Below are 144,179 nucleotides of genomic sequence, written 5' to 3'. Positions count from 1 at the left end.
CATGTGGATGGGCGTACCAACCTCAGAGAAGGTGAGGGACTGACTTAAGATCACACAGAGCCACACTCAAGGCTTCTGTCTGTCGCCGAGACTCCAGCACCCCCTCTTGCCAGGCAGGTCCCACCCACAAAGGTTGCCTGGCCTTGGTGGAGGGAGGTTCTTCACCAAGCAGACCTGAATTTAGTCTGTATGACACTGACATCTGTGGGTGGCCCTGCAGCAGAGCTGAAGCCTGCCGGGCCCCTGCTGGTTTCTCATCCCTTTCCCCACCCCCAATCTGCTCCCCACCACCCCAGCTCTAGCCAAGACCCAGGACTTTCACAGCCCTCTGCCCAAGCACCCAGACAGTGTGCACCCCCAATCCCAGACCTCACACCACCAGCAGCCCCACGGCCCCTGGGTGAGCCTTGTCTCTTGGCCTCAGTCTTCCCGTCTGTAAAATGAATCCTCACAGTCTGTGCCTGTCTGCATCTGTGTCTTCAGAATGGAGACCCCAGGGGATCCCTGAGGGGGCGTCATGCTGTGGGGGCAACCAGACCATCTCCTGTCAAGCGCCAGCCCGGAGCAGGGGGTGGGGGGGACACATTTCCACTCCTCTCCCAGGGAAGTCCCAGAACCCACCCACCCCCGAGAATCGGACTAGCCTGGAACCAAATCTGGGCTCCTCCACTTCCCTGCTGGGCAACCTTGGGCAAATCACTTGAGCTCTCTGAGCCGTGGCTCCCCCATCTGTAACCAAGGAAAACGAACATGGACCTCTCTGGGCTACCGGCAAGATTAAAAGAGATTTCCAAAGCTCCTAATCCAGCGGCTGGTGGGGCGATGTGAGTTTCATTGATGGGAAGAAGGTGTGTGATGGGGGCTGCTTCAGTTCTTCCTTGGGGGATGTCAGAGAATCCTGGGACTTGGGAGGTGAGGCTGTCATTCAACCTCCCCATCAGGGAGGAGTCGTGAGGTTAGGATCCCTGGCAGGCGATTATCTGGTTCTGCTTGATTAGCTTTGAGAATGAGGAACTCACTATTTCACAAAACATCTGTAGCTGCTCCCTACATTTTCTCTCCTCCGGCTCTGGGAATTTGCTAGATGGGACCATAACCTGGCTTTTCTTCCCCCAGACCCAGCCTGTCTCTGCCTGGGACTGCCTGAAACTGGCTTTAAAATGATTCTGAAAGGGGGCTCCTCAGATGGAGCAAACGAGGGAGGGGATTAACATCCAGGGATGACTGGGGGGCTGAAGCCGGAAATGCCCGCAAAGCTCCTTGGTCCCAGTCTGAGCTTGCCTCACTTTCCCACGGGTGAGGGGGTGGCAGGTAGTATATATCTGCTTGTTTGTCTGTCAGTCTGTCTGCCTCTAGGCAGGGCTGGGAGCCAGGAGTCCTGGGTTCAGGCACCAGCTCTGCTCCTCCACCCCCAAATCCTCACTGTGACCCTGGGGGAGTCCTTTGCCTCAGAGGGTCTCCATTTCCACTTTTGTAAAATGAAAGCATCAGACCAGGGCTTTGAGCTCCAAGTCTTCCGTCTGACTTGAGACACCCCACACTCCTTGCTGAATGACTGCATCTGCCTGCCCCCCACCTCCAGACCAGCATGCCGGGAGCCACGGGGCCCCCGAGAATGCCCGAGATCCCATCCCTTCTCCTGCCTGCGGACCCCTGCCTCGGCATTGCTTATGAGGGTTCCATCACCCCCATTTTACAGGGGAACTGCCTGGGGGCACAGGGAGGTGAAGCCACTTGCTCAAGAGCACAGGGCAATTTCAAGGGCAAGCTCCCTGCCCCGTGCCCGGGACATCAGGGAGAATCAAGGGTACCATTTTCCAGCACAGTCACCAAGGTCTTGAGTGGCCAACTGTTCTCTACACAGATGTGGATTCTGCCCAGAGAGGAGAGGAAACCTGCCCAAGGTCACACAGCAAGGCAATGACGGACCCGGGTGTGAACCCACGCACCCTGCCTCCCCGGCCCCACCTAGCCAGGCAACAGCAACCCAGCCTGACTGCCTGCCCCAGCCCCGGGATCTCCCCAAGACTGGAGCTTAGGATCCTGCCTGCAGGCCCTGCTTGGCTACCCCTAGAGACCCCCGACACCTGGGATTGAAGTGGGAAGAGCGAGCAGGAAGACAGGAAAGAAAGTTGAGGGTTGGCCGCTTGTCCCCCGGCCCTCTGTCCCTCCCTCTGCTTCTCCCCTCGTGCAGGGGGAGCGGCGGTGATGTAATGCGCTCGGCTTTGGTCCTGGTGCCAATCTCAGAAGAGAGACGACAGATTGCGTGAGCCAAATTTGGCATCCTAGGGGGAGAGGCACGAAAAGTGGAGATGTGGAGGAGAGGAGAGAGGAGCCTGGGGAGGTGCGGGAGAAGCCCCCCTGCCTGGCAGACCCTGGAGGCTCCTCCCCTCCCTCCACTCCAGACCCCCACCTCCTCTCCAGCCCAGTTGGCCTCCGAGCCTCCCCTTATTCGGAGGAGGTGCCCAGCCTGGCCGCTCCCGGGACCCTCCAGCCCCAGTGCTGCCAGTCCTCCTGCGTTCCCCCCAACCCACCCCCCAGCGCACTGCTCCAGCTCCGTTTCCCACCGCCGCTAGTCTCCTGGTTACCATGTTGCTGGTTGTCATGTCTCTTACATGTCCTCGTGACTCAGTGGTCCCCACAGAGGGGCCCCCTCCTCCTCACATCCCCCCCAGCCCTCGCCCCCGCCTCCCCCAGATCCACATTAAGAACCAGCCTGCCCTGTAAGCCTACACTGTTCCTCCTCCCTCTTCCCCTCACCACCAAGCTAAATCTTTTTGCAGCCTCTTCGAGAGCTGCTTTCATTCTCCGTTCCGCAAACGTCTATTAAGAACCTACTACGCTCCAAGCGAATGCAAGCTGCTCTCAGAGACCTGACACATCAGTGAATGGCTCCACAACCCTACAAAGTCAGTACCATCATCCCCACTCTCCAGTTGAAGAAACCGAGGCTCAGAGAGTTCAAGCCAGCTGCCCAAGGTCACCCAGCAGAATCCCAAGGCCAGCTCTGTCTGGTCCCAGTCACCCCAAGGCTTTTTTTGGGAGAGGGGCTTCTTCTCCAGGGCCACAAGGAATGGCTCTCAAGGCCCTAGATCTGCCACCCCCACCCTGGGTCCCAGACATCCTACTTGGTCAGTCCTCTATTTCAGGTCAGATGCCCCCCATTAACTGTTCCATACCCCAAAGTAAAAACAATTCCCAGCACTTTCCACAGCCAGTGAACAACCCTCAACTCATTTGAGCCCTAGGGTCCTCCACGGAGGTCAGTGGGGCAGGGACTGGCATCCCCAACATTCCACAAATGTGGAAATTGAGGATCAGGGAAGGAGAGTGAGCTGCCCAGGGTGCAGGGATGGAGGGTCTCACTGCCTAGCCATGGAAAGCCCCAGAAAGAGCCCCTCCTCCCAATGGAGAATTGAGTGGAATGTTCTGGGCTCCAATTTGGATAGGGGTCAGGCTCAACGTTAGACAGTCTTTTCTGCTGCCATGTTGCAGCTTTTATCTCACCACTCTCATCCACTTTTTGTTCCCTGAACCCTCATCCCAGGCCAATTCAGAGCCATACCGTGGCTTTCAGGTCCCTAAAGTTCTGCGAACAGTCCCCAAAAGGCTCAAAGCCCTGGAGGTCACAGGACTGGAAGTGGCAGAGAAGCAGAATAGACGCTACACACACACACACACACACACACACACACACACACACACACACACACACACACACACACACACACACACACACACACACACACACACACACACACACACACACGAGGGCTCCAGCCCTTCTCTAGCCTGCCCCTAGGGCCTCCCCCTTAGCTCCCTGCTCCCCTCCACCTGCTGCTTGGCATTTACTGGTCTCAAGGCCCTCATTTGGCATCTTAGCCAGGACGCCCATCCCTCCAGCTCCTCTGTCACCTTTCTGCCTGGGTACCCAGGCAGAAGTGTGGGTGGGGGGACAAATAGGTTGAGGCTGTTGGTGGGGGGGTCATTAGGCAGGTTGCAGGAGTTCTCCCTGCCTGGGGCTCATTGGGCCCTCTCTTTCCTCCCAGTACTTAGGAAAAAGCAGAGTCTCTGCCTCTCACCCGGGCCTGTTTGGCAACTGTGAAATACAAAATGCTTCATTTACTGGATCCCTGCTCTCCCGCCCTGGGGTCGCCTGGCCCAGAGTAGGTGCTCCAAACACCAGAAGCGGGATTTTACTGTCAGATCGCAGGCCATTTTTAATCGGGCTGCAGTCGGGGAGGTGGAGAGGAGAGACCCCCTTCTCTGCACGTGACCAGCCCTGAAGCGTGACAACTGGGAGTGGGCGGAGGCAGGCAAAGGTCGTGGCCGGGGCAGGAGGTCAAGGCGCCTTCCACCTACCTCTCCCCGCTTCCCGGCTGCAACCCCGACCGCGACGCTCCCAACGGACAGGCGGATGGAGCCTTTCAGCTCCCGGGAGTCGGGCGGCTGGGACCCGGGTCAGAAGGTGCGGAGAGGGCGGGGCGGGAGCGGCGGGGCCCTGGGACACATCGACAGACGCACAGACGGAGCCCGCGGTGGGCTCACGCCCGGCTTACCGCGGGGCGGAGGGTCCGACGAGTGTCCGGGAGGCGGCGAGCGGGCGCTACATCCCACGGCGCAGTCAGGCTGGCGGGCGTCCCAGGCGGGGAGAGGGGAGTCCCGGCGCCCCTTCCCCGCGACCTCGGCCGGCCGGCCCCCCGCCCCCTCCCCGCGGTGTGTCGATTTGCGCGTCGATCTCGGGGTCTCCGCGCCTCCGGGCCGTCCCGCGCCGCTCCCGCGGGCCGCCCAACTTTCAGCGCTGCCCCGCACCGCGCCCTCGGCTCTGCCTCGGCGTCAGCATCGTCGGGCCCCGGGCCGGGGCTCAGAGCGCCGGGGCCCCGGGGCCCATCCCGCACGGCCGCCCGCGCCCCCCGCCCCCGCCGCCAGCGCCTTTCCCTCCGCCGCCCCCCGCTGTTCTCGCGCTGACACTCCGCCTCTCTCGCGCGCGTGGCCCCCCGCCCTGCGCTCCGCTACCTGCCCCGCTGCGCTCGCCTCCGGCCCCGCGACACCCTCGGCCGCCGGGCCCGGGGTCGCCCTCCCGGCTCCTGCCTGCCCGCGCTCTGCCTCCACCTCTGCCTCCTGCTCCCCGCTTCTCTCCCCCGCTCCCTCTCCCTGCCTCCGCCTTTCTCCAATCTCTCCTGCCTCCCTCTGTCTCTCCGTCTCTCCCAGCGGGGTCTCTGTCTCCGTCCCCGTCGCCTCCCCAGTCTCCCCCTGCCTCTGCCCTGTCTCTCTCCCCGGCGCGTCTCTGTCTGTCTCCCCCGGTCTCTGTCTTTCTCTGTCTCTCTCCCTCCCACTCTCTGTGCGGCCCCCTCTGTCTCAGACCCCGGCCCCCGCCTCTGTCGCGTCCCCGGCTCGCCCGGGAGCCCGAGCTCCCGCCGCCCGCGGCGCGCCGAGAACTCCCAACTCGCGGCACGCCGCCCCGCTTTCCGCGACTTTCGCCCCTCCTCACACGTGACCTGCGCCCCACTGCGGAGGCCGCACCCCCCCACCCCCCCAAGCCCTGGAGCCCCAAACGGCCCGCAGGGCTCGGCCCTTCCCCTCCGCCTAGCCGGGCACCGGACCCCCTCTCTCAGGACCCGCCGCTCCCGGCAGGAGCAGGGGTCGGGGGCTGCGCGGCCCCGTTCCTGTCCTTGATCCTGCCCAGGTTTTCCTACTCGTCCCAAGAGCACTCCTCCCATAACCCGTTCCGGAAATCCGCTCCGGGTTTTCTGGAAACCCAGGGACAGGTGGGGAGGGTGCCTCCGAGCCGCGAAGGGGAGGTGGGAGAGGGTCGGTCGCGTGTCCCGCGGCGCCCGGCGCCTCCTCTCGGCGGGTCCCAGTTACCCCCACCCTGGAGTAAGCCCCCTGTTCCTCCCCGGAGTACGGGCAGTTGAGGACCCTCAGGGCCCCGCGCCAGGAAGTCATGGTAGGCCTGCTGGGGGGACCCTCAGAAGCACCTAGTCAGCACCACCCCATTTTACAGACGGGGAGACAGTACCCGACGCTCGCCTAAGGCCACCCCGTCTCTTGTTCTCTGTCGTCCCCACCGCCCCAAGCTGTCTTAATAAGAGAGGATCCTTGCCGTTCTCCTTCCAGGAGAAGACCCCAGCACCCCACAGCCCTTGGCCATCCTGCCACCCCACCCCTGTCCTTGAGGAGGCAGGAGGGAAAGTGCTCCTCCTCCAGGGTGGTAGGATGAGCACACACCTGCAGTTAGACAGCTAGGAGAACTTCCCTAAAAGCCTGGCCATCTCTGACTAAGGGGTCCCAGTCCCAGTTCAGAGAAGGTGAGACACCCCAAAGCTGCTTTGAGAAATTACTGAATCTGAAGTCTTCTCCGGCTCTTCCCCCGAGCTGACCCCTCAGCACACAAACCCTCACCAGGAAGGATCCAATCCCCAGCCCTCTGCGTAGCGTAGAGTCAAGCCCCACCTTGTCTCACAGCCCACACCCACCCATACACCCTGAATCCCCCCCAATTCCAGAACACTCCAGATGCTTCCACACTGCTCTGCCTTTGCATGTGCTGTTCCCCTGCCTGAAATGCTCTTCCTCCTTCACCCAGAGATCCCTGCTGTTCTCCAAGCCCAGCTTCCATGCCACCTCCCCTGGGATGGCCTCCTGACGTCCCCAGCCCAAGTCATTCATTCACCCTGCACTGAGTGCCCACCCCGTGCCAGTCCCTGGGCTGGGCACAAGGTTGGCTCTTGTTTTGTGGGCTTGGGAGGAGTTAGGTCAAGCTGGGTTCAAAAGCATTTATGTGCTGGGTGATCTTGAGCAAGTTATTTACTGAATCCCTCTGTAAAGTGGGGTACTGTTAGGGTCCCCTTCACAAGGGCAGATGAGATGAGGTGCTACCCAGGAAATGCACATCTCATGGTAGGTGCTCAGTAAACGTTGTGGTGGCCATCTCTTCTCAGTCTGACCTCCACACGCCTCCTTACCCTGCCATGCCCTCCCAGGACTGATGTTTCACTGCCTGACTCTTGTGTGTGACTGGACTGCAGAACTCAAGCAACCCGAATGCCCAGTCAGTGACCGAGGTGTGCCGGGCACCTGTCCCACCCTTGCAGGGATTGAAAGCAGAGGGATGCTGGTGAGGCAAATGACCTGGGGCCGGAGGCCTGGCCTGGTGGCTGACTTGGGAGTTTGGGCTGCAGAGGAAGGAGGGAGGGGCAGGATGGAGAGTGAGGCAGAGATAGGAGTTGGGCAGCTTACTTCTCTTCCCTGAGCCTCAGTTCCATCATATGTAAAGTGGTAGGAGAATAGCCAATGACTAAAGGAAGAATTCGCCATTGCCATCCCTTGGTTGAGTGTTTGAGTAGGTGTGCAGAGGCCTCTAGTGGAGAAGGCTGTGTGACCCTGGGCTGGTCGCTTGTCCTTTCTGGGCCTCAGAGGCCTCATCTATAATGAGACAGTCTGGACTGGGTCCCCAAAGGGCAAGAAGCCTTTTTCCTAAAGGACTATACAATTGAGCCAGAGAACCTGAGAGTGGGAAAGACCTGGGGAGTACAAGGGAGGGGTGGGGAAGGGGCAGGCATTGTCCATCACAGAAGCACCCCCTGGAGTGGGGTGATGAGAACAAGCATCCACTGAGCCTGTGCATCATCAGCCAGCACTGTTCTTAGCCCTTCACAGGCATTATCTCATTTAACCCTTACAAGAACTCCATGGTACAGGCACCCGTTACCAATGGGGAAACTGAGGCACAGTTGTATTGTGATGAGTGGCCTGGCCTGGGTGGCCAAGGACAACTCCCTGGAAGGGCAAGTCTCGCTCTGAAGTTTGCTGAGTTTGATCGTAAAAACTTTGTCTGTCTGTACAGGACTTGGCCAAAGCTTCCTGCCCATTCTCCCATTTGATCCTTACATACGACTCCATGAGGTAGTAACTATAATTATCCCTATTTCATAGGTGAGGAAACTGAGGCACAGAGAGAGGAAGTGACTTGACCAGGGTCACTCAGGGAGTAAGCAAGTGTCTGAGTCAGGATTTGAACTAGGTTCCCTTCCTAGTTTCTGGGGAAAGGCCATTCCAGGCCAGCAGAGCACTCACCCACCCCCTCTGAGGAGCCTACTTGGGCCTCCTGGGTCCCCCAGAGTCCCTGAGAGTCCGTGTAGAGGGCTGGGAGGGGTGGAGGGCCTGGCAGGCAGGACAGTTGGGGAGGGGAGGGAAAGAGCCACTTCACCATGCCAGGGTCACAGAGCCCAGAGATTTTTGGCCTAGAGAGTTCCACAAAGTCCAATCAGTCTATTCTGCAGATGGGGCAAACTGAGGCTGCCCAGCTGCTTAGGTTAGAGATCAGACCAGGACACAGCTGGCCTACAGAACTCTAAAGTCCCTGGCAATCCAGAGTTGGGGAAGGGGTGTTCAGGGTTCAGAGGGCCCGGACCCATCCCGGCAGGCTGTGCCCTGGGGACGGAAAGCTGTAGGGGTCTCACTCGCCCTCCGCCCCCGCCCTCGCCCACCCCCCAGCACTCAGTAGTCACCAGGGTGGAATATTTTAGCACCTATAGAAAAGCCGCCACAGACGGCAGTGGCAGCTGTTGCTAAGGAGACGCTCCCAAAATAGCCCCCCTCCGCCAACCTTTCCCGCTGCTGCTCCTGCTGTGGGGAGGGGAGGAGGCCAGGCGGGGAGGGGGTGGCACACAAGCCCTGGCCCCAGGCTCACCTACCCGCCCTTGGCCCTGGCGCCTACCCCAGCCAGAGAACTGGGCAGCTACGGGTCTGCGGAGGGGACAGGAGCTGGCCTGAGCACGCCTGTGACCTCGGCCAGGGTCCTCAAGGGGAAGAAGGACCCTCAGGTGACGGAAGGAAGGGGAGGAGAGAGCCCCCGCCCCTAAGACCCCCAGCACCCTTCCACACATACACAATCACCAAGACTCACAGTTAGACACATCCACTTGGGCACACCGCAAGTACCACCATACAAATGCCCACGTAGACCTCCATATACACAAGCAGACACAAATAAATATGTATGTAAACACACACACCACAAATACACAACATACACCTGTGCGCGCTCACACACACACACACACAAACACCATGTTGCCAGAGATTCACACATTTACATACTCATCCTTAAATATTCATCCCAAGTACACGCATACACTAATGTATGCATGCCTCTCATGTGCACACACACACGTGTATATACACACATGTATATATACCGTCAAAGCACATGTACACACACATTCACAGATATACTCAACTGTCCAAGCACACGTCCAGCGTGTGGCATTGAAAGGCCACTAAGTGGTATCTACCTTGGTGGGGAACCTCTGCAATCCTACCACAGGGTGCAAGATAAGGAAGAATGTTCAGGTTCTTCTTTTCCTGCCAGGTAACTGGGGGTGGGGGGTGGAGTGGGGTGGGGTGTCTGGAGGTTGATGTGTCTGTGAAGCCCTCTAAGTCTGGGGTTGGGTGTCTGGGGTCTGGGGGGTCCCTGATGCCTGATAGAGCAGCCCCGGGCCCTCTCCTTCTCCCTTCTTCAAGAAGGGGGCCCTCCCACCAGCAGACTGGAAGCCTCTGAACATGGTGAGGCCTGAGTCCTGCGTTCATTGTGCAGCTGGATGTCACCAAGCCTGCAGTTGGGGCTGGGGTGATAAAGAGGACTCGAAGGCTACAGGGTGGTCCTTGACATGTGCAAGACACTTTACAGTTTACAAGCTGCTTTTACACTTGTTATTTCACTTACTTGGTAAGAGCTTCTCTGAGATATTGGATAGTGTCACATCCATGGGGGAGAGGACTTTAAGACCACACAACAAGCTGCTCTCACGCCTGGAACCAGCACCCCAAAAGGTTCCGGCACCCAGTCCCGCGTGCCTTCCACTTGGCTGGATTGCCGGTGCAGGGCCTGTCTTTACCCCTAATGCATTCGCCCTGTGATATTGGAGAGCAAGCAGCCAAGCCCTCCATCTCCCCACCTGGAAAGCTGAGAGTGCACCCCGGGGGTGCATTCACGCAGCAGTTTGTGGCCACAGTCAGGTCTGCGGGGGAGTGGCTGCTGCATGGCCTCGGAATGCCAGCGCAAGGACAAAGGGCGAGGAGCGGCGGAGTCGCTCCCCTCCGCACTTGGCCCGCCGCGCGGTCTCCCAGTATCGCTCGGTGGCTCCGGTTCAGGAATCCGGGATCCGGGTCGTCGTCGGCGCCTCGTCACTCGGGAGACGCTGTGAGCGGCTTGCGGTTGCCGTGGAAACTCCGCGCCGGGGCCTCGGTGCTCAGCTCCAGACTCTCGGAGCCGGAGCCCGCGCCGGACGCGCGCTGAGCGGGTGGAGAGCGGCGTTTTGGGTCTCAGGAAGACACCTGACGCCGGCGGCGAGGGGAGGGGACGTCGAGGTCTGGGGGTTATTTTTGTTTTCTTTTTCTTTTAATTGAGGTGTAACTTACAAATAAGCAGTAGTGCACACACCTTAAGACTACAACTCGATGAATTTTTACATATGTAAAAATCCACCCCGGATCAAGCTACAGAACACTTCCAGCGCCCCAGTAGGCTCGGTCGGGCCGAGAAGATATTTTTAATCGTTTTTTTTTTTTTTTCTGCGCTTCTCCGGAAATAAACGGGCGAGGGTGCGATCGTTTTCTGAGGACACGGGATTTCCGTGTTTTCTCCCGACTCTACTTTGCTGGGCCCTCTTTGGGCCTCAGTTTCCTGCATAAAGGAGCAAAGGATTAATATTTGCTGCGTGGTTTCTCCTTGCAAAGTGCTTTATGTACTTGGCTAACTTTGAGCGTGATAACTACCCTGTGAGATCACTACTTGATTTATCCCAGATAACCGATGAGAAAACTATGGCTTTGAGATATTAAGTAAATTGCCTAAATTCGGACAACGCATACATATTGGCGCTTGAGACTGGATTTGAGGTTCAGCCCCCCCCCCCCCTTCAGCCCTTCCACCCCATTGTTGGCATTTTTTTAAAGGGGAATGTGCTGCGGAGAGGTGGCCATATCACACCTCTGCTTCTTTGGGTATATAGTTCTACCTGGGTCTCTCCTCTCTCCCTGCCATGTTTTGTCCTGAGGAAAGCTCCTATTCATCCTTCAAAACCTACTAGGGTATCACCTCCCTTGTTGAAGCCTTCCTTAACTACAGTTCTCCCCTGTGATCCCACACCCCAACCCCTGGGTAATTACTTTCTCAAAAGGCCTTCCCATGCCCCTCAATGCCCCAAGAGCTTTTGGAGACTGCGTCTGCATTCACCCTGCAAGGCATCTGGTGCACAGTGGGTTTTCAATAAATGTGCATGGACCCGAAACTGGGAAGAATGGTTTTGGAACCTTGGTTTTCCTACCTGTAAACTGGGTCCTGTGCTGGCCCTGCCATGTGTGGTTCAAAAGATACTGCACAGGGGAAGAGCAGAACCTCAGACAGAAAAGGGCCACCCTCAGTCCACCCCTGCTTGGTTAGGGAATGGACTCTTCTGCGCCTCCCTGGTGAGACCTCAGGGCTTCCTGGGAAGAGTTCATTCCTTCCACAGGGGAGAGTCCACTAGCCAGACGAAGCCAGAGCCGCCTCTAGGAAGCCAAATGGAGTCCCGGGACTGTAGTGTAGGAAGGCTCCCCCTTCCTGAGCCCTGCCCAGCGAGAGGGGCTGATGAAGTAGTGGGGTGTCCTCAGGATAGTGATTTTCACTTTACATCCCCACTTCCTTTCACACAGAATTTACGAGACAGTGTGCAGGAAATGCAATATGATGGTGAAATGCAACAAAGGACTAGGACCTAGATTTCATATTTATTTCTGTAACTGAGCAATTCCACATTCTCTGTCCATAAATCTGACTTTGAACATCCTGGTGAGCAAGGGAAAAAAGGGAAGCCCGTTTATGATATGCTTTGCTTTTGTTAATGAGGAGGAAAAGTAGCAGTCCCTCCAGGCTGGCCCCGTGCAGTCCCTGCCCTTTGAACTGAAGGAAATCTCCCTCTTGGCTTCCTCTCAATTGCATTCCTACAGCATACACGACTTGGGGTCAGGAAAGTGAAGCTCGGAGGGATGAGGGACTTTCTGGGAACACCCAGCATCGGGGACAGATCTGTGAAAGAAGACAATGGTATCAGTTTCATAGGGAGGTTGGGAGGACTAGATGCAAGGAGCAGGGAGCTAGTAGTCACCAATGCTTCTATCTTCATTATCTCATTTAACAGATGGGGAAGCTGAGATCCACAGAGGGGGCATGGTGGGCCCAAGGCCACAGTGGCAGACCCAGAATGAGGTCACTGCGGTCACTCTTCACATCTCTCCTGGCCTTGACCAGTTCCCCGTGTTCCTCCAGGGAGAAATAGAGGGAAGGTGAGGATTCCAGTCTTGCTCCCTCCAGCCTCCCCTGGCAGTTGTGGCTGCTTCCCAGGACAGATGTTTCACCAAATGGCAAATGCACGTGCTTTTCCCTGGCATGGGGAGGAGGCAGGCGCAGAAGGAGATCCCAGCTGTTTGGGCAGAGAGACTTGCAGCCACACCTGAGGGCTTTAAATAGCCACCACCTTCTCTGGGCACCTGCTGGAGGGGAGGCATCTGGGCAGAGTTGGGGTGGGGGGAGTATTAAGAAACTGTCACAGCCCTGAGATGAGTGCTTGACCGCACATCTTGCCTTCCTGGGCTTCGATATCCATCACCTGCAAAGGGGGATCTTAAGCCTGCTTCGCAGGGTGCCTGTTAAGGCTGAACTGAGAAAAACCTGAGTAACATACCTGACCCATGCCTGACACCTGTCAGGTGCTCAATACTTAATGGCTTTTGTTACTCCCACCTCCTTGCCAGGGCAGGAGTCCCTGCTGTAGCATCCCTGACCAAAGGGCACCCAGCCCCTGCTCAGCCACCTCTCATGGGGAGTGCATCACCTTCTGTGGCAACCCACAGTCTAAGGTGATGATTCAGTTGCATGAACCCTGGAGTCAGACCGGAAATCCAGGTGCCACTTCTCAGTGGCTGTGTGACTTCAAGCAAATTACCTAACCTCTCTGTGCTGTACCCCTACCCCCTCGTATAGAGTGGGAATAATAACTACCTCCCTCATAGTGTTGTTTCGATCAGTGCTTCTCAAACTTTCATGCACACAAATCACCTGGGGATCTTGTTTTACTGCAGATTCCAATTCAGTAGGTTTGGGGTAGGGCCTGACATCCTGCATTCCCAACAGGCTGCTGGGTGATGCAAACGCTGCTGGTCCTTGGATCACATTTTGAGTCTCAAGGGCCTGCCTTGCCCTGAAGTCACAATGAGGAGTTTGGGGAACCATGGAAGGGGGGTGGCAGATTTTCATCATGAAAAATCCTCTGTGGCAGGATGTGGGGGGGTGGCAAGAAGCCAGCTGTCTAATGAGAGATGAGGGTCCTGAGTGGGGAAAGGAGGCGGATGGTAAGGGCCCTCAGCTCATCCCGTCTACTCTTACATATGCAAAGACCAAGGCCCAGAGAGGGTGGCTGAGCTGCTCAGGGTCACACAGCACTCAAAAGACTCTACCCACCAGAGGTCCTTCAACCATGGAGTACCCCTACTGCCCCGGGCCAACACACCGGAGATGATGGAGTGGAGTGGGGGCTCAGTGGCTTGTCTCAAGTGGGAGAGTTTCTAAGGAGTTCCCCTCCTTGGACCCCCGGTTGGGGGACGGTGCGGGCACCTCGGCCACACAGAGCTGGGCCCAGGCCGGAAGCCCCCCTGCCCGACCAGGCCGCCCCGCCCCGGGAACTGGAGGCGCTGGGCTGGGCCAGGAGGCGGGATCCGCCGGCGGCGCGGCTTCCTGGCTCCCCCACCCCGCGCCGTGGCGGCCGGCCTGGCCACGTCACCGCCCGGCCGGGAGAGCGCAGGCGGACCGCGGGCGGCCGGCTGGGAGCGCGCGGGGCTGCGAGGGGCGGGCGGGGGCCTGTGGGGACCGGGAGGCCGCGGCCGGGGAACGTGGGCTGCCGCCCGGCCTGCCAGAAAATTTCCTAGAAGTTTGCTGGGCACCGGCTGGACCATGAACGTGTTCCGTATCCTCGGTGACTTGAGCCACCTCCTGGCCATGATCTTGCTCCTGGGGAAGATCTGGAGGTCCAAGTGTTGCACGGGTGAGGGGTGTGCCCCGGGCAGGAGGTGGGGACCCCGGGAGGCGGAGGAGGACCCCGGGGGCCTCGACCGGCCATTCCGAATGTCTCCTGCCTGCAGGAAGAAACTGGGGTATGGGGGAGAAGGAGAGGGTCGACTCCAGAATGCCTGTTCAGGGAGGGGATTTCTCAGCTTGGGAGCCCTTGAAACTATTTTTGTGCAGCTCAGCTTCCACAGGATATCTAAAGTCAAAGAATGAGGGAGGCTGTGTCTCCTTTCCCCTGATGGCCTGGGAAGAGGAGGAAGTGAGGAGGTGACACCCACCCCCCTTTCCCACCAGTCACCTCCTTTGTTCGCTGTACCTACTTGGGACCCATTTGTTCTCTCCACCCTCACTCGGGGTGGAGGGTGCACCTAGGAAGTGGCCCCCCAGTTCTCAGGCTTTTCCCTTCTGCCTGCACTTAACCCCCAGACTTCCCCTCCGGGCTGGGCCTCTTCCCTGCAGTCTCCCGTGGGTGGCACAGACCCCGTGATGTGGCAGGAGGGCACCGGGCCAGTCCAGATGGGCGTGGAGCTGCCCCGGAGCAGGGAGGACCGGAGGGGACCCCTGTTTGCCCACTGGTCTGGCTGCCCCACTGGGGCTTTGGAGAAGTTTGGAGGCTGGACTGATGGTCACCAGGCTGCCCCAAGACTCCCGCAGCCATCTTTGGGCTCCTCCTAAGTCCACGGTGTAGGGGCCAGGGGGTGTCCTGGAGGCACGGCCTGTGCTAGGCACCGGGGTGAGGGGTGGAGAGAGCGGCTCAGGCCTCGCGTGGGAGCCAAGGAGGCCGCAGGAGCTCAGGGAATCAGAGAAGGGGGCCCTGCGGGCTTCACGGAGGGAGCAGCAGCTCTGAGCTGGGTCCTGGAGGTTGGGGTGGGCAGGGGTTGGGGGACACACCCCAGGAAGGGTGTCAGGGGCACTGAATGCGGGTACAAAAGAGCAGAGGCCACAGAGCCCAGGGCATGTCCAGGGAATGGTGAGAAGTGGATTTGGGGGTGAGCTGGGAGAGAGGTGAATCCGAAAGGGAGGGTGCTCCGGGTGAGAACGGCCTGTCTGTCCGTCTGGCTGGGGAGTCTGGAGTGGGGAGTGGTGGAAGGTTCGAGAGCAGGGGAGGAGGCTCAGATGCACGCTTGAAGGAGGTCTGGGACACAGTATGGAGGGGCGAGAGAGGAAAGGGCTGCCAGCCTGGGCGGGCTGTGCGTGTGTGGGGGGCGGGGGCACTGATGGAGGGTCACTGCAGAGGGGGTGGGTCAGGAGAGACAGGCACCCACAAGTCCTCCAATTACCCCCTTAAGGTGCTGATGGGGTGGCAGGCTGGTGGGAGGGGAGGCATGAGCTTGGAGGGGACCCCTGCACTTCCACAGGGGCCCTGGGTTGGGGGAGAACCGAGACCAGGAGAGGGCACTGTCCCCCCGGCCTTCTCTGCCAGGCATCGGGCCAGGCCCTTGAGAGACAAAAGGACAGAACAAAGACCCTGCCTGGTGGGCTGACATTTTGGCGCTGAGAACACAGCACCTGAGTGAAGTCTCTGGCTTGTTGGAGGTGATGGGGGCTCTGGAAAGAAGGAAAAGGGAGCTGGGTGAGGGTGTGGGCCTGGCGGGCACAGGGAGGAGTCAGCCCCGGGCTTGTTGAGAAGATGCGATCTGAGGAGAGGTGCCTGGATGCCAGCCCCAGAAGCAGGGCCTGTGTGACCCCAACTGACCCAGCCTGAAGGCTGGAGACTTGCTCCCCCTCCCCTAGGGACTCATGGTGTGACCTGGGGCCTCAGTTTCCCCATCTGTCACATGGGAGGCAGGGCTGCACCAGAGCTGCAGGCCCCATCTGTGCTTGGGAGAGCCCTCAGGGACTGGCCAGGTGCCCACTCACGTTGGGTCGCCACAGGCTGCTGGCTCTGGTGGAATACAGGCATTTGCTTTCCAAAGAGTGTGAAACCTTTGTGTTCCATAAGGCCCCGGGGGCCTGGTGGGCTCAGGGTGGACAGAGGGGAGGGGTGAGGAAGGCCATGTGAAGAGGTGTGGCCAAACGGGGCCTCCTGGACCCTTCTTTCTGTAAGAGGACTCAGTGGGTCTTGGGTCAGAATTGCCTCCTGGTCTCCATCCCCCCAGTGGCTCCTTCCCCCACAGCCATCCCCTCTGCCCTCCTCAGCCAGCAGACAGGACAGCGAATGCCAGGCCCCCAAGCAGGCACTCATGCTCTCATTTAATTCTATTTCCTCCTTACAACTCCTTACATCCTGCTGTGTGTGTGTGTGTGTGTTGCCTATTTTACGGCTGAGGGAGGCGAGGCCCAGACTTGCCCAGCGCCAGGCAGGTAGGAAAGCAGCATAAGGGCCAGAACTCTCTAGAACTCTCCAGAACATTACGGGCTTTGGCAGGGTTTATCCTCAGTCATTAGAATTGTACTCCTCTCCCAAATGTCCAGAAGGAACTTGGGGAGTGATTAAGGCCCGGTTCAGTCATACAGTGGAAACAGACCCTAGGTCAGATAATACCACTCCCCAGTGGTTCTAAGACACAGAGTAAAACCTAGATGTGTTGCAATGGGGTGGCTGGAGGGAGGGATGGAGGGAGAGAGTGACCGGGTGTGGGGTGGGGGTGCCAAAGGGCAGACCAGACAGGACCTCAGGAGCCATGAGAAGAGTTTGGGTTTTTATTTTCAGGGCATTTGGAAGCCTCTTAAGGGCTTTAAGCAGAATTTTATTTTTAAAATATCCTTTTTGGTTGTTGGGTGAAGAATGGAATTGGGCGAGCAAGAGAGGGTTTGGGGAAGCCAGTGGGGGTTGTTGTGGTAACACAGCAGCTAGGCCCGGTGAGGGGGTTCGGGGCTGAAGTTGGTGGGCTTGGCTGGAGGCGGGGAACTGAGGGGAGAGAGAGAACCTGGGCTGGCTTGAGGGGCTGGCTGGGGATGGTGGTGCCGCGTGGGGAGCAGGGGAGGTCTGCGAGGAGAGGATGAACTTGGCTGGGCCGTGGTGAGTTTCAGGTGCTCGTGGGGTGGCCAGGTGGCAGGTGACTATATGGGTCAGGATATCAGAAGAGAGTCCAGAGCCGGAGATATAAATAGGAGCGTCTCTGGCAATGTGGGGGTACTTGCAGCCCCAGGAGAGGGAAAGGAGGAGAAGAGAAGCAGCCCTGGGATTAGGGAGAGAGGAGAACAGGAGCAGCCGGGAGGAGGTGAGGAAGCAGCAGTATGGGTGGTCATGGAGCCCTGGGGAGAGTGTGCTGCAAGACAGAGGGGAGCTGAGGACAGAATCGACTTTGGGAGAGGTTTAGTGAAGCCACAGAGGCTGTAACCAGCCTGGAGGGGCCTGGTGGGAAAGGAGAAAAGGGAGGCAGTGCGTCTGCTTGCCTTGCCCCCGAACTGTCTCACTGAGGTACCAAAAGTGGCCAAAAGGAAACTAAAGAAGGATGATGACTCAATGCAGCATGGGTTCCTGGACTGGATTCTGGAACAGGAAAAGGGAGTCAGTGAGAAAACTGATGAGCTCTGAATAAGGTATGTAGTTGAGTTGGTTGTGCGAGACCAATGTGAATTTCTCAGTTTTGGTAAATGTACTGTGGTTTTGTAAGATGTTAACATTAGAAGAAGCTGTATAAAGGGGATATGGGAACTCTGTACTGTCTTTGCAACTCTGCTGTAAGTATAAAATTGTTTCAAAATGAAGTTTAAAAAGAAAGAGGCCAAAGCAGGTCAGGAAACAGCACGGAGAGTGTGAGCACATTTTTGTCACTGCTATGCATGTACACGCGTGTGTCGTGATGTGAACATCCATGTCACATATGTACGTGTGTACTGACAGATCTGGAAGGTCTAACACTGAGGCTTTGGGTTGTCAGGCGATTGCAGCTGTTTTTCCTTTACATATGTACGTATTGTCTGATTTTTGTTTTCCGAAGAGTAGAAATATGCATTACTTTTAAGACCAGGAAAAAGACTTTTTTTAATCTTTAAATTTTGGAAAATAAAACAGAATGCTTCCCTGGCCCTGAGCCTTCCTCCGCCTGCTCCGGGCTCCCTGGTGAATCCACACCTTGCAGAGGCAATGAGTTGTTCTCCAAATGGGGAAGCTTGGGGGATTGTCAGTGGAACTTTGCGGGGGGAGCGAAGAGCAGCCTCCACAGCCCCCCACCAGCCCAACTCACACCACCCCCGACAGCCTCCCCAGAGCCAGAACTGAGGCCAGCACACGGGGGGAGCCTGGGAACTTGGTGTTCGTGTCTTTATTTGGAGACTGGGAGACAGATGACAGCTTAATGAGAGGAGCAAGTACTCAAGTGATCCAGTGGGAAGGGGTGAGTGTCCTACCCTGGGGAGTGACAGTCACCCTGGACAGGGTGTCTTCATTAAGTGGGAGTGGACACTGTGCAGGCCTTTCCAGCTCTGGGCTCTGGGTTTTCTCAAGTGTGGGTGTGCCTGGGGGTCTGTGTTCTCAGGGTCCCCTGTCATCCTCTGGCTGCAGGCATCTCCGGGAAGAGTCAGATCCTTTTTGCTCTCGTCTTCACCACCAGGTACCTGGACCTGCTCACCAACTTCATCTCCATCTACAACACAGTCATGAAGGTGAGGGGGCTGGGTGGTGAAGGGGTGGGGCCTCTGGAGCCCCCACAAACTGTTGGACAGTGTGCTTGGGAACTTGGGCTGCGGAGCCAGGCCGGCTTGGGTTTGCATCTGGGCTTTGCTGCTTAGTGGCTGTGTGACCTGAGCTTGGCAAGGCTTCTGGCCACCCTGTGCTTCCGTTTCCTCATCTGGGAAATGAAGCGAGTAGTAGCACTTACCTCAGAGGGTTTCGTGAAAAGCAAATGAGGTAATAAATGTCAACGCACAATAACTGTCATATATTAAACATTCAATAAATGTTAGCCAGTATAATGGTTAAAAAAATAAGCAGAAAATCAAAGTTGGTGCCCTGAGCTTTCAGAGAACTTACTCATTCATCCATCCAACAAATATTGAGCACCTACTGTGTTCCAGACACCACTCTGCAGGAGACATTCCAAGCCCCTGTTCTCATAGAAGCTACCTTCTAACATAATAAAAGAAACAGGAAGAATTTCCATTAGGGATAAGGCTATACAGATAATTAAAATAGGATGGTTTATGTCAACTAAAAAAAAGTTTAAAAATAGAAGGTTATGAGATAGAGAACGTCTAGGAAGCTACTTCAGGGAACATGATCAGGAAGGGCCCCTCTGAAGAGGTGACATTTAAGCTGAGATGTGAGTGGCAGAAGGAACCAGGCCTGTGAAGATCAGAGGAAGAGCATTCCAAGCAGAAGGAATAGCTGGGGCAAAGACCCCACAACAAGTACCAGCTCGGTGGATTCTGAGGACAGACAGAAGGCCAGGACGGCGGGAGCTGACCAGGCAGGGACTCCCAGTGGCAGCAGAGATGCCAGTGAGGGAAAATGGTGCACGGGTTTGTAGATCAGGTTAACTAGTGTGGATTTCATTTTCACTGGGATGGGATGCCACTGCTTTGAAGCACGGCCCTGTTTTCCAGGAGAAACGGAGCATCTCTGAGTTCCACTCTGATGTCCCAGGCCCTGGGCCTTGTATTGAGGCATTTTCTGGGTTTGTAGCCAGGCATCCTCGCTCTTTAAGGCAACATCAATCTGTGGAAAGGCCCAGGTTTCAGAGTCAGTAAAGTGGGATGTATCGGTGCTTGGACGCTGGTAACAGAGACATCAAATAAGAGTGATTTTAACAAGATGGGTTTTTTTTTCTCTCATAGCATGAAATCTGGAGTGGGTAATCCATGGCTCAAATGGCAGCTCCATCCATGTCCTAGGCTCCTCCTAACTTTCTGCTCTGCCACTGTTAGAGTGTGACCAGCACTGGCTGCATGAGGGTGCGATTGCACAGGACCCAGCACTCCAAAGGGCCCTGCACTTGGTTTAATGTCCTGCCGTCGCCATCTTGAAATTCTCAGTAATTTTTTAACAAGGGGCCCTGCGTTTTCGTTTTTCACTGGGCCCCATGCCTATCCAAGGTGCCTCTGGGTGGAGACCTTGCTGGAGCTTCTACCATAACTTCCTATCTGGGCAGGAAGGGGAGAAAGGAGTGTGTACCAGCAGGGCAAGCCCACAGACCCCACTGGTGACCTCCGTTTACACTCCGTTACCCATCTTTATCTGTGTAGGGATCTGGGAAGGGAGGTTTTTATTAGGGCACATTGTCATTCCTAATAAAACAGGAGTCCTGTTTCTAAGGAAGAAGGGCTGCATGAGGTGATTCTACCTATCGTGCAGGGCCGTTGTGATAACATGTGGTGTGCCTAGCACCTAGCAGGTATTTAACAAAAGCGAGTTCTTTTCTCTTCCATGTCAGAGATGTACCTTTGGGATTCCAGGCATCTTGTTCCTAGGATGGAGGGATGGAGGAATGGAGGATGCTCTTAACTGTGGGGTACTGAACTCACTGGGTATGAATTCGGATCTAGGGTCCCAAAATCACTATCTGCTTAAATTCAACACACAGCTATCAGACACCACCTACCTAGTTTATTTCTCCACCCAAGGGTCTGGTTTGGGCAGTCCTGGCAGAGACTGGCAGCCCCAGCCCTTGGCATGATTGAATGAAGTCTGGGAACATCAGAGAGGCCAGTTTCCACATTTGTTATGTTCATAGAAAATGCTCAAACTATGGTGTGTTCATAGAAATGTTCATACTATGGTGTGAAAAAAGCAGTATGTACTGTATACTTGAATTTGTTAAAAATCAAATTCAGGTGATTCATTCACTCACTCCAGGATTTATTTTGTGCCAGGCCTTGAGATAGGAGCTGGGGGTTTAGAAGTGGACAGGACATGGGCCTTACCCTCAAGAGGTCCTCTTGTAGGGGAGACAGACTTGTACACAGACATTTTCGGAACACGTGGTCATGGACTGCAGTGACTATTTTCACGGGACTCTGGTGATACAATGTAGGTAGGTATGCCTCATTCTGGCAAGAAAAGAGTTCTTGAGGACATAACTGAAGTTATTTATGAGTCTTGAAGTAGAAATAGTTCTCTATGCCAGTGTGGTCCTGGACCAAGTTAACAGCATCAACTGGGGACTTTGTAGAAATTCAGAATCTCAGGCCTGCCAAGACCTACTACATCAGAAACTCTGGAGGGGGTGGCCAAGGGGCCATGGTGGGGGAGCAGCCATCTATGTGATTTTGCTTACTGAAGTTTGAGAACCTGGGAGGACAGCCACTGTGATTAGAAAATAGTTTACTGAAGGAGCAATGGCCAAGTGATTTAAGGGGTTATAAGTCGTCGTGGAAGGGCACTCACAAGTCAGTGGTACATATCCAGGAAAGTTGAGGTTTAAAAATTGTTTCAGGAAACAATTTGTTTCAGCAAAGGTCAAGCCTGTTTTTTTGTCTAATGTTCTCCAGATGAATCTTCAAGGTAGCATTATCAGTCCCAAAGAGAAGCATGGAGTTACTTACCAAAAGATAACTTCGGATTCTAGGCCATGGACCTAAGAGAAATTGCAGACACATTTCACCTCTTCTGCCCCAGGCAAAGCACCAGCCCTTAGGTTTACTAGGTCCCAACTCAGGGCAACTTTCTGAGGGTCAGCAAGTAGGCTGAGAAATGACTTCATAGATTCCCAGGTGTGTTTCTCCTTTTTCAGATGGTTTTCCTCCTCTGTGCCTATGTCACAGTGTACATGATCTATGGGAAATTCCGGAAAACATTTGACAGTGAGAATGACACATTCCGTCTGGAGTTTCTCCTGGTCCCCGTGATTGGCCTTTCCTTCCTTGAGAACTACAGTTTCACTCCCCTGGAGGTAAGGGAAGGGATGAAGAGTACTAATCCCCAAAGGTGAGCCTGCTTCCTAATATCCTTCCCTGCGGACCCTCGGGGATGTCTGGGCTGGCCAGCCCCCTTGTTTTCTGCTACATCTATGACCATTACATATATTGTCCAATTATAAACTTAGAAGAAATTGGCAACGCTATTCACCGTGCTCCACTTGAAAATGGGCACATCTAAATATTCATGATGTTCATAGAGAAAACAGGCATCACAGTACAGATTAGGGCTGTTGAGCTCGAGTCCAACCACCAGTGGATAGAAGAGCACGGTCCAGTCCCAGGGATTTTAAGTCAAGTCTGGGCTGTGGCCCAGCAATCCATGTTAATAAGCACCTCAGATTCTGATGCTGGTGATCACGGACTGTATTTTGAGAAGGCATGGACTCAACTGTGGCAAGTTTATACGAAGAAATAACTCTACAACTGTTATGTTCATAGAAATGTTCATACTATGGTGTGAAAAAAGCAGTATGTACTGTATACTTGAATTTGTTAAAAATCAAATATATATTTGCATTTACATAAAACGGTGAAAAAATTTTAAAATATTGAGAATGTGACTTGTCTTTTTTGGCTGTTATTTTCTCCAGTGAACACATTACTTTAGTAATGAAAGGGGGACCCTTTTTCTCTTTGGCTCAGATCCTCTGGACCTTCTCGATCTACCTGGAATCTGTGGCCATTCTGCCTCAGCTCTTCATGATCAGCAAGACTGGAGAGGCTGAGACCATCACTACCCACTATCTGTTCTTTCTGGGTTTATACCGGGCACTCTACCTGGCTAACTGGATCAGGCGGTATCAGACTGAGAATTTCTATGACCAAATTGCAGTGGTGTCTGGAGTAGTACAAACCATCTTCTACTGTGACTTCTTCTACCTGTATGTGACCAAAGGTAAGTGCCAGAATAATGTTGCTGGCATGGGCCCAAGGAATTACTCATCCATTTGAGGGGATAATGAGATGAAAAAGGCAGTGTTTGTGGTACTTACATTCTAATCAGGAGGAGACAAACCATTTTTAGGAAACAAAAAGTGCCATGAAGAAAACAAGCCACTACGACAGTATACTGTCCACTGTGAGCAGAAATGTGAGATGACATGACAGAATTAGGAAAATATGGGAAGAACTGAGAACAGCTTACGTAAAAGCCTCGAGGCAGTAACCAGCTTGTTGTGATGGAAACAGAAAGGCTAGTATGGTCAAAATCCACAAACCGAAAGGTCAGAGGTCAACCAAGATAAATTTACCAAGGGTCTCATAGGCCAGGGTAAGATGTTTGCAAGCTTGCACTGTATTCTGAGACAAAGGGCAGCTCTTAGGGAGCCTTATGAAAGATACTACCTCATTTCTAAAACCAACCCACCACATAGGGTTAAAAAAACAGCTAAAGCAGGCAAACTAGTTATAGCCAGTCTATAGTTTACTGGATGAAATCTTGCTCTTGACTTTTAACATCTTAACACCTGGGCATTAAGGACACCTAGCCTATGCACACATAGTCTTTTTATTGGGATAGTAAACTCTAATCTCATCCCCTTTTCCTTCCAGTCCTTAAAGGAAAGAAGTTAAGTCTTCCAGTGCCAATCTGAGGGCCTTCAGAGATGTTCTACACCTGAAAAAGAATGTGGAGTGAATCATTTCAGATGTTCTCTTTGGGGACTTCCCCATGACTTGGTGCAACTGTTAAAGAACAGTGCTTAGTGTGGATTTCAGCAAAGTACTTAGCATCCGAATCTAGAAGACCTTGTCACCAATAGGATCTCCCCTTAAATGCCTAGAAAAACCTGGGCCAATTACAAAAATACTGGACCCCAAAACTTCAACAGCAACAGAGCTTAAGGTGCCTACCCATGAATGGGTCAAGTAAACCTTACTGTGAGACATGCTGTTTTGACCCATCTGGAAAGGTGGCCCTCTGTAAGAACACCTCAAATGAAGTTGATAATCACTTCAAATACCAGCAGCACTCTGTTCTGGTAATTTTTTGCACTTTCCAGGTAGACCAAATTTATGGAGTAAACAAACAAGGGTGATAGGCCACAGGTGTTAAATGTCGTTTCACATCTAAAGGATGTACCAGCTTTAAACTGTTTCCTAAGCCTTGCCTTTAAAACCCACTTAGGTCTCGTACTGCAATCCACACACCCAGTGCTTGCTAGTCCTGCACTCTACATTAATCCTCCGAATAACCCTGGTTAGGTACCATTAGCCTTATCATTTTACCAATGACAAAACAGACACCCAAGCCCTTAACTACTAGGTATGCTGCCTTATTGCATTTTGATTCAAATTCTTATATTATGACCCTATCAATCCCATCTTCCTTTCAGTTTTAGGTGATAACCAAGGGGATTAAGTCAATCCAAGATCCCCAACCTTGGTCTTGATGACATAAAAACAATCCTAAAAGGACTACCATTTTACTGGATTTAAGCTATACAGAAAATAATTTTTAAGCAATAAAAAGTTCACACCTTATTGTCAACAGTGTTTTTATTTATACCTACAAAAGAAAACAAGATGGTATCAAAAGGACAATTTATAAACTAATAGTAACATAGCTCTTAGCATCCTGTGCCTGAACATCACATCTACAAATCTTTCAAGTCTTATCGCAACAGGAATGTTTTCAGAGACCAGCAAGGACATTAATAGAGAGCACTGATCCAAAGCAAAAGCCACTAACCTTTTAGATCAGAGAAATCCACACAACGAATTGTTAGGGAGGGACTGGGAAGAAGCAGCCCGTGGCTTAAAATTGAAACCCTTTCCCCAAACGAGTTTCAACTATGAATGTAGTAACTAGCATCAAATGAAGGTTTTTCATATTCCAAACCAACAGAACTTGAATTGAGTGACAGACACAGTGGCAGAAGAGTTACTCTAGCACTAGATAGGAAAAACTCCGCTAGATTTCAGCTGTGTTCAGGCCTCAATAGCTTGTTGTATTTGAAATCTGTTATTTTAAATTTTAAGATTACGTCCCTGTTGAAAAAAGGGAAGCAAGCAGCAGACCAAATAAAATACTGCTTGCTTGCCCAGAGATGTTTATCCCAAACAGATGCTTTTAAGAGCTGCAAGAGAAGAGGATAACCCCCTGGTGGCACCTCTATACCACCCCCCCCACCCCACCCCCGAACTTGGTTGTCAAGAGAATGTCTGTAATGGACTGGTCAGGGCATAAATGTTGTGGGGGGGTGGGAGGCATGGTGGGAGAAGACAGGGTGGAAAACAATGACAATGCTTTGGTATGAAAGCAAAGCACTTCTGCCACGTGTTCCTTCCTGTGCTCACCATCCTCCCTTGGCCTCAACTTCTACAAAATGAGGGTGGGGGTGGGGGGTGATGGACAGAGGCAGCAGAGGTAAAGTTAAGGAAGAAGAAAGTGGGGAGGGGAAAGGATGCCAAAGTTCTTACATGCATATAATTTCAGCTTATGCTGACAACCTACCTGTATGTTGCACATTGAACCATACTTTCAGAACCCTCAGAAATCATCCCTTCTCTCTCCCTGAAGAATTTTAAAAGAAAAAACAAAACAAAACAAAACCCTAAAAGAAAAAAAAAATCCTCAACTTTTTAAGATATTTAGATCTTATAAACCAGCAAGCACTCTCAGGCCTCAGCCAGAGTACAGTGAAGCCTTCCTCACCTTTAACTACATTGTGAACAATACCAGTAACAGCATAAAAGAATTAACAGTCTCACACTGAAATCGATTTGGAAGAGGTTTCTGGAGCTCTCATCTTCCTGTCCTGGTGAGTAAAATTCTTTCCAGGTCCATGTGCTATAGGAAATGTCAGTAAAATGGTATTATGAAGTGGACAAACTCACCTACATTCAGTGGGAGAAACAGTAAAGGACTTAAAGCTTTAGCCTTGTGTAACCTTTCTTAAGCACTACCTACCTGTAAAAAGATGAGCACAAAAGGATGCCGAGGAAATTTTGCATCCAGAAGCTGTAAAAAGCACTGCAGAGAACAGGATATGAGGAGAATAGAGTTCATCATGAACCCTATGACTCTTAGTTCAAGATAATTTGGCCAAAAGGGTTGAGTAACTGGTGAAGAGTTGCTTTCATTCTAGCTCTACAAATACTGAGTTAAAAAGAAAAATTGCTCATTTTGAATATATTCTGTTTATAACTAAAGGTGCTTTTTACACTGCAGGTGAATACATAAACTCAACTGATCAATAAAGTAAATTTTCAGTGAGCTTTTATGTTCATTCTGTTCACAGCAGCCATCTGACTGGAAAATGAATTTCATAGCTGGTCCCTGGTTATATGGGGAAGAGAAATAGATACAGCTCCATCCAGATGCTGAGATGTTACAGTTTAACAACTGGAATAAACACTTGGCGTTTTTAATTTAAAACACAACATACTTAAAAAACTCAGACTCAGCAATTCAATTTCTAACTGAACACTAAAATGGTTTTTTTTCAGTAATTGGGGAGGTGTGAGGGAGGCAGAGAGTAAGGGAGAAAACACCAATTAGGAATTTTTTAAAACTGTCAAATGCACGTAACAAGCAACCAGCCAAAATGACAAAGCATTGTCTTAAAAAAAAGTCATCAGGCCCGAGAAAGCCTGTTCCAAAGTGAGAAGTGTATAGCATTATAGAAAATGTACAGGAAATTCCCCTTGGCTTTCTAACCCAGTAATGAGAGCAATTTAAAGCACAGATGCCGTCTTCTGCAGAATTCAGCCCTCCACCCTACCCAACTCAGGACAACAAAAAATGGGCTCCCCCAAAATGGCCTAATACCTTATTTCCTCTTTTAAGATGGAAAATATCAGCTCAAATATCCTCAACATGCAAGGAATTGGGAAAAAATTAATCTCTTCTAGTCAGCTATTTATATATTGGTGTTTTTTTTTTTTTTTTTTTTTTTACAAAATCTGTTACTACAGACTGGACCATTTTGGCGGGCAGAAGAAACCTGGCAGTGAATCCTAACTAATCTGCATAATAGACAAATCACAATGGTTGGGGAAAAATAAAAAAGAAAAAGGAAGAGGAACAAAAAGAAAAGACAGCGTTCCTTTAAATGTAATTAAGTCTGCACAAGTCATTACCACTTGAGTGGTTTCATTTACGCGAAGGAGGAGGAGGAGGTGGGGGAGGGGGGTATTGGTAGGCAGTCTGCCCCATGTAACCTATCATATTGGTAGCTCCCGGAGGCTGCGCAAACTGTTGTGACATCAGCGGCTGTGGCTGCTGCCCAGACCGACCTATCCCACTAAACTGCTGGCTAGAGCTCTGTGAACTTCTCCCAGTTGAGGTGGTACTACTAGCCCCATAAGTGCCAGCACCATATTCTTGGGCTGTATAACCACTGGTGCCATAAGCAGCTGCCCCATAGGTGCCTTGACCATAGGTGTATTGGCCTGCTTGTGCTCCAAAGGTGGAATTAGGACTTCCATAGCCACTGCCATTAGCATAACTGGCTCTATCGGTTTCACTACGATCCCGATAACTTGCAGAGTCTCTCCGGCCACTATCCTTGACTCCCCGAAGCCTTCGGTCACACTCATCTTGATACATCAGATTAGGATTGTTGGCTGAAGAAGTGGTCCGATATCGAGAACGACCTCCTGGATGGAAGGACACAGGGAACTTTTAGTGCCAAATAACATGACTAAAACATAACCATATAAAAACTCTATTCGGTACAAAAGCATCTGGCATTCTTTCCCGACCTTTAGGCAGGCAAGCATCCAAATCAGTACTTTAAGGATATACCCATATTTTGATTCTTTTAACTAGACATGTGGAAAAGAGTGAAAAAATGCACCCTCTAAGTTGCTCAAAATATAACTTCCCACTCTTTTAAGACTCTTACGTTACTTTAGAATAGCCAAGAAACATACTCTCAGAAATTTAGGAATAATGGCCATGAGATTTAGGTGAGTTACCCTATTAAAAATAAGACAAGCAGCTAAGCTCATATCACCATGAAGGAGTCCTCTACTAGACTGCAATGGTTCTCAAAGGTTGCTCTGTGGACATAGCGGCTTCAGAATCATCTCAGAAGTTTAAAAAAAAAGTACAGTTCCTGGCCCAATTCCAAGCCTACTAAATAGAATTTGTAAAACCTCTCAGGTGATTCTGTGAATCTGCATGAAGTTGGGAATAAATAATATCAAACTGGGAGTTAAGAGAGACCAGATCAGAGTATATTTTGAAACCATGTAGTATTCAAATCCAATCGCTATGCCTTGGTTTCTGCTACTATAAAATGATGTAAATGTACTGTTCTCTTCATATGGAGAACTAAAGGCTTAATACACTGCTAAACCGTTTAAAGGCATTAAAAATACAATTTAGCTTAATTTTCAATATATACCACATATCATAAAACTTCAGTTTTATAAGTAGGAAACTACTACAGGCCCCCAACCTTCCTATTTTCTTACTTAACAGAGATTACAAAAACCCTTAGACTCAGACCCTCGTTATTAAACAAACAACAAACTTACAGCCTTCACAGGAAAAGAAAAAAATAGAGTATAATGAACACAAAAAGATACCTTGGCAGTACCTGGAAAACTCCAGGACTTACCCTTACCCCCTCCTCCGCCGCCTCCTCTATGGTCCACCAGCTGCATCAGTTTTGGATTGATAGCCTGATTAGCCTCTTCCAGCACTTTGATCAGCTCTCTGGCCTGCTTTAAGTTCCCTGGGGTGAAGAAGGTGTAGGCAGTGCCTTTGTTGGTGCTACGGGCTGTTCGGCCAATACGGTGCACATAATCCTCTGAGCTGTTTGGATAGTCATAGTTGATCACAAACTTGACATCTTCCACATCTTCCAAGTCAATGATGAGTCAGTGTGTAGGTTGAAGTGGCAGGGAAAGAGAAGGTAAAGGACATGCCAACGACAGGTGGGAAGCACGAATGCAGATGACAGCAAGAGGAGAGAAAGCTAAGTCAGTAACCACTCTGAACAAGAACCCCCAAAAAAATGAAGAGAGAGACTCATCCCAACAGAGTAAGAGAGTATTAGTGATTCTTGGGACATGCCCAGGGAGCAGTATCTTTATTAGCTGTAAACCCCTGAGGGAACCCAATCAACCACCCAGACGCCTGCCTTTTCTGTATTGTACACCAAGGTACTGGCAGAAGTTGTACAAAGGTTGGTCTTCAGAATGGCAAACTGCAGTTCTGTTGTTTCCAAAACTGGCATGTAGAAGAAAGAAGTGGTTACAAGGCCAGATCACTTCTACTCTGTTGGGAGAAGCCTGACAAAAATCTATCGTAATATAACAAACTTACCTTTAAACCAGTCACAGAGCAAAATGAAAAAAGAAGCTTCATATACTCTATTACTACATTTTCAAAAAAGACTAATCAAAATACTTAGGTTTCATTAGTATTTTTTTTGCTAGTATCTTTTTAAAAACTCAGCTAAGAGGCAAAGTTGCTAAGTACACTCATTTTCCTTTGCAGAAATATCCAAATTATCTCTTCCCCTTTCAATTACCACAAGAGCACATTACACTAAAATTTCACTCTACTACCAAGCCCAGCTTTTGCCAAATGAGGTTTTTTGCTCAACTCAAGGTTATTTCAACTTAGTACTTGCTTCAATTGTCAAGATTGTCTACAAGACCTGGAAAATTAAATAGACGAGTGTGGGAAAACCATGAAACCTTGAGACACAAGTTTAATATTCTGTCCACTGCTGGGAATTGGGTTGAAAAACCTCCTAATGCTTTAAGTATGTAAATGTTAGTGTAATGCTTTCAGCTAAATGTATAGTTTTACCTACTTAAAAACAAACAAGTTTAAGAATATAACAAAGAGTCCTAATGTTTTGTGGAAAAAATCTGCATTTTACAAAGAATATCCAGAAAATATCCTAGATAAAACACAGATTTTTGTGATATAAATAATTAAAAAACATTCTCTGTTTGTTACCAGACCGATGCACACTCCCTCCTCCTTTGGGAAACCGCTGCAGCCGATCCCGTCTCTTTGCCTTTTATTTTTGGCGGCCTCCTTTCGAAAACTCCGCCTTCTGACACGGGACCACTGGAGCGCGGGGAGCATGCATCAAGGGTCCGTGGCAGTGAGAAGTCCCCACACACGCTCGCTCTGTGAACTGGCTTAGATGCTTCTCTGTAGCCCCATTTGGTTGCCAAGCGCCGGAGAACCTGGGTTCGGGTAAAAATTTCAGGTCCTCCAACGCCTCCCCCAAGGATAATTGGGGTGATTGTAGAAAAAAATAATTAATAAAAAAATGTAAGTTACATCCAAAGGGTCAGACTGCATCTATTGCCCAGACTGGATTAATTTCAGGGGAAAAGGGGAGATGATTAAAAAAAAAAAAAATACAAAAAACAAAATTCAACTGTTGTTAAAGGGCCTGTGAAGAAAGGGGCATTTTGTCTGTTTCTTATTACAATAAGGGCTCCTCAGTCTTTACTGACCCTTAAAGTCCTGAATCACACCAGAAAGACGAGAAGGCAGTTATCACAGGGGGCAGCGTGAGTCTCCGGCTAGGGTCTCTGAGACAACCAAGGGAAAAAAATTGACAGGGCCAGGATGGATGTAAGATGGGGAGATGGGGAATTGTGCTCCATGACAAAATCTTCAGAGCTAGAATAATGCTCCTTAATCAATCCCATTGTGTGACCAGCAGAGCAAGTTGAATTACTGCACTGGAAGCACAGAGGTATGCTTTCCTAGCAGAAAGCACTGGGGACTGGAGTCAATAGTTCAGATTCTAATACTTGGGAGTATTTCTGTAGGGGCTCAGGAGGGGGCAGACATGGTGCAAGTTCTTCGTACAAGAAAGGTATCCGTGTATGCACACACACAGCTGGCTGAGGGCACATAAGAGCAAGCGCAGAATTTGGTTTTCTCCAGTCAAGCCTGCCCTGATGTTATTTGTGCACTGCCACAATATTATCTTGCTGCCTTTATAGAAGATGCTGTAGCAAGGTAAGAAATTGAGAAGTTAATGTTTTGGCCAGCTGCCTGGGATAAGAATCTTGCCTGACATCAAAGTCTCAATGACATGGCCTGAATCTCTAATCACTAATGGGGAGGGACTAAGACTAGCTAACAGGCTCATCTAGAGCTGCTTCGGGCCAATGTAGATTTGCCTCGGCCAAGTACTGAGTGATCTGCAGCTGATACCAAAGCTTCTGTTAAAAAACAAAACAAAATAAATTCAATACTTTTAATTTAACAGTGTGTAGTTTCAACAAAAAAAGGAAAAATAAAAAATATCCCAGTGAAAAAGGAGAGTGGTTTTCTGAGGATGACTGTAAATGAAATAACGGGAATCAGAACTTACCTGGGGGGAACATTTAAGAAGTCATCTCTTGACAGGATGTGTAAAAAGGCCTGGTGACTCAGCTAAAAATTGCACCCCTGTCTATGAAGTAAGCCTTCACTTTCCAGGATCGTATAGGACCTTGGTCAGAATTCTGCCATTCTGGTGGGTTTTCCCCCTCTTGATTTTTACAAGGCAGCAAACAAAGGGGCCCAAAATAAGCACTGATGTTGAGTAACAAGAAACAGACTCGGGTACCTTCCCTTTCCCCTCACTTGGATAAGTGGGGGTGGGATTAAGAGTCTAAAGTTATTGTCATGGTAGCCAATTGAGTTGGTTTAGGAATGCAAGGGGACACAGAGCAAATATATGTTTTTAATTGTCTAGGCAAGATGCACAAAGAAGCTACCAGCACATAGCAAGCCTGTTTAAAAACTACCATTACTGAAAGCTTTTATGTAAACTGCTTTCAGGCCTCAGCCTCTTCTCCCAACAGGCTCAAGTTCTAACTGCATAGATCCAGACATGACCTCAGAGAGCAGAGACAATTTTCAATCATGGCTATAGGTCACCACCTCTGAAGGAGGGAATGATGAGTGTAATGTATAAAAACGCTTTTATCACTTTTGTATTCTAGTTTCAATACTTGTTCTCTTTATATTAAATATTATCAAGGAATATAAAACTTCTCACCTCACTAGGCAAGAAATCAAATACTTGTCAATAATCTGAAGATTGCTTGTGACAGAAATCATTTCATTTTTTAATTTATAAAAGTTTTGATTTAGCCCTGTTTAGCTCAGAATGGGCTAAAGGACCTCAAAATATCTGTATACATCTTAAATCATAACAGAAAACTCCAGAACACCATCTTCAAATTAAGTTCTTAAAATAGAAGGTAACACATTTTTGGTTCAAGTACAGGTGGGAGAAGGGGATAACTCAGTGTCCATAAGAAGTTTAATTCCATAAACAAAACTGGGTAATGAAGTTTTAATTGTTATACAATACCACATTACAAGCTTATTATTAAGTCTCAAGAATAAATTATGTTAGCATCCATGGAAATGGACCTCCATATATACCTAGCATAGACAGACTGGTATAGGGAAAAGGGTAAAACTGATGAAACCAGTTTAAAATAGCTAGATGACAGCAGGCCCACTCTACACAGCCAGAAAACAGAATAAAACCAGGAAGAAGTTGGGCTTGGGCTGCTTAACTGAACGTCTCCTCTCCCTCTAACTGAACAGTCATGCCTAGGCCTTGCTGCAGACCAAAGCCTGTTTGTTAGGAGCAGGAAGAGACTTTGAAAACTAAATTAAAAAAAAAAAAAAAAAAAAAAAAAAAAAAAAAAAAATCAAGGTTAAAATAAAGTTGTGGGGGTGTCACACTTTGTCTTGTTCTCTTTTAAATATTTATCTAAAACACACACATATACAACTCTAATTTGAAGCAACAAACGTTATCTTTAAACCGAAAGATATATATACCATTAATAGAGACACCTATCTATACAAACCTAGCCCACGGGAGGCTACATCCGTGGCAATGAGGATGGGAGCCTTTCCAGAACGGAACTCTGCAAAACAAGAGCGGTACAATGAAAGCCAAGTTATGCAACCAAGGCTAACTGACATGTCTTAAAAGATAATGAAGTAAACATTCCTAGCTATCTGGCACTTTTACCGTACCGTGTTAAAATTTCAAATAATAGTCACAGAAAATGCCAAGCTCTTTTGGAAATAACTAAACCAAAAATGGAGGGGAAAGGGCAAGGAAGAGATAGAAACAGTCTTTTCCCCAAGATGCAAGCATGTTATTTTTAAAATATGGTTTCACTGAATGGTCTTCCCATAAGAATAGTCCTTAAAAAAAAAAAAAAAAAAACTATCTGAGGCAAAATGCCTATTTCTGCAAATAGGTTTCATTGGAACAGTCAGGCCATTCCTTTACATATTGTCTATAGTTGCTTCTGTACTACAAAGAGGTGAATAGCTGTGTCAGAGACTACCATATGACATGCAAAGCTAAAAATAATATATGATCCTGTATACAGAGGTTTACTGAACCCTGAAACAGAGCACATGACTTCTGATAAGAAAATATCCATTGAAAATGCTTAGTTTTGAACTCACCGTTAAGTACCCAATCTCTTTCTGGTTGACTCTTGTCTCCATGGATACACATAGCTGGCCACCTGTTAGCAGACACCAATATTTTAGAAAGCTTTAATAAATGAGGAAAAAATGAAGTTTTAAAAGTAAGTGCTGGTCATATGTGATTTTGATAATGTTTGTTAGGCTACATGAGCAGACTTCTGTGCCATTTTAAAGAGAAACTTGTGAGTTAAGCCTCACTGAAATACTGTATGACATTCACAATACTTAGAAGTTCCTAAAAAATTACAGAATTGGAGGTCAATCAGCTTGGTGCCACACTCACCCATCTCTGCGCATCCTTCGAGTAAGGTCATCACAGCGTCTCTTGGTCTCCACAAATATTATTGTCTTATTTTCTTTTTCAGCCATTATTTCCTCCATGAGTTGGATCAATCTGAAAGCAAGACCAACAATTAATGCACACGGAAAAGCCATCCCTATAAATTATGTGAAGAACTCACATGATCCTCACAGCAAGCCTGAGGTAGGTGGTATTATACCCACTTGACAGATGACAGAAATGAGGGACCACGAGGTAACCCACCCAAAATTATACAGTAGTAGTTAAGGCAGAGCTGGGATTCAAATTCAAGAATCCAAAATTCTTCCCTTTAACCAAAAAGCTTAACGCTGATACAAAGGATGTACTGTTGGAAAGCTATCTGTGCTTTTAAATATGTTTTCGGGCCTCAAATTGATAAGACTTCCCTAACATTTTAATTTTGGAGAATTATTAGGATGCACTTATTAGCATTAACAAAGCAAATAATGGAATATCTTTCATACTTGTGGTCTTTTTCACTTTCCATGCAGACATCCACAATCTGGAGGATGTTGTGGTTGGCACTCAACTCCAGATTGCCTACATTGATCTGGGTATAATCACGAAGGAAATCCTCAGCAAGCTGTCTTACTTCTTTTGGCCAGGTTGCACTCCACATCAAGGTCTGCCTGTCAGGCTATCAAGAAAGAATACACTTTTTTTAGGCCAAGAAATTTTAACAGGCAAAGTGCATCAAGGTAGCAAAATATCAGCTCTACACACCCTGATTTGGTCAACAATTTTACGGATCTGGGGTTCAAAGCCCATATCAAGCATTCTGTCAGCCTCATCCAGTACAAGGTAAGTACATCGGCGAAGGTTTGTTTTTCCTGACTCCAAGAAATCTATCAGGCGTCCAGGAGTGGCTATACAGATCTCAACACCTGAAAAACAAAATCAAGATCTAGTTGATTAAGAATTCTCTACATATTGTCCAAGCTTCAGCAAACAAAGAAGCACCAGCTCTGGTGGTTATGCTCAATGCCACAGAACAGCAGCTAAATTGTGATAGAACCTGTAAAAAGTATGAAGTAAAAAGAATTTATGTATGGTTAATTTATTTATAAGCTGCTGAAACATTTACTTTTTTCATTAGTACCCATATTTTTCTCTTCCATTCACAGAAATTGGTCAAGTAAGGTAAGCAAAAAAATTTATAAACTAAAACTTCCTTTCATTACCTCTCTCCAAGTCTCGAATCTGGGGACCTTTGGGAGCGCCTCCATAAATACAAGTACTCTTCAATCTAGAACATTTGCCATAGTCATCAGCCACCTGTTGCACTTGCTGGGCAAGCTCTCTGGTAGGAGCCAGAACTAGACACTTAAACAAACAAACAAAAAACACTTGAGACATTCATCCCCAGTATAGTTTTTTTTTTTTTTTTAAAGTTGTAATTCTTTCCCTATTGTCTAATCTGATACTTTCAAAACATGTGATGGGTAGAAAGGCAGTCCACTGGAGTATGAGAAAAAAATATTTAAGAATTTAAGCAGTATTTAGCATGTGGAATGATACTGGCACCCTCACTTGGCTTACTTTTAATATGTAACAATTTATTGCAGTTACGTATATAATTTAAGTGGATTTACAGATTGTATAACCTGGTTTTAACTACATAACTCCCAGAAAATAAACAAGTAGTTTTAAATTATTATTGCCATGAAACCGTGGAGTAAATGAGTAAGAAACACAGATAAACAAGAAAGTGGTGGAGCTGATAACTTTCTGACTTCTGGTTTAAGCTCTTTGCCAGACACATTAGGCAAAAACAATGATGGCTTATACACAATCTGACAAATAGTTGGACAAAAAAGTGCAAAACCAAGACCCTCTGAAATAGGTAATCATATACACTGTTAATGAACCTTGCTCAGTGTACTGAACCATCAGAAATTAGATAATGATGCTATCTCTGTCAGCCATATATTGAAAAGTAATGGGTTATTTCTCCTGTGAATATTGAGACATACTGTAATAATGTACCTATAATTTAGAAACATATAGAGCAAATGCAAGTGCAATAAAAAAAAAGATACAAACATACATTCAAAAAGTTTGGAGACCACTACTCAAATCTTATAGGGAAGAGCAAAAGTGATCACCAGAAAATCCTGTTGCCCTACAAATATTTGCAAAACTATTACTGAACCACAAACAACACAAATCTTCAACATCACTAAGATCCATAGGGCACAGACCTCATCTCATACTTCTTTTGTACCCTTCCATAGCATCTAAGCATATTTAACAATTAAATATGGCACATGAATGTACTACACAGTAAACACCTGTATCTGAAGACAGCATGCATGGTGGTTTAGAGTTAGACCTTGGCTCAAATTGAAGTTCAACATTTACTAGAGGTGTGACCTGGGGCAAGTCACTTAACTGCACCAGGTCTCAGATTTCTAATCAAAAGACAGGGAGAATACCACTTCCAGTCATCGGGGATGGGGTAAAGGAAGAGATCAAGAATAAAATCAGGTGTATGTAAAGCACAGTGCCCGGACCAAAGTAATCATTATAGTTTTTCTTAAAATTATAAAAAACAAATTGAAACACACTTACAATCGGCCCATCACCCCTTTCCAAGTATGGCTGGTGGTTAATATGAACAATTGCAGGCAGCAAATACTGTGGGGGGGAAAAACGGACTTATAATACCGAAACTAAAGCCATTATCTTAATAATTCTAATTTATCACAGTAATTGATAATACTTAAATAGGAAAATGAAAACCAGAATTCACCACTGCTGCACATAACAGCAATGCATATTTGAACATAAAATGCTTCCATATATTTCAGATGTCTAAGAAAAAGCATAAATATCATCTATACATGCTGATTTACAATTTTACAAAGAATTGAGAATATATGTGATAACCAGAACAAGCAAAATAAGTTACCACAAAGTTAAAATTCTTCAGTTGCTGGTACATACCGCCAATGTCTTCCCGGAGCCAGTCTGAGCAATGCCCACCATATCCCGGCCACTCAAAGCCAAAGGAAATCCCTGGCACTGAATCGGAGTCGGTTCTGTAAAGTGCTGATCCATCAACACATCCATTACATATTCTGTTAAGAATAAACACATTTCTGCTTTTCACAACCAGAAATATTAAAAACTCTAAGCTTTATCCCAAGTATGCAAGGGTGGTTCAACATAAGAAAACCAATAAATGTAATAAAACACATTAATGGAACAAAGGAAAAAACCACATGATCATCTCAACTGACACAGATAAGGCATTTGACAAAATCCAGCATCTCTTCTTGATAAATATCTTGTATTGATAAGAAAGAATGAAAGCTTTCCCTCTAAGATCAAGAATAAGGATGTCCACTGTCACCACCATTATTCAACATTGTACTGAAAGTTCTAGCCAGAGCAATTAGGCAAGAAAAAGAAATAAAAGGCATCCAAATTGGAAAGGAAGAAAAACCTTCCATATTTGTAGATGACATGATCCTATACATCGAAAATCCCAAAACATGTACATCAAAGCTCTTAGAGCTAATAAATTCAGCCACGTGGCGGGGTACAAGATAACATGCAAAGTCAGTAGTGTTTCTATACGGTAGAGTAAGGAACAATCTGAGGAGGCAATCAAGGAAAAAAACTCTATTTACAATAGCAACTGAAAGAATCAAACACCTAGAAATAAATCTAACCAAGGATGTAAAGGACTATGCACAGAAAACTATAAAACGTTACTAAAAGAAATCAAAGAGAACCTAAATAAATGGAAGGACATTCCACGTTCACGGTCTGGAAGACTAAATATCTTTAAGATGTCAACTCTCCCCAGAACGATTTGCAGATTAAATGCAATTCCAATCAATATTCCAACCACCTAAATGGAAACTCTTATTTTATGCATGACTTTTCTGTAAATCTACAATATTTGGTTAAAAAAAAAAATTATTAAAAAAATTCCAACAAATGGAAAAACCAACCATCAAATCCATATGGAATGGCAAGCAGCCCCAAACAGCCAAAACCATCTTGAAAAAGAACAAGATTGGAGCACTTCTCACAAAGCTACAGTAATCAAAATTGCAATGTATGGGGACCAAGGTCAGACTATAGACCAATGGAATCAAACAGAGTTCAGAAATAAACTCTTACATGACCAACTTATCTTTGACAAAGGTGCCAAGTCCTTTCAGTGGGGAAAGAACAGTCTTTTCACAAATGGTGCTGGGAAAACTGAGTAACAATTTATGCAAAAGAATATGCAAAAGAATGGTGGACCCCTACCTCACACCAAATACAAAAATTAACTCAAAAATGGAACATAGACCTAAATATAAGAACTGAAACTATAAATCTCCTACAAGAAAACAAAGGGAAACATCTTCAGGACAATGAGAGTGAGGTGGTGGTTTCTTAAGACTGCACTAAAAGCATAAGCAACAAAGAAAAGGTAGATAAATGGAACCTTATCAAAATTAAAAACTTTTGTTCATCGAAGGACTTTATCAAGAAAGTAAAAAGACAACCCATATGAAATACAAAATGGCTAAGAAGCATGTGAAAAGATGCTCAGCTTCACTAGCTATTAGGGAAATACAAACCAAAACCACAATGAGGTATCATCTCACACCTACTAGAATGGCTGCTATTAAACAGGCAACTACAAGTGTTGGAGAAGATGTGGAAAAATTAGAACATATATTCACTGCTGGTGGGAATGTAAAATGGTACAGCCGCTGTGGAGGACAGTTTGGCAGTTCCTCAGGAAGCTAAGTACTGAGTTGCCTCACAACCTGGCAATTTTGCTACTTGGGATATACCCTGAAGATCTGAAAGCAGGGATGTTTTGGCATTATTCACAACTGCCAAAAGATGGAAACAACCGAAGTGTCCATCAACAGATGAATGGATAAACAAAATGTGGCACACACATATGATGGAATATTACTCAGCAGTAAGAAGGAAAAAAGTCCTGAAGCGTGCGACAACATGCTTCAACAGGGTTCACATGTGAACCCTGAGGACAGTATGTTAAGTGAAATAAGTCAGACACAAAAGGACAAATATTTGTGATCTCACTGATATGAACCAATTATAATATGTAAACTATAGGTTACCAGATATAGAATGCATCTAAAGAATGGGGAGTAGATGCTTAATATGTGTACAATGTTTAACTATGGTGAACTTAAACATTTGGAAATGGACAGAGGTGACAGTAGAGAATAATCAACAAGAGCTGAATAGTGTGTGAGTCGGTGGAAGGGGAAGTTTAGAGTCATGTATGTCACCAGAAGGAAAGCTGGAGGTTAAAACATGGGAATGTGTGACACAGTGAATCTTGTGGTGTACAATGTTTGTGATTAACTGTACAAACATAAAAAAGTTATTTCATGAACTAGAGCAGATGTACGACACTATTGTAAGAGTTAGTAATAGAGGGGTTGTGCCGGTTTGAATGTATTACGTCCCCCAGAAAAAGCCATATGCTTTGATGTAATCTTGTGTGGGCAGACGTTTTCTAATTCTTTGAGTGTTGCTTTGGAATGTGCCCCACCCAGCTGTGGGTGATGACTCTGATGAGATATTCCCATGGAGGCAAGGCCCCACCCATTCAGGGTGGGCCTTGATCAGTGGAGCCATATAAATGAACTGACTCAAAGAGAAGGAACTCAGTGCAGCTGTGAGTGACGTTCTGAAGCGGAGCAAGCTTGCTAGAGAGGAACGTCCTGGGAGAAAGCCATTTTGAAACCAGAACTTTGGAGCAGATGCCAGCCACATGCCTTCCCAGCTAACAGAGTTTTTCTAGACGCCATTGGCCATCCTCCAGTGAAGGTACCCGATTACTGATGTGTTACCTTGGACACTTTATGGCCTTAAGACTGTAACTGTGTAGCCAAATAAACCCCCTTTTTATAAAAGCCAATCCATCTCTGGTGTTTTGCATTCTGCAGCATTAGCAAACTAGAACGGGGTATATGGGAAAAACAGAATGAATTCCAAACTATGGACTATAGTTAACAGTAATACTTAATACTCTTTCATCAACAGTAACAAATGTCCCACATCAATACTATGGATCAATAAATATGGAGGGCTAAGGAGTATGGGAAGATTAGGGTTTTCTTTTTCATTTTTATTTATTTTCTGGAGTAATGAAAATGTTCTAAATTTGATCATGGGGCTATCTGCATAACTATGTGATGATACTGTGAACCAGTGATTGTATACTTCGATGGTTTCTGTGCTGTTGAATATTATCTCAATAAAAGTGCATTTAAAAAAAAAAAAAAAAAAAAGACAACCTATGGCATGGGAGAAAATATTTGGAAACCATATCTCTGACAAAGGTTTAAAAGGTTTCATATCCAAAACACATACAGACATTTTACAACTCGTCAACAAAAAGACACGTGATCCAATTAAAAAAACTGGGGAAAAAACTTGAATAGACATTTCTCCCAAGACATGTAAATGCCAATAAGAACATGAAAAGATGCTCAGCCATCAGCTATCAGGCAAACGCAAATCAAAACTACAATAGAGAGACCATCTCACAGTCAGTAGAATGGCTGCTATTAAGAAAATGGTTTAAAAGAGTTGGAGAAGCTGTGGAGTTTAAAAAGGAACACTTATTCACTGTTGGTGGAAATGTAAAATGGTGCAAGCTACTGTGCTTCCTCAAAAAGTTAAATACAGAATTACCATATGACCAGCAATCCCCCACTAGGTATATATATACCTAAAAAAATTTAAAGCAGGGACCTGACCAGACATTTTACATCAATGTTCATAGCGGCATTATTCACAACCACCAAAAGGAGAAATAACCCAAGTGTCTATGAACAGATGAATGGATAAACAAAATATGGAATGTATGTATATATATTTACACAATGGAATATTATTTGGCCATAGAAAGGAATGAAGTTCTGAGGCATGCTATATGGATGAACCTTGAAGACATCATGTTAAGTGAAATAAGCCAGACACAAAATGATAAATACTGTATGGTCTCACTGATATGAAATAAGCAGAATATGCATATCCTTCAAAGTCAGAAACTAGAAGGTGGGTTACCAGGGGCCAGGTAGGGGCAGGGAATGGGGACTAATTTTCTAACTGGTAAGGAGTTTCTATTTGGTGTAATAGAAAGGTTTTGGCAATGGATGGTGGTGATGGTAGCACACTGTAAATATATACTTGAATATGGTTTAAAGGGGGAATTTTTATGTTTTATACATGTCACTAGAATAAAAAAACACATTTGTTAATGGGTGTATAATATTTTTTATATGGAGACTATAATTTATTTAATTTATGTAAGGTTTCCTCACATTTTAAAGTTGTGAACCCATAGTAAAACATACAATAAACCTATTTTTGCATTAAAAACAACACCTCTAAACAAATTTACTCAGTTTACATCTCCTCTCCAAGAAAAATATTTTCTTTTATTTCTCAATCTCCTGACCACCTCGCTACTTACTACCTCTATGAGGGCTGCTACCACAGCCATCATCCCTCCCCCTCAAAAACAAAAAAACACTGCCCCAAAAAGCATCTGATAGGTCCTGGGCACAGCAGTCACTCACTGTGCCAAAACGATTTATATACATCTAAAAAGCAATCTATTTCTGCCATTTTCTAAAAGGCAGAAGCAAAATCCTACTGGAAGACGAGAAACTCTCAAAAAGAAAAATGTTCCCAGTCTAAACTGGAGAACAGATAGGAATAAACAAATCTCTTATGCAACAGGTACAGTATTTACCTCTAGTCAGAAGCCGATTTTGAAAAATAAGAAACTGTTATATATTTTAAAAATTATCTTTGTGAACAGTTTACACTTGTCTTTTCAAAAAAATCCTGATCTTGTGTCAAACCCTTTAAATAACCAATTACCCATGTTTACCATTCAACCAAAGTCAACAATTAAGATCCTGGATTGAAAAACACTTACGTGGGAAGTTAGCATGATGGAAGGCAAACACGGGTTTAGGACAAACATCTCCCCCTCTCACTGTAATCTCTTTCTTTCTGCGTAGCTCATCGACCTCATACTGTGGAAAAAATGAAGTAAAACAAGTTAGTAAACAAGTTATTCTAAACACACAAAAGTTTATGCTCCAACCCAGCTTAACAATTATTATCCAATCCACAAACTACAGAGGAAAGCATGTTTTACACAATATAGTGCTTATTTATACATATTACTTCATCTGATCCTCACAACTTTGTTAGTGATGCAAGTGATAAGAGTTCCATTTTCCACCTGAGAAAAGAGATACTCAGAAAGGTTAAGCAACTTGCCCAAGGTCAGATAAAGAGGAGGGAGAAAAGGTGAAACTTATGCCCCTGAGGTCTTTCCACTCTGCTTTCTCCTAAAAAACCAATTATTTCATGGTTAAAGTCCCAAACAATCAGGGTGAGGTTAAAAGAACAAACAGGAATACACAATGTCAATATTTTAAATTTATTTAACTTACTTCATAAATGAAAAGACATAACCTAACATACAGTTAATATTATACAGGACAAATAGGTTGGGAAGCATAATCAATAAATGGAGATGAAGCATTCCATCAGTGCATATTTAAACTGGTTCTTCTTATGAGTGATAGTTTCATAATTTAACAAGCTAAGAGAAGTACCATAACACACTAGAATAACACATAACAGCAGAAGTGGTATGAGTAAAATCCAGTCAGTATGTCCACTTAGTTCATTGATGTATATGAAAAATAAATTAAAAGCAAACAAACAAACTTACTGGGGTCAGCCTTGCCACTTCTGGATGTTCCACATAAAAATTCTTTTCAAACTTGGGGAGCTCACTCAAATCCCACTTCTTTTTACGTAAACGCTCCCCAGGATTACCAAATTTCTTCGGGGGAAGACCACCACCACCTCTTGCTCCAAATCTAGAAACACCAAAATTTTTGTTTATTAGTATTTTAAAGCAATATACTTTACATGCATGTAGAAAGACTGGACATCTCGGATGCTACCAGTACCCTTCCAAAAAATATGTTTTTATTACTTATTTGAAGATGTGTTGGAATGTATCTAAATAATAAAGTATGGGTTTAAAATTTTAAATTATCTTATTTAGAGAAATACAGTGATTTTGATCAATTGTGGAACAAGATCAGGTTTGAATTTTGTGCCGTTTACTGTATGTTTTTAACAATTTAACTTCTCTGTGCCTCAGTTTCCTCTGCTAAGGTAGAAATAACACTACCACCTATTTCATGGGATTGTTGTAACAATGAAATGAATTTGCACATAGGCTTACCTCCAAACTGCCTAAAAGGATGGCTAAAGGAGGGACATTAGTTTAAGCTTAAATTAAGCGCAAAGAAAAATGTGCTTCAATCAAGTACCCCTAAACTTGAAACAGCTTCTTGGACCCCTTCCTCTTTGGAACTGTGATGAGCACTGCTACTGTCTACTAAACTGTTAGGACCCGCAGAGGCCTATAATTCTAAGTCTGCTAGGGTGGTGCCTTTAGTTCATGCTATTATAATATAAGAGCCGTAACAAAAGACTTATGACCTCTTTCCTCATCTCCACCTTAAATCTCTTTTTTGTTCCCAAGCAAATAGTGCTACTAATGTAACTATTAATTTATAGAAGAAACTATTACTAGCGTTATCTAAGGTTACTAAGCTTTATCTAACAAACTTAAAATTCAAAAAGACATTACTTAAAATCAGTTTCTTGTCACTTTATATAGTTTTTACAACTGTTGAGCTCAACTGGAATAGAAATGTGGCCACTGGCCAAACCTGAAAGCTAAATAAAATTAGAAGCTACTTTTCCTAGAAGAATCCTAACATTAAGATGGCCTTCATTTCTGTATTCAAACTATGAAAACGGTGGGACACTGGTTTACAACTAGTATACAGAATTTTTTTATCCAATTTCTTCACTCTTTATGAGACACTACACTGAATTTAATTTCCCTTTTCCACTCCAACCCACTCATAACATCATCTCATATAAAGTTCCACTTTGCAGTTGACAGGCAGTAGCTACATGTACAATTTTAAGGCTCTCGATTTCCTCTAATTCACAGTATTAGACATTTCTCTAAATACAAAGACTGACAAGAGAAAATTTTACTGGGGACCAATCGCCATTGATGCACAATAATTGTGCAAACTTGGCTGACTAGATCTATATTACTAATGAACCAGTAAGAGAAACCAGCAGAGAAATTAGAAATGAAAACAGGAAAAGCAAATAGGCAGAGAGAGACATGTATCAAAGAAAAAATATCAATGACATCTCTAACAAGCCTTCAGGCTTAGTGTTCAATGCAGAACAGGGCCACCAGCCACCCTGGATTAGCCCTTCCTCCTCCCTTTACTTGTGCAGGCTGCAGCTAGAACAATTCTAAATAAAGTACTATTCATGAAGTGAAAAGCCACGTCTTTAGGTCGTCACTGTCTTGCAAAGAAAATCACAATAACCACAGACCAATTTTTAGAGATTGCCAGTCAGGTTTATAAAAATTTGCGGATCCCCGAAGTGCCATTTCAATATGATTTTCCTGCAAAAACTAGAACTATTGAAAGTAAAGTTCCTTTTAAAGTTTATTATAAACAGCCTTTTATTTTTTAAAAAAATTTCTTTCTTTCTTCCAGTATCCTGGCTATTTATCTAAAACATACTACTCCACACTCAAGATATAAGCTGAAAGATGAGGTTCTTAAAATATACGCTGCCTTCCATGTTTGTAATTAATACTGACCTCAAATCTCAAAGAGCCTCTGCCTAATTCCAGAGCATAACCAGTGCAAATCCCTGGCACATGAGGCTGCTTATTAAATGCTTTTACTGAATCAATATTAACAGTTTAATTGGCTTTGTAACAATGCAGCTTTGAGGATTCTATGGACATACAAATTACGCTAATTTAAATGTACAATGTATATCATCTTTGGACTGCGTATGTGCATACACTGCTGTTAGCCATTCCCTTTTGAAAGTAATAATCCATTTCAGCTCTGTAACATTCAGTTAAGAATGAAACAACTGAAATTATATACAAAATTTCATACTGAGGCTGGACCTAGGAGACAGGCCTTATTTAAAAAGTGCCATTTTGTTTAAACGAACAACTTTTAACAACTTTCAAAGCTTTTTAAAAACTGTTACCTAATACACAAAGAATCAATATGGGATAAAGTAAGTATGGATTAGCTCATTTTTTCCCTCTTTTCAGATAACGCCTCACTCAAAGCATATACAGTGTAAGAAAACATTTAACCAAACACTTTGGTAAAGAGATCACCACTAGTATTTTGGTAGCTCTCAGGTGTCCACTTCAAGTTTAGACTCCCCACCACAACTACCTTGCATTTTGTTATATAATGCCTCACATCTATAGTTTTACACATTTGTATACATCCCTAAATTGCTGTCCGTCTACCATGACCTGATTTTTAAAAAAACTCAACATTGTGTTTGGGAATCATCCATGCTGATTCAAGTTCATTCATTTTTGCTGCTGTACTGCATTTTATTACATGAATACCCACAATTTAGCCAGACTTTTGGGTTGTCTTCAATCTTCTGCCATTATGAACAATGTTGCCATAAATGTTTTTTACGTGTATCCTGGGGACACGTGTGCAAGAGTTTCTCTAGGCCCTAGAGTCTAGGGTATAAAGCTTGGAGAGGAATTACTGGGTCATTTTCAACTGTATTAAATAATGCAAAATTCTTTTTCCTAAGTGGTTGTAATTCACTTCTCAACTTAGCTATACTATGAAACATAAAAGCAAACATTCCACACTTCTAGCCTCCATGTTTAATACTAAAATCAAATATTTTCTTAACAAGATAGAAGTCCAAAGAATAACTTTTTATATTGTAAATTAAGTGTTAACTGAGGTGCTTGTGGCTAGTAAGTCTGGTGCTTCTGTATTAGAACCACAAAAGACAAGTAAAGCTAATTATTACTCCCATCTTCAGGTAAGAAAACAGGCTCATAAAGGTTGAGGATCTTGACCAAGATCACAATTATATTACGAAATGGCATCACACTGCTCTTTATCCAGAGATACAACTTTCAAAACTAAGCAACTTTTTTAGCCGACATTAAGATCTGTATCTCCGCATGCGGAAAGAGTTCAGGGTTAATCTCATGTTAGCTTCCAACCCAGTAACCTTGGGTTTACCATATCAAAAACTTCCTCGGTGGGTCTGGTAGTTAGTACTGCAGTCTAATCAGAGACGAAGGAAAAATGTCATCGTTACAATAACAACCACAAAAACAAAACAAAACAAAAAACTCTCTCTTCGCAATTACAGCAACTCTGAAGGCAAGTAATTCCGTTGCTTTATATTTCCATACGCTTCCTCTGAATTACTTTAAAAAGAAAGTGACTGAAAAATGTATTTTTAAAACTAAAAGTCGGCTTTTGTCTACAGTTCCAAATCAGGTTTCCAGTTCCGCTAACAGTTGTCTCTTGCGTTAGAGGAAAGCCATCTGCGCGTTAAGATTTTCCGAGGCTTAGCTCGGAGATATCTTCCTCTTCTCTCAACAAGAGCATCCGTGTTTTACAGAGGAACGCTGAAGCCTGCAGAGATCAAATAACTTGCCCAAAAAGACCCGGCTCTAGGAGCCAGGCGAGGCCCAGGGCGGCTAGGCGGCGGCCAGGCCGCCCCTCCTGCAATCGGCCCAGTCCCGGCCTCTCCGCTCCCCCCAGGCTAGGCCGCGCCACGACGGCCTCCACAAGGAGGGGCTCGGGCGTCGCCAAGCGCCCGCTCCTCCTGCCAGGTCATGAGTGACCCCGGGGCCGAGGCCCAGGCCCGCACACTGAACTGCTATTATCTCTCGGGTAGCCTCGACTCCCGGGCTCGGGAGGGATCCCCTCGAAGTCCCCCGCTAGGACAGAGGTCTCAGTCTTCTCAGGAAGTAACCCCCACCCCCACCCACCCCACGCAGACGCAGGGCCTTTCTTCTCCACCTCCCTCACTCCCTTACCCTCCGCGGTCACGATCCCGGTCCCGGTCCCCAAAGCCGCCTCCGCGCATGGTCCCAAATGGATAGAGATCTGGGAGCGGGGCACGGATGGCCGGGCTTGGGAGGGCCTGCGGCTCCGGTCTGGTGATGACCGATGGCGGCGGCGCCTCCGCTGTTGGGGCGGCGGCAGGCGCGGCGCTCTCTCGCTCCGACGCGCTATCTCCCGTCGCAGACGCCACCGTCGCCGCCTCTCTCGTCGGAGACGGGAGCAAACTACAGAGAATCGGGGATATAAAAACGGTGGGTAGGTTTGGCTACGCTCAAACCCGGCTTCGCCGCGGTTTAGGCGTCTCCTGCCTTTCCCAGCGACTGCACAAAATGGCGGCCGCCGCTCAGACTACTCCAGCTCAACGCTACGTACGTCGGAGATGATACGTAAACAGCGCCTTGGAATAGCCCGAGGGATCGCGAGGTAGTAGGGCTATTCTTGAAAGCGGTTTACGTCGATTGCGGAAATGGACACATTTTTCCGAACATAGAAGAAAAATAAAATACGCAGCGGGCGTAGAGTTCTCGCGGCACCTGAACAAGGACGTGGGGTGGAAGGATGGGAGGGGGAAGAGCCTCCGGGACGACGTAACATTCTTTGCGGCGTTAGGCGATCCACTATTGCGAAGCTGCGTATTGTGCGTAACGCGTTGTGTTTAGAGAATAGAGGGTTTTGCCGGATTCCGATCGCGGGACGGACCTTGCCGGCCGTATGTACCGGTTGCTTTGCGGAGAAGATAACTAGCATCTAAGTTGCAGTCGTCAATTTTCAGGGTCTCCAAGTGTCGAAAGCCCGGGAAGGTCTTAGGAGTTCTTGGCTAGCATTTCTAACGGGCTTTGCCGGCCACTCACCCCACCGCTCTGGCCTCCCTGAAACTGGCCGCGCGCGCCGGCGCCATTTCCTTTCGGTTGCCGCTTGATGCGCTGTCGGCGGCAGCCATGATGGATACGCCCCGGCCAGTTCCTTAGGGAGTGGGACAGGCAGCGACTTGCCGTTTGGGTTAAAATGCTTATTTTTGATTCACATAGAAGTGCATTTGTGAGCAGAATATTTGTACCATCCTCGGCTGAGCACAGTTGTGGCGCTAACCCAGCGGTAAAATGTGGGTGGGGCACCTCTTGAAGTTGACACCGCTGTCCCTTCGCCGCCATTAAAGGCTCTGCTCCAGGAGGCCCGTGGCAGGCCCTTTGCACTTGCCGGTAATGAAAATGTTTAAAAAACGACCGGTGGGCTTCAGACACAGAAGGGAGGAAGGCATAAGTACATGTTTTTAACTAGGTTAGGCCTTGTTCTCCTCTCTTTCTTCTGCCTCCTTCCTTTCCCCCGAAACTGCAGTAAGGTCTCACGAATTTGGCCAGATAGCGTCACAGAATTCTTAAAACTGCTAGGGCCTTTGGAGACCAGCTAGTCTAATTAGTGTAATGCCCCCCCCCCCCTTTTCTTTTCCTATAGATGGGGGAGATACGAGGCCCCTCAATGTGGGAGCTTAGCAGTGTCTTATCACCTGTTCCGAGTGCTTCCCAAATTAGAAAAGTAACACAGGGAAGGGAGTTGCATGAGAGGCCATTTCAGGTATTACTTGGGCTGTAGACATAAATGGACACGCAATCAGGTATTTCTTCGACAAGTGCTGGATACCTACCATGCCAGGCACTGTTCTAGGCACTGGGGCACAGCAGTGCACTCACAGAATTTACAGGCTGGTAGGGAAGATTGAAAATGAATGTTTATGCCAGGCAGTATCCGATTAAAGTAAAATAAAAAGAAAGAAAAAAAATAAAGCACGGAAAAGGGAAATAGAGTATGGGTTAGATAGGGTGTCCTGGGAAGGTCTCCCTGATCAGGTGACATCTGAGCAGACACCTGAAGAGAAAGAGCTAGCCTTGCCAACATAAGCAGGAAAAGCACATGCAAAGGCCCTGAGGTGGAGCCGGTGTGGCTGGAACAGAGTGAGGAGGAGGGGCAGGAGGCAACCAGTTCATGAAAGGCTTGTAGGCCATGGTAAGGACTTTTTATTTTCCTGGAAAGTTTTGAGTATAGTGGCATTGTAAAAGGACCCCTATGACTGTAGGGTGAAGAATAAATTGAAGGTGGGCTAAGACAAAAGCAAGCAGATTACGTAGGACACTACAGCAGGAATCCACCCAAGAGATGACAGAGCTTGGTGCATGTTAACAGCGATGGGTTGGGAAGAAATGGTCCCTCGGTGAAAGTCAACCATTGGTTTGCTGATGGATGTGATGTAAAAGAAAGAAGAGTCAAGGATGAAACCAGTATTACACCCCGACTGTGATTTTAGACAGTAGGGTAGGGGACTCAGGGTATTGTTTGGACTGATTTATGCATTTATCACACATGCTAAGTAATTAAACCTAGCCAACAAATAGTATATAAAGAAAAGTAGGTTCCCTGAAACCTTCCCTACATTTTACCAGGAGGAAACGATTCATATTTTGTTACTAGATCAGGTCCTTGTCTTACAGCATTTCTTAGCACCTTTGTCTTCTTAAAACTTACAACAGTATGCAGTTATATATTTCTGTCATTATTTGATTGATTCAATGCCACGTATACACACAAGTAACTAAAAAACTAAAAAAATTCTTCCTCTAGCAGGCAAGTTTCTGATCATGAAGTGATTTCAGTATTTCTGTGTTTACCTATCAAAGATGGTTGAAATTTATTATGTTGTTATTTAAGCACATAGAAAGATTTTCATTAGGTAGAGAGATCAGAAAATCTAGAAATTTCATTAATAGCAACCATTTTGGTATTAAGTGAGAATATGCTTTGCTCAATTCATTTTTTTTAAGCTAAGCTAACAATTATTGAGTGCTCATGCTCACTAAGTGCTATGACCTTTTATCTTCATTATTTTATTTTAGCATCATCTGTTAAATGAGATAGTACCTCAGAGGGATGTTGGGAGGAGCAACTGAAGTAATACCATTTATGCCTCGTACATAAGAAACACTCAACAGATGTTAGCTGTCATCATCTTTCCACTTCACAGAAGAGAAAGCTGAGGCGCAGCAAGATTAAGTAGCTAGCCCAGGGTCACACAGTTAGCAGATGACATAACTGGGACTGAAAACTAGGTGCTCTGGCAAGGTTTTGTCACGGCACTATTGACATTTTGGGCCACATGATTCTTTGTTGTGGGTGACTGTCCTGTGCATTGTAGGATCCTTAGCAGCATGCCTGACCTCTACCCACAGGGTGCCAGTAGGATGCACTACCGCCCTCTACAAGTTTGACAACCAAAAATGTCTCCACAGATGGCCAAATGTCTCCTAGGGGGCAAAATCAACCCTGATTGAAAAACCACTGCTGGGTTCTAGGTTCAACATGCTTAACTATTATATATAGTATTTCCCTGTGAGATCACAAGATCAATTTCATTCTCTTTAGTTGTCAAGTTTTTCTGCAGATGTGATTTGCCTTCTGCAGACACCACCTGCAAACAATACCATTGCCAATTTTCATTGTTATCTGTTTCATTGTTACAGTAGTAAAGTTTATACTCAAGACAATTTTCAACTGCTAAGAAAATTGTGTCTTTTGTTTAGGTTTTAAAGCCATACCATGAACCACCTATACTAAGCTTTGTTACAGACATTCTCTTGTCTGATTTTCACAGTTCTGCAATTTCATAGCCATTAAACTCACTTAAATGTGAAATACAGTGCTGCGGTTTTCTATCTTGGTAGGATCCAGGTTCTTTGATAGCTTGGATCACGGAACTTCAGATATAAGAGGTGAATACTGATGTATTCAGCAAGTGTTTTAGTTTCCTGGCTGCTAAATTAAATACCATACAATGGATTGGCTGAACAACAGGAATTTATTGGCTCAGGGTTTCTGAGGGTAGAGGGCTTGCTTCCTCCCGGGATCAGTCTGTAACTTCTGGATGGCTGACAGTCTTTAGGGTTCCTTGGCTTTTCCATCACATGGCTGTGCACATGGAAGCATCTTATCCTTTCTCTTCCTGGATCCGTTGACTTCCAGCTTCTGGCATCTCCCCGTGGCTTCTGTCTCTGGGTCCGATTTCCTTTGCTTATAAAGACTTCAGCCATATTGGATTTAAGGGCCACCCTCATTCAGTGTGCGTGCACCTTACCTAATAACATCTTACCTAAGTCCTGTTTACAAATGGGTCCACACCCACAGGACCAGGGGTCAGGTCTTGATCATGCCTTTTGTGGGGGACAGGATTCAATCCCCAACAACTAAAGCGGATGCCTTCAAACTGTGGTATATGAGAAACACATAGAAACAGAGTTTTCAGGAAGTCTACTTTGAGCACTTTAACTTTGATGTATATTCTTTTATAAAATTGATACAACTGAGAAATTTGTTCACAATTGCCCCCTTACATTTACTAAAGAAAATAATACTTCTGTTCTATCCAAAATACTACTATGGGCTTTGCCATGATATAAACATCTGAGGTGCCAAATGCAAGGAAAATTAGAAACACTTGTATTGACTTTGAAACGGTAAATAATTCTAACAACTAGGTAACACATCCTTTTGCAGATTAGGAGAATTCCAGTAACTTGCTTTCAACAAAATGGAAGGAGACCCACGTGATGTTTTCAGCCCACAGATCATTAAAAATTCTTTAGTTTGGAAATGGAAAGAGGTGATGGTAGCACCTTATTGTGAGAATAAATAACAGTACTGAATGGTGTACGGATGTGGTAGAGAGGGGAAATTTAGTCATGTATGTCACCAGAAGGAAAGTTGGAGGTTAAAACATGAGAATGTAACAGTGAATCTTCTGGTGGACAATGTGTGTAATTATCTGTACAAATATAAAAAAAAGTGTTCATGAACTAGAACAAATGTACAACACTATTACAAGGTTTTAATTATAGAAGGGTATATGGAAAAAATAGTACTTATTGAAAACTGTGACTATAGTTAAGTAACTATGGACTATAGTTAATACTAAAATATATTATATTTTAATACTCTTTCTTAAACAGTAAAAGATGTTCTGCACTAATACTATGGGTCAATAATGGGGGGGTAAGAGGTATGGGAGGATTTGGGTTTTCTTTTTTCTTTTTATTTCTTTTCTGGAGTAATGAAAATGTTCTAAAATTGATCATGGGGCTATATGCCCAACTATATGATGATTCTGTGAGCCAGCAATTGTATACTTCGGATGATTTGTATGATGTGTGAACATATCTCAATAAAACTGCATTAAAAAAAAACTTTCTCTAGATTGCTGTGGATTTTTGACATAGAACTTGGAAGATCAAAGAATTGAGTGACATTACTAGAACAAAACTCTTTCCATTCCCACCTAAATTGTTTGTTTCTCAGTACTTATAGCTATGAAAGGGCCTGGGGTAGGGGAGGGGAAGAGAATTGATTTAAAACCCTGACTTACTCTAGCAGAAAGTAATATTTATCCATAGATTCAGGATCTATTTTTTAAATCTCCCTCTTTCTCATTAAAAGATGTATTTCCAATAAAAATTTTACTTTTTACATTTAATAATTATATATCAAGAATTATATTGTTTTGATTCATTGTATTCTGATAATGATTGTAATGACAATGCAATCCAGAAATTTTAGTACTTAGAGCCTTAGGGTTACAAGAAATGAGAAAAAAAGTAAGTTTTGTGCCCCAATATTGTGTGGCAGAGAAATAAGATTAAGTGATGAATAAAAGACATTCAATATAAAAATGAGGGATAAAATTCTGGAAAGGAAATAAGAATTTAAAGAGAAAAGGAACAATATGAAATTCCGAACTCTCTCAAGAGCTTTTTTATGTATTTTTAAAGGATAATTAATACATCTCTCAAGAGCTTTTTCATGTATTTTTAAAGGATAACGGTGGGTATCAAATTGTCATGGTATATAAATTCCATGGGATACCTCTGAAAGAGTGATCTGACAGTTTCATTTTTAAAATGTCGATTTTTCATAAATTAACATCTTTTTAAATGATTTAAACTTACAATGAAAAAGTTTAGATATCAACCTAAACTATATTTTCAGAATTTTCCTAGGGAGTAATATTTGAACTCCACTGATCTAAGGAGGTGAAACCAGACCAGGTGGGGCCGGAGGAGCAGGAAAGCAGTGCTTCATCTAAAGTGGGGGCATCCTGGTCCAGCCAGTTGTTGGCAGGCAAAAATTCAGGCCCAAAGGTGTTAATTATTGGCATCCAATTGTATGTGTGTGTTAGTGATTCTGTATTAGAGAGACTTAGACTGGGAGTCCACCTTCACTAAGTGTTTTTCAACTTTGCTATTCTGTGTAATTCTCTTGCTTAGAAAACCTTCAATGGCTCCCCGTGACCTAAACGCCCAGCTTTGACTCTGTAGTCTCACATTCAAGGCCTTCCAGAATTTGGTCCCAACCTCTCACCAACCTCCTGCTTCAGCAAATCTAGTGTATTCTCTATTCTGCACTCACATTTTAAAAAATATATCTTTTATTGTGAAATATAACCTATATACAGAAAAGTGATAACTTTCAAAGTACAATTTAACAAGTAGTTATAGAGCAAATTCCAAAGAATGTTATGGGTTACAGTTCCACCATTTCAGTTATTTCCTTCTAGTTGTACCCTAGAGACTAAAAAAAAATTATATAAAGATTCAGAATTCGTAAGCCTTTATTAAATCCTATCTTGTTGCTACCCCTCCCTCTCATTTGATCCCTTTCTCAATCTTCAGGGATATCTAGGCAGTGACCACCCTAACTTATTCATATTGAAAAGGGGTGCTGACATCTGATTGGTTGACAGATGGGGGGAAGGGGAAGGGAGAAGGGGGCTGCATCTTCTGGTTGATGTTCTTAAAGAGGCCGTTGCCTCTGGGTTTTAGGACTTATCTGGCATATGAACACGCTGGTGGATTTAAGTTTCTGAAAAATAAGCTCAGTGAGTGAAACTTTCATAGAGTCTCAGGGACCTAGGTATTCTTTAGGATTTTCAGAACTACAGTTGATTTGGGCTTGGCGTACTGTGGCCATTTGGAATATCTAGCTGAAGTCTCTCCAGAATAGCCTCTAGACTCTATTTGAAATCTCAGCCACCAAGACCTTATTTTGTTACCTTTCTTTTCCCCTTTTTGGTCAAGAAGGCATTCTCAATCCCTCGATGCCAGGACCAGGCTCATTCCTGGGAGTTGTGTCCCACGTTGCTAGGGAGACTCACTCCTCTGGGAGTCATGTCCCATGTCGGGGGGGCGGTTAATGAATTTATTTGCAGAGTTGGGCTTACAGAGAGAAAAGCCACATCTGAGCAACAAAAGAGGTTCTCTGGAAGTGACTCTTAGGCACAGCCATAGGCAGGCTTAGCCTCCCCTCTACAGCCATAAGTTTCACAAGAGCAAGCCTCAAGACTGACTTATTAAATAGGGGTTTCCTAATTTCACATAGCATATATTTTTTTCCAGGATAAACAGTCTCACATTATCTTCACTTAGTTGTACAATCATCATCACTTTCCATTTTAAACATTTATCACAACCCCAAATACCCCAAAGCTCTTATCACCCCTTAATTACTTATCCCTAGTATTAGTTTTCACCTACATTTCTTACTTTGCCAACGTATATGGTTTCTGTTACGCCCTCTCCACGCATGCAAATAGGAGGACTCAAGATCCAGTTTCCAAGTTCCCCACTCCTTCCTTGGAGCCTTCTGGAAGTAGAGATCTCTGGACCTTGGGCACTTAGTCTTGCCATTCTTTTGGCATGAATCACTTACCACCTGGAAAGGGTGTGTGGCTCCTCTCCTGTAACTCACAGCACACCCAGGCCGAGGAGGAAGAGAGTTCAGATCATACAGTCATCACACTGGGGGTGAGATATTCAGGTGCTTTAAAGAGACAGCATGACTCACAATCCTGGGGACCAACTGTGTTAATGCATCTTAAAGCTGCTAAAGCAGAAAGGGGGGCATTATAATTAACAAGTTGTGATAAAAATTTACTACGCTTACACACAAATGCTTGGCATTTATCCTTTTATTCAGGATGGCACATCCACCCTGCCCTTTGTCCCGGCAAATAGACCTTTCTGATTAGGATGGGTTGTTTTTCTAATTAGAAAAGGTTTTTTTGGTGACAGAAATAGTCGTATGTTATAATTCCCTAGTGGCCTGCTAAGTCAAGGGGACCCTGGTAGCTGAAGGATTTGGGGTTTGTTTAATAGAAATGAACTTGAAGACAGTATTAAATGATATGGGGGTGCAAAATTAGAAAAGCCAGATAAAGTTCAAAAAGCTTCACATGAGAACAGGGAGAAATGGGGAGGAAGCAACAGGCAGTGGTTTCGCCTTCAATAAGTCAGTACTGTTCACAGGGGCCTAGTGGAAGGTATTTGCTGAATGTTGCCACTAAGATACTACGGGGCCCTGAGTTCCCCTTCAGGATGGATGCCACTGCATCAGAGGTAACTGGCTCTCAGCCCAAAGAGAAAATTAAGAGACATTACAGCAGACTGTAAAGCACTGGCATATAGTTTCCTTTAGATTCCCTGTTCCCCCAATTCCCTATTACCCTTCACCTCTGCATTCCCGCCCCCATGCCCACTGTTGCAAAGGCTGCAGCCAATCCCAGGGTCTCCCAGCAGCTGAAGTCCAGACACAGCTGACTTCACTGGCCCCTCCTTGCTTGCTAGCAGTAGAGAAAAGACTACTACAAGCTTGGACTGACCACAGGCTGAGTGACCAAAGCCATTTCAGCAGCCACTTCTCAGCTCTGGAGAACCAACAGAACTGACTGAAGCAAATGATTGGGTCACTGTGGGGTGCAATTGCTGTGTTCTTGTTCCGGATGGGACTCAAGGGCTGAAGATCAGGCCTACTAGGGCTGTGTGACTGACCTTTCATGGCCAGGGGCCTGACAGCCTCCTGAACTTGTCTTTGCTGTGGAATACAAACAAGTATTTCATCTTTTCTGGGGAACAGGTGGCTGGGATTCTTATTTTGCTTGTGACAAATGTATAAAGAGGAAAAGTCCACTGTCACAGGCTTGAGGGAGGGAGTAGATATTTGCTAAAATGCTGACTGAATTCCTCCATAGCTGAGCTGCAGTTAGAGGGGTGGGTTCAGGCTTTTTAACATATTCTTCTATGTTCCTGGACAGATATAGGGGTGTTGATCAGACATGGAGCTGAGAGGAGAGTCAGGAGGGAAGTTGGCAGCATCCTGCTGAGGAAGATAATTTTAGGAGGAGAATTGACCAGAAAATACACAATTAGGTTACAGTCAAATTGAATTTAGAAATATAGTACACATACTTAATAATGTGACCAAAAAAGGCTGGCACCAAAAATAAGAACAGAAGGACAAAGAGTGAAAAAATTGATAGGTCAATTAAATAACAAATGGTGTTTCCAAGATATTATATAATGAGAAGAAAAGCTCTGTTATTTACATAATTACCAGAGGCACAACTAGAATTAGGGTTATCCCCAAGAAAGGTCTGTGTGGATGCCAAACAAGGACAGCAAGCCTACACAGAGACACACAAATGTACACACACGCACATATGCATATGTATCACGCATATACAACACATGTATGCATGTACACACCTACCCGTGTGCACACAGAGGTACATGCACACACCTGCAAATGTGCACAGATGCACAACAAATGCACATCCTCTATCAAGTCAGATGATCTAAGTACCTGCAATCATATATATGTTTGGGAAAGTGTTTTTGTGGCTCTCAAGCCAACTGGTCTAAGGCATTTTCCTGATGTGTAGATGTGCTTCCTCTTGCTAGCTTGTGATTCCTTTAGAACTGATCATGTCTTTATTTCCAAATCTTAGACCTAGCTTGGAACCTCGCAGATGCTCAAAAGATGCTTAAATTGAATTTAATCTTATTTTGAAAAGATTTTAACTTATTTTGATTTTAAGTCTTAATTTAATCTTATGAGACAAGCAAAAAGGAAGAAGAGAGGAAAGACAGGCCAAAGTCAAAGGACTTGAACTCAACTAACGTTTTTTCAAACTCAACAGTTTTTTCAAACTGGCCAACTATGTAAAAACAACAACTGAAAGTGTAGGAAGAGAGAAAACAACAGGAAGATGGCAGAGGAGGAAACTCCAGTAATCAGTCTGTCCACCAAAACAACTATTGAGCTGGAAGGAACTGTCTGAATCATATTTTGAAACTCCGGAGCATAGTGGCTCAGTGTGCAGCATCCAGGGAGGAGCAGGAGGAACAGGCTGATAATTGGGTTAACTACTGGTGAGTTTTACCCTCCCTGCAGCAGCTACCAGCCCCCAGGCCCCAGCCTAAGGGCAGGCAGCATTGGGATGTAGAACTCAGACCCCTGGTACAGGTTGCTGGTGTCAGGGTTGAACATAAAGATCTAGTCCTCCAAACTCTGGGGATGTGTGATCTGATCACTCATCACTACTTCTGATCAGCTACAGTCCAACCATTTGCTGTTTACAAGAGACTCACCATGAATTAAAAGATATAAGTAGGCTGAAAATATACCATGCAAGTAATAACCAAGAGAGAGCTCAGGTAGCTATACCAATATCAGATAAAATAGACTTTAGGTCAAAAACTGTTAAAAGGGACAGAGAAGGTCATTATAGGCTGATAAAGGGGACAATTCAACAAGAACAAATAATTATAAATATATATGCACCTATCAGCAGAGCCCCAAAATACATGAAGCAAATACTGACAGATTTGAAGGAAGAAATAGATGGTTCTACATTAATAGTAAGGGATTTCAAAATGGATTTGCAGAGGACGGAAGATGGCAGCATAGAGAGGAGTGGAATTCCCCCCAGAACAACTAATAAACAACCAGGAACAACTAGTAAATGATCTGGAATAACTGCTGGGGGACAACCATGACTTTCCACACATCGTGCACCAACCTGGATTGGGAGGAATGGCTGAGATCACAGTGTGGAATCTGTGAGTAGAAACTGTGGACCTGAGCCAGGAGCCTCCTCCCCCAAGGTGGCCCGAACTGCAAAGCCTTGCTGTGATAGAGAACAGCACTCTCTGAACAAGCGAATATACCTCAGGCCAGCTCCAACTGGGGTTTTAATTGGCAAACGTGTACTGCTCAATGCAAGCTGCAAATCTCCAACAAGCAAACAGAGGCTTTTAGAGACAACTGACCTTGAAGAGCCAGGGGAGTTCTCTGTCCTGGGAGGGGGAGCCCAGAGGACCGGTGCTATCTCTGGCCAATGGGTGGAACTGAGGGCTCTGGACTGACCCTGGAAAGAGGGTTTCTGTCCCTTTTTCTCTCTCTCAACCTGAGCAGCTCAGTGGAGAAAGCCTTAGCCATTTTCAGCTCACAGGGTTCTGCAGTGGAGAAATCCTCAGCCATTTTCAGCTCACAGCGCTCTGACCCAGACACAGCTGGAGAAAACAGAGTCAGAGAGACAAAGAACCTATTTAAATGCAAATGAAAACTCCCTGTGGGGAGTGTATCTTCCCTAAGAGGAAAGAGGTGATGCCCAGCTCTACCACCTGCCTTCCATTCAGAAACAGACCCCAGGGCCTGGCGAGAAACAATCAAACCAAAAACAACTTAAGCTGAGAATTAAAGGGGTCAAACCTCCTTACACCACTTGAGAGTGATGGGCTGACAGACGCCACCTGCTGGGCAGGTTAGGAAAAGCACAGTACTTTGAGTCCTCACAAGGTGTGTCAATCTTCTAAGACACACCCTCAGGGAAACCTGGTGCTAAATATTTCCTCGTTCTGGGACCTGAGGCAGTTCTGGTCTTGGAAAACCTGATTGGGGTAACCAAGGAAACCAGATGCCTAGACAACAGAAAACTACAACCTACACTAAGAAAAATGAAGGTATGGCCCAGTCAAAGGAACAAACTTACACTTCAACTGAGATACAGGAATTGAAACAACTAATACCAAATCAATTCCAAAAGGTTAGGGAAGATATGGCAAAAGAGATGAAGCATTTAATGAAAACACTGGGCAAACATAAGGTAGAAATAGAAAGTTTGAAAAAACAACTGGCAGAATCTGTGGAAATGAAAGGCACAATCCAAGAGATGAAAGACACAATGGAGACATACAACAGCACATCTCAAGAGGCAGAAGAAAACACTCAGGAACTAGAGAACAAGACACCTGAAATCCTACACGCAAAAGAACAGATAGGGAAAAGAATGGAAAAACATGAGCAACGTCCCAGGGAACTGAATGACAACATGAAACCCTTGAATGTATGTGTCATGAGTGTCCTAGAAGGAGAAGAGAAGAGAAAAGGGTCAGAAGCAATAATAGAGGAAATAATCAATGAAAATTTCCCATCTTTTATGAAAGACATAAAATTACAGATCCAAGAAGCACAGCGTATCCCAAACAGAATAGATCTGAATAGGCCTATGCCAAGACACTTAATAATCAGATTATCAATTATCAAAAACAAAGAGAGAATCCTGAAAGCAGCAAGAGAAAAGCGATCCATCACACACAAAGGAAGCTTTATAAGACTTACATGCAGATTTCTCAGCAGAAACCATGGAGGCAAGAAGGAAGTGGTGTGATATTTTTAAGATACTGAAAGAGAAAAACCACCAACCAAGAATCCTATATCCGGCAAAACTGTCCTTCAAATATGAGGGAGAGTTTAAAATATTCTCAGACAAACAGACAATGACAGAGTTTGTGAAAAAGATACCTGCTCTACAGGAAATAATAAAGGGAGCACTACAGACAGATAGGAAAAGACAGGAGTGAGAAGTTTGGAACACAATTTTGGGTGATGGTAGCACAGCAATGTAAGTACACTGAACAAAGATGACTGTAAGCATGGCTGAAAGAGGAAGGTTAGGAGCGTGTGGGATACCAGAAGGAAAGAGGAAAGATAAAGACTGGGACTGTATAACTCAGTGAAACCTAGAGTGCTCAACAATTGTGATAAAATGTACAAATATATTTTTTCATGAGGGATAACAAATGAATGTCAACCATGCAAGGTGTTAAAAATAGGGAGGTATTGGGGGAAAATACAATCAATGCAAACTAGAGACTATAATTAACAGAAACATTGTATTATGCTTCCTTTAATGTAGCAATGGCAATATACCAAAGCTAAATGCATATAAGAGGGGGATATAAGGGAGGGGTATGGGACTCTTGGCATTGGTAATGTTGTCTGACTCTTTATTCTACTTTAGTTTAATGCTGTCTTTCCTTTTGTTGCTTTCCAGCTGTCATGTTTTTTTCCCTCTTTCTTTTGTCTCTCTACCTTCTTTGACTCTTCCTCCTGCTTTGTGGAAAAAATGGAGATGTCTTTATATAGATAGTGGTGATGACAGTGAATACATAAATACATGACTATACAGGGAACCATCGATTGTTGACTCAGGACGGAATGTATGGTGTGTCAACAAAACTGTCTTTAAAAAAAAATGAGCTGATGAAAAAACCTTGAGGTCACTATATTGAGTGAAATAAGTCAGACACATAAGGACAAATATTGCAGGGTCTGACTGATATGAACTAATTATAATACGTAAACTTATAGAACATGAAATATATGTTACTAGGATATAGAACAAAGCCAAAGAATGGGGAGTCGTTGCTTATTATGAGCAGAATGTTCAACTAGGTTGAGCTTAAATATTTGGAAATGGACAGAGGTGACAGTAGCACGTTATGAGAATAACTAACAGTGCTGAATGGAGCATAAATGTAGTGGAAAGGTGAAGCTCAGAGTCATGTATGTCACCAGAAGGAAAGTTGGAGGTTAAAAGATGAGAATGTATAAAACAGTGATCCTTGTGGTGGGCAATGTCCGTGATTAACTGTACAAATATTAGAAATCTCTTTCATGAACCAGAACAAATGTATTGCATTATAACTAGAAGTTAATAATAGAGGGGCATATAGGGAAAAAATATACCTATTGCAAACTATATACTATAGTTAGTAGTATTTTAACATTCTTTCATCAGCAGTAACAAATGTACTATACTAAAACTATGAATCAATAATGGAGGGGAGTTGATTAGGGGTATGGTAGGATTTGAGTTTCCTTTTTTTGTCTTTATTTCTTTTCTGGAGTAATGAAAATGTTCTAAAAATTGAAAAACAAATTAATTGTGGTGATGGATGCACAGCTGTATGATGGTACCACAGGCAAATGATTGTACACTTTGGATCTTTGGGTAATTGTATGGTTTGTGAACAATCTCAATAAAAATAAATAAATAAAAATGGATTTTCAAAAATGGTATGAACATCTAAACAGAAGATCAATAAGGAAATAGAAGACTTGAACAAAACTTGTCATGAGTTTTCTAATTAAAAAAAAAAAAGAAAGGAAGGAAGGAAGACAAAAAATCAGAATGTTGAAAGTGGCTTCCATGGGTCGTAGGGCTGTGAATGAACCCCCACCCCCACCCCCATCCCATTTCCTACTGGGATGATTTTTTTCTGAATTTTCTATAATAAGTTTGAATTAAATAAAAAAATGAATCTTTCTTTTTAAAGAAATTTAATTTACTCTGTATTAGCACTAGCAAGTTCTAGGTGACTCAAAGATGCATGAGACCCAGTCCTTGTCCTCAAGGATCCACAATCTAGAAGAGGAGATAAGATAATTACCTAATGGAAAGTAAGTATAAGATGGGAACTCGGTGCTGTGGGAGTTCAAAGGAAGGAGGATTCCCTGAGGGTAGACACCGGCCCCTACTCTCCTCCTTATCAAATAGCATAGGGCAATGATTAGTTAGGGTTCTCTACGGAAACAGAACTAACAGGAGTTATCTGTAAATATGAGATTTTATAAAAGTGTCTGTGGGGATGCACGATTCCAAATTCTGTAGGGCAGGATGCATGAGTCCAAATTCTGTAGGGCAGGCCACAAGCTGGCAACTCCAATGAAGGTCTCTGATGAACTCCCCAGGAGAGGCTGGCTGACTGAAGGAAGAAATGAAAGTTCTCTCTTCCCCCTTAAAAGTCTTCAACTGATTGGCCTGAATCCAAGAGATTGGATTCTCTCATTGCAGAAGACACTCCTTTAGTTGATCATAGCTATAATCAGCCACAGATGCAATCAATAAACTGATGATTTGATAAACCAACCTTCTGGTTTATTAACCAGCCATGAAATGTTCTCACAGTAACACAGGCAGCTGGGCACCATCACCTGGCCGAGTTGACACATGAACCTAACCGTCACAGCCTGCAAAGGCAAACAGTCTTGAAAAAATGTTTCTCAACTGAAATGGCATTTCACATGGGCCTTAAAGTTCAGGTTCAATTTCAAAAGATTGAGGATGAGGGTTTTGCACTTGAAGGTAACAGCCTGAACAAAGCCTTGGAGGAATGAAGCATTGGGAAGAGTTGTCTTGATGGGCTGTAGTAAGAAAGTTGAGGCTAATAAGAAAGTTTGAATGGAATGTTGAGCCACAGCCTGTTGGAAGGGGGCAGGGGACAACGATAACTGATAGGGATGGAGAGTAGTAAGAGTAATTTGCAATAAACTGAGGGGCCCAGATTTAGTCCCAAGTGGGAGTACAGTTACCATGCCCTTTCTATTACTGTGCTTCCTTGAATGCCGGGTTAAAAAGTTTGGATTTGATTCAGTAGACACTGAAGAACCTTCGATGTGGGCAGGACACTCGTCTTCCTGCAGCTTGACTTAATAATGGTGGAAAGGACTGGAGGGGGCAAGTGATGACATACTAAGTCAACGGGTGATGAGAGATAAGGGGGAAAGGTAGAATGCAGAGGACAAACGTCCACTCAGGCCAACTCAAGGAAAGGAAAGTTTATAAGAGGGATACAAAGTGGCTTCATGGATCTCCAAGGACAAGAACTAAAGCAGAGGCCAGCCTCGCAGATAAGTGGCAGGCCATCAGGAATCAAGGCAAGACTTACTCAGGAGCTGTCTTGCTCTCTGTTTCTCTCTGTGCATCTCTTCCATTTTCCTCTGTTGTGATGCGACAGCCTCCTTGTTTACTTTTCATCTCTACTCCTAATTTCAGGCCTATATGTGGGATCTGATGGTTCCTCCAGCCCAAACTTACAGCTCCATTAACTTGCTCAGTCTCTTAATTTCCAATTTCCATATTCCTAATAAAGGAATCTAATTGGTCCAACTTATTTTTTCTGAGTCAAGACATAAGTCTGAGCTGCTGGTCAGTCTATAAATTGGCTGCCCTTGGGTCAGTGTTCCCTGGTCCCTGGTCCAATCAACTACCACCAAAAGGGTGGGATTAAGTAGTCAAGAACAGATCTAATTGTGGATCTGGGTATCTGGGGGAATAGGGGTATGTTGGAGTTCTCTTTAGGGGTTGGTAGTATTTTTGTAACTGTCCTGTAAATTTGCAAGTATCTCAAAATAAAAAGTTAAAAAAAGAAAAAGTACATGCTGTAGGTCCAGACCCAGGAACTTTACCTAAAAATTTATAGCAGCTCTATAAAAATCCAACCAAGGAAAATTATAGCAACATATGTTTTATACATACTTACATATCATGCCTTTTTAACCTTAGAGAGTAATTAGGGCAAATCATCACATCAAATAATCACATGCTGCAGCATGTGGCACACAGTAAGAAACAACTTCCATCTATTGGGGGAGTATATGTGCTTTCCAGGTGTTGCCTATTTCAATAATCATCATAAACACACAAAGTACTACTCTTAACTGCATTTCTTGAAGGAAAAAATGAGTGCAGACAGAGGCCCCTGGCTGCACAATTCCTTGCTTGTGAGTGGGGTGCAGAGGGCCGGGATATACTCAGCTGCCTGCTGTGTAGGGTCTTCACCCACACACTCTGCAGGTTCCCACACAGTCTGCAGGAATTCAGACATCGACTGCAGGATGAAAAAAGGAGGGAAAGCAGAAGGGAAATGGGAGGAAGGCTTATTAAAGACAAAATTTGGAAAAAGGATAAATTACTTTGTTTATTAATTGCAGTTTTTGGTTATTAAAAAATCATTTTGGCTGTTAAAAAACAAAACAAAACAAGAGTGTGGCCATTCCGGGCAATGAGGCCAGGGTATGGGGCAGGATTTATTGTCTTAAGGCCACAGCCATAGGAAGTAGCACAAACCTGAGGGACAGTAGTTGCTGTTGCCAGCCATGGTCACAGTATTATCCATTTGAGTGACTGCACTTAACAATACACACCCACAGAGTCCAGGCTAGTCCTTGGTGATTGCTACAATCTCTGAACTTGTATTGGCATCATTCATTCATTCAAGTCCAAGTGTTTGTACCTCCTCCCTCACTCTGTCTTTCTGGGGATGTGTCCAGTACTCTTGCAACAGACAGTGATGGTAGGCTACCCCAAATTCACTCTCCACCTCTCTAACAGAATCTCTGTTTTGCTTAGGCATCCATCTCTCTGTGGCCATGAGCTTCCCCCGTCCTGGTTTTCAATAAAGGGGTGTCCCTGTTGATCAGCCAATCCTGATGTTCCAGTTCCCTTTGCTAGTGATTGGCACAGGCAGATTTTAGTCCCAGTAAAGGCCAGTGACACATGAGAAGACTGCTGGAGGGCTTCTGGGAACCATTTCCTTGATCCTAAAAGAATGCCTCATCTTTGTCTGGATGTTGTCATGTGAGGATGTGATGCTGGAGCTGCCATAGCCATCTTTTGACTATGAAAGGAGGTTTTGGAGAACACAGCCAGCACACTGGGGATGGTTAAGTGAAGAGAAGGAAAGAACCTGGGCCCTTGATGACATACAGGGCTGCTAAGTTAACCCACTGAGGAGCTACTTGACTTCTGGACTTCTTATTATGTGAGGTGGTCTAATTTCTCACTGTTCAAGCTACTTTGAGTTGGTTTCCTGGGCATTGGAGCTGAAGGCATTCTAACTGATATACTCCTCTACCGGCTCTTCTGGTGCAAGTGCAACATCTGAAACACCTCACCTAGTCCTTAATAGGCTTTCAATTGGTTTGTCATTGATGAGGAAGTAAAATAAGACTTGTGGTTAAGACTACTACTGCCTACCCCAACAACCATTTTCCCCTTTCTCCTTAATAAAAGAACTCCGAATTTTAGCTGGCCACCTGACTGTCTGGATCAAGACTATATTTTCCTACCTTCTTTGTATGTAGATGTGACCATGTGACTGAGTTTAGACCAATGAGGTATAAGTGGTAGTGTTGTGTGGGAGGGCTGCTTCACAGGAGGTGACAGCTGGAAGGAAGCTTTTTTTGTATTTCTGCCTTTCTTCCCCCCCAACTTGTTTCTTTGATTAGAGTTTCAGCTGCCATCTTAGCCCATAAGGTAGCCTTGAGGATGGAAACCAAGAGCTAGGATGGTCAAGCAGAAAGACAGAAGCCTGGGCTCCTGATGACAAAGTGGAGCCACCGTAGCAACTCTGGACCATCTAGCCCCAGATTTCTTTTTTATGAGAGAAAAACAAATGTCAATTTTGTTTAAGACACTGTTATTTGGGGGTTTCCTCTCATATTCGGCCAAGTAGAATCCCAACTAATACAGTTTCTTTAGCAACTTTCTTTTTAAAAGATTGAAGACTGGAGTAAGAGTGTGAAAAATGAGGAATCTCCCACCTAAGCATTAAGCAAACTCCTTCCTGGCTTCCCTTTCTCCAGGCCCCTGAAGTGGCATTTGGGAGTCACTCTTTGCGTGTCTTGATTGGAGCTCTGGATTGCAAGTAATAAAATCCAATTCTAGCCAACTGGAGTAAAAGGGAATTTATGGCAAGGTTATTAAGGGTCAGTAGATTGGCAAGAGGCTGGAGAACCAGCCTGGAAATGGACAGGATGCTGAGCAGGTCTGCAGTCTAGGAGTCGGACACCTGCAGTATGGCAGCAGGAACAGCCTGCTCAGTTCACCACCATTGCTGCCAGCCCTGCCGCCCCTGCCACCACTGTATGCATGAATGGTCTCTAACCCATGCTTTTATCCTTGCCACTCTCACTCAGTATCCAAAGTCTTGGGATAGTCAACATAATTTGGGGGAGGATGACTCTCTAAAAGAAAATCAGGCTGTTATAATGGAGAACTGGAAACTGTGCAACCAAAAAATGATCAATATCCATTACATCCAATAAGCCGGGGTCAAATGAAGGAGACTCAACTGGCTGCAGTGTGATGTTTAAGGACCAATCCTTCTCAACAAAAGGTTTCCCTTTTGTCTAATCTGTGAGTCTGGTCTGTGGTACTTCCTATTTTTGGCCTGGCCATGATAGTCTGTTCTCCTGGCTTTATCTTTGTTTCTTCTTTGCATTGTAAAGAACGGCTGAACAGGAAAAATTAGAAAGGAATGTTAGAGATCATCTACTTCAACCTCTTCATTTTCTAAATAAGGATACCATGTTTTCCCCAGATCTTGACTTCCAAGTTTCTGACTCTGGCTGGTAATGACTTCAGATTGCATCTTTTGCATCCTAGTGTTTGACTCTTGCAGTACCTGATTCTTACTAACCTTCTCGGTAAAAGGTCCAGTCTCTATATGACACCTCTTCAATCCTATTCATGACACAAACATAAATCTCACAGGTTAGAGAACTTTAACAGACACCTGTGAATGCCCTTTCCTCCCCTCTTTGTATTCAATCTCACACCAAATTTTAACTATCGTTTTGAAATGTCTTCTTCATTGCTATCACCCTAGTCTTATCCTTTAACATCTCACAATGAAATTATTATAACTGTTTCCTAAATTGTCTTCCCCATGCCAGTGTTATTTCCTTCATCCATTTTCCAGGTCTCTACCAGAAAACTCCTGCTAAACTATCCCTTTATCTGCTTTGTGAATATAGTGGTTAAGAGTATGAGCTTTAGAGTCTGCTATTTGCTAGCTGTATGACTTTGGGTAAACTAATTATATTATCCGTCTTCAATTTCCTCAACTGCAAAATGCATTTAATAAAAGCTATTATTATAATAATGGGATAATAATGATATCTACTTCACAAGTTTGTCATGAGAAGTAAATGAAATACCATGTAAAGCACTAAGCCTAGTACCAAGCATAAGGAAGGAAGATCTTGGGGGCAGAATGTTCCAGGTGGGCGAACAAGGACAAAGGTTCTGACATGGGAAGAATCTTGGGTGTGTTGAAGGAACAGAAAGAAGGCCAGTGTGGCAGGAGCAAGAGCGTGAGGGGAAGAGTGGTAGGAGATGAGGTCAGAGAGATGGGCAGGGGCCAGTTCATGTAACGCTTTGTAGGTCAAGGAGAGGAGTTTGAATTTTGTTCTAAATGTACTCAGAAGTCATTGGTGGGTTTTAACATGGGAAATGACCTGATCCAATATAAGTTCTAAAACGTTCATTTCTGGTTACTATGTGGAGAGGAGGCTGGAGTGGTGCGGAAAGACTGGGATCAGAAAGACAAAAAAGAGGCTACTGTATTAGTAAAGAAGGGTAAGGTAGAGCTGTCCGAGCAGTGAACCATGAGTCTTGAATTCTAGTTTTAGTGCTTTTCTGCCATTGACTAGCTCTTTGCTTTTGATAAGTTATTTCACCTCTGAAAGACTGTTCCCTCATTTATAAAATTAGGAGGTTGGCTTTGATGATCTTTATGGTCCCATCTCTGATTCCACATCTAAACTCTTCTCCCCAATTTTCAAATCTCTCAAGGTCTACTATCCATGGGAAGCCTTAGGTGCTAAGAAGACCTGCTCAGCATGGTGGGAGAGAGGAGGTAGACCTGGTTCCTATTGGGTGGAATTGATCAAGGGAGGCTTCCTGGTTAAGTCAGGGCTTGTAATATTACACTTTACAGGATTTAGGCCTGACTGTAGCCACCTAGCCTTATGTAACTGGTATAACCTGTTTTCACTAGCCTGGAGCACAGATATGGTCAAATTGCTTCTTTTTCATATTGATCCTTTGGGCACCCACATGATCTTGTTAACAGAAAGTTCTTTAAGTCTCTGGTGGACATCTGTTTCGCCTGTTTTATCTGCTTCTGTTTCAAAAATCCTATTTTTCCTTTTAGAAGCCGCCCCTCCTCCTCCACTCTCAGTCCATGGCCTTCAAGTGGGGCTAATCCAACCTCCTGAGTCCAAAGATGAGCACATGACCCAGGCCTAGTTCAACACGGCTCTGCAACCTACTAACCACAGGGACTGGATCACCAACGGGTTTATTACCCAAGCTGGACACGTCAACTCCGGGGCATTTGCTGTCTTGGTCGTGAAATACAACATTTGCTTTTGTGGTAAGAAAATCCTGTTGCTAGAAGCAAGTCTAAAGAAAATACAAATATCACCCACTTTCTGAATCAATATTATGCCAGAGTTCAAATAGCAAGGAATAGCTGTATTTGAAAAAGCACCAGAAACTTACATTGACAGAGTCAACAACATTTCCTCTAGTTCCACAATTCTTCTCACCAGTGAGTAGGAGAGTCACTTCCATTGTACAGATCATGGATTTTAGCGAATTTCTCCCTTTGCTCCTCTGGGACTCTCACCCACCTTAATTTACTGCAGTCACCCTCTGAGCAACATATTGAGAGGGGTGGGGCATAGTAGTAACTGGCCCAGTATTAGAGATATTTAATTTCCTACCTGATATTCAATTTGTAAACTCCTAAACCTCAGTCTGGTAAGTTTATTTTTGCCATGCCTTGGGATTCTTTTCAATTTATCTGGTAAATTCATCTGTGATGTCAGTTCAGTCTAGAATTGCAAACGTGGACTAATTATAACTTTTTGATTCTAATAGCGACATTCCCTTCATCCCCAGGTTCAAAGGAGCAGTTTTGAAGGGCAGAGACTACACATGCTAAACTCCTTGGCAGTAAAGACATGTATATATGCACACTTTTAGGTCTTGGATCTAATGTTCTAACAGAATCCTTCCCTGATCATCCTGTCTAAATTAGCACCTCCCAACTTAAAATTTCAATATGTTTTCTGCTATTTTTTCTTCAAAACATTTATTACAACTTGATATTAGAGACCATTTTAATTGTTACTTACTGTATTTGCCTCCTCCTGCTAAAATTTAACTCCATTAAGCCAGATACTTGATACATTTTATTCACACACAATGTGAATAAATAGCTATAATATCTATAATGAATTGAGAGACTGACTATACAAATGGTCAATGGCCAGATCATGCATGACAACAGAAATCTGACCCATAAGCCTCTGCAGCAACTAGTCCATGAAACAAAGCCACAATCTCTGCAGCAATTCACCTAAAATGATCAGGACTTAGGTCAAGGACTTATAACTCACGACTAATCAGAGAAAGCCAAACATGCTCCCAAACCAATCAGAAGATGACCCACCTCTAGTTAACCTGCCTCCAGCTTCCCAATGCCAACAACCTCCAATCAGAGAACACTTTGAAGCCTTCCCTTTTTTTCCACTATAAAGCTTTCCAACTTCCCTGTTTAGCTTTATTTATTCTCTATGGAGAGCACAAATGATGGGTGCTGCTGACTCCTTTGCTACAGCAAGCTCTGAATAAATAGGCTCTTGTTCTTATTTGGTGGTCTTCATTTATTTCCACAGAATGAATAATCTATCAGGAAAAAGGCATGTATATTCTAGTGGGTATTCTAACTTGGTGGGGTGTAAGCCTAGGGCTACAAGTGGCATCTTGGCTACTGTGTGGGGAAAGCCTGTCTGAGAACAATAACAACATGGGAATAAGCAGGGCTTGAGACCGAGGCAGGTAAAATAAGTCCTGGTGGTGTCATTTGAGGTCTTGGCTCCAGTTGTGGCTGAAGTCAGCTCTACTTCTGGACTTTTATGTTTCGTGAGCCAATAAATCGACTATCTTGTGTTTGCTGATTGGAGTTCCTTTGGCTTGCAACCAAGAGTCCTTACCAATACAATATTTTTGAGCCGCTCTCCCACCCCCCACCCCACCCCCCCACTTAGAATTGGGGGTCAGGCCTATTTCTACAGTCAGGTGGAGAGGGAAGGCTGGAAAGCTCTGATGCTTGGTCACAGGTGAGAAATAGAACCCTGGCCTGGGACAGCTCAATGAACATTGTCTTAACACTTGGTGATGCTCTTGCTGGCCCAGACAGCTGCACCATCTGCAATGCTGTCCCAAAGCTACAGCTTTTTAGTTCACATTTGCAAGCTCAGCCACTGTTTTCCAAAGCAGGTCATGTCAGAGTGGCTGGATGAGTTTTCCAGTCTTAGTCACATGCCATATTAAAACCATCCCTCCTACAGAACCGTAGGCCCTTATGTTGACTGATCGCCAATCCCACTGCCCACTTCTTGGTAAAGTCTCCTTAGTCAGGGGCACTCAGCTTAACCCAGAAAGATGTTCTGAATTTCAAATCTTGAGAGTTTTATTTCCTTCCCAAAGTCTCTGGGCTCCTATGCAAATTGGTCCACCTCCTCTCTGTGGCTTGGCAAACCAGGGACTCTCAAGATGCACAGTTTTTATCAAGTAAAAAAGCCTTCCCTTCCCCAGGGCAAAGGATGCCTACTTGCTTTGTATTTGCATACTAAAAGAAGCCATTTAAATGACTGCAGAATAAAGAAATTTTTGTCCTAGATGACTTTATCTCTGCTTATACAGAGAAGCAGGTTATTTGGTTTTAAAAAAAGCTCTAATTTCCCAGTAGTCCGCATTATGAACAATTTCTGCATCAGGTTGATCTACCCTTTGTTTCCAAATCCCTGCTTCTATACCCTTGCACGTGCTGTCCCTCAGCGTAACCTTTCTGCATCCATTTTTTTTATATCCTACTTTGGCTTTAAAGGTCAATCCAAGAGCACACTACTGACAAATTAAAGATATAATCAATTGTTCTCTAATTCTTCCATTAATACGTATTAGTCTTTGCTCCTAACTAGTGTATGTATTCTTTGAGGGCAGGAATCATACTTTCCTTGTATATTCTTCAGCATTTAGCCTTCAATATAAAATTGTTGCGTGTGTCACTTAATGGAGAACCAAATATCTTTTGTAACAAATGGTACTTGAATTTTCATACAAGTTGATGCAACATAAAAGATTGTATCTTTCTGAAGCCTATAAACATTGCATTTGTAAATATTTTAATTTAAAAATATTTTCATCATACATACATTTTATTTTATTTTTATTTAACAATAAGAAAAACCAGCATTCCTTTAAACATTTCTAAAATTAGTATTCTGAAATTTTACATTTAAGTTAACTTTAATATTTTTAAAGATCTTGAGTTCTCTAAGCAAAACTCAAAATGTAAAAATCATGCTACCTTTATCATCCCAAATTGTGAAGTTCTTAATTACCTTCCTTTTCATCTTCCCAATAGAATATGTGTGTATCAGAAATACATTGTTAAAGTAACTTCAACCTGTCAAAAAGTCAAATGATTTAAAATTTGGCTCAATTTAGTGTTTCTTTTCTGTTGCTATAAAGGTGAATGTATAGTTTGATATAGTAAATAAAAAGACCTCTGTTGTGTGTCCTATAAAACATTCCTCTCCCTCCTTTGTAAGCACATACACCTCTGTAAGCCAGGGTACTATACCCCAGAGAAGTGTTGGAGAGGAAGTCTGGGGGAGAACAGGACACTGCTGAGTTCTTAGACATTCTTTCCTTAGTGGCTCACTTTGAAAAGCTAAAGGCTAAAGTGAGGGAATCATGCACCCTTCTCCAAATAGCTTTTAATAGGTTTATATTCATTCATATATATATATATATATATATTCCTGATTTGACAGATAATGTATAGTTATCATAAATTAGGGACTTTAAAGATAAATATATGATTTAAACCTTTCACTGAGTTTCCTTTAATAACACGTGAAAAAAACAAACTCTTATTTCAAGATCTGAAACTTGAAACTGCTTTTCCATTTCTTCAGCTCTTAATAAGCACTAAGAAGCAATCTGCATCAATTCGCCACCTACTCCTTGGCATCCCCAATTCCTCCAGCAGTTATTGCGAAGGTGGCTTCATTTTCAGGCATCTCAGGGCTAACAGAATACAAGGGAACAGAAGTTTATAAAAAGCTCTATTTCTATAAATACTGTATTCATGTCACAGGCATCATGCTCCCATCAGTCTGAGTCTCTGGAGACATCTGAGAGTTGGTACAGCTAAATGCGGACTTTAGAATTTACTGACAAGTACTATCTACCCTCACAAACATTTATTAAGCAAATTCTATATATAAGGTTCTGAATGTCAAGAAAAATTACCCCAAACTTGGAAATAGGCAGCAGGGAATATTGGGTGTTCTTTCGATGTAGTGCCAGGCAACTGCCTAGCGGACCCCTAGGAGCTTATCTTATTCTCTAGGGCTACAGTAAGGGAAAACTGTGACAGACTTTGAAATGGACTAAAAGATTACTGGATATCTTCAATGGAAAACAAAGGCTCTCTGATTCCAAGGGGCTCTGTGCCTCTCATTGTCTTTGAACTATTTTACAATTCTCTAAGTTGTAGAAAGCCATGAGTAATGAGAATTATTCTTGTCCATACAAATGTAAATTGTGTGAGGTAGAATGCAATTGATTATTGTCCTGTGATATTGACCCATCTTTGCCCATTTTTGATCTATTTATAATTCATTTCAGCTTTCCTTATTTGACTTCCTATGTGTGGAACTTTGATTTTCCTATGGTCCAGTTATAAAATCTTATTGGTTCCATCATTAATTAATGACAAATAAAATCTTTCACATTTTATATTTGTATATGAGTCATAATTATATTCTCTTTTAAATGTCATCCTTTAATTTATTTTACAACTCTGTAGGAGAAGAAGTTAATTTGTAGAAAACTGATAGCAATGCAGGTGATTCTTCACAAATTATTCCAGTCTATAGCAATGCAAATGAATTTCCTTGTGTGGAAAAGCAATTGATTTCCTTCCAGTAGAAACGATAACTTCAAATATTACAATTTATTGCCTGGTAGGATATTAACCAGTTTTGCTAGCAAATTTATTTCAGCCTTCTTTGACTGCCTATATGAATTTCTGTTTCTCAGTTTCTCCTTTAAATCAGCAGCTTTCTCAATAGTATGAGCTGAATAATATGTGTTCATTTTATATTGATTTGCATGGGTCACATTTTAAACTTTTTGAAAATCATACTTTAGTATGTACTAGACCCTACAGATCGCACAAAGAGACACATTCTTTACTCTCAAGAAGCCTAACAGGTGAAGTATGACATATGACAAATATGCAAATAACTACACTATAATTCAAAGTAAACTAAGTTTCATCAAGTCAGTATAAACTTTAACATCAACTATAAAGTTTATGTTATAAAACTTTTAAAGGAAGGAGGCATTATGCCCAGCTAGGTTGATTAGGAAGGGCTTCACAGACAATAATTAAAGAGGCTTTTGAGGAGGCAGAAATGTGGGTATTCCAGGTGGAGATAACAGCATGAACAAAAAAAAGGAATAGAAAACTGGTTTTGTGTACATGGAAGAGAGGAGGAATAAGCAGTTAGGTTTAGATACGTTGAATTTGAGTTATCTATGGGACTTATATGTAGAGAAGTTCTATAAGCAGTTGGAAGTGAATATCTAAAGCTTCAGTAAAAGGTTAGACTAAGAAATGGGAGGACGACTTACCATGAGGGAAAGAGCCTATTACAAATACTCTGTGCTAACTGTTATGTCCAGATTATGGTGACTGTTTAGTAAACTTAATAGCTACCATTTATTAAGCATTTAGTAATTATTATGTGCCAGGCTTCCTTATATTATTTCATTTAAGCTTTATGATAACCCTGTCAGGTATGTACTATTAACCATATTTTACAGGAAGAAGATTCAGGTTCACAGAGAAGTAATTTGCCCAAGGTCATATTGCTTATAAGTGAAGATGCCAGCTTAGAGACTAATATCCAATGCTGCCGGAATGCAAAATACCAGAAATGGATTGACTTATATAAAGGGATTTTTTAGGCTACAAATTTAAGTCTAAGGCTATAAAAGTGTCCAAACTAAGGCATCAACAAGAGGATACCTTCATTGAAGAAAGGCTGATGGCATACAGAACACCTCCGTCAGCTGGGAAGGCACATGGCTGGCTTCTGATGGTCCTTTGCTCTTGGGTTGCATTTCAAAATGGCTTTCTCCAAAATGTCTCTGGGCTCCTGTCTCTCTGAGCTTCTCTCAGTTCTCTGCTTGGTTCTCCTGGGGCATTTCTCTCTAAGCATCTGAGGGTCTTCTCTTAGTTTCTCCGGGATAAACTCTGGGCTTCATTTCTTAGCTTAGAATCTTCAAATGTCTTTCTGTCTGCATCTCCAAGCACCTGGGACTGTGTTAGCTCTTAGCTTCTCCCAGGGGCAAATGCTGGATTACATATCTTAGCTTCTCTCCAAAATGTCTCACTCAGCTTCTCTAAGCTCCTTTTCTCTGTGAGCTCTCTTAAAGGACTCCAATGATCTAATTAAGATCCACCCTGATTGGGTGGAGTCACATCTTCATGGAAATAGTCAATCAAAAGGTCTCACCCACAGTTGGGTGGATCACATCTCCATGGAAACAACCTAATCAAAAGGTCCCACCCACATTAAGTCCACATTCGCAAGACTGGATTAAAAGAACATGGCCTTTCCTGGGATACATAACAGTTTCAAACTAGCACAGACACCAAGGTATATGATCCAAAACTCATATTCCTAACCACTAAATAGTTTTCCTCTCAAAGTTGGTTTTCTATTTTTGTCTATTTTTGGGGGTGGGGGTGGAGATGATGGAGTATACTTTGAGCACTGTGAGGGTTTGGAGGCTTTATGGACCCCAGAAAAGCATGTTCTTAAATATAATCCATGCCTATGGGTGTAGACCCATTGTAGGTGGGACTTTTTGATTAGGTTATTTCAGTTGAGATGTGACCCACCTCATTCAAGGTGGGCCTTAATCCTTTTGCTAAAGTCCTTTATAAGAAGATAAAACACAAATAAATAAAATTAAGAGACCCTCATGGAAAAAGCCCCAGAGATGCTGAGAGACAAGGATACAGCCACAGAATCTGAGAGAGGAAGCCACTGAAGCCAGAAGCCGGAAGCAATGAAACCCAGGAGAGAAGGACCAGCAGACATTGCCATGTGCCTGGTCATATGACAGAGGAGTCTAGATTGCCAGTAGCCTTTTTTTAGGAAGAAAGTATCCTCCTGTTGATGCCTTAATTTGGACATTTTCACAGCCTTATAATTGTAATTTGTAAGTTAATAAATCCCTATTGGTAAAAGCCAGTTCATTTCTGGTATATTGCATTATGTCAGCTTTAGCAAACCCAAATAAGCACACTATGCACAAAATTACTTCCTTTAGGAAATGGTAGTCAGAGTCTCCCCTGAAGGATGGCAAATGGGCTGTAAATAAAATAAATCTTCCTGGACTAGAACTAGAATTGAGTAAAAAGACTTAAGTGGAATTAGAAAATAATCTTTTGGCCTCAATGAAAATACTCTAATGGCCATTTATATATGACAGGAAATAAAATGATAACTCTCATATAGAGATAGACAGGAGTTGAGAAAGAAGGAAGCCAAGCAAGGCATTAGCAAAATTGAACAAAGGTTTTTTTGTTTTGTTTTGCTTTTTTTAATCAGAAACTTGACTATTTGTATGTCCTTTCCTTTTTTTGCAATTATTTAAAATTTGTTCTCCTTTTGAATTCAATACAGTTCTTTGCTTTTAATGTCCACTGATCTCAGGTATGCCAAATGGAATTAAATAAATGAGGTTTTTATTCACTCAAAGTTTTAAAGAGGGTCAAAAGTACACTTGAGGGCCAGAAGAGATTATGGGAGCAGTAACTGCTGCAGTGACATTCAAGGAAAGGGCTGTTTCAATTCAAGTAGGTCTTAATCCTTTACTAGAGCCCTTTATGAGAGGATAAAGGACAGAAAAAGCCAGAGAGCACAGAGACACTCCCAGAGAGTCTGAAGAGAAACGTCCCAAAGAAGCAAGAAAGGACCCACAGAAACTGAAAGAACCAGAACCTGAACACAATGAAAACCAGGAGAGAAGGATCAGCAGACACTGGCCATGTGCCTTCCCATGTGAAAGAGGAACCCTGGTTGCCATTGGCCTTTCTAGACAATATCATCCTGTTGATGCCTTAATTGGGACATTTTCATGATCTTAAAGCTGTAAATTTGTAAGCTAATAAATCCGCATTGTAAAAACCAGTCCATTTCTGGTATATTGCATTCCGGCAGCTTTAGCAAACCAAAACACTATCCTACATAGAGTATCCTCAATAAGCTAGAAATAGTCATGACTAAGAGCGTAGGCTCTAGAGTCAGACAGCATAGACTCTGATCCTGGCTCCATCCTTTATTGGTTGTGTGATTTAGGGAAAGTTCACTCACTTTACTTACTAAGAAAATAATTATTGAGCACCTACTGTATTGTAGGCACTTGAGGTCATCTAAACTAGATGAAGATCCCTGTCCTCATAGAACTTACATCTGGGGAAGGGAGAAACAGAAAATAAATAATGGAATAATAAATATATTCTGTGATATGTTAGAAAATGATAAAGTGCCATGGGGAGAGAAAAAAAAAATAGAGGGTAAAGGAGATCGAAACTGTGAGAATTAGAAGGGGACCAACTGACATTTTAGATAGGGAGGCCAGTGCAGACATCATTGAAAAGGTAACATTTGTTCAAAGACTTGAAGAAGATAACCAGATAAGTGGGGGAAGACTGTTCTAGGTCATGGGAACACTTAAGTGCAAAGGCCTTAAGATAGGAGTATGCTTGGTGTGCAACAAAAAGGAGCCCATTGAGGTTGAAGCACAATGAGCAAAGGGGAGAGGAGGAGGAACAGTGCCCTGTAAGCCACTTCAGAGACTTGGGCTTTTACTCTGAGTTGAGTTGCGGAGCCACTGGAAGGTTTTAAGCAGAGGAGATATATGATCTGACTTATGTTTTACAAAAGATTCCTCTGGTTTCTGTGTTTAAATTAGACTGTAAAGGGACAGTGGTTACTTAACTGGTTGGGGCCTGGGTTTCCTCATGTGTAAGATGGGGATAATAACCACTACCTCTTAGAATGAAGTTATATATAATGGTATACATATATAATGGTATATTTTATATAACATACTTGGAGATGGGCCTAGCACAATAGTAGCCACTCAGTAAGTGTTAGCTATCATTATTAGCATCATCATTTTCTCTACCAAATGTTTTTTCTAAAGTTAAGGAGAATTCTTTGTGAGAAATATTTAGGGTCCATAAAAAAATGAGTATATGTTGTACAATAAATTAAGTTTTGATATTTTAAGCTCTGAGTTAATTATGCTGTTTTTATTCAAATTTATGGAAATCTGGCTTAACTACCATCTATGATAATTTACTTTAATTTTCCTTTATTCAACCTGCAGAGCCCTAGTAGTCTCTCAGGACTGTTAGAACTGCAGGAATTGTTTGTTCCTGTAAGTTTGGAGAACTCAGTGAAATATATAAATGAGTGAATATGTAGATGGAGTCTTACACTCATTTGTTAACTCAGAAGATAATTATCAAGTACCTATTATGTGTCAGGTACCATGTGAGGTGATTTGCAAACCAGTCTCAGTCCCTCTCATGCAGGAGTCAATTATAATTCAGAGTGAAAAGTGTTCAGAAAAGTCCTAAACACAGTAGTCTGCCCAAGATACAGACCAAGAAATTTTAGTGAAAGATGGAACAATCCCACTGTCTACATAATTCAATAATGAACATTCGTAGCAAATTTCTAGGAATTGCTGAAGCTTCATTCATGTCTTATAGTCTCCTGTAAGAACAGGTGAAGAAAAGCAAAGTGGTTTGAATAAAAACCACTGATTATTTACTATTTATTCAATAACAATGAATGATATGTACTATGATTCATATAAAAAATACAAAAGATTAAGAACTCATCTTATTTCTTTTGAGCTGCTTTTCCCTCCCTAAAGTAAGAGTTATGACAAGTGTTTGACTTGTTGCCTGGAATTGGTTAATCAGTCCGTCACAAATACTGCACATCTACAATGTCCCAGGTGCTAGGAACACAGTGGTGAGCAAGCAGACACTGTCCCTACCCTCAGGGAATTTACTGTCTAGAAGGGATGACATACATTATACAAATTATTACCGATGGACTGTAAGCTACATGAGGGCAGGGAGTTGTTTTTTTGGTTTTGTTCACTGCTTTATTCCTAGAGCCTGGAACAACTGACATGTAGTAGATTCTCTGTAAAAAAATATGTTAAATGAATAATTCTTAGTTAAATAAGTAAAGTACTGTGAAATGATATAGGATATAAAATAGAGTTTAGCCTAGACTGTAAGGGTCAGGGAAGGTTCCCTGAGGAAGCGAAGTTTAAACTGAAACTTCGAAAGCAAACAAGAGTTAACCAGGCAAAACAAAAGAAGTAGAATATATTTTCATATGCTGTATTTCCCCTGCCCTTACCACATTTTAAATGGAATTAATTATTTCATTATCTAGCTTCACTCTAAAAGCTTTGGAAGGTTAGGGACCAAATCTATTTGCCAAGGAATCCTGAATTCCTGGTACCTAGCACATAGCAGGGACTTCCCAATGAATTGAATAACTTTTGAGAAGGAAATTCAAACATGTAGCATCTGTCAGTGGGTAAAATTACATCCTCCCAGGAGGGGCAATTGTGTTTAATATTGTCATATGCACAAGACTCTGATGAAGAATAAGAAATAAGAAAATATTTACCTGTCATAAATCTTGGCAATTCTCAGTTCTCCTCGTCCCTTTCTCAAACTTATTCTTGTTGTTGAAGCATGAGCCAGAATGTGTCCCCCAATGGGTTTTTTAGGGTCTGCCTGGAAGCTGAATTAATAAAACACCTTTTCAGATTTCATTGCATGGGCTACATTCAGCAATATCTGCAATTATAAGGCAACCTTTCTGTGGTGAGATGGCAGGGGAGTGGGGAGAGGTGTGTTCTAAACAAGCAGAGACTGTTCACAATGGGTTTGGAGCTGCTATATACTTGATTGTCAACTAGTTCAGGCTTCTATCTGAGATTCCTATGATAAGAAGTGAAATGTTCTTAATAATCCTAACACTGAGCCCCAAAAAAAGACCTATGTGCAAAAATCCTAAAAAAATATTAGCAAACCGAATATAGCAGCATACTAAAAGCATTATACACCATAACCAGGTAGAATCTATCCTAGGAAAGCAAGGGTGGTTCAAATATGAAAATCAAGCAACATAAGCACCATGTTAATAGAATGAATGAAAAAAACACATCATCATCTCAATTGATGCAGAAGAAAGCCTTGGCTTAGAAATCACCAGTAAAGGGAACTTAGAATAAACAAAGAGGTTGTATTTGATCAAAATAAACTGCAACATAACATAACAGTCTCAGCTCTGGAGACTATGGTTACAAGCCAATTCAAATTCTGCTTGTTTCATGAAGATGTTCAGGATTCTGGTTACTTTAAGTGTGGGAACAAGAAGAATCAGTTTTGGAGTGAGTCTCTATCAAGAAAATGGCTGGCTTCATTTATTCAGGCAGCTGAAGGGGTAGTTAAGCAATAAAGCTATCTCAGATAAAATTGCTAGAGAGATGAATTGTCTCTATAATGCTTACAGATCAAAGCTACTCTGTTGATGAAATGGTTCTAGACTTCCCAGATCACCCTACCCTATGGGTAGTTCGTCATGGTCTTGTAGCGATCCTGTGTTCTATAGAGATGGGCTGCTTGAGGCCATGGTGATATTCTCAACCAAGTACTAAACTCTGAAGTTGCAAACACTGCATTTGTGCTTCTTTAATGCACTTTTCATGTTCTGTCTTTATGATTATGATTTATGCACTTACTATATTCTCCCTCACTCCTTCTCCTATTCCGTCACTAAGCTCTTTAAGGGCAAACTATATCGTGTTCACCGCTGTTCACATCTGTAGCAACCAAGCTACATAGTTGGGTGGGCAAAAATATTTTTTGAACTTAAGGAAGCTACAAAAATGCCAAGTAAATTAGTCAGACTGTGTGAGAATTTACAGAAAGATTGGTGCTTCTACAGAAGGTATGTAAAAATAAAATTGAGACCAGTTGGAAATTTCTGTCAACAGGAGATAAGAACAGATAGTCAGGGTTAGCTAAAGGGGCAGAAAAAAGTCCTAACAGCTGCGTTACTGCTTGTCACAGATGGTCCCTCAACACTGCTCAGTAAGTCTCCTTTAAGAGTTTCATTAGCTCCACTTCCCCTTTCCCAAACCTTCAGTAGTCTCCTTAAGCCCTCTTCTCCATTATTGTCCCCTCCCCTTGGGTGACATTACCTGCTGCTTCACAGAGAAAATGAGGGCTCTCAGGAAGAAGCACCCTCCACTTCTACTCTGTATCTGCCATCTGTAGACATATCTGCATTTATACCCATTCATCTTAGTTTCCTAGGGCTGCTGTAACCAAGTACCACAAACTGGATGGCTTAAAACAACATAAATTTATTCTCTCACAGCTCGTGAGACCAGAAATCCAAAATCTATAGGGGAGACTCCTTCCTTACCTCTTCCTAGCTTCTGGTGATTTGCTGGCAATCCTTGGGCTTCAATCTCTGCCTCAGTTGTCACCTGGCATTCTCCCTTGTGTCTGTCTATCTCTGTGTTCAAATTTCCTCTTCTTATAAGGATACCAGTCGTATTGGATTAGGGTCCACCCCAATCCAGTTTGGCCTCATCTTATCTAATAACATTTTCAAAAACTCTATTTCCAAATAAAGCTGCATTCACAGGACTATTAGGACTTGAACAAGCCTCTTTGCGAGGCACAATTCAACCCATAATATTATTCTTTCTCCTCCCTCTCAAACTTCTTTTTTCTTATTTCAGCAAGTCCTCTCAAACCCCAATATCTTTGCACACTCTCTTCTGTCTGCCTGAAATGAAAGCCCCTTCCCACTGTTTGTTCAATTAGCTCCTACTCACCATCCATCAAGTGTCATCCCTTCTAGGAAGGCTTGCCTGGTCCCTCGAAACAGAGTAAAGCCTGCTGCCTCTGTGCTCTCAGACCACTGCAGTACATTTCTCTATTAAGGCATACTACATTGTAATTTTTAATTACTCACTTTTACTCTCTCACTAGACTCTAAATCTGTATTCATCTTTGTAACCCCAGTGCCTAGAAAAGTGTCTATAATGTAGATGGCACTCAGTAAATACTGTTGAATGAATACAGAGGAGAAGATAGTTTGTCTCTCCATGGTGTAAGTCCTTTTGGACACAGATTTGTGACATACTTTCAAAGAAGCTGTAATTCACGAAATTTTTGAAAGCTGTATGACAGAAAGTGTAAAAGGAGATAGGATTCCCAACTGAAGTAATCTCTCTCCCATTATAGACAATTTAAAGAAGAGCAGGAAGCTGGAGCTTCTAGATAACAGCCATGTTTTTTTCTTAGCATGCTTCATTTGCTGTCACCAATGTGGTATCTTAGGCACAGAGAATAGGTACTGCGCTTGTCAACGATTACTCTGTATGCAGAGCCTCAATGTTAAAAATGTCATCTCCAAGGGCAGATGATTTTGAATGAAGTAAATGGAGAAATAAATTATAGGATTTGCAAAATGGCTAAGGAAATAAAGAGGAAAGATATGGGGAGAAAATGTCCTCAAAAATGACTCATAAACTAAAAGGTTAGATTTAATCAAAATAGACTTCAGCATAGTATAACAGCTTCAGCTCTGGGAGAATATAGTTACAAGCCAATTCAAATTCTGCTTGCTCCATAAAGGTGTTCAGGATTCTGTGTAGAATTTATGGCTTTTAATTTTTTTAAATTTACTAACATCTTTGATAATTTAATAAAAGATATAGACTCTCTCCCAGAAAATTGCAAATATGTATGTGCCGGTTTGAATGTATTGTGTCCCCCAAATGCCATTATCTTTGTGGTCTTGTGGGGCAGACGTTTTGGTGCTGGTTGGATTTGCTTAGAATGTGCCCCACCCAGCTGTGGGAGATGATTCTGATGAGATGTTCCCATGGAGGTGTGGCCCCGCCCATTCAGGGTGGGCCTTGATCAGTGGAGCTATATAAATGAGCTGACTCAGACAGAGGGAACTGAGTGCAGCTGTGAGTTATGTTTTGAAGAGGAGCAAGCTTGCTAGAGAGGAACGTCCTGGGAGAAAGCCGTTTTGAGGCCAGAGCTTTGGAGCAGACGCCAGCTGCCTTCCTAGCTAGCAGAGGTTTTCCGGACGCCATTGGCCATCCTCCGGTGAAGGTACCCAATTGCTGATGTGTTACCTTGGACGCTTTGTACCTTGGACGCTTTGTGGCCTTAAGACTGTAACTGTGTAGCGAAATAAACCCCCATTTTATAAAAGCCTATCCATCTCTGGTGTTTTGCATTCTGCAGCATTAGCAAACTAGAACAGATTTTGGTACCAGAAGTGGGGTGCTTTTGCTGCTGAGTCTGCAAATACCAAACATGTTGGAACGGCTTTTTAAATGGATAAGGGGAAGTTTCTGGAAGAATTGTGAGGAGCTTGATAGAAAAGGCCAAAACTGCTTTAAAGAGACTGAATGGAGTGCAGTTGTGAGTTTGAAGAAGAGCAAGCTTGCTAGAGAGGAATGTCCTGGGAGAAAGCCATTTTGAAACCAGAACTTTGGAGCAGACGCCAGCCACATGCCTTCCCAGCTAACAGAGGTTTTCCGGACGCCATTTGCCATCCTCCAGTGAAGGTACCTGATTACTGATGTGTTACCTTGGACAGTTTATGGCCTTAAGACTGTAACTGTATAGCCAAATAAACCCCCTTTTTATAAAAGCCAGTCCATCTCTGGTGTTTTGCATTCTGCAGCATTAGCAAACTAGAACAATGTACATATACAAAATTTTTCATATAAGCTTAGGTGAATCATGGACCCTCCCAGTCTAGGTAGATGAGTGTTAATAACAACAACTAAGATCTATTAAGCGCTTACAATGTAGCAGATGCTCTTTAACTCATCTAATTACTTCCATTTTCTCGAATTTCATATTTAGCAAATAACTGTGGATTAAAATTTGGATTCCCATGGAGGTCTGCCTACAGGAAGACTGTTTACATGAACCTTTAATATAGTTACATTTTTCATCATCAATAAATCTGACTCTCTCATCTTTTGTTGAGTCTCACGAGCTTGATTAAGGTGAGTGTGCCCTGAGATTGGTCCAACCTAATCAAATCTCTGCCTGCAAGGCTGAGGGCCAAACTCTGAACCGTGTTCAACTCACTGGGTGACGGATATATCCCTGCAAAGCCTTTAAGGTGACAGCATTCTGGCCTTTCCCCAGTCAGACATAGCCCGAATGTACAGTGTAGTTTACAAGCTTTGGACAGACCTTGGTTCAAACCCTGATTTACCAGCTACATAATCTCAGGAAAATTGTTTAATCATTCTTAGCCTCTGTTTCTTCATTTTAAGTGGTAGATAAAAACTATACCTAACTGGTAGGGAGAATTTTATTTGTCAGAATAAAAAAAAATAATTCAGGTAAGGCATTAGCACAATGACTGCCATTATTATTATTATTACTTATCTGCTTTCCTCATCCTGATTCAACCACTATGTTACTTCTGTTACCTGGGCCAGTTACTTAATCTTTATGAACTTCAGTTTATTTAACTGTAAAATGAGAATAAAAAGACCTTACCTCCTGTTACCTGGGCTGGTTACTTAATCTTTATGAACCTCAGTTTATTTAACTGTAAAATGGGAATAAAAAGACCTTACCTCTTAGGGCTGTTGTGAGGATTCAAGATATATTTGATATAACTCTTTGGGAGCCTACTATGTGCCAGAAACTGTGCCAGGTCATTTACATATATTAGCTATACCTTTACAGCAATCTTGGCACATAAGAAATCCTCAAAAAACTATTATTATTTGACTGAGCAGTCATTAAAATAGTCATTTTTTCAGTGAAACATAGATCAAGAAACTTTTCTTAGTTTCTTTGAACCTCCTGAGTAGTCTAGCAGTTATAACCAAGTCTTGAGGTGAAGTACAAGAAGGTGTAATAGCATTCCACATTCTTTTGGAGGGCTTTAATTTACTTCTATTTCTGACCAAGTAAAAGCAGCTTCAGAAAACCACCCACATCCCTCCTTTAGCCTATCCTCTCATTTCCTCTTCTTTTATATTTTGTTCTCCTCTTCTTTTCTCCTTTTCTCAGGGGATGGGGGAGCATGAAGAGAAGGAGGAAGAGATGGGGGTGGATATTAGGAATAAACAGGTGCTGAGAAAGATTGTTTCATTTCTTCCTCTCTGATTGAACAGGATATAGCATTTATTTTTGAGGGTAAAATCTTGAATAGCCTGACATTAGAACTTCAAATTAGGGTGCTGGGGTCATGGAAGTATAGAGTTATGGTGATAAGTCTCTACAATCTATGAAAACTGTCATGTAGGGAAGGGGATGTTTTTCTAGGGGTAGGGTGGGGAGCACAGAAAGGCTAAAAGAACTTCAGCTTTAAAGTCGAAAGATACCTGAGTTGAAATCCTGGCTTCCTCATTTTAAATTGTGTGATAGGGCAAGCACTTTCGTATTCTGGTCCCAGTTTCCTCCTTTATAAATTAGGAATAATAATAATACCTACTGCAAATCTTGGTTGGAGTGTGGGCCTTGAGGTGCATGGGTAAGGGCAAGCTTGAAAGATAGGATGCACTCCTGGTGCCTTTTACTTGCTGACGGGATAGCTTACAAATGGAATTTTTGAGAAGGGTTTTCTGAGGACAGAAAGGCTAAGTGGATGTGCTCAAGAATGAAGAGCACCTTTGGGATTAGGGGACAATGGGGAGAGAGGAGTACAGTCAAAAGGAAGAATTCTGGGGAAAGAATAGAGATATCTAAAAAAGGAAGGGTATGTTCAAGAATTTTTTTTCCTCCCAAAATATGTACAAAAATCTTCATTTTTTTGGTCAACATTTTCAAGATGAAATCCCCTTTTTTGGTGGTGGTGGGGGATGCAACAACATAGATTGGCTTCATTAGAAAGAACAGGTAGGCCCAAGGCAGCTGAGTTACATTGGGTCACATGAGAATTACATAAAATGATGCAAGAAAGCACCTGACAATCATTAAACATGAGTTCTCTTAATTTTGAAGGGGAGAAGTTCAAAGACTTTAAATGACTTGCACAAGGTCACCACTGCTAGTCACTATGGTTCAGTGTTTTTCCTCTAACCTCATCGCCTCTTAATTTACATTAATAATGTTGAATCAGTAGGTGATAGTTCTTAAATAATAAACTCACATTAACATGACTGCAAATGATCTAAAATGACTTTTTGTTCTAACAAAACAAACACACAAATGAAGTAGGTGGCAACATCATGGTCTAATTCATTGCCCATCTGAATTATTATTTGCTCTGGTGTGGGATTTTCCAGGCCAATACTTTGATTTTTTATTCCTAGGCTTTCATCAACTGGATCATTCCTGTTTTAAAATCTCTATCTGTTAGCCTCGCCTAGGAACTACTGCTCTGCTGTATCACACAGCAGCTCCTTGCCTCTATAATTTTGTTCCTCTTTAATACGATGTGCCATCAAGTATAATGCATGGGATATAAGCCTCAATTATTGTCAGTGTACTTGGGGACTCATACCAATTATAGTGATATTTCTCTGACAGGCCCCAGGCGAGCTGCAGCTTGGAGTTCCTAAACACTGAGGAACAAAGATATTTTCTTTATGGGAACTTTTTAAATAGCATTTGAATCGGTCCCTTTAAAAACTGTCCTGGTTTTTCTCATTTGATTGTGACGATATATGTGTTTTATATGGAGACATGCATTTCATTTGTATTGTTATAATTTAATATATAATAGAACATACTAATTATAGTGAACTTTATTTCTTTACAACCACGGTAGGTGGTGGAGATGATGTTTCATACAAACTAACCCAGAAACAGTACTAGCCTTTGCTACCTTCTCAAGCTCTCTGCTTAGTTCACTTCATTATAAATCTCCTCTGCTCTCTTTGCCTCTCCCCTCCCCTCAATTATTTTCTTTCCACTATCTGTCTGTATCTCTTTCTAATGTTTTATTGGAGTCAATTCAAAATTGTTTTATTCTTTTTGAAGCATCCCACAAATATAAGAAAAGAAGTCTTATCTCATAATTTCCACCCATTCCTTCTCCTCTAACTGTAGATGGATAGTTTTGGCCTCTTCATGTTCCCTCCCCACACTTGAAGGAAGAACACTGCTTTTTAACTTGTACTGCTTTATTTGAATGCAACCCACTTCCTCCCTCTGAGCAAATGAGTCATTTTCTCTTTTTTAAAGTGAGCCTTAAAAATCTACCATTTCTGTTTAGTTTAACATGATTCTTTGTGTGAAGACTGTCCCTACAAAATAGAGAAGATTGTCTAAACCACTCAAGGACTATGATCTACCAAGACTTTAAGTTACTGAGTTAAATGGACATAATTTATTTTTCCTCTTTATGAAGGCAAAGATTTTTGTTTCTTTTGTTCACTAGTGACTACCTGGAATCTTGGTACATAGTGGATTCTCAATAGATATTGGTTGAATGAATGACTGTTTGATCCCCTCTCCTACTCTTTTAAACTTGCTTAATATCATTTGTGTAGTTAATATTTTTCACATTGGAATCCCCTGTATTTAAATAGATAATACTCATAAGAGGGCATTGAAAAGTGAGAGATTTATCAAACTGCAGAAGATGCAGCAAAATTCTTAGGGTTATTTTAGAAAATACCTAAAGAGAGACACATTGATTTCAGTATACTTACACTTTACAGAATTTACACTAGCATATCAAATATCTTCTAATATATATATCAGTGACTCATTTCATTTGCTACTAATTGATGTATTGCCACAGTTTTAAAGTTTCAAGTATTGCAACCATTGGAGTAACAATTGATGCTTCAATGGATGCTAAAACCAATGGATGAGAGCTTATTAGAGAAAAGATCTCGAAGTATCACAGGCTCAAAGTATCACCTCACAAATTAATGATTAATTACAATGGGAAAAAAAGGTACTTGTGAAAACCATATTAATTACACAACAAACTTAACATCACTAATAATTGGACAAACTACCATCATATGCTCCTGATATGATACACTAAAAGCCATAATATCACTTATGTAGTACTCCTGCCAAAAATGTTTAACATTTTAAATAATGAGAAAAAAAATCAGACAACTTCTAATTGAGGGATATTCTACAAAACAGTTGGCTTGTGCTCTTAAAAAATGTCAGTGTCATAAAAGTCTAACTAAGGCTGAGGAGCTGTTCTGATTAAATGAAACTAAAGAGACAAGTAAATGCAATGCATGATCCTTGATTGATCCTGAATACAAAACAAAACAAGAAAACTCAACAACTATATAGGACACTATTGGGACAATATGGGACATTATTGGGATTTGAATACAACTGTATAATAGATAACAGTATTATGCCATGTTAAATTTCCTGAATGTGATAGTTATATTGTGGTTACATAGGAAAATGTTCTTGTTATTAGGACATATGTTGAAGTATTAAGAGGTGAAATGTCAGGATGTCTGCAAATAATTCTCGATAGTTCAGGAGTGAAAAAAATGTATTTCAAATTTAAATGATTCAGCACCCCCTAAATACAAATATATACGTATAAAGAGTTTGAGCAGTTATATATGTGTATATATTTGATTACATACACACACACACACACACAAGAGAGAGAGAGAAAAAGAGAGAGAAAACAACATGGCAAATTGTCAGCAAGTGATGAACCTAGGTGAATGGTATATGTGTACTCATTGTACTAGTCTTGCAATTTTTTTCTGGTTAAAAAATTTCCAAAATAAAAAGTTGTTGAGAGAATCTTTAAAAAGTAATCTCAAGTTGTTGGAACTAGACAGAGGTGGTTGCACAACATTGTAGATGTACTTACTAAATGCCACAGAATTGTACACTTTAAAATGGTTAATTTTATGTTACATGAATGTTACCTCAATAAAAAATATTTAAAAAGTAAAAGTGAACAAAAAGGCAGGCTATTTCCATGTTGTGCTCTGAACTTGCCACCATTCAGAGCAGCTCCTGAGTCCATTCAGAGAAGCTCCTGATTTCAGGGCAACGTGACTCGACTTCCCCACCCTTTAGCTATGTAGAAAATAGCTATCTTGTTGCAGGATATGAGTACTCAATTAAGCCGATTTCACTTTGTGTTAAACCTTGCTAAACTTATTTTAGTATTTTAGATCCCTCTAGCCAGACTGCATCCACCTTCACATGGGAAAACAAACAATAGACATTTGTCGTGCTTCCACAAGGACACTTCCAGTCTCACCATCTGCCATGGACTGGTAGCACAAGATTTAAAGAAAAGGCACTATAATGATGATATCATGCTAACCAGTAATTCTTTTTCAGAACTAGAAATTGCCACTAGCACAGTGGTGACCCACCTTGAAAGTTGAGGATGGGCGATAAATCAAAGCAAATTACAAGAGCCTAGACATTCTGTCAAGTTCTTGGGTATTGCCTGGTTGGATAAAACTAAAGCTATTCCTTTAGTTGTTGTTAAAATACAAAGTTATCCTATACTGCTAACTCCTAAACAATTAATAGCTTTTCTTGGTTTATTAGGTTGTTGGAAACTGTTTATACTCTATTTTGAAATTTTAAAAACTTTGTACACCCTAATTAGAAAAGAAAAGCATGGGAATGGGATTTTCCATGGCACGCTGTTGATAAAAGCATAAGCGCAGGCTTTAAGGGGGGTGGACCCCGATATATCCTGTGCGTTGGATGTGGTCAGTGCCAATATTGGCTTTGGGTGGGGTTTGTGGCAAAGGCAACAGGCTAAATGTGTAACTGTTAGATTCTGGTCCCAACTTTGGAAGGGCACAGAACTCAGATACAGCCTATTGGAAAAGCAATTGTGTGCAGCTTATAATGCTCTGTTACAAGTGGAAGGTCTAACTTAAAGGTACCCAGTGACCTTACAGGTGGCCACACTCATACAGGGGTGGACACAGGAGCCTATACATAAGCCCCATTCAGGGAGTGCTCAGCTAAGCACACTAAGAAAATGGAAAACCTATGTCCTATAATGCCGAATTTTTAACAATAGTTCTTTGAGTGCAGAGATGCATGAAATTTTAGGACGAGTCTCCCATGTGGAAAAGCAGCATGCCTTGCCTCCTGTTGATCCTCCAGAGGTGGCTCCTCCCATGCCCACTGTTGAAGAACAAGGGAGTATACCTGACTCTGCATGGTATACTGACAGACTGGCACTTGGGCAACATGCAACCTGGATGGCTGTGACTGTCCAGCCAAGTACTGACATCATCTGGTGGGAGACTGGAACTTTGCAAAACAGACAGTGGGCTGAGCTGTGGGCTGTATGGATGGCAATTGTCCATAAACCAGGAGACACTTTGTCTGCACAGATAACTGGGCCATATATCAAGGCCTAACAGTACAGATGGCCATGTGGAAGCAGGAGCAATGGACAGTGGTCAACCATCTCCTGTGGAAGAAGGAACTGTGGGAAGACATCTGGAAGGCCTGCCAGAAATGTAAGGTAACTGCTTTCCATATTTCTGCCTATAATGTTAACTCATTGCCAGGTAATGCAGAAGCGGATGCCCTAGTGAAATTCCGCAACCTAACAGCAATGATGCATGAGGCGACTGAATGGCTGCATCAGAAAACCTAGCACCGAGGGTACTGGACCCTGTGGAAGCTGGTGCAGCAGTTTCAGCTGCCTATCACCAAAAAAGAGTTAAAAGGAGTAAAGAATGCTATCCTCTCCTGCCCGCTGCGATGGCCCAGAATGCTTCCTCACTGACTTGGACCCATCAGCCAAGTTCAAGGTGAGATTCCTCTCACCTGGTGGCAAGTAGACTATATTGACCCCCTTCCTCTGTCCAAAGGGGCAAAATATACCTTCACCACCGTAGATATGGCTACGGTACTGCTGCTGGCCTTCCTAGTGGGCAAGGCCAATTAATGAGCTACCTTACATAGCTTAGAAAAATTAAATGCCCTTTTTGGGGTCCCCACACGTGGACAGCAATAGGGGGACCCCCTTCACTGGGCAATTAACCTAGGCCTGGGCTACAGAACGTAATGTCCTTTGGAAGTTTCACTTGCTCTATAATCCCACAGCAGCTGGGTTAATTGAAAGAATGAATGGCCTTTTAAAGGAACAATTAAAGGATGATAGAAACTCCATACAACAATGGACTCAACGACTGTATCAGCATTAACTCCAGACCCAAAGCAGCACTCCCACTCCTGTGGAAATGGTAACTGCAGGGCTCATGCAAGCCTTATGAATTTAAATAAGGGGGCCAGCTGCCCTCAAGCCGCAGCAAGGCAGTGATAATAATCTGCTCTTGCCTGTGCCACAAACACTAGAAATTAGGGAAAATAAGGTCAAGTGGCTCTGGTTCTAGCCCATGCAGCCAACCTGGCTGAGAATCCTAAACCCACGGGGTATTATGCCAAAGGTTATTTGCATTCCCCATCTGGGATCCCCATCCCCCAGGGAACTATATGTGTAACTTTGCAACCCCAAAATAATTGTAGATCTGACCCCAAAGGGCTCCCAGCAGGGGAAGAAAATATGGCATTTAAAACCCCCCTCACCTGGAACTCTTCTATCCACTAATGAAAACTCAGCTTATATATTGTTCCTACATGTGCTATTAATTCTTGTTAAAAAATTGTATATTAATGTTCCAATAATGCATTAACTAAAGTGTTTTAAGTATTTAGCATTATTCTAACAAGTTTTACTTTTAGTGGTAATTGTACGCTATAGAATGTCTGCTTGAAAACGGGTTCCAAAATTATTTTGGTAACTTAAGTTTAAGAGGTACAAAGGATGTTTTGTATTAAAAGGAAAAGGAAGGTAGTTTTGTCCCTAAATGACTGGTTGTTTCAGAATGAGAAAGAAAATGTAGGCCAAAAACCTGTATGGATATAGAAAGTTGGGGTAAGTTTGTGGAAGGGGACAAAGTTAGGATATGGTAAAACAAACAAACAAACAAAAAAACAACTAGAAATAGAATAAAGCAGGCTGCCTGGTGGTTTTATCCTTTAGCTATTTTAGCCCCAGGTGTACCTGTGCTTTAATTAATTTTCAATGTTGTGTATATTTACCCAATGACTCATAAAATGTAACACAAGCTCTTGAAACTCATATGACCAGATTACATACAAAACATTGAACATTTATCTGATGATCCTTTGTCCAAATGGTTTAATTCTTTAACTTGACCATGATGCCACTTGTTAATAGGATTACTGTCCATATGTACTGATTTACTTGTACTCTGCTATTCACTGTATTGTTGTTGTGAATTATGGATGCAATGTCTGTCCCATGGTCAATGCAAATTGCTGCGTGGAGGTGGACTGTGGGAGCCCCAGGCCCCCAAGTATCTTGAAGACTGCACACAGCAGTTTGCTTGACCTAGGACAGTTAAGGTTTGACCTATACTCCTTGTAATATCGGTTGCTAAATGTAATCAATACCTGAAACCACCTCCTTCCTGAGACTCCCTGAGATACTGTTAACTACAAGATAATCTGTAATCCTCCCCTCCTCCTTATTGATTACAATCAATCCCTCCCTACATTGCATGACCCCACTCTTTGCCTTAGCTCTCATACCCATTGGAATGTCAAGCCCTTATAACCACTTATTCAGCCCCCTAAAAGTGCAGGCTATTTCCATGTTGTGCTCTGAACTTGCTGCCATTCAGAGCAGCTCCTGAATCCATTCAAAGAAGCTCCTGATTTCAGGGCAATATGATTCGACTTCCCCACCCTGTAGGTAAGCCCCATAATAAAGGCTCATAACTTAAAGAAAAAAAAAAAAAAAGTGAACAAAAGTAGTAACATGGATTCAGGGTTATTTTGATTGCCTACTTAGATACATACATAACGCTCAAAATTTTTGACAATGGCAATTAACTTTTCTTTGAATTTTCTGTTTTTACCATCTACTCTAGCTCTCCCAGCCTCTCTAATCACACCAGAAATTTCTCAATCAGAGCTATCAATAGTCATGTTACGTGCACAAATATATCAACAAAATTCTGTGTATGCCTAGTGGGGATGGAAATTATCTGTTTCTTCAAACAGAAGACATCTCTCATAGGACCTCTAATAAACATATCTCATATATATCATGTAGAGAAGCCTGCCTTTTGGTTTTTCGGCTAACAGCAGCTTATCAGTGCAGCAGAAGCCATTCATTTATGTGTGAGATTTTTTATTTCCCTAGGATATTTTCTTATTGCCCTCCAATACCCCTTTAGCCCTAGACCAAAGAGTATCTCTGGAAATGGTTTAATTATTGCTTTATTATATAAAGAACTAGATAAAGATAGATTCTGGGTAAAAAAAGTGATATTTGCAATTATAAAGTAATACACACTTTGCAATAATGTGATTTGTGATATATTTATGACCATATCAAGACTATTTTGAAATTATTTTCTATTTTACCCTCTGACCCTCTTGATATTAACCTCCGTGAAATACAAAGCAGAATATAGCGGCTTACGTCATAGTTGCTCCTGGATCAGCAGTCATTTGATTAGTCACAAACACAGCCACATTATATTCTACATCAAGGAATAAAATTAAGGAAGTAAGAGAAGGGCAATATAAATTAAAGCTCATTGTTTAGAATTCACAGTTTAGGAATATTACCCCATGAATTGATATCATAAACAAAATCAATTCCTATTTTTTCATTGATAACACAAATTAATTTATTTAAAGTTATTATTATTATCATTTAGATATCTTATAGTATTAGTATCGATATATTTGGTTAAGAAAAAAAGAGTTTATTCCCATGAAGTTAATCTTAATTTTTTAAAAAAGTATAACCTCCTGTCATTAATCTGAAGCTTTTCTGAAAAGCCTGTTTGCAAACATAGTTACTGATGCTATTATGATAGCACCATTTTATTTAAAAGATATACCTTCTGAGATTTTTTGGAGTCGTGACAACATCTGGGCCAATTTTTGCTGCCGTTCAGCCAATTCTCCACGACCACTGAAATCCACTCGAAAAAGTGCCATTATTGAATCAATGACCTGCCCAGGGTTAATATAAAAATAAACATGCATTTGGAAATAGAAGGAAGGAGTTAATTTGAATAGAAAAATAATATGCTAAATAGCTCTTTGAGAGAGGACTATTTAAAGCTTCTACCAATAGCTTAAAGATGCCAGCTTCTTCATGGAACTTTGCTGCTACATAATCAAGTAGCTCCATCTGATGTTCACCTGGTAGGAAATGCAGTGAGACAACGTTATAAAAGCTAGAAGCAGCTTGGGAGGCAGAAAAAAGCTGTGAATTGTTGGTCCTTGAAGGATTCTCTTAATTATTTATGACTTTATTAAATATGATTTCATTCTGCTTTGGCATACATTCCAAATGCTACATTATCCAAAAAGAATGTTACTCTATTTTTCAAAGACAGAGAATATGAAATGGTTTGATGGCATTTAGATATCTAAGGATATATCACATAATAAAATTTGGGAACTGATTAATTTGGAGAAAAGTAAAATAAAAAGAGAAAACATTGTCAAAATGTTGTTTGGCATCAACAGTAAATAAATGCTGCTAATCTTAAAATAACCCAAGCCTCACTTGCATGGGGCTCTTACTGGTATATGCTCGTGCATAAAGTACATTGTCCAGTACTGCATCATGGTCTACATTGAAGCGATCAGCGATGTCCCGAAGGCGGTCTGGACGGCTGGAGCAGGCCAAGATTAAGGATCCAATAAATCAATTCCAAAAAAAGTTAAAACAACAACTACAAAAAATAGCACCTTAAATAAGTAAATTAACAGGGAGGCAAAGCAATGTACCTGCAAAGATATTCTGGAGGATGCTAATAATCACTTGCTGTCTAGTTCTACCCAGATTTTATTTTTCGTAAGCGCCTCAATTTATGAATACCTTAAGTAGTGATAAAAGTCATGGAAATGGCAAGGTAGTAATGAATTTAAATATTAAATTATCAAATCTTTACAATAACCTGGGAAGTTAGTTGATATGACCTGTATTATCTTCCTTTTAAAACAGAGACACTGACAAACAGAGATTAGGCAAGTGACTGGGGATTATGCAGCAAATCAGTTACAAGAGAAAAGTTGGAAACTGAGATTTGTGAGTCTCTTGTTCTCAGTTCTATTAAAAAAGATCTATTCTAGGAAGACAATATCTTTCAACTGTAATTCGAGTCATTTCAACATGAATTAATTCACTCTTCACACTCCTCTCTTGTTCAATACGAAATAATTTAATGTACATTAATCATGTATTGCAACAAATGATAAATTTGACTACATGAACCAAAGAATCAAAACAATAACTTCAAGGGTTCAGATGGGAATTATTGACCCAGGATTCTTGGGTTATTTAGGGTTTAAAAATCTATCTTCTACTAAAGGAGTTGCATTAGCTTCCTGAAGTTAGTAAATTTGTAGGAGGCAAAATCAGTGTGCCTGCAAAGGTATTCTGTAGGATGCTAATCACTTTTATCTATGTAAACTGTAAAGGAGTATTAAACATTTTTCCTTAGGTGTTTGGTCATCCTAACAATATGGCTACAGTGTCCTCTGAAAGTAAAATAAAATGGATGTTTCAGGTCTCATTTCATTTTGTTTATACTTTATATAACTCTTATCATACTATAAATAATTATAAAGCAAGGACCATTTATAATCTTACTTCTGACACTTGCAAATATTGCATTAAATAAATGTTGAATTGAATTGTCTCTAGGATTTCCCAGTCATCTATATCCTAATGCACTGTGTATGTTCTTCTTAGGGTGTGTGTATGCTAGTCTATTGCTTCAGTGCAGCCACTAAAATCTTCCCTTGCTCCCGAGTATACCAAGTAGATGTTTTCACTGGGCAAGTGGCAGCCACTAAAATCTCCCCTTGCTCCTGAGTACACCCAAAAGATGTTTTCACTGGGCAAGTAAAAGAAGACAAGGAATTGGAAGAGATAAATACATTTTTCACTATGTCAGTTTCTACAAAATCTGGATAGTGTATGACAAAGGGTATAAATGTTGAGCTTAAACTGAAGGGAAGTTCAAATCAATTTACAGATATTTATTAACTGATTATCACATGTAATCAATAATAATCATATTAACCAACTGCCAGTGCAAGAATCGTGGAGGATACAAGGAGTTATAGGACAACTCATAGCTGAGATAAGCATAAGGAGACAAAATGTGAACAAAGGAAAAGATCAAGAGACAGCAGTATGTGTGAGAGACAATGAAGAATTGAGAAGGTTCCACAGTGGCTCTCGCATGTTCTTGTCCCCCACAGCTATCCTCCTACCCCCTCTTGAATATGACTTAGCCCCTATTTCCTTACTACCCCCTTAGTAAAATCCAAATTGTCCAAACAATGGCTGCTAATCTGCAAGAATAATACCTCCCCTTTCTGAGAACCATCCTTGACAAACTATTTCTGAAACTAGCTGACTTCCATCTGAGTCCCTCTTGCTAAAGCCCTCCTTCCCCAAGCTGTAACACTTCTTCAGCATCTTCCCATGCCTGGCATTCTGAATAAGGGCTTCTATGAACACTGCTCTGTATTTTAGATAGTAAGTTCTATAACAGGAGATGGGGAACGACAAGGTTAAATAACCAGAGAAGCTTGGAAAGGCAGGCCTTGAACTGAAAGCTTTAATGGATTTGCATGATTCAGAGATACTGAGAGGTGGGGGAAGAAAAAGCCAAGACTCAAAAAGATAGAAATATAACTTGCAAATTTCCCTATAGCCAGTCAAATTAAAAATCAAGAGTGAGAGGCAAATAAGGACATTTTCAGATATGCCAGGGCTCAAAGTTTACCACTTGGAGTGCTTTTCCAAAAGAATTACTTAAGTAGGTACTCCAGCAAAACAAAAATACAAGAAAGAATATTTGGAATGCAAGAAACCATAGTGAACAAAGAAAACAAGAATCCTTATAGTTAAATCTAAATAATTGTTGATGTATAATGTTTTCAAATTTTAATAACAAAGCATGTTTAGAAGGCATTGAGATCAGTCTGACTAGAATGGTGTACTGAAGTAAGACAATAGTGGACAACAAGACTGAAGAAGTAGGCTGGGGCTTCACTGTCAGTGACCTTACAAACTGATGCAGGGCTTCCCTATTAAAAATAATTTTGTTTGAACCTGATACCTCCTCCAATGACTGTATTTCTTCTTTCACTCATTGGTCAACTACACACTGCCTCACTTCCTTAATGCTTGTTTGCAACAAGCTTCCATCATCTCACCCTACTGCAACTGCTCTTTTTCTTAACTTTAAAAAATGTATTTATTTATTTTTTTAACTGTCCACATTTTATTTTTCTTGCTTATAATGATCACATTAACTACTTTGACATATTTTTCCAAAAACCCTTTGGTGGAGTTTAGATCTAAGTAATTAATGCAAGTAAGTGGATGCCCAAAGTGAAAGGTAAGATAGCAGAAATATGTTTAAATAATTCTGTAAACCCAGAAGTTATAAGAGAAAAGGTAGACATGTTTGACTATATAAAAATTTTTTAAAATTTATATGAAAATATACCATATATAAATAAAAATGATAAATCTGGAGGAAAATGATAGATATGCAAGTGGTTTACTATATGAAGAACCCTTAATTTGTTTAAAAAAAGACAACAATTCAGTAAAAGATGGGCAAAGGATATGAAGAGGCAGTTCACAGTAGAGCAAATCCAAATGGCCAGCAAACATAGACAGGATAGTGAAAATTAAAATAATAATGAGGTACCATTTTATACCCATCTGGCTGGCAAAATTAACTGAAGTATAACTTTTCTTAAAGAAGATGTGAGAAAATGGTTACTACCCTACACTGCTGGCAAAAGGACAAATTTGACAGCATTTTTTCTGTCATACAGTAACATGCATGTCATATATGAAAGCTAATAGGATTATATGAGCATAAGCGAATTTCTAGGTAGTGGACCTGCTCTCTTGAACTCCTAATTTCCAACTTCTGTTATCTTTCTCAGTCTGCATCCTCAGTATCAATCTTACACTTTCTCTCTCTTCTCTTCTCTCTCTCTTTCTCTCTCTGTCTCTCGCTGCATAGAACATTGCTGACCAAAAACCATTTTTCCTTCTTGAAACTTTCTTTTTGTTTGGCTTCCACAACCTGAATTCCTTCTTCCTCTGTCTCTGTGGGCTCCTTTTTTTTAATCCCTCTTCCTAAATACAGGCATACCCACCTCAGGTTCTCCATTCTCCTCTTTTCTCTCCTCCTCTTGTCTGTTCATCCACATCTCTGGCCCTACCCCTTTTTTCAAGCTGATGCTACACCTCAAGCTGCCATCTAAATGTCCTCCAGGACTTCAAATTCAACACATTAAAATGAAACATCATCTTTTCGCTAAAAAATGATCTTCCCAATTCTGTCATTAGCATCATTGTTCTCCCACTATCTAGACAAAACAAAACAAAACAAACAAAAAAACTGAGAGACGTTTCTTAAATCTCTTTCCTTTGTCTATCAAATACAGTCATAAAGTCCTATCGCTTTTCCTCACTAATATTCCCTTTTTCTTTCTATTCCTATTACTTCCAATCTAGATCCAGTTCTCATCACTTGCCTATAATATTGCAAAAGTATCCAATTTACACCCACCATCAGGTTTCAAAGCCCTTCATGTCTAAGACTTAAATCACCTTTCCAGCTTTGTATCCTAGGAATATCTTGCGGTTCAATTAAACTGCAATTCGTTCAGTTGCCCAAGCAGGTTCTACTCTTTATCCTACTGTGCTATTGCTCTCTTCATACCTTTCCCTTTGTTTGGGATCATGAATTTGAGTGAGTCAATAATCTTATTTCTAACTACTAAGCAAAATCTTTGAAGAAGTAAGAGGATTAAAAACAAATAAGACTGATTTCTCCTCGTGTATTTCTTTTGCCAATTTTACACCAAACCCAGTTGGAGAGGTGAAACCTTATTAAATAAAGTGATTTGAGAACATGGCCAGTTATTGTTTTCCCTGTCTTTCCTTATTATTTATGGTTTATGGGAAAATTACAAAAATGATACACTTCAAACAAACTCTCTTTGTAGTGATATTACCATATCCCACTATTATGCCAGCAACTTGTTTAAATAAAAGGGTTACAAAGTATTTTCTGTGTCAATGAAGATAATCTTTCCTCCTGGGTAGCCACCTGCTCCTGGTAGTTGAGCAGTCACTAAGGAGAAAATAAAAATTAATTAATATTAATAGGAGTGAATAAACTTTGTATAAGTGAATATATAACAACATGGGATTTATGTGGATTGATACTCTTTAGCAAATTTGGCAAAGAATCATGATCCTTTAGTTTCTAAACAGCATGTTGTATTTTCACATTACCAACCAGTGGTGCAGTTACAAGTATTCTGCTAGCATAGTAGTAATTCAACAAAGAATTTCAATATCTTCCATGATGATATTTGTGAAAGTTAGTTCTCCCAGAAAATGGAAGTGGAATTTAAATATTATAAACTTTCTGCCTGTAAGAAATAATCACACATACAAATTTTTGCTATATAACTCATTTAAGTAACTTTCCAATTAATGCATGCCAAATGCATTTATCTTATATGTAGCAGGAGAGAACACTTACTAAGGAGTTATTTTGTACCAGGTATATGCATTATTTCATTTACTTTTCAAAACAACTCTAAGCTTTGGCACTATTATTATTCCTATTTTACTGATGGGAAAATCAGAGGTGAAGCAACATGCCCAGGGTCACACAACTGTTAATGGTAAAGCCAAGTCAAGAGCCAGGCATTCTGATTTTAGAAACCCCTTCTTAACCACTCTGTCAAACTCCTACTTAGGTTAAAGAAATGCAGAATAGCATCTTTGTAAAAAAGGAGATATCTGTCTTTATTTTGTTTAGAAAATTTTGTTTTTAAATATTTCTTAGGGCCAACTTTACCTCTGTAAATCTAGGCCTCAAAAGATTTTGTGGCATTCTTGTAAAACATAGTGGAAAAAATGGAATAGGGAAAATTGAGATGGTGGATCCACTCCCCACCTCACACAGGTGCCTATTTGTTCCGCCCTACTTCCACTCAGGTGCTCACAGTCCAGCACACACAACATTACCTCAAGCAGGACACAGGCAAAGACCAGCTCTGGCAACTCTGCAGCTTTGGGCAGTTTATTAACCACTCTGTGCTTTAATTTCTTTGCCAGTTTGTTCAGATACATGAGATTATGTAAAGCACCAGGCACATAGCAGAAGTTTAGTAAGTAATATCTATGATTATTATTGTTATTGTTATTGTTAAGTATCCTTACCACAGAGGGTATGAGAGAGCTGGGTTTTTCCAGTACGAAATTCTGTGAAATATAGAAAAAATAATAAAATACATGCATAGTTAATTATTACATATTTTCATAAAGATTACATGACCTCAGAATATCACTGGTTTTCTTTTTCAACTATCAAATTTCATTCATAAATCCTCATACCTCTTGTGTCACATTCTGTATTTATAAATACTAGTAGTAAAAAAAAATGTTAAGATTTTTTTTCATGGACTTGTCCTTTAGACAAAAATTAATTACACCAAAATTTCCTTAAGAAAGAGACATAAATCAAAGTTTAAGATTCTACCCCAGGAAGGGAACCTGGGGCATCTCCACTGAACTAAGATCCTCAAGGAGTAGCTGAAGTAGTCTGAGATTGGTGGCACCTCCTGGCAGTTAGCGAAACAAATTCTCTCTGAAGGAAAGTTTCTACATTCACCAATTTAGGCCCATTGAATTTCCATAGATTAAAATCAAGCAATAATCTCGTAAATACACAAGAATATGAGCCACAAAGACAACAAGTCAACAGAAATAACAAATACCAGATTTACTTCCCCAAGATGATGGAAACAACAGCAACAACAGCAAAAAACAGATTTAGTTCCCCTAAAGACTGAAAATACTGGAATTGTCAGACATGGTAAATAATATAACTTCACATGAATTGTTTTTTAAAAACAGAAGATATAATCACAAAAGTGACAATCAACATAGATCAATAAGTCAATAAGAAATGAACTGATGGTTCTTGAAAAAAAAAAAGACAAATGAATGCCTACAAATGAAAAATAAAGTTACTGAAATAAAGCATTCAATTATGAGCTAAATAGACACATCTGAACAGAGAAATATTGAACTAGATGACTTAAATGAAGAAATTACTCAGAATATAACATAGACAAGGATATGGAAAATATAAAAAGAACTTAAGAGACACTGAAGCTAAAATGAAATGGTCTAACAGAAGTCTGTCATGAAAACCTAGAAAGAAAGAATAGGGAAATTAAAGAAGAGGTTGCAAAACTTCCAGAACTGCTGAAAAACAAAATTTCACAGATCTAAGAAACATCATATATCCCAAACAGGATAAAAAGAAAAAAAAACCCATGCCTAGACACATTTTAGTGAAGGTGCAGTACAGCAAGTGGCCAGAGAGAAAGGACAGGTCACCTACAATGGGATTAAAATTTAGAATTAAAGTAGACTTTTCAATAGCAACAATGAATACCCAAAGTAGCGTAATATCTTTTTAGCTCTGAAAGAAAATAATTAAACTAGAATTGTGTACCCAGGAAAATTATCCTCTAAGAATAAGAATAAAATAAAGACAATTTCAGGTAAGTAAAAACTAAGAGAGTTTGCTACCAAGAAATTTGCAGTGTAGGAACTACAAGGAAAAAGGAAAATGATTCCAGAGTAATAGTCAGCAGAATAAGAAGGGATGGTGAGCAAATAAAATGGTAAAAATGTGTCAGAATTCAAACAAACATTTCCAGTAAAGATATAATGATGACTGTAATGGTCCCTAGATTGTAAGGTCTTGCAACAGTCAAATCTATTCCTGAGTTGTAATGGCTATCTCCAAACTCTGAGATGTTGATCCCTTGGTATATATCCTGATTAGTCTCTGGAACATTGGGTATCTGTGTGATACCTGAAACTCAGAGCTAGAGCTTGGCAGATATGAAGGTTAGTATTAATGCATACAGTAACTGTTAAAAAAAAAATGCTGAAGAAGAGCTCAGACTTCAATTAGAGATATGAATGAAGCAGATCTGGTTAAGACTAGGGCAAATAGGGCCAAAGGGTAAAGGTTGAAACTGACTGTGTGTTAAGACTTCAACTTCCATGTGAGACCAAGAGAAGAGATGTTTATTTAGTGTAGGATATATATTTTCTAAACAATATAACTTCTACAGTCAGTTTGTTCAAATACCACAATTACATGGAACTTTGAATAGGAAGTGAGATATGGTAGGTTTGTATAGGTTAGGGTGAAATAGCAACACATCCCAAAGTAATTTGGGCAGAGAATGAAAATATATATGCAGGGCTCCCCTGAGGAACTGGGGGAAAATGCGGAAGTGTTGGACTTCCTCACCTGGATTGTAGCTGATGTTCTCACAAACACTGAAGACCGATGGCTTGGCATGCTGAGCCTTCTATCTTGGGGCTTGCCCTTATGAAGCTTTTTGCTGCAAAAGAGAGGCTAAACCTGCTTATAATTGTGCCTAAGATAACCTATTTGTTGCTCAGATGTGGCCCTCTCTCTCTAACTAAGCCACCTCAGCAGGTGATCTCACTTGCCCCCCCCCCCACTATGTGGGACCTGACTCCCAGGGGTGTAAATCTCCCTGGCAATGCAGGATATGACTCCCAGGGGTGAATCTGGACCCAGCATCATGGGATTGAGAACATCTTCTTGACCAAAAGGGGGATGCGAAATGAAACGAAATAAAGCTTCAGTGGCTGAGAGATTTCAAATGGAGTCGAGAGGTCATTCTGGTGGACATTCTTACACACTATATAGACGACATTTTTTAGGTTTTAATGTATTGGAATAGCTAGAAGTAAATACTTGAAAATATCAAACTCAAACCCAGTAGCCTTGGCCCTTGAAGACGACTGTATAACAATGTAGCTTACAAGAGGTGACAGTGCAATTGTGAAAACCTTGTGGATTGCACTCCTTTTATCCAATGTATGGATGGATGAGTAGAAAAATGAGGACAAAAACTAAATGAAAAGTAGGGTGGAATGGGGGAATGATTTGGGTGTTCTTTTTTACTTTCATTTTTTATTCATCTGATTCTTTCTGGTGTAAGGAAAATGTTAAAAAATAGATTGGGGTGGTATGATGGTAACGTGGGCAATTGATTGTACACTTTGGATGTTTGGATAATTGTATGGTATGTGAACAATCTCAATAAAAAATAAAAAAAAATAAAAAAATAGATTGGGGTGATGAATGCATAACAATATGATGGTACTGTGAACAGTTGATTGTACACCTAGATGATTGTATGGTGTGCCAGTTTGAATGTATTATGTCCCCCAAATGCCATTATCTTTGATGTAATCTTGTGTGGGCAGACCTATCAGTGTTAATTAGATTGTAATTCTTTGAGTGTTTCCATGGAGATGTGTCCCACCCAACTGTGGGTGATGACTCTGATTGGATAACTTCCATGGAGGTGTTACCCCACCCATTCAGGGTGGGTCTAAATTAAATAACTGGAGTCATGTAAATGAGCTGGCAAACAGAGGGGACTCAGTGCAGCTGAGAGTGACATTTTGAAGAGGAGCTACAGCCAAAAGGGACACTTTGAAGAATGCTCTGGAACTGAGAGAGGAGCTTCAGCTTACAGAGACATTTTGGAGATGGCCTTTGAAAGCAGACTTTTGCTCCGGAGAAGCTAAGAGAGGACAAACGCCCAAAGAGCAGCTAAGAGTGATATTTTTGAGGAGTTGAAGCCTAGAGAGGAACATCCTGGGAGAAAGGCATTTTGAAACCAGAACTTGGAGCAGACGCTGGCCACGCGCCTTCCCAGCTAACAGAGGTTTTCTGGACACCACTGGCCATCTTCCAGTGAAGGTACCTGGTTGTTGATGCATTACCTGGGACACTTTATGGCCTTAAGATTGTAACTGTGTAACCAAATAAACCCCCCTTTTGTAAAAGCCAATCCACTTCTGGTGTTTTGCATTCTGGCAGCATTAGCAAGCTAGAACATATGGTATGTGAATATATCTCAATAAAACTGAATTTAATTTAAAAAATACATATGGTAAAATTTCAAGAGTAAACACTAAAAAGAAAAAGAAATATAGAGTTTATATTTGAAACAAGAGTGAAAAAAAAAAGAATAAGAACTATTACATTTAAACAAACCAAAAAAAACACACACACACACACAAAAACCTCAATAAATCCAAGAAGCACAGCAGAACAAATAGATATTTAAAAAGTAAGGGGGTAGAAAAGCCCATATGAATTAATAAGTATAAACAGATTACACTCACCAATTAAAGACAGTCAGATTGGATTTAAAATATCTGGCTATATTTTATTTACAAGAGACACATTCAAAGCACATGGATTTGGAAAGGTTGAAAACCAAAGATGTAAGAAAAAACATGTAATACTGGGTAAATACTAACTTAAATATTTAAGCTTAGCTTCTTATCATCAGAGGAAATAGGCTTTAGGAGAAAAGCTTAGTATAAAAGGTCACTATATGATTTTTTTAGAAAGCTCAGTTCACCAGGAAGATACTATGATTTGGAAGTTGAATTTACCAAATAATAGCCTAAAAATATATAAAGCTGCGGGACACTGATTACGTGCTTCAACTTGGCGGGCCTGGGCTGGGGGACTGGATCCACCCCTGGGAAGGGTAGTGGGTACGGGTGACAGCGCCCTCCACAGCCCCCCGGGCCTGGGAAAGTGAGGCCGGAGGCAGGCCCCATTTCCTCACCCAAAATACCAATGTTAGGGGAGGCTTGCCGGAGGGAACCGCCTTTTCCCCACCCCCTTATCTTGCCCGGACACTCCCCGTTGCCAGTGCAACTCCCATCACCACCGGTGCGCATACCTTGTTGCCAGACACCGTTACGGGAGCAACTCTCGCCCCTTTTCAATCAACCTCCGCGCCCTCTCAGAACCAATCCAAGCCTTTAACCTCTACAGCTACCCCGCCCTCTAAACCGCCCGATATAAGCTTGTACTCTCCCCTAATAAACTCTCTTGGTTTTCTTCATCCTAAAAGAAACGTGTCCCGCCTGTTCCTTTCTCGCCGCCCTCCATACTTTGCACGCCTCCCGCCGGGGACCTGGCCAAGTCCCCCGCCTCGCTCTCGCCTCCGGGAAAGAGCCCCCGCCGCCGGTACCCTCGGAGCAATCCTGGGAGCCTAGGATTTGGCGACCGGCCGCCACCCTCCCCCAGACGAGTCAACTGCGACCGCATAAAGCAAAAATTTATAATATTACTGGAAGAAATTGGTAAAGCTACCTACTCTCAGTTACTAATATGTCAAGAAGACATAAAATCATTTAAGATATAGGACTAAAAATCTTAAACTAGTGAATATATGTATGGTTCTGCACCCAAAAATTAGAGAACACAAACACATATTTCTCAAATTCACAGGAAACATTAAAAAAAGAGACCACATTATTTTAGAAAGTCTCAATAGATTTTAAAGAACAGGTATGACATATGCCATGTTCACTAACCCCAATGAAATTAGGTGTGATGTCAATAACAAAAAGATAAATAAAATATCCCATACATTTGAAAATTAAAAAAAAAAATCACTTCTAAAGAACTCATGGTTCAAAGAAGAGCTCATCACGGAAATAAAAAATACTTAGAACCAAATAAGATAATAACATCTTAAAAACCAGTGGGATGCTGTGAAAGTGATACTTTGAGGGAAATTTGCAGTCTTATGTGCTTTTGTTAGAAAAGAAAAGCTGAAAATTAGTGAACTGAGTCTATCTCAAGGAATTAGAAAAAGAACAGCAGAATAAATATCAAGAAAGTAGAAGAAAGGTGATAATAAAGATAAAAACAAATAAGTGAAATTGAAAACCAACATAAAAGACAGGATATCAATAAAGCAAAAAAGTTATCCTTTGATAAAACTGAAAACTGGTAAAATTGACAAACTCCTAACTGATCAAGAAAAAAATGAAAGAAGGTGCAATAAAGAATATTAGTAACGAAAAAAGAGACATTCTTCCCATATAAAAAAGATCAAAAGGATAATTAGAATACAATGAGCAACTCTATGACAATAAAATTGAAAAGTTCAAATGGTCAAATTCCTAGAAAAACAATTGTAACAAAACTGATATGAGAAGAAATAGAAAGCCTGAATAGTTCTTTAACTAAAGTATTCTTTCTTATAAAATTCCCCTTCCCCCCAAAAAAAACCCACAAGGCTTAAATTTTTTATATAGGTAAATTACACTAAATCTTTGACGAGACAGTTCATCAACTTTATTCAAACACTTGCAGAAAAGAGAACAAGAGGATTACTCTCCAACTCATTCTATGAAGTCGACATAATCTGACACCCAAAGCAGACAAGAACAGAATGAAAAAGAAAAATTACAAGTCAATCTCATTGATAAACATAGTTTAAAAATACTGAACAGAGTATTAGCAAAACAAATCTTAAATGTATAAAAAAGATACTACAGATAATACACCATGACTAAATTGAGTCTATCCCAGGAATGTTTTAATATTAAAAACACATGAATGTCATTCACCACAGTGATAGAATAAAGGAGAAACCTGAAATGACCATCTCAATAAAGATAGCAAAAGTATTTGATAAAATTCATCAATGATTCATGATACACATTCTTAGTAAAGCAAGTATAGAAGGGAACTTCCTTAACATGATAACTGGTGTCTACAACAAACCTATACCATCATCATTGTAATGAAGAACTATTGGAAGCATTCCCTTTAAAATCAGAAGGGTTAGATGCCCATTATCAGTGCTTCTCTTTATTGTTGTATTGGACGTCCTAGTCATCATAGTAAGGAAAAAGAAACAAAAGGAGCCAGAGGAGAAAGAAAAAAATAAAGAAATGAAAAGAAAAGAAATTAAAGGCATAAAGATTAGAAAAGAAGAGACAAAATATTCACTTGCTGGTGATATGACTGTCCCTATCAAAATCTCAAAAGAATTCATAAATTCCAATAATCAGGGAAGAGAGAACCTATTCTCCATGTTCATGGAACATGCATTTCCTCAAAATAAGAAGGTAATTATTCAATTACCTTTAGAAGGAATGAGAGAAAAAAATTCTCTTCTACAGGAACAAGAGATAAAAAGAAGAAAAATGATAATAAAACCCATCTGTTAATGTTGGTATATATTTTAATTGCAGCCCAGAAAAATCCTGTATTATAATAACTGAGATTTCATTACAAGTCCCAAAATAGGTACATTTACCATTTACTATTGATTGTTTATTTAATTATATATATATAATTTTGTATAACAAAATACTAAGTCTTACCTACCTCCAAAAGCTTCTGTGATAGCCATGCTTTCAATTCCACCTCCTAGCAACTTACTGGAAAGACAAAGTTGGCATTAGTAACAGGAACAGAAATAAAGTTATCAAGAAAGAAGGCATAAAAATAATTACTATTACCTACCTACTACCTATCTACTTACGTACCTACCTATCTCTATCTATCTATCTATCTATCCATCTGTCCATCCATCCATGTATCCATGTATCCATCCATCCATCCATCCATCCATCCATCTATGCATGCAACATAAACAGGGAATTTCTGTCTGAACAAATGGCAGTCCACCTGTTCAGATCACAGATTCAACTGCGTAAAGGAAGATGGATCACCAAAACAACTTACAATCTCTGCTTGTTATTGCTTCTGGGTATCAACAGGAAATAGGTTATGCAACCTTTATGTCCCACTGTCATTTACAATTGAACTGGAGTTTGAATAAATGTTCTAAATTATTAATTGGGTTTCTCATATTGTTATGGGGCTATGTTTCCAGAAGTCAACTGAACATACAATTTTTTACATGCTGAGAAACATGAAAAACAGATATTAGGAGAATCCAGTGATTGTCATGATGATGGGCTTATTGTATAAAAGTAAATTCTATGATGAACATGTCAGAATATGAAAATATTCAAAGTATATTACAGGTAATGATAGCAGTTAGCAGTTAGAAGAATAACTCAAATTTTGACAGCATAGATTTAATTGGTAACCCAGTGTTTTATTGCACTTAATGTTCTCCATGTGAAAAGGCCTAAATAAAAGTCATGATCTCATTCATTCATTACATGCAACAAATAATAATTTCGTTAAATGTGCTAATACCTTGTAGGAATATTTTTAAAACCTCTGTAGTTTCCTTTAGCATGACTTCTGGGATTTGATTACAAATCAAACGAAGTTTTAAGAAATAATGGAAGATCCAAAACATTAACTTTTACATAGTTTAAGAGAGGAATGTAAATGTAAATTGAAGCAATGTTGGAAATTATCCACAAATAATGAGGGCTGCAGACTTCAATGAGGAGAATAAAAATCTAGATACTCATTTGAATAATTTGAATCTAAAGGACATAGGCTAAGAGACCACCCCCTTTGAAGGATGTACACTTGGAAATCCTATAGGCCCAGCAACTATTAAAGAGGGCTTTATTTGTCCTGCTTCATCCTGAGAAAAACCACCTTGAATGACTATAGCACCTGATATCCCAGACAAAATTTCTGGTTGCTATGCAACCTTAATCAGCTGAAAAGGTAACTCCAAAATTTATCCGAGAGGATATCCCCAAATTATTTACGATAATGTAATTGTTTCCTTAATGAAACTCAGGAAAATTTAGAACTAACAAATCCACAGATTACTATTTTCATATTAAATTTGGGAATAATCTGGGCATATTTTGTATTCTGAGAACTTTTAAAGTTTAAAAGAATTTGGCCTTTTATAATAACAGATTTGCCTCTGATTGGTTAAATGATATACTCCTGAAATTTTTCAGTCACTAAATTTATAAACAATATTTAAACATTTAAGAGTGTCTAAGACTCACTATACTTAGAAGTTTAATTTTCAGTTGTAAAAAGTTGTTTAGATAATTGGGAATATTATCTTTGTTAATTAGACAAATAAAATTTTAAAAAGAAAATATATTAAATTTATAAATATAGTTTATAGTTTAAAGTGTTTAAGGGAATTTAGTTAACCATGTAAATGTAAAAGCTATCTTAAAATTTGCTAGATTTATAAGAGGACTTAAAGCTTATGGAAAAATATATAACATTTTAATGACTCAAATATTGATTTTTAAAAACCTAACTCCTGAGTGATCTTTTCTCTGCCCAAAAGCCAACATCAAGGACACCAGAAAACTCACAATGATAGTAATAATTTCTCTACCCTAGTTGTTTTGAACCACTATGTGACAGAGCAACTGGAGGAAACCAAATTGTCATTTCGATCAAGTAATTTTACTAATCAGCCAATTTGGCTTGGGGTAGGATTCCCCAAAGAATGTTCCAAAGACAGAACTTGAAAAGAAAGGTTCTGTGATTTAAAAAACTGGGAAAAATGCTGCAGGATTTCACAGAGCCTTTAATATGCAAGTGTCCAGTGTGAATCTCCAAGAGGAATACATAGTACACTGCACTTCCCAAACTTATTTCATTCAACATTTGTTTATTCATTCAGTCATTTATTCAACAAATATTTATTGAACACCTAGCTAGTGTCAGATATTGTTCTATGTACTTGGGATAAAGCAGTGAAAAAAAGACAGAAATCCTTCACTTCATGGAGCCTAGTGAGAAATCAGACAATAAACCTAAATAAGTAAAATATGTGGTATGTCAGATGTTATTAATTGCTATGGATAAAAATAAGGCCAGGAAAGGGGATAAGGAGAACAAGGGATAGAAGTGGGGATTTATCTTTTCAAATAGGATGATCAGGGAAGGCTTCATTGAGAAGGGGACATTTTAGCAAAAACCTGAAAGAGGTAACAGTAAGCCATCCAGATATTTGAGTAGACAGTTTTCCAGGCAGAAGAAACAGTAAGTGCAAAAGCCCTGAGGCAGGAAAGTAACTGGCATGTTCTAGGACGCAAAAGAGGTCAGTGTGGTTGGTGAATAGTAACACGGAAGAAGAGTAAAAGATGAGATTAGAGAGGACTTTGGCTTTGCTGTGAGATGGGAAATTATTAAGATGTTTTGAGCTACGGAGTGTCATGATCTCACTTGTTTTAAAAGAATATTGTGGCTGCTGTGTGAAGAATAAACAGTAGGAGGTAAGGGCTAAAGGAGGGAGATTAGTTAGAAGTTATTATAATCCATGGGAATATGAATAGGTGGTTAGGACCTGGGAGATAACAGAGGAGGTAATGAGAAATAGCTGAATTCGTATTCTCTCATATACACACACATACACACACCAAGCATATATATATACACATATGATATATATATCATATATATACACACATATATATATATTTAACCTTTTATTATGGAAAATTTTTTCAACCTAAAAGTAGACCAAAAACGTGTAATGAACCATCATGTACTCCATTTCAACAATTATCAACTATCAGCTCATGGCCAATCTTTCTTCATCTAAACCTCAATCTACTTCCCTCCCTTCCCATATTATTTTAAGCAGATCCTAAACAACATACCATTTCATCAATATTGCAGTATATATCCCTAAAAGATGAGGATACTTTTTATTTTTTAACATAACCACATTACCATTTTCATGCCTAAAAATGAGTAATTCCTTAATTAATGTCTAGTAAGTGTTGAATTTTCCAACTGTCTCATATACATCATATTTTTATAGTGTATTTGAATCAGGATACAAATAAGGTCCACATATTGTGATTAGGTCTTTTAAGTCTCTTTTAACTTATAGGTCTTTTCCCCAAACTCACCTCTCTTTTTTTTCCCTTGTAATTAATTTGTTGAAGAAACTGGGTGTTTTGTTCCGTCTGGATTTATTTTGAAAGTAGAAGGGACAGGATTTACTAATGGATTATAGTTGGGTGTGAGGGGAAAATAAAGAGTCAAGGATGATGCTAAGGTTTTAGGTTTGAGGATCAGGAAAGAGAAAGCTCTGAGATGAGGGAGACTTTGGGAGAAGCAGATCTGAGGGTAAAGATCAGAAGTTTGATTTTGGACCTATGAAGTCTGAGATGCCTATTAGACATGAAAGTAGAGACATATTTGACTAGGAAATCTTTTTTTTTCTGGAATATCTTGTGAGGCCAGTGTTTTGAGGAATACTTTGAGGAAATACTGCTTTTGCTCAAATTACTCTTGGCTACTGTGCTGACTTATTAAATACTAACTCTGATTAGGAAGGAAGAAAAAAAATATTCAAGTTAACTTGCCTTGGGAAGATGATGACTGTGCTTTAGCTATCATAAGATAGTGAATAGAAAGGGAAGTTAAACCTGCTGTTGCTGAGAAGCAAAAACAATGTTGTATTATTTCTTCTAACATATTCAATTTAACAACTGGTTTTTAAATAAAACCAAAAGATGAAATGAAATTTCCCTCATCAATGGAGAAAGGAAAAGAAAGTTAAACTGATATTTTAAATGGCTTATAGATTAATTTAGGCTGATTCTGAAACTACTTATATTTTGGGTCTGAATTTCTTATAAGAAATTGAATCCTGTTTCAACAAGCAGTCTGGAATTTCTGTTTGCTTCAGTTTCCTTTTGGAAAAAAAAAGACTTCAAAGGAAGACAGATTTATAGTAGAAATAACAACCAGAGAAAGGAAAAGAAATACAGTATTCCAAAGATGTCACTTAGTAGTTATAAAAGAAATATGAGACTTATACTCCCTGACTTTGAAGCTTATTATAAAGCCACAGTAGTCAAAACAGCATGGTACTGGCACAAAGATAGATATATTGATCAAGGGAATCAAATTAAGAATTCGGAGACAGACCCCCAGATCTATGGTCGACTGATCTTTGATAAGGTCCCCAAAACCACTGAACTGGGACATAACAGTCTATTAAATAAATGGGGCAGGGAGAGCTTGATATCCATATCCAAAAGAATGAAAGAGGACCCCTACCTCACACCCTATACAAAAATTAACTCAAAGTGGATTAAAGACCCCAATATAAGAGACAGTACCATAAAACTCCTAGAAGATAATGTAGGGAAACATCTTCAAGATCTTGTATTAGGAGGTCACTTCTTAGACCTTACACCCAAAGCACAAGCAACAAAAGAAAAAATAGATAAATGGGAACTCCTCAAACTTAAAAGCTTCTGTACCTCAAGGAATTTGTCAAAAAAGTGAAGAGGCAGCCAATGCAATGGGAAAAAAATTTTGGAAACCATGTATCTGACAAAAGACTGATATCTCACACATATAAAGAAATCCTACAACTCAATGACAATAGTACAGACAGCCCAATTATAAAATGGGCAAAAGATATGAAAAGACATTTCTCTGAAGAGGAAATACAAATGGCCAAAACACACATGAAAAAAATGTTCATCTTCACTAGCTATTAGGGAGATGCAAATTAAGAACACAATGAGATATTATCTCATACCAATTACATGACTGCCATTTAACAAACAGGAAACTACAAATACTGGAGAGGATGTGGAGAAATTGGAACTCTTATTTATTGTTGGTGGGACTGTATAATGGTACAGCCACTCTGGAAGACAGTCTGGAGGTTCCTTAGAAAACTAGATATAGAGCTATCCTTCAATCCAGCAATTTCACTTCTCGGTATGTAACTAGAAGATCTGAAAGCAGTGACATGAACAGATATTTGCACACCGATGTTCATAGCAGCATTACTCACAATTGCTAAGAGATGGAAACAATCCAAATGTCCTTTAACAGATGAATGGATACACAAAATGTGGTATATACACATGATGGAATACTACACAGGAGTAAGAAGGAGGTCGTGAAACATATGGCAACATGATGAACCTTGAAGACATAATGCTGAGCAAAATAAGCCAGGCACAAAAAGAGAGATATTGTATGTTACCAAGAATGTGAACACTGTGAAAAATGTAAAATAAATGGTTTATATTGTTGAATGTAGGGGATCTAGCAACAGACAGCAAATAGTGAAGGAGGAACGATAATCTAGTAAGAACAGATAAGTATTGGAGGGTAAACTTAATGTTACAGGAATGCTCAGGAATGACTATGGTTTGTTAATTTCTGGAGAGTATGGTAGGAACAAGTTCACAGAAATGTAGTTATTTTAGGTTATTTGTTTTTCTTTTTCCTTTGCTGGGTTATAGTTTGTTTATTTTCTTAGGGTAGGGTAGGAACATATTGGAAGCAATGTGGTTATTTTAGGTTATTTGTTTTTTCTTATTCCTTTGTTCTGGTTTTGTTTGAAATGTTTTTTGTTTCTTAATTTTTTGATAAAGTTAAAAAAATACAAAACAAACAACAACAAAAAGAAGCATGAGATACACACTCAAATTCCTGGCTCCCAGTGGTGATATGGAAAACCATCTTCCTCTTCTCACTATACTCAAATGCAGTCAGGAATCCTGGTTCCTACAGAAAGACAAAAGGAAAAGATGAGAAAGAGTCTGAGATGATGGTTTTAATTTCATATGCTGCCAAAAACTCATTTGTGTTTGAAGGCAGCAGAACATTCATGGCTCTTGAGGCAACCTACCTGGGTTCATACAACTTATTAGATGTATGATGTGGGATAAACTACTTAATCTTTTTTTACTTCAGCTTCCTCCTCTGGGTAAAATGGGGATAATAATAGAATCTCTCTCATTGGGTAGCTGTGAAGATTAAATGAAGTATATTTATGGCATGAAGCAGAATTGTATTTAACTGAAAGATTCAACTGATGTCATTCAACAGCATCATTTTTTTCAGGTCTAGAAGTTGCAAGTGGCCCAGAAATTAAAATTTTCACTATTCAAGAGACAATATTTTTTCACATGGTACATATGATACTTATTTGTTGAATTAATGAGCAACAGCTGATACAATGGTGTAACTGGTGAAAATGGGTCCCGATATGTAATCTAATCTGTCTCCCTCTTTTTGTTTCATACCACTACAGTGGGTCTCAACCTTGTGAGAACATAAGGGTCAGCTCAGGCCCTATCCTACTAAGATGAACCTTGGCCTCTGTGTTCTTTATTACCCTCTCCAGGTGATTCTGATAAAAACAAACAAACAGATAAAAAAATGATCTAGAACAACTGCATTATGAAATTAATTTCTTTTTTTTCTCTCTCTCTCAATCACTTTCTTTCTCTTTAAGAATAAATAGCTTTGAACTTCTGGGAAGATGGAGGATTAGGAGAGGCAGAGCAAACTTCTCCTCTGTGAAAAAGACAAGATAAAAGGCAGAAAGCACTACAGAATAGCAGCTCCAGGGTGCCACCAGCCAGACAGGGACCTCTACACCACATAGTGGGGACTTAGATGGAGAGGCAGAGAGACTGCGCTTTAAAGGATAGGATGAGTTTGGTCAGCAGGGACTGCTGCCAGAGACTGGCAGCTGTGTGGGAGGGAACAGCTTTCCACACTCCCTGCATGCATTTCAGCAGTTGACTGGGAAGTTAACCCTTCACGACCTCATGGCTGAGAGCTTCCATGAGTGAACTCAGGATTTGGTGGTCTTCTGGTGATCACACTCACTCTTCCTCCATGGAAACCAGCAGTATGTACAGCCAAAAGGCAAGGGCACCACACTGAAGTACAAGGAGCCCCTCCCAAACACCAGAGGCTCGCGGGCATATGGTGGACAGGGACTATAATGCATTTGAGCAGGAGGGTGAGATGCACAGACCTACGGCCCCAGAGTGGTCCACCAGCAGCCTCGGAAACTGTGCCCTGGAGTGAACTCCCTGCCAAATTGCACAGGACCCACCCACCAACCAAAGGGCTGGCAGTCTCCTACACACATGGAGAACTGGTGTGCTGATTGGATTTCCACCCAGTTTGGACTCCGCCTAATGCACAGACTAAGTTGGGGGAGAGCTTGCTTGAGGGTGAGATGTGGCTCAGGAGTGTCATCTGCTGACAGGACAGGGAAAGTGCACTCAACCAGCTGTATCTCTGCCAAATTATAAATAAATGTACAAATAATCCTACATTTCCCAAAATAACCATATCAAGATAAGCAAATGCCCCAAGGCCAACAACAGAAAATCATAAAGGATATAAAGAAACAAGAAGATACAGGCAAGCCAAACAGCAAATTAAAAAGCCAGAGGAGACACAGAACATGGAGCAAATAATCAAAGAAGTACACACAAATCTCCAGAACATCTTCAATGAGTTTGCTAAAGATATAAAGGACATCAAGAGGACACTAGAAGAGCATAAAGAAGAATTTGTAAGAGTGAATAAAAAAATAACAGATTTTATAGAGATAAAAGATACTGTTGACCAAATTAAAAATATACCAGAGACACACAACAGCAGATTTAAAGAGGCAGAATAAAGAATAAGTGAACTAGAGGACATAGAAACTGAATGTGAACACACAAAAGAACAAATGGTGGAAAAAATCTAAAAATTTGAAACAGATCTCAGGGAAATGATGGACAACATGAAGCACACAAGTATAAGAATCATTGGTGTCCCAGAAGGAGAAGAGAAGAGTAAAGGGCTAGGAAGATTATTTGAGGATATGGTTGAGGGAAACTTCCCAACCCATCTAAATGACATAAATATGCAAAGCAAAAATGCCCAATGAACTTCAAATAGAATAAATGCAAATAAGCCCAGTCTGAGACATATACTGATCAGATTATCAAATGCTGAAGAGAAGGAGAAAGTTCTGAAAGCTGCAAGAGAGAAGCAATTCACCACATAAAGGGGAAACAGCATAAGACTAAGTACTGACTACTCAGCAGGCACCATGGAGGTGAGAAGGCAGTAGTATGACATATTTAAGATTCTGAAAGCGAAAAATTGCCAGCCAAGAATTCTTTATCCAGGTCTCCTTCAAAATTGAGGGAGAAGAGAGATCTAAGAAGGTGGCATAGTGAGGAGTGGAAGCTAGTTAGTACCCCTGGAACAACTAACAAACAACCAGGAACAACTAGTAACTAATCCAGAATAACTGTGGGGGGACAAATGTGACTGTCCACTCATCATACACCAACCTGAATGAGGAGGAATGCCCAAGACTGCAGCATAAAATCTATAAGTAAAACTGTGGATCCAAGCCAGGAGCCCCCTCCCCACCACAGCCTGAGCTGCAAATCCTCATGGAGCTAGAGAGCAGCTCTCTCCGAGCAAGCAAATACAGCTCAGCTAAGCTCCACCTGGGATTTTAATTAACAAGCTTGGACTGCTCGACGCAAATCCCCAAAAAGCAGACAGAGGCTTCGGGTGATGACTGACCTTGTACAGCTGGAGGGTGGCCGTGGACTGGCCTTGAAGGGGGCTTTCTGTCCCTGTTTTGGCTCAGTGGAGAAAGCCTCAGCCATTTTCAGTTTCCAGTGCTCTGACCCAGACAAGGGTGGAGATAGCACAGGCAGAGAGAGACCATTGAAATGCTAATGACCTCTCCCTAGGGGGTCTATCTTCCCTAAGAGGAAAGGGGTGGGGCCAAGCTCTACTACCCGCCTTCCATTCAGAACCAGACCCTAGAGCCTGGGGGAAAATAACCATAGGCCACACCTTATTACATCAGTCTGGAGTTACAGGCTGACAGGCACCACATGCTGGGCAGAAAAGCATGGTGACCTGAGGATTCACAGGGTGTACCAATCTTCTGAGACACACTCTCAGGGAAACCGGATACTGAATAGTTCTTCCTTCTGGGTCCGGAGCCTGTTTTTGTCTAGGAAAACCTGATTGGGGTAACCAAGGAAATCATGCCTAGACAACAGAAAACTACAACCTACACTAAGAAAAATGAAATTATGGCCCAGTCAAAGGAACAAACTTACACTTCAACTGAGATACAGGAATTTAAACAACTAATACTAAGTCAATTCAAAAAGTTTAGGGAAGATATGGCAAAAGAGATTGTGCCAGTTTGAATATATTGTGTCCCCCAAATGCTATTATCTTTGATGTAATCTTGTGTGGGCAGATGTTATCAGTGTTGATTAGACTGCAATTCTTTGAGTGTTTCTTTGGAATGGGCCCCACCCAGCTGTGGGTGATGACTCAGGATAATTTCCATGGAGGTGTTGCTCTGCCCATTCGGGGTGGGTCTAAGTTGATCAGTGGAGCCATATAAATGAGCTGACATAACAGAAGGAACTCAGTGCAGCTGAAAGTGAACTTTTGAAGAGGAGCTACAGCCAAGAGGGACACTTGAAAAAAGTATAGGAGCTGCAGATGAGAGACAGTTTGAAGACGGCCGTTGAAAGCAGACTTTTGCTCCAGAGAAGCTAAGAGAGGACAAATACCCCAAGTGCAACTAAGAGTGACATTTTTGAGGAACTGCAGTCTAGAGAGGAACGTCCTGGGAGAAAGCCATTTTTGAAACCAGAACTTTGGAGCAGACACCAGTCACATGCCTTCCCAGCTAACAGAGGTTTTCCGGACATCATTGGCCATCCTCCAGTGAAGGTACCCTATTGTTGATGTGTTACCTTGGATGCTTTATGGCCTTAAGACTGTAAGTGTGTAACCAAATAAACCCCCTTTTATAAAAGCCAATCCATCTCTGGTGTTTTGCATTCCGGCAGCATTAGCAAACTAGAACAGAGGTGAACCATATAATGAAAACCCTGGGCGTACATAAGGTAGAAATTGAAAGTTCAAAAAACCAACTGGCAGAATCTATGGAAAGGAAAGGCACAACACAAGAGATGAAAGACACAATGGAAACATACAACAGCAGATCTCAAGAAGCAGAAGAAAACACTCAGGAACTGGAGAACAAGGTATCTGAAAGCCTATACACAAAAGAACAGATAGAGAAAAGAATGGAAAAATACAAGCAACGTCACCGGGAACTTAAGGACAAAATGAAAATCAGGAATGTATGTGTCATTGGTGTCCCAGAAGGAGAAGAGAAGGGAAAAGGGGCAGAAGGAATAATAGAGGAAATAATCAATGAAAATTTCCCATCTCTTATGAAAGACATAAAATTACGGATCCAAGAAGTGCAGCGTATCCCAAACAGAATAAATCTGAATAGGCCTATGCCAAGACACTTAATAATCAGATTATCAAATGTCAAAGATAAAGAGAGAATTCTGAAAGCAGCAAGAGAAAAGCGATCCATCACATACAAAGGAAGCTTGATAAGACTATGTGCGGATTTCTCGATAGAAACCATGGAGGCAAGAAGGAAGTGGGGTGATATATTTAAGATACTAAAAGAGAAAAACCACCAACCAAGAATCCTATATCCGTCAAAAGTGTTCTTCAAATATGAGGGAGAGTTTAAAATATTCTCAGACAAACAGACAACGACAGAGTTTGTGAACAAGATGCCTGCTCTACAGGAAATACTAAGAGAAGCACTGCAGACAGAAAGGAAAAGACAGGAGTGAGAGGTTTGGAAAACAATTTTGGGAGATAGTAGCACAGCAACGTAAGTACACTGAACAAAGATGACTGTGAGTATGGTTGAAAGAGGAAGGTTGAGACCATGTGGGACACCAGAACAAAAGACTAAGGGTAAAGATTGAGACTGTGTAACTCAGGGAAACCTAGGATGCTCAACGATCATAATAAAAGGTACAAATATGTTTTTACATGAGGTAGAACAAACCAACATTGCAAAGTGTTAAAAATAGGGTGGGATTGAGGGGAATATACAATCAATGCAAACTAGAGACCATAATTAATGGAAAAGAATTGAGGGAGAGTTTAAAATTTTCACAGACAAACAAATGTTAAGAGAATTTGTTACCAAGAGACCCACCCTGCAAGAAATACTAAAGGGAGCTCTACTGGCTGAGAAAAAAAGAAAAGAGAGAGAGGTCTGCAGAAAGACACAGAACTCAAGAGCATTAGTAAGTGTGCCAGTTTGAATGTATTATGTCCCCTCAAATGCCATTATCTTTGATGCAATCTTGTGTGGGCAGATGTATTACTGTTGATTGGATTGTAATTCTTTGATTGAGTATTTCCACGGAGATGTGACACACCCAACCGTAGGTGATGAGTCTGATTAGAAAATTTCCATGGACATGTGGCCCTGCCCATTCAGCATGGGCCTTGATTAGTTCACTGGAGCCCTATAAAAGCTCAGACAGAAGGAGCTCACTGCTAGCTGCAGCTGAGAGACACACTTTGAAGACAGCTGTTGGAAGCTGATATTGACATTTTGGAGAATGCCATTTTGAAATGCAAACTGGGAGCAAGCAGATGCCAGCCACATGCCTTCCCAGCTAACAGAGGTTTTCAGATGCCATCGGCCATCCTTCAGTGAAGGTATCGTGTGTTGAGTCCTTACCTTGGACACTTTCTGGCCTTATGACTGTAACTCTGTAACCAAATAAACCCCCTTTATAAAAGCTGATCCATTTCTGGTTTTTGCAAAAAGGCAGCATTAGCAAACTGGAACAGTGAGGGTAACTTAATGGGAAAAAGAGAGGGAAAAAATAGATCTGACAACTAAAAACCAAAGGATAAGATGGCTGGTTCAAAAACTCCCTTCACAGTAATAACTTTGAATGTGAATGGATTAAATTCTCCAAGTAAAAGATACAGACTGGAAGAATGGATTAAAAACTATGACCCATTGATAGGCTGTTTACAAGAGACTCATCATAGACCCCGTGTGTTCTAGTTTCCTAATGCTGCCAGAATGCAAAACACCAGAAATGGATTGGCTTTTATAAAAGGGGGTTTATTTAGTTACACAGTTAAAGTCTTAAGGCCATAAAGTGTCCAAGGTAACACATCAGCAATTGGGTACTTTCACTGGAGGATGGCCAATGGTGTCCAGAAAACCTCTGTTAGCTGAGAAGGCACATGGCTGGTGTCTCCTCCAAAGTTCTGGTTTCAAAATGGCTTTCTCCCAGGACGTTCCTCTCTAGGCTGCAGTTCCTCAAAAATGTCACTCTTAGTTGCACTTGGGGTATTTGTCTTCTGTTAGCTTCTCCGGAGCAAGAGTCTGCTTTCAATGGCCGTCTTCAAAATGTCTCCCATCTGCAGCTCCTGTGCTTTCTTCAAGTGTCCCTCTTGGCTATAGCTCCTCTTCAAAAGTTCTCTGTCAGCGGTACTGAGTTCCTCCTGTCCATCAGCTCATTTATATGGCTCCAATGACTCAACTTAGACCCACCCCAAATGGGTGGAGCAACACCTCCATGGAAATTATCCAATCAGAGTCATCACCCACAGCTGGGTGGGGCACATCTCCAAAGAAACACTCAAAGAATTACAATCTAATCAACACTGATAACATCTGCCCACACAAGATTACATCAAAGATAATGGCATTTGGGGGACACAATATATTCAAACTGGCACACTGTGACACAAAGAGACAAAGTGAAAGCATAGAAAAAAATATTCTACACAAGCTGCAAACAAAAGAAAGCAGGGATAGCTATACTAATATCAGACAAAATAGCCTTTAAATGCAAAAATGTCATAAGAGACAAAGAAGGACACTACGTATAAATAAAAGGGACAATTTGCCAAAAAGAAATAGCAATCATAAATGTTTATGCCCCCAATCAAGGAGCTCCAAAGTACGTGAGATAAACATTGGCTAAACAGAAGGGAGTAATAGACATTTCTACAATAATAGTGGGAGACTTCAATACACCATTCTCTTCTATAGACAGAACAACTAGATGAAAGACCAGTAAGGAAACTGAGAGCCTAAACAATACGATAAATGAATTAGACTTAACAGACATATATAGATCATTACGTCCCATAGTACCAGGATATACATTCTTCGCTAGCCCTCATGGAATGTTCTCCAGGATAGATCATATGCTTAATAAATTTGAAAAGTCTTAATAAATTTAAAAAGATTGAAGTTTTTCAAAGCACATTCTCTGACCATAATGGAATGCAACTAGAAATCAACAACCACCAAAGAACAAGATCTTTCACAGATATATGGAAGTTAAACGACACACTCTTAAACAACCAGTGGGTCAAAGCAGAAATTGCAAGAGAAATAGGTAAATATCTAGAGACAAATGAAAACAAGAACAAAACATACCAAAACCTATGAGATGCAGTGAAGGTGGTACTGAGAAGGAAATTTATAGCTCTAAATGCATACATCAAAAAGAAATAAAGAGCTAAAACCAAAGACCTAACTGAACAACTGAAGAGGCTAGAGAATGATCAGCAAACTAATCATAAAGCAAGTAGAAGAAAAGAAATAACAAAGATTAAAGCAGAAATAAATGAGCTAGAGAACAGAAGAACAATAGAGAGAATAAATAAAACCAAAAGTTGGTTCTTTGAAAAGATCAACAAGACTGACAGAACCTTGGCTAGACCGACAAAGTCAAAAAAAGAGAAGACCCAAATAAACAGAAATAGAAATGAGAGCAGGGTAATTACTATGGATCCTGAAGGAATAAAAAAATCATAAGAGGACACTATGAACAACTGTATGCCAGCAAGCTAGACAATTTATAGGAAATGGACAATTTCCTGGAAATATATGAACAATCTAGACTGACCAGAGAAGAATGGAAGACCTCAACAAACCAATCACAAGCAAAGAGATCCAATCAGTCATCAAAAATCTACGTATATATAAAAGCCCAGGGTCATATGGCTTCACAGGGGAATTTTACCAAACTTTCCAAAAAGAATTGACATCATTCTTGCTCAAACTCTTTCAAAAAATTGAAGAAAAAGGAACACTACCTAGCGCATTTTATGAAGCTAATATCACTTGAAACCAAAACCAGATAAAGACACTGCAGAAAAGGAAAACTATAGGCCAATCTCCCTAATGAATACAGATGCAAAAATCCTAAACAAAACACTTGCAAATTGAATCCAAAGGCACATAAAAGAATTATACACCATGACCAAGTGAGGTTCATTCCTGGCATGCAAGGGTAGTTCAACATAAGAAAATCAATTAATGTAATACAACACATTAACCAATCAAAAGGGAAAAATCAAATGATCATCTTGATAGATTCTGAAAAAGCATTTGACAAAATTCAACATCCCTTTTTACAAAAACATATCAAAAGGTAGGAATTGAAGGAATTTTCCTCAATATGATAAAGGGCATATATGAAAAACCTACAGCCAGAATAGTACTTAACAGTGAGAGGCTGAAAGCCTTCCCCCTAAGATCGGGAATGAGACAAGGATGCCCCCTGTCACCTCTATTATTCAATGTTGTGTTACGAGTTCTAGCCAGAGCAATTCACCAAGACAAAGATATAAAAGGTATCCAAATTGGAAAGGAAAAAGTAAAACTATCATTATTTGCAGATGATATGCTCTTATATTTGGAAAATCCTGAGAATTAGACCACAAAGCTACTTGAGCTAATAAACAATTTCATCAGAATGGTGGGATATAAGAGTAATGCACATAAGTCAGTAATGTTCCTATACAACAGTAATGACCAAACTGAAAAGGCGATAAAAAAAAATTCCATTCACAGTAGCAACTAAAATAAATCAAGTGCCTAGGAATAAACTTAACAAAGAATGTAAACAACCTCTACACAGAAAATGACAAAATTTTTTAAAAAAATAAAAAAGGATCTAAATAGGTGGAAAAATATCCCATGCTTATGGATAGGAAGACTAAACATTATTAAGTTGCCAATTCTACCCAAACTGATCTACAGATTCAATGCAATTCCAATCAAAATTCCAACAACCTACTTTGCAGACCTGAAAAAGTTAGTTATCAAATATATTTGGAAGGGAAAGGGGCCTTGAATTGCCAAAAACATCCTAAAAAAGAAGAACAAAGTGGGAGGACTTACACTTCCAGATTTTGAAGCCTATTATAAAGCTACAGTGGTCAAAACAGCATGGTATTGGCATAAAGATAGACATATTGATCAATGGAATTGAATTGAGAGTTCAGAAATAGATCCTCAGACCTACGGTCAATTGATTTTTGGTAAGGCCCCCAAATCCACTGAACTGGGACAGAACAGTCTCTTCACCAAATGGAGCTGGGAGAATTTGACAGCCATAACAAAAGGAATGAAAGAGGACCCCTACCTCACACCCTATACAAAAATTAACTCAAAGTGGTCAAAGACCTCAATATAAGAGATAGTACTATAAAACTCCTAGAAGGTAATGTGGGGAAACATCTTCAGGATCTAGTATTAGGCGGTCACTTCTTAGACCTTACATCCAAAGCACAAGCAACCAAAGAAAAAATAGATAAATGGGGACTCCTCAAAATCAGAAGCTTCTGTACCTCAAAGGAATCTGTCAAAAAGATGAAGAGGCAGCCAATGCAATGGGAGAAATTTTTGGAAACCACGTTTCTGACAACAGACTGATATCTTGCACATATAAAGAAATCCTACAACTCAATGAAAAAATACAAGCATCCCTATTATAAAATAGGCAAAAGATAAGAAAAGACGTTTCTCTGAAGAGGAAATACTAATGGCTAAAAAACACATGAAAAAATGTTCATCTTCACTAGCTATTAGGAAGATGCAAATCAAGACCACAATGAGATATCAACTCACACCAATAAGAATGGCTGCCATTAAACAAATAGGAAACTACAAATGCTGGAGAGGATGTAGAGAAATTGGAACTCTTATTTATTGTTGGTGGGACTGTATAATGGTACAGCCACTCTGGAAGATAATTTGGCAGTTTCTCAGAAAACTAGGTACTGAATTACCCTATGATCTGGCAAATCCACTTCTTGGTATATATCCAGAAGATTTAAAAGCAGTGACACGAACAGACATTTGTACACTGATGTTCATAGCAGTATTGTTCACAATACCCAAGTGATGGAAACAATCCAAGTGTCCTTCAACAGAAAAGTGGATAAACAAAATGTGGTATATACATACAATGGAATACTATGCAGCAGTAAGAAGGAACAAGGTCCTGAAACATATGGCAACATGGATGAACCCTGAAGATAGAATTCTGAGTGAAATAAGGCAGACACAAAAGGAGAGCTAGTGTATGTTACCACTTCTATGAACTATCTGAACAATGTAAAATCAATGTCTTATAATATAGAATATTGGGGACCTAGTGATAGACAGTAGCTACTGAGGGGGGAATGATAATCTAATACGTTCAGAGATGTTAATGATGGTGAATTCAAAGCTATGGTAATAGATAGGGGTGATGATTGTTTGTTAATGGGATTATAAGTATTAGAGTTGTACTGAAGGTGAATAGGATTGAAAGGGGCTGTTTAAAGGTATATTTCCCACATATCAGCACCAGAAATATAGATAGGTGCTTGCATGATATACTTCCAAGGTATGACACTAGCACAGAGAGTTGACAACAGAAGGGTATATGGGAAAAATCTACATATTGTATACTAGGGACTATAATTAAGAGGAATACCATACTACTATTACACAAATACTAGGGACAAATAATTAAGTGCTGACAAGAGCTATGAGATGTTTTGGGTCATGAGAATTGTTTAAAACGGAAAGTGATGAGGACTGTACAACTAAGTGATGATGATGTGAGCTATGGATAGATTATCATGGACATAACATATGCTCTGTGAACTTAGGTTCGAATCCCCTACTTTATAAGTCAAGTACTCGATATTGAGGCTAGCTTGGGTAAAACTAATGGTTGTAAAGGGGAGGCTAAGCCCACCTATAATTATGCCTAAGAGTCACCTCCAGAGAACCTCTTTTATTGCTCAAGGGTGGACTTTCTCTCTCTAAGCCTAACTCTGCAAATAAATTCATCACCCTCCCTCTAATATGGGACAGGACCCCCTAGATGAATGAGCCTTCCTGGTAACATGGGACATGCATTCTGGGAATGAACCTGACCCTGGCGTCAAGGGATTGAGAATGCCTTTTTGACCAAAATGGGGAAAAGAAAGGCCACAAAATAAGGTTTTAGTGGCTAAGAGAATTCAGAGTCAAGAGACTGTCCCGGAGGTTACTCCTATGCAAGCTTTACCTAGATATGCTAAATGACCACAATATGATAAGCCCAAGTCAAAGTAGTCCTGAAAACCTAAAGAATACCTGAATCCATATTTGAGACTCTATAAAAGTTTCACTCACTAGGTTTATTCTTCAGAAACTTAAATCCTTCAAAGAGCTTCTATGCCAGCGAAGTCCCCAAACCCAAAATCAATGGCCTCTTCAAGAACATCAATTAGATGTGTCCCCTTTGCTCATAAAGTTGACATCCCTTTTCAACATGAACAGGTTAGGGTGGTCACTGCCTAGACATCCCTGAAGATCGTGAAAGTAATTAAACTAAAGGAGGGGATGGAATTTAACAAAGGATTATGAATACTGAATCTTTATATAATTTTCTTTCTCTTATTTGCTAGGGTATTAGATTACCTAGAAGGAAAGAATTGAAATGGTGGAAGGGTAACACACAGCATCCTTTGATATTTGTTCTTTAGCTACTTTTAAATTGTAATTTGAAGGCTATATCTTTTTGTATATATATCTTACAATAAGGAAATAACTGAAACTATTATACTATAACTCATAACAACTTTGGAAATTCCCTGTATATCTACTTGTTAAATCATACTTTGATAGATATTACCTTTTTGTATATATGTTATATTTCATAATAAGAAAATAACTGAAATTGTGGAACTATAACCCATAACATTCTTTGAAATTTGCTAACTACTTGTTAAATCGTTCTTTGAAAGTTATCACAATAAAAAATGTATTAAAAAGAATAAATAGCTTCAGCTAAAAAAGGATAAGATTCTGGGACTAGTAGTAGGTACTTGAGAAGGTGTGGGGTTCTTTTCTTTGGTAATGTGATTGAAGACTAATGCCTAGGAGATATAAAGTAGCAAAGTTTCCCCAACACTGGATGTTATTCTGAAGGCTTCCTTTAGACACCTTGGCAACTGCGAAATTGACTTTGTGCATACACTGCATGAGTGTATCTAGAATTTGGAGTGGTTGAGCTGGGTTCGCAGTGGTTCTGTTGGATGCCCTCTAAGTTGAAGACTCCTACATTGTCACTTGCATCACTCCCCTGTCTTGACTGCCTCCAGTGAAGGGAACCAAATGGCTGTTGGTGAAGAAAGAGCTTCTAGAACTTGGGAACTAGATCCCCCCCACACACACACATAAAAATGGAGAGCCTTGCTCTTCTTCTAAGGAGACCTGGTGACTACCTTTCTTTATATTTTTATTTCCAGAGCTGGCTGCCTCCAGTGGTACCCAGAAGCTCTACAGGAAAGCGTAAGTCAAAGACATATGCTTTCCTGACAGCCTCTCAGCTGCATTGGCCCCTCATTGTCTGTGGGACCAGCTGCAAGGCACCGTTACTTTAGCTCACCTGCCTCAGTGAGCATATTTTTGGTCATATCTAACTCTACTGCACACATACAGACCCAATGACTGTTAAGCCTTTTTCTAACCCAGTTCTCTCTTATCAATTGGCCTATACCAGAAGAGAGCAACCACTTTGGTACTGAGTGTTTTGCAACAACCACAGATGGAGTATTTGAGGCGGTAAGACAAAAATAAATAGGAGTAAGATGAAAGGAAGGAAGGGAGGGAGGGAAGAAGGAACGAAGGATGGAAGGAAGGAAGTAAGGAAGGAAAGAAGGACAGAAGGAAGGAAGGAGGAAGGAATAGAGAGAAACAGAAAGTGAGAAAAAGGAATATAAAGAAAATTTGGAGAAAAAGAATTACCTTTATTAGTGTTCCAGGTCTCCTAACCCCTGCCTCTATCTTTCAGAAATTAATTGCAGTTGTTTTGAACCTGAAGTGTCAAAAACTAACATGTATAGTATAATATCGTAATGTACAGGAACCCAGTGTTTTCACAATGGTTTCTGGTGTTCATAATGACAAGGGCTACAAAGACTCACAAGGCCTCTCTAAGTTAAAACAGCGAAGAATGGATTTTGCTTACAATAAGTTTGTTGGCTGCCTCTTTAATCTTGTCTACTTTTGCTTCTGAGAGTCCTTTGACATTGCATAGGGCTCTTCTTGTCGTCATTTGTATCCCTTTTATGGTACAGATTCCCACGGATTTCAGTTTCTTAATGTCAGCCACGTTCTGTAAATAAAAGAATGGGCACAGCAGATTGATAAAATGCAAGTCTGAAAGCCTCTCACCGTATGTCATGTGCTTTTGTGTCCATTTCTTTCCACCATGATGCCAATTTTATCCAAGCAGCCAGGTGGAACCCACCCACCATGTAGCCAAATGTTCTTGAAATATCTGAGTAGAACATACCCAGCAGGCTGCCAAATGTTCTGGCTGTGCCCTGATTTCCCAAGAATGTTAGTGAGACCATGGCACTATAACAAGGAATTCAAAAGAAAAGCCTATTGGTGGAAACGCGAACAAACTTATCATGCATTCACCCCCTCAGTTCAGCTCCTTCCTTCTCCAGAACATTACCGATACGTTCATTTTAATTTTTTTCAAAGATTTTTTTTCCTCTGCCCTTGGAGAATGCAAATAACTACATCACGAAGGGACCAGGATTTTCCCTTGCTTCTATTTTCTAAAACCAACTGAAAGAAACTAAATGTGAGGGCTTCAAAAGATGTCAGAGACCCACTGATTGCTGATGAAATCATCTAGTTTGTCACTCAATGTCTGGATTATTACCAACATCATTTACTCTAATCATCTGACATTTAGAACTGAATTTTCTGTTAATGAAGACAGTAGCTGTAGATGGAAAAGGACATGGACTGAACACCTCCAGTTGGACCAGTGGTTCTCAACCCCATGGTTGAGGCATTTGAAAACGTCTGGAGACATTTTTGGTTGTCACAACTGGAAGATGCTACTGGCAATGCAGTGAGTGGGAAGAGACCAGAGATGTTGCCAAACACCACACAATGCACAGGACAGCCTCCCATAACGAAGAATTATCCAGCCCCAAATGTCAATAGGGCTGAGGCTGAACCACCCTGAATTGGACAATTTAACACAGCATTGAAAAATACTTACAATTCCATGTTTTTGTAATAGGTCAATGTCTTGAAACAAAGATTCCTAAAAGAGATGGAACAAAAAAAGTTGAGTTTTGATTCTTTATAGCCAACTGTTGCACATCTTTGAAAAAGTTAATTCAGTACTATGAGTTACTCCTAAATACCCCAAATTCCACCTCTCTACACAGGTTACTAACGCTTTTTCTAACACATTGTTACATATTTAGAAGTGCCAACATTGAAATGGCTAGGAAGCCTCACCTTTGTCATGACCTCCCCACAAATTTTAAGGTGTTTACCCAAAGGAGTGGAATAGCATTAAACATGTTTTCTCAACCTTCTCCATTAGCCCTTGAACTCTTTCCTCTAGGACCAGGTTGCTATTCGGTACCAGCATGCATAGGTACCAGTATGGCCATACCAGCTGTTATTAAAATGCTTTTATGTCAGTTGATAAACCAAATGCCACGCAAGTTGTAACATAGTTTTAATACTGGCTTTCTCTAGAACTACGTCTTATTTCTATTCTCACAGTTTCTAAAAATGGCTAATGGAGAAGGAACTTAATTTTTGTGGAATGACTGAATGGCTTTCAACATTTCAACCCATCTTTCAACATTCCAGTCTTACCTCTTCATCTTGGAATCCTGGCTCTTCCAGCACAACTTGATCCTCCTTCATATTGAAAGATGAGCAGCAGAAAAACAATTCAATTCTGGGAAAATAAGAAATAATATTTCCAAAGTAGTCATAGATCATATAGTATAAAATTCTTTGCCCAGAGGCCTCCCTGATTTTATTTTATGTCACTAAGGACAAGGACAATAAGAGAAGTGTTTAGTTTGGCAAGACTGGGATGCCTATCATCTTTTGCCATATTATTTCTTTTGTTGGTGTGGTGGGGAGACTTATTTGATTTTTTCTCTCTTTCTTCACCGCAGCTCACTTTTTATTATCTTTTGATTTCTGCCAGCATGGTTAATTTTATTTAAAATTGCATATTGCTATTTAACCTTTCATGTTTATGTAAAACAACATTGTAAGAACTTTCACTTTCTATTATTCTTCCTTGTATCTTCTCTGGCACAGAGAATATAGTCTATTCTCAATAAATAGATTTTATTTTTTTCATATATGATGAATGCTTTCCTACTTGCTGATTAGGAGTGGTCTCTCTTGTAACACGTTTCTTTGTGTTTCATAAAACACTAGATCTAATATAATTGCCTTATAGGATTTACTAGTTTCATGATTTTTTTAAGATTATAAATACAGTGGATACTCAATATAATATTAGGGCCAGTAAGTAGTTAAAGTCTTTGATATAACACTGTAGCAGTTGTTTAAAATTGTTTTTAAAAACTTGTTTTAAATTCCTGGTGAGAAGCTACAAGGTATTAATGTGCTCGTTACAACAAAATGTGGTCATAGTAATGTTTTCTTGGTCTATTCCATTTCCTCACTGAATACAAGTCAGGGGTTGGAGCCCAGTAGAAAGGGAACAACTACCAATGTAGAGGTATGGGTCCTACTACCTATTACCTCTAAACAGCAAGGTATAGGAGGAAAACGTGGAGACAGTTTAAATGGGATCTCTTGGAACACTGTCCTTCGGATAGTTACATATAGATATGATTACCCACAGTTCCACATTGACTGTCCTCATTGAATTGAAGGAAAAAAATTATCCATTTCTTCTTCCCTGATACAAGGAAAAGGTTGTCCTATTGATAGGTTCCCAGAAATCTCGATTTTACAGCGTGGCCTGCTACCTCGATTTAAGGGGACCGGGGCTGCTCCTTATCATGCAGGGAGCGGGGACCGGGTCACCTCGAGGCCTCCCTTCAGCAGAACCCTGGTCACCCGGATGACCGCCGACCTGGGACCTGGATAGCCAGAGCCGCCGCCGGACACTTCCCTGACACCCATTCCCTCATAAGAAAGAAAGCCGAGGAGGCTTCATCAAGACATCGGGCCGATTTGATTTAAAATAAGAATGCTGGAAATCCCCCTAGCCCACTGGGATTCTTTCAGGGGCGGCGTGCAGTGCACACCCAGGCCCCAGCAACGACCACCAAGTATCACCAAAGAAAGGGGCAAGAAAGCGGACTGCGCTTGACCGTCCCCTTAGTTTCTCCCCACGCTCTCTTTCTACCACCTCCCCACCCCCTCGTACCAACACTCTCCCCGAGGTTCTCTTCCGCCCCCCGCCCCGCCTTCCCCGTCCTCAGCTTCTCAGATTCCAGTTCGGACCCAGAATGCGGACAAGGGCCGCTTGCGCGTCGCTGACCGGACTTTGGCGCCAAACCCCCACAGCCAGGGCGCGCGCTGGGCCTGGGCGGGACAGGGGCCGCGGGGGCGGAGCCGAGGGGAGGCGGGGCCCGAGGGGCGGGGCGGGGCCTGCCCAGACAGACCTGAGGGAGCCGGCTGGGGACTCAGGGGCCCGAGAATTCGGTGGCGCCTCCTGGGGGTGGCAGGCTGGGGTGAAGGAGGGGCGCTTGGGGGAAGGAAGTGTGCTGAGGAGAGAGCTCTTGGTGGGGGGGTGGGGAGAGGCTGGGGCTTCCCTCGAGCTGAGAGAAATGCTGAGGTCAGGGCGAGGACTCCGAGCTGCGGGCGCTGAGGAAATTAGGGGGTACTGAGGCGGGCGCTGACGTGAAGAGAGGCTGCTGGGGGAGAAGAGCGCCCTAAGATGGGGCTGTTCCGAGCTGAGGAGCGGCCTCTGGGAAGGGGCTGATTTGAGAGAGCGGCTCACTGAGGCGGAAGCCCTTGAGGCAAGGCAGGGTCCTGAGAGGAGGTAGCTGATATGGGCGGGAAAGCAGTGAGGAGAAGAATGCTAATCTTAATCGTGACCCTCGGGTTAGGGGGTCGAGGAAGGGGGTCCAAGTTTTCCATGCCTGGCTTCACAGTCTGTCTCCAAGATCTTAATGTTCCGAATTTCCTAACCACTCTCTTTTTAATTTAAAGACTCTGTTACCATTTTACCACTCTCTTGTCTGTGATTGAGACACTCAAGGCTCACTCAGGATGAAGAGTAATTTTTCTTCATCTGAACTTGAAGTTTTAAATAGACAACAGAAGCCAAACATATTTTGGTCCAGCTTTTAAATAGAAGTTTTAGACCAGCCCTCACGCCAGCAGAGCTGTCTCTGGCAGCGTCATCCTTAAATGGAGACTGTTGTTGAGGAGAGTCATGAAACATTTGAAGGAGCATCTATTGAGGTCGAGGCTGTGATGTATCTTGGATGAATATCTGTGCAAACAGTTCTTTGGGTTCAAGACCCCGTACAGGGCGACCCTTTTTCTTCAGTGTCTGAATCGTTTTATGAAATAAATAGCAAAACATTCCCACAATAGCAGTTGGTGTTTTGTAGGACATTTTTTCCCCAGGTGGATTGTTGAAAAGCCAACAAATAGCTGCAATAACTCTTCAAAATCTGTTATTTTCCAGAAACATAGCCTGTCCTTCTTGTTAAATGGAAATTAATGCCCATTTTCGGGTTGAACTGGGTAGTGATGACAGGCTTTCACTTTGAGACTCACCTAAAATAATTATAGTAACTTCTGAGCAACTTGTTACATGAAGACATCAACAGTATACAGAAAAGCTGCAAAGAGCACAGCAAGATGATTTAGGGAAACATAACATATGTAGTTTGGTGTAGTGACAGCTGGGAGAGAGAAATGTTCATAATATTTGAAGGTTGTGTGCAGTACACTTAAAGAAAGAAACTGAAATGAGCTTGGCAATGACAAATTCATGAAGTGAAGATAAAAGTCTTGCTTGGATATCATATTGAAAGTTATATACAACTTTAAAATGATTTTAAAAAATAACCCCACATAACTCTGGGATAGTTAAAAAGCACAGATAAGATCTTTCCACTCAAATCATTACAACAAAATAAGTGAGTCTTTCAAATGATACAAAAAATATGGTATTTCAGAACAGTGGGGAAATGATTAATTTGATGAATTGTGTTGGAATAACCAGGAACCATACTTCATACCTTATACCAAAATAAAATCCAGATGGATTAAAAAATTAGATCTGTACAATAAAATAATAAAAGTACTAAAAGAAAATATGGGAGAATTTTATTATCTCAGAATAAGAAAATCTTTTAAAGTATGACAAAAGGCTGATCAATATGACTACATTAAAAAAAAACAACTTTCATGGCAAAATGCCACTTTCCTATTCTAGATATAAAACATGGCAAGGCAGAGCTTTTGTGTCGGTTAATAACAGGATAATACAGTTTGCCCAATTTCTTAAATCCTTTAGGTGTCTACAAGTTCTCTACAATAATTTAAAACATTGTTATCATTTTTATGATATTCTAAAAAATATAAATAGACAATGGGACTCCAGTCAGGACCTGAATATTTAACCATTACACTTTACTGCCCCTCTGTGGACAACCACTTTATAACCAAATATAGGCACCTGATTCCAGTGGGTATAACTGGGTTTTCAAACTGGTGCCTGTGGATGGATATACTTGGAGGCTCAAGAGCTTAAATTTGAGAAATTTTTTAGCAGAGAATTAAAGAATAAGGGGTTATCACAAAAAGAAGCCCACTGGGCACATCTCCACTTAAACATTTTTAATTCATTCAAAAATATTTATTGAATCTTTACTATTTGTTAGGCACTGCGCTAGCTAGCTGTCAGGTACCAGGTATTCCACACACATACACACACACACACTCACAAAACAAAAAACAAGATACAAACCTAGTGGGGGCTATAAATGAATATATAGACAGTTACAGTAAGTTCTAACTGTCATGGTATATCCATAGAGTCTGCCTCTCCCCCATTGAGAGACAAATCTCCATGAATATTCTCACTTTTTTGCATAGTATGGGTTTTTGATTGAATGGCAAACAGGACTTGGAAATTAGAGATGGTGAATTGCTCTGGAGAAAGATTTAGGGGCTTGTCTTCCTGGAGCCATTTCCTCTCATTCTGAAGGTAATAAAACTTAGGGATGTCTTTCCTCTCATTTGTTTATATTCCAGGGTTATAACTTTTCACTCCTCTCCCTAGAGAGAATTTATTTAGGCAGTAAAGATTTTTTTCTCTCTCTCTGTTCTAGTTTGCTAATGCTGCCAGAATGCAAAACACCAGAAAAGGATTGGCTCTTATAAAAGGGGGTTTATTTGGTTACACGGTTACAGTCTTAAAGCCATAAAGTGTCCAAGGTAACACATCAGCAATCGGGTACCTTCACTGGAAAATGGCCAATGGTGTCTGGAAAACCTCTGTTAGCTGGGAAGGCACGTGGCTGGCGTCTGTTCCAAAGTTCAGGTTTCAAAATGGCTTTCTCCCAGGACGTTCCTCTCTAGGCTGCAGTTCCTCAAAAATGTCACTCTTAGTTGCACCTGGGGTATTTGTCCTCTCTTAGCTTCTCCGGAGCAAGAGTGTGCTTTCAACAGCTGTCTTCAAACTGTCTCTCATCTGCAGCTCCTGTGCTTTCTTCAAAGTGTCCTTCTTGGCTGTAGCTACTCTTTAAAATGCCACTCTCAGCTGCACTGAGTTCCTTCTGTTTGTCAGCTCATTTATATTAGTCCACTGATCAAGGCCCACCCTGAATGGGTGGGGCCACACCGCCATGGAAATTATCTCATCAAAGTTATCACCCACAGTTGGGTGGGGTGCATCTCCATGGAAACACCCTAATTCAAACGTTTGAACTTAATGCCCAATAATATGTCTGCCTCCACAAGATTGCATCAAAGAACATGGCTTTTTCTGGGGGACATAATATATACAAACCAGTACAATCTCCAAGAGGGGAAGAGGGGCAATAAAGTCTAATGCCCTACACAACTCCAAGTCTTATAATTTTGGGGTTCCTCTCTGCCTTCTTTGTGTCACTCTATGGGGACTTGGGGCATGGGGAACAGACGCTAAGATGCTTAGTGAGTTTAAGGGTCTGTTCTCTGATCCAGTCAGAATATTTATATACAGCCCCCACCACTACCACCAGTACCAAGAATTAGCTTCTTCTAGTATGTTTTGGAAAAGTGGGAAATTTCTTTTACATCCTTGAGATGTCCACTGGGAAGTAGCTTCTTAGCATTGGGTGTCCCCTCCACAGTTCCCAGTTATGCTCTGGGTCATTGCGGGACACTGATTACGTGCTTTGACTTGGCGGGCCTGGGCTGGGGGACCTGATCAGCCCCTGGGGAGGGTGGTGGGCACGGGCGACAGCGCCCTCCACTGCCCCCCAGGCCTGAGAAAGTGAGGCCGGAGGCAGGCCCCATTTCCTCACCCAAAATACCACCGTTAGGGGAGGCTTGCCGGAGGGAACCGCCTTTTCCCCACCCCCTTATCTTGCCCGGACACTCCCCGTTGCCAGTGCAACTCCCATCACCACCAGTGCGCATACATTGTTGCCAGACACCGTTGCCAGAGCAACTCCCGCCCCTTTTCAAACTACCTCCGTGCCCTCTTAGAACCAATCCTAACCTCCGCACCCTCTCAGAACCAATCCTAGCCTTTATCCCCTCAGCATTGGCTTGTAACAACCCCCGCCCTCTATGCCAGCCTATATAACCTGTGCTCACCCCTAATAAACGCTCTTGGCTTTACCCCCCTGAATACAGTCCCTTTTGTCCTTTTGTTCTACCCCTACTGGAGGAAGAGTGTCTTGTCTTTCCCTTCTCGCCGCCCTCCACACCTTGCACGCCTCCGCCGGGGACCGGGCCCAGTCCCCCGCCTCGCCCTCGCCTCCGGGAAAGAGCCCCCGCCGCCGGTACCCTCCGAGCAACGCCGAGAGCCGAGGGTTCAGCAACCGGCCGCCCCCCCCCCAGACAAATCAACTGCGACCGCAGGTCATTTCTCATTTCTCTGCTGCCTGGCATTCCTGGACACAGTTCCTTCAGTAGGATATGCAGGTCTTTTTACACAACACGAGTGGAGAGATTGATGTGAGGCAGACCACGGTCCCCTGTCTTTGCATTATCCTTTTCATTCTCCATACTGTCATTCAAAGCTGAAAGGTACATCAGATTTTATTGATACATTGCAGTACATAAAGTAAAATTTATGTGTATGCTCGAAGGTTTTCAAAAATTAATGTTTAATTTATTAAATAACACATTTTAAATTTTAGTTTGCTTGAAGTCTTCAATAATACTTTCTTTATAAATCTAATACATTTAATAATTACTTTGAAGGGGGACTTTGATCAATGTTTTATCCACTCAAATTCAACAGACCAAATGTCTTAAATAAATGGTCCCATTTACAACTAATAAATTTCCATTACACATTTTAAACAGCAGTATTAACTTGAATATATTTGAATTTCTTCTATTGCTTAATCTGACCAGCAAACCTTTCAAAGTACTTCAAATACTCTGTTGAAGTCTGATTCAACTTATGTAGTGACACTCAAGTCCTCATGAATATTCCATAATTGAGTACAACTTTGTAAAATTATCTTACACCTTTCAACTAAAAAATGTACTCTAAAATCAATTAATCAATTACATATTTTAATTTGAAATCATAAGACCAATCTGTTAGATCCTCTAATTTGAGAAATTTTCTTGACCAATAAAATCACTTTAAATACAAATATACACAGATTATTCCTAACTGGCTTGAATTACTTTATCATCACTGTATTTAATCCTGAACTTCCCTGAGCTTACACTTCATCTCCAGGGAACTGGTTTACATTTTCAAGTTACTATCCCAAGCAATCTCAGGCGAATAAGGTGTTTGGGACATGAAATCTTTAACTACATACATTCAGGGGGACTTTTCTGAGTGTGCTAGAATTTCAAATTATTCACCAAATGTGATTTTTTCCATAGTCCAAGGGAAAATCACTTTTGAAGTTAAAAACTTCATAAGGGGCCCTCTTATGGGGACCTCCCAGTTCCTAACCTGGTTCACTTGCCCTCAGGGTCTTCCCTCCTGAAAAATGTTCCCTTCTATCCCATATGTTGTGAATCTCTGTCTTTGGGCACCTCACCCCAGGCTGTAAAAGGTGTCAGTCTTATCACTGGATAAATTCTCCTCCCTCCCACAGATCCGAGCAATTCTGTCTACAATGATATTACCTACAAAAATTTTCAACAAATATTTATTGAGCTCCTACTGTTGTGCCAGTTACTGATCTAGGTGCTGATTAACACTCCTGGAGCCTTCAGGGGGGCACTCATTGATGGCTGATAGTACCCTACCGGTGCAGAGCGACAGTCTGGATAAGTTGGAAGCTGGTGGTCATGTTTCTCCAAGTGGTCCAGGGAAGTTGGGGGGACTCCAGCTTTGCTCCCTTCTGGGATCTTCCCACCAATGTGAAATGTTATTCCCCCAAGTGTCCAGCAAGTAATTGTTGAACCATCCTTTATGCCCCCCTAATGACAAACATTGCTTCCCAGTATAATCCAAACTCATGTAAGATAAATGTGTTTCTCACGTCCTCATTGTTGCATGACCATCTCTCATGTAATCAAGTTAATAGACATTACAAGTATAATATAGACATCTTTTTGCATAGTTTATCTCCTATTTAGCATTACTTTTCTTAGGATAGGCTTGTTGAAGTGTAATAATTCAATCAGAGCCTGTGGACAGTTTTAAGGCTCTCAATAAAATATTTAAGACTTTTGGAAATATTTGTTTGTACTAATTCCCATTTGCCAGGAAAGGAGGAGTGGTTACTTTATGGCTCTCATGGAGCCTGTAGTCTAGCAGAAAACACAGACTTTATGCAAATAATTATACAAATAATTATATAAATAAAATTGTAGAAAATGCAATGAAGGAAAAATACAGCATGTACTGTGCTAAGCGTGCAGATACAATGGTGATTCAGGCAAACGTGTGCTGTGGAAATTCACAGTGCTGTGGGACAGACAGAACCTGTAGACAGGGCATTCTCATTCAGAGTTTTGATTGACATTTAGTATTCACTTCAGTCTTGGTCAGCTTATATTTTTCATCCTTGTTTGCTCTCTTTGGGATCTTCTCAATTTAATAAATATGATAGTTTATTTAATCTTAATAAAATGCACCACAGTAAGGTGGCTAAATGTCTTGTTTTTCCTCATATAGTACCAATTTCTGTTTACCTACTTGGTGGTTGTTCTGAGAAAAATTCATACTCTGTCCAAATTTATATCCAGATTCTAGATAAATAAAATGTCAGAGCCTGAACAGGAGTTTAGAAACAGCAAATGAACTAAACAGTAGTGTTACAATTGCATCTGGTGGATAGAAGCATTTCTTTCCTATTCATGGTTAACCCTGAGGTTCCAGGGTTAAACAAAGGAGACGATGACTAAATAAAAATTAATGCTTTAAATTTTTTATCATGACTATATATAGAAATTAAATGGTAAGTATTTCCATTTGCATATAACCTTTAAAGTAAAACTTGCAACAAGATTTAAAGAAGTAGAACTCTCTAGCACAAATCAATTTCTGGTTTAGCTTAATTTCTTTAATAAATAATCAATTAACAAAATTTGTATGTTTGTGTATTACAGTCATTTTGGGTTTCCTCATTTATTTAGATTTATTACCAAATTTTAAAAACTTGTAACTTTAGTTCTCTTCAACTCCATTTTTGTCAGTATTCTAGTTACCTCAATTCTGTCACACCATTTTTTTTCACACTTCTAGTTTATATAGACATTTCAAATACTGTGCCTATTGCCTTAGGCAGGGAGATATTCTGAATGATACTAATCATTCCATAACATGTACATCTGTATTAACTGAAAGAGGTTTCCTGTAGATTTTCAGGAATAAAGAACTGAAAAGTAGAAAGAAAAAAAATCATACATAGGTTTATAAACCAAGAAATAAAACAAAACCAAAAATCTTTTTCAATTTATTCAAATAATTGAGAAACAAAGTCATATTATATACATATAATTTTAATTCCTAATTTTTCACTTGTCTAACATTTTTCCATTTCTTCATAAGCACTTTTAATGACTGCATAATATTCCACAGATGTCTATGCTATTATTAATTTACTAAATTTTAAAAACTTGTAACTTCAGTAGCTGCCCAGAAAAGCATGCCTGTGACAGTTAATTTAACCAACATTTATTAACACTACCCAGTGCTGGTCTCGCTATTGGATATGGAGATAAAAATATGGTCCCTGCCCTCAAGGATCCATGTGGCTGGTAGGGACGACTGATATAGAAACAGACAATCACCATACAGGGCTAGATAAGAGGGGTTTTACATGCAGCTGGGAATCAAGTAGAGCTCTTCCTGGGGCAGGGAGCGGAGGGGACTCACAGGGGTGGTGACCCTTAATTTGAGGGTGTTTTTTTGGTTTGCTAAAGCTGATGAAATGCAGTATACCAGAAATAGACTGGTTTTAACAATGGGGATTTATTAGCTTACAAGTTTACAGTTCTAAGGCTGTGAAAATGTCCAAATTAAGGCATCAACAGGACAATACTTTCACCCTGAAGAAAGGTTACTGGAGATCCAGGACACTTCTGTCACTTGGGAAGGCATATGGCAATGCCTGCTGGTCTGTCTCTCACGGGTTGCAGTGCTTCAGCTTCTGGCTTCAGTGGCTTCCTCTCTCAGCTTCTCTGGGGCTTCTTCTGTGTTTTACCTTCTTATAAAGGACTCCAGTAAGAGGATTTAGACCCACGTTGAATGAGATGGGTCACATCACAATTGAAATAACCTAATCAAAAGGGTCCCACCCACAATAGGTCTACACCCACAAGAATGGATTAAAAGAACATGATCTTTTCTGGGATATATAACGCTTCAAACCATCACAGGGTTGGAAGGATAAGTGAGAATTTGCCAGCCGGGCAAGGTGGGAAAGGTAGAGGGAACACAGAGGCTTAGCTGGGGAGCAGCAAGTGGTTCTGCTGGAGTGAAAGGCACTAGGGAGAAAGAAGCTCTCAGAATCAACCTGGAGAAGCCAAAAGGAGCTGATATTGGTTGAACAGGTAATAATGATGATGAGAGCCAGGGCACATAGTACCCTGTTCTAAGTGCTTTCCACAGATTCATGCATCCAGTGCTCCTGAGGTCCCCTCCCAAAGACTTCATGACGTAGGAACTGTTACTGCTGTTTACAAGATGAGGGAACCGAGGTGCCACGAGGTTAAGGTAACTTGATGAAGGCTCACAGTCTAGCTCCAGTGTTGTGGTCTTAATATGGTCTACCCACTATATGGCAGACCCTGTGTACTCATAAGGGACTTAATTATTCATTTATAGAAGTATTTTATAAGCCCACATAGGACAGGAAATTAAGCCAGACTTATTGCCCGATTCATCCAGTTACTAGCTATGTGAACTTAGGGAAATTATTTACCTCTCTGCACTTCAGTTCCTTCATCTGAAAACTAGGGATAAGACTAGCACCCAGCTCACTGAGTTGTGAGAAGTAAATGGGTTAATACACGTGCAGTACTCAGACTGCTGAGTGGAGAATGGATTGGAGGAGACAAGAGAGAGAGCAAGCAGTAGACGGTCAAAGTTCAAGCCAGGGGTCATGGTGGCCTCAGTTTGAAAATGGAGAAAATTATACCTCACTTGCGGGCTGTACTGAAAAGTCAATAAAATCATGTATACAATATGCTTAAAACAGTGTATAGCATAGTAAATGCCTCTCATTGTTTTTATTATGGAGAATTTCAATTATATGCAAAAATAGATTAGTATAACGCCCCCCTTGTGGCCATCACTGAGGTTCAACAATTTTCAACACATGGCAAATGTGGTTTCCCCTATACCTCCAATCCACATACTCCCTCCCATATTATTTGGAAGCAAATTCTATATATCATATATCATTTCATCTGTAAATATTTCAGTATGAATCTCTAAAAGATAAGAACTTTTTAGCATAACCATAATACCATTATCACACTTAAGTAACAATTCTTAATATCAAATATCCAGGAAACATTCAAATGTCCAATTATTTTTTTAAGTTTGTTTCAACTGGGATCCAAATAATGTATACACATTACAATCAATTCATGTCTTATAACTCTCTTTTAATCTACACAGTCCCTCTCTGTCTCTTTTTATTCCTTGCAATTTATTTGTTGAAAAAATGGAGTCATTTGCCCTGGAGTTTTCCATAGCCTGGATTTTGCTTACTACTTCCCCTTGGTGTCATTTACCATGCTCCTCTGTCCTCTGAATTTCCCATTAATTGGCGGAATCTAGAGTCTAGATCAGATTTGGGTTTATTTGGTAAAGACTTCATAGGTAGTAATGTCTAAGATCAAGAGGCATATAATATCTGGCTCTCTCTTTTTGAGATGTTAGTAACCATTGATGATAAACTTAAAATCCGTTAATTCATTAGAGGTTGCAAAAAGTAGTATTTTAATTCTTTCATTCCTTCTCAATTTAATAGCTGGAATACTTCTAAAAGGGAAACTTCCCTTTATCTACCTAGTACAACACTTCATATGGGAATGACATAGATATGCTTGATTCATTCCCTTTATTTACCAGTTTTCAAAATAATGAGTTGTAGCATCCTTCAATGGTAACCAATTAGCTTTATTTTTAAAGTAACAATATGAATTTATGGATGAAAATATTTGATGAACTTCAATCCATGGCAATTATCATGCACTTTCAAGTTGTCCCATCTTCAACTCTTTAAATTGACTCCTGGGTCCTTCTGACAATACCCTAGTCTTCAGTAGCTTCCTTGTTGTCTAGTATGACAAGATATTCCAGGCTCATCTCATGTCTTTCTTGCCCTAGACCTGGAATCAGATACTTTTTCAAGGAACCCTGGGTCCTTTTAGTGGCATATAATATTTCAAGAACACAGTCTGGATCATTGTTACTGGGGTGGTTTTTATTTCTAGGTAATTTTAATGGACAGAGTTATGAAGTTTTTTTAAAATGGCTTTATTGAGGTATAATTGACATAAACAAACTGTACATAATTAAAGCATGCAATTTCATACATTTTGCAAGAACTTATTTATATCTGTAGTATTAATCAGCTAGATACATGACTTTAGACAACCCCTTTCAATCATACTCACTTTCAGTAGGCACTATTACTTATAATCCCACTAACCAACTACCATCACCTCTACCTACTCCCAAACAGTTAGATAAATTTTGACATAAGTATACATCCATGAAACCTACACCACAATTAAGATAGTGAACATATCCACACTCCCAAAGGTTTCTTTGGATCTCTTTGCAATCCTTCCCATCTGCTCCTTCCTTTTCTTTCCTCTACCCCAACTCCACCCCAGGTCCCCAGGCAACTGTTTTTTCTATTTTTTTAATTAATGAGATTTTATTATTACTATTACATATTTTAGTTTAAAAATTATTTACTTTTAATTGTGGTAAAATATACATGTAAAATCATTTTAACCATTTTAAGTGAACAATTCCTTGACATTAAGTACATTGACAATATTGTGTAACTTTCACCATTATTTCCAGACTATTTTCATCATCCTAAGAAAAACTCATAGTCATTTAGCAATAACTCCCTATTCACCCCTTCTGCCATCCCTGGTAACCACTATTCTGCTTTCTGTCTCTATGAATTTGCATATTCTAATTATTTCATAGAAGAGGAATCATACAATATTTGTCCTTTTGTGTCTGGCTTATTTCACTGAACATGATCTCCTCAAGGCTCCTCCTTGTTCTAGCACGTACCAGCATTTCACTTCTTTTTATGGCTGAATAATATTCCATTGTAGGGATATGCCCCATTTTGTTTATCCATTCAACGGTTTATGGACACTTAGGTTGCTTCCACCTTTTGGCTATTGTGAATAAAGCTGTGATGAACACTGGCGTACAAATATCTGTTTGAGTCCCTGCTTTTAATGCTTGGGGGTATATAGTTAGGAGTGGAATTACCAGTTCACATGGCAATTCTATGTTAATTTTCTGAGGAACTGCTAAATTGTTTTAAACAGTGGCTGCACCATTTTCTACTGTCACCAACAACATACGAGGTTCCTATTTCTCTGCATTCTTGTCAACACTTGTTATTTTCAGTTTTTAAAATACTAGCCATCCTAATGGATGTGAAGTGGTACCTCATTGTAGTTTTAATTTGCATTTCTCTAATGATTAATGATGTTGAGCATCTTTTCATATCTGAATGTCTTCTTTGGAGAAATGTCTATTCAAATCCTTGGCCCATTTTTTTTTTAATCTTCATTTTATTGAGATATATTCACATACCACGCAGTCATACAAAACAAATCGTACATTCGATTGTTCACAGTACCATTACATAGTTGTACATTCATCACCTAAATCAATCCCTGACACCTTCATTAGCACACACACACAAATAACAAGAATAATAATTAAAGTGAAAAAGAGCAATTGAAGTAAAAAAGAACACTGGGTATCTTTGTCTGTCTGTTTGTTTGTTTTCTTCCCCTATTTTTCTACTCATCCATCCATAAACTAGACAAAGTGGAGTGTGGTCCTTATGGCTTTCCCAATCCCTTTGTCACCCCTCATAAGCTACATTTTTATACAATTGTCTTCGAGATTCATGGGTTCTGGGTTGTAGTTTGATAGTTTCAGGTATCCACCACCAGCTACCCCAATTCTTTAGAACCTAAAAAGGGTTGTCTAAATTGTGCATAAGAGTGCCCACCAGAGTGACTTCTCGGCTCATTTTGGAATCTCTCTGCCACTGAAGCTTATTTCATTTCCTTTCACATCCCCCTTTTGGTCAAGAAGATGTTCTCCGTCCCACGATGCCAGGTCTACATTCCTCCCCGGGAGTCATATTCCACGTTGCCAGGGAGATTCACTCCCCTGGGTGTCTGATCCCACATAGCGGGGAGGGCAGTGATTTCACCTTTCAAGTTGGCTTAGCTAGAGAGAGAGGGCCACATCTGAGCAACAAAGAGGCATTCGGGAGGAGGCTCTTAGGCACAACCCCATAGGGAGGCCTAGCCTCTCCTTTGCAGCAACCATCTTCCCAAGGGTAAAACCTATGGTAGAGGGCTCAACCCATCAAACTACCAGTCCCCTATGTCTGTGGTCATGTTAGCAACCATTGAGGTGGGGTAGGCCAATACCCCTGCATTCTCCACAGGCTCCTCAAGGGGGCACTACATATTTTTTTCCCTTGTTTATTTTTTTAACTTTTTTTTCTTTTTTAAATCAACTGTATGAAAAAAACAAAAAACAAAAAACCATACAATAAAAGAACATTTCAAAGAGACCATAACAAGGAAGTAAGGAAAAGACAACTAACCTAAGATAACTGCTTTACTTCCAACCTGTTCCTACTTTACCCCAAGAAAGCTACCCAATATAGCAACATTTCTGCGAACCCGTTCCCACTACATCCATCAGAAACCAACAGACCATAGTCATTCCTGGGCATCCCCAGAACGTTAAATAGCTTATCTGTTCTTCTTGGATTATTGTTCCCCCTTCCTTAATTGCTCTCTATTGCTAGTTCCCCTACATTCTACATTATAAACCATTTGTTTTACATTTTTCAAAGTTCACATTAGTGGTAGCATATAATATTTCTCTTTTTGTGCCTGGCTTATTTTGCTCAGCATTATGTCTTCAAGGTTCATCCATGTTGTCATACGTTTCACGAGATCATTCCTTCTTACTGCCGTGTAGTATTCCATCGTGTGTATATACCACATTTTATTTATCCACTCATCTGTTGAAGGACATTTGGGTTGCTTCCATCTCTTGGCAATTGTGAATAATGCTGCTATGAACATTGGCGTGCAGATATCTGTTCGTGTCACTGCTATCCGATCTTCCGGGTATATACCGAGAAGTGCAATCGCTGGATCGAATGGTAACTCTGTATCTAGTTTTCTAAGGAACTGCCAGACTGACTTCCAGAGTGGCTGAACCATTATACAGTCCCACCAACAATGAATAAGAGTTCCAATTTCTCCACATCCCCTCCAGCATTTGTAGTTTCCTGTTTGTTTAATGGCAGCCACTCTAATCAGTGTTAGATGGTATCTCATTGTGGTCTTAATTTGCATCTCTCTAATAGCTAGTGAAGCTGAACATTTTTTCATGTGTTTCTTGGCCATTTGTATTTCCTCTTCAGAGAACTGTCTTTTCATATCTTTTGCCCATTTTATAATTGGGCTGTCTGTACTATTGTCATTGAGTTGTAGGATTTCTTTATATATGCAAGATATCAGTCTTTTGTCAGATACATGGTTTCCAAAAATTTTTTCCCATTGAGTTGGCTGCTTCTTTACCTTTTTGAGAAATTCCTTTGAGGTGCAGAAACTTCTAAGCTTGAGGAGTTCCCATTTATCTATTTTTCCTTTTGTTGCTTGTGCTTTGGGTGTAAAGTCTAAGAAGTGGCCGCCTAATACAAGGTCTTGAAGATGTTTTCCTACATTATCTCCTAGGAGTTTTATGGTACTTTCTTTTATATTGAGATCTTTCATCCATTTTGAGTTAATTTCTGTGTAGGGTGTGAGGTAGGGGTCCTCTTTCATTCTTTTGGATATGGATATCCAACTCTCCCAGCCCCATTTGTTGAAAAGAGCATTATGACTCAGTTCAGTGACTTTGGGGGCCTTATCGAAGATCAGTCGGCCATAGATCTGAGGGTCTATCTCTGAATTCTCAATTCGATTCCATTGATCTATATGTCTATATTTGTGCCAGTACCATGCTGTTTTGACAACTGTGGCTTTATAATAAGCTTCAAAGTCAGGGAGTGTAAGTCCTCCCACTTCGTTTTTCTTTTTTAGAGTGTCTTTAGCAATTCGAGGCATCTTCCCTTTCCAAATAAATTTGATAACTAGCTTTTCCAAGTCTGCAAAGTAGGTTGTTGGAATTTTGATTGGGATTGCATTGAACCTGTAGATGAGTTTGGGTAGAATTGACATCTTAATGACATTTAGCCTTCCTATCCATGAACATGGAATATTTTTCCATCTTTTAAGGTCCCCTTCTATTTCTTTTAGTAGAGTTATGTAGTTTTCTTTGTATAGGTCTTTTACATCTTTGGTTAAGTTTATTCCTAGGTACTTGATTTTTTTAGTTGCTATTGAAAATGTATCTTTTTCTTGAGTGTCTCTTCAGTTTGTTCATTTCTAGCATATAGAAACATTACTGACTTATGTGCATTAATCTTGTATCCCGCTACTTTGCTAAATTTGTTTATTAGCTCTAGTAGCTGTATCGTTGATTTCTCAGGGTTTTCCAGATATAAGATCATATCATCTGCAAACAATGACAGTTTCACTTCTTCTTTTCCAATCTGGATGCCTTTTATTTCTTTGTCTTGCCGGATTGCCCTGGCTAGCACTTCCAGCACAATGTTGAATAACAGTGGTGACAGCAGGCATCCTTGTCTTGTTCCTGATCTTAGAGGGAACGCTTTCAGTCTCTCACCATTGAGTACTGTGCTGGCTGTGGGTTTTTCATATATGCTCTTTATCATATTGAGGAAGTTTCCTTCAATTCCTACCTTTTGAAGTGATTTTATCAAAAACGGATGTTGGATTTTGTCAAATGCTTTTTCAGCATCTATTGAGATGATCAATTGATTTTTCCCTTTCGAATTCTTAATGTGTTGTAATACATTGATTGATTTTCTTATGTTGAACC

The 144,179-nt window shown here is 41.5% G+C and overlaps 4 protein-coding genes across 9 annotated transcripts in view; 1 reads left to right on the top strand and 3 right to left on the bottom strand.

Annotated features, from left to right (window-relative positions):
- KCNJ4 (potassium inwardly rectifying channel subfamily J member 4) overlaps positions 1-4,865 on the bottom strand; it is a 22,633-nt gene extending 17,768 nt beyond the window's left edge. For 3 of the 4 annotated variants that reach the window (XM_037848184.1, XM_037848183.1, XM_037848182.1), the window contains exon 1: positions 4,560-4,865. The gene's annotated coding sequence lies outside the window, so the exon portion shown is untranslated. Of the gene's footprint in view, positions 1-4,362; positions 4,383-4,559 lie in introns of those variants that run through there. The other variant, XM_037848186.1, reaches the window with a different exon arrangement.
- Positions 4,866-13,912: 9,047 nt separating this feature from the next.
- Positions 13,913-24,388, top strand: KDELR3 (KDEL endoplasmic reticulum protein retention receptor 3). 2 transcript variants are annotated; one of them, XM_037845250.1, is made up of 5 exons: positions 13,913-14,081; positions 18,555-18,655; positions 21,721-21,879; positions 22,550-22,802; positions 23,459-24,388. In XM_037845250.1, exons 1-5 carry the CDS (start codon positions 13,991-13,993, stop codon positions 23,497-23,499), a joined length of 645 nt encoding a protein of 214 aa, XP_037701178.1. In that variant the 5' UTR covers positions 13,913-13,990; the 3' UTR covers positions 23,500-24,388. The 2 variants fall into 2 exon arrangements, with proteins under 2 accessions (XP_037701178.1, XP_037701177.1); XM_037845249.1 differs by lacking the exon at positions 23,459-24,388 and having other exon boundaries at positions 22,550-22,858.
- Positions 24,386-47,036, bottom strand: DDX17 (DEAD-box helicase 17). 2 transcript variants are annotated; one of them, XM_037845247.1, is made up of 13 exons: positions 46,658-47,036; positions 42,431-42,581; positions 41,621-41,720; positions 36,625-36,758; positions 36,250-36,315; positions 34,860-35,001; positions 34,402-34,562; positions 34,143-34,315; positions 33,640-33,750; positions 33,333-33,394; positions 32,717-32,776; positions 28,477-28,719; positions 24,386-27,508 (listed from the first exon to the last, which is right to left on the bottom strand). In XM_037845247.1, exons 1-13 carry the CDS (start codon positions 46,705-46,707, stop codon positions 27,003-27,005), a joined length of 1,959 nt encoding a protein of 652 aa, XP_037701175.1. In that variant the 5' UTR covers positions 46,708-47,036; the 3' UTR covers positions 24,386-27,002. The 2 variants fall into 2 exon arrangements, with proteins under 2 accessions (XP_037701175.1, XP_037701176.1); XM_037845248.1 differs by having other exon boundaries at positions 28,483-28,719; positions 46,658-47,035.
- Positions 47,037-71,504: 24,468 nt separating this feature from the next.
- DMC1 (DNA meiotic recombinase 1) lies at positions 71,505-128,834 on the bottom strand. The gene is made up of 14 exons (XM_037847165.1): positions 128,751-128,834; positions 127,205-127,289; positions 126,591-126,635; positions 125,535-125,681; positions 112,010-112,092; positions 106,018-106,070; positions 98,958-98,999; positions 97,782-97,854; positions 93,257-93,348; positions 92,796-92,869; positions 92,563-92,677; positions 92,136-92,196; positions 78,297-78,413; positions 71,505-71,574 (listed from the first exon to the last, which is right to left on the bottom strand). Exons 2-14 carry the CDS (start codon positions 127,253-127,255, stop codon positions 71,505-71,507), a joined length of 1,023 nt encoding a protein of 340 aa, XP_037703093.1. The 5' UTR covers positions 127,256-127,289; positions 128,751-128,834.
- Between the last annotated feature and the right edge of the window lie 15,345 nt (positions 128,835-144,179).

The sequence above is a fragment of the Choloepus didactylus genome, chromosome 8, assembly GCF_015220235.1.
Source record: "Choloepus didactylus isolate mChoDid1 chromosome 8, mChoDid1.pri, whole genome shotgun sequence".
In the NCBI taxonomy this organism is placed as follows: domain Eukaryota; kingdom Metazoa; phylum Chordata; class Mammalia; order Pilosa; family Megalonychidae; genus Choloepus; species Choloepus didactylus.
Note: the sequence above shows the minus strand (reverse complement) of the source record. Positions and strands in the feature narration are given on the sequence as shown.

Bases quoted from the DNA above. Each gene is read 5' to 3' on its own strand.
- DMC1 (XM_037847165.1), bottom strand. From the start codon at position 127,255: ATGAAGGAGGATCAAGTTGTGCTGGAAGAGCCAGGATTCCAAGATGAA. The intron at 112,093-125,534 runs GTAAGCAAAATC...GTCTTTCTGTAG, and splicing joins AGGCAGCCAACAAACTTATT to GAACCAGGATTCCTGACTGC. The intron at 71,575-78,296 runs GTAAATATTTTC...GTATTCTGTTAG, and splicing joins ATTGCCAAGATTTATGACAG to CCCTGAGATGCCTGAAAATG.
- DDX17 (XM_037845247.1), bottom strand. From the start codon at position 46,707: ATGCGCGGAGGCGGCTTTGGGGACCGGGACCGGGATCGTGACCGCGGA. The intron at 34,563-34,859 runs GTAATGAAAGGA...TTTGTTTTTCAG, and splicing joins GATTCGAGACTTGGAGAGAG to GTGTTGAGATCTGTATAGCC. The intron at 33,751-34,142 runs GTATGAAAGATA...TCTTGCTTTCAG, and splicing joins GAAAGTGAAAAAGACCACAA to ATTGATCCAACTCATGGAGG.
- KDELR3 (XM_037845249.1), top strand. From the start codon at position 13,991: ATGAACGTGTTCCGTATCCTCGGTGACTTGAGCCACCTCCTGGCCATG. The intron at 14,082-18,554 runs GTGAGGGGTGTG...CTCTGGCTGCAG, and splicing joins GAGGTCCAAGTGTTGCACGG to GCATCTCCGGGAAGAGTCAG. The intron at 18,656-21,720 runs GTGAGGGGGCTG...CTCCTTTTTCAG, and splicing joins TCTACAACACAGTCATGAAG to ATGGTTTTCCTCCTCTGTGC.